The sequence below is a fragment of the Sardina pilchardus genome, chromosome 15, assembly GCF_963854185.1.
Source record: "Sardina pilchardus chromosome 15, fSarPil1.1, whole genome shotgun sequence".
NCBI classification, from domain to species: domain Eukaryota; kingdom Metazoa; phylum Chordata; class Actinopteri; order Clupeiformes; family Clupeidae; genus Sardina; species Sardina pilchardus.
The window spans coordinates 15349415-15490945 of record NC_085008.1 but is presented as its reverse complement, the minus strand read 5'-3'; the positions used below and the strand labels follow the sequence as shown (position 1 = coordinate 15490945).

Below are 141531 nucleotides of genomic sequence, written 5' to 3'. Positions count from 1 at the left end.
TTTATATTGGTACGCTCTTGAGAAGCATTGTCTTTGTGGCTGGCAGAGTGTGTCAGGATGTAAAGCATATAAATACATTGCTTCAGCCTTGGTCAAGGCCTGCATGAGAGCCCACCCTTCAGCTTCCAGTGCCAGTAAGCCAGGTACTCATTCATTGTGACTGCTAGGAATGCTACTATTGGCCTTCATGACTACCTGTAAATGGCTCCACTGCCACATCCACCGCTTTTAACTACTGTGGGGTCACAGTATGGTATAACATGGCATATGCAACTCATCATTTCATCTAATAATAATAATAAATATTATTTCACAATTTGTGGTCAGCTGTTGTCAGGTTTATAACATTGAAGTATATTTTTGGGGCTTTTTATGCTTTTAATCAGATAGGACAGTGGAGAACGACAAGGAAGCAAGTGGGAGAGAGAGGCAGGGAGCGATCCAAAAAGAACCACGGGGCAGGAATCGAACTCGGGTCGCCGGCATACAGTGCAGGTGCCCCTGGTAGTTGCTCCACAGCCATGGACAACGACATGGAACCTTGAGGTAAGTGTTTTTGAAGAACTGTTATATATTTCTCTCTCGATGCACAGATAACATCAGCAGGGAAAAACGGGGACAGTCTATCATTAATTTCATTGCTGAGCTTACACAGATTATTTTATCAACAACCAACAGAGTGAGATGAGTATAAGGTCAAGAGAGGGTGGAAACAAGGTTTGTGTGGGCGCCACCTAGTAATACGCAAGTACACCTTTGGCTGTATGAAACATAGAAAAGATATAGAAATATGGCAATCCACGCCACACCGCACCACCATAACAAGGTTGGAACTTAAACAACCATACTGTATACATTTTTTTATTTTATTTAAAACTTTATATTTCTGCTAACAAAATCCTATGAGTGTGTTAGGCGAGCACACTGTAGCAAGCGATTCTGATGGCAGAGTTCAGATGGATGCTTCTCAATTGCAGAAACCACCACAGAAGAAGATAGCCAAAAGGCCACAAGTCTACTTGGTCATTCAGATGGGCAGCGTGGGGAGCACGTGTGCTCCAGCAACCGGAGCCTGGGCCTCAGGTGATTGAAGGAAATCGCAGCAGAGATCCCTGAAAGTGATACTGGGACATTAAGAAAGCCCACTCGCGCTGACCCTTGGCTGATCCCTCCCCTACCGCCTTGCACTGATGGGCCCGAGGTTAAGCTCACAAAAATTGGACCACACTATAGAAAGAGATTAGGAGTTCAAGTTGCCATAATATGCTGGGAGCAATCAAACGCAGGGAGCTCTGACATCGTCAAGGAAAGTTTCCTGTAGGAAAGTCCTTCCTAAATGGACTAAAGCCGGAGGATTCGAGTCCATCCCCCACTCCCACTTCTGCACTATCAGGTTTTTCAGGTGCCAGTTTGCTTTGCAGAAAATGGGAGATCCAAGGGGAGGAAAGAGGTGCCTCCTGGCCACAAGTTCTCAAGCATACTGCAAAAAGGAAGTATGGAAAGTATTAGACCATGAACCCATAGGCCCATCTCTCAAATTCAACTGCAGCATGAGTGGATTTTCCATGGGCCTTCTGTGTATGCCTCTATTACACCAATCCAATTAGTGAGGGGCCTGACTCATGTAGACATCCCTCTAAAAATTACTGCTCTCTAAAAACGACCACACTCACTAAACTTTTATGCGCTGCTCTACAAGGAACCAGTATTATTTATCAATATGCCCCCCCCCCCCCCCCCCCCCGGGATCTGAAGATCTGATCTACTGACGAGCAATATGAATGCGACTTCTTTACTGTCACGCGGGGGCAAAGTGGGACGCTGAATATCACTGGGAGGTGGCAAGCTCCAGCGGCGTGTGACCCAATTTGATTCCTGTTTTAGAGGGGAAATCTGCGACCACTCATCTAAAATCTTCGGTAGGTTGTCTACCCATCTCATACCTGCATGTCAGGTCATCATCGATGTAACCAGGTTATCACCAGGGCTGTGGGGATGGGCCGAGGGGAATGAGAGTCAGGGGCTGCGATCATACAGTCACACTGCTGGTGGCCGCCGCAAAGAATTACACTCTTAAAAACAGGTTCCGGTTCCTCAGAGCGATGCCATAGAAGAACCCTTTTCAGTGCTTCAAAGGACCATCAAGGCAACTTTTCGCTTGATGTAATGGTTCAACACAGAGACTTTCACTCTCCACGGAGCCATCCAGAGAACCAATTTTTAGAGTGTATATCATGCCCTTTTTAAGCTCACAGCAAATCAGCCTCAAAACATTGCCAGAAGACCGGGGAGTTCTACCGATTACCACTGTTGAGCTCACGCTCACGCTCTTTTGGGTGTTGAGATTCTCCTTTTACTCTGCAAATTTCTATGATTTATTTCCCTCATTGTAAAAGCTATATAAAGCTAGTATAACTGCTGCATTAAAAACAAACAAAAAAAATGTTAAAAATAACCAACTGTAATCAACGGATTTCGCTAAGTAGGACAGAGATTAATTATATCTCATTTCAAATCTCTATCCATTTTCTTCTAATTAACACGTGTGTCTCATGTCTCTTTTTATGGTTGCCTAATTTGATTTCACACAAGATTTAACAGGGAGTTTTCTGTTCAATGAAATAATCAAGTTGCTATGATCACGTGGTATCCACGATTGTTGGAAGGAGATGTCAATTTACCATCTACAGTTCTGTTTGGAAAGTATACTGTAAATCTATCCTTTTTTAATTTTTCAATTTGGTTCATATGTGAATCCTGTTTGAGTGGTATTTCATCTTGTTTAACCATACCATACAGTGTTTTTGCTTCAGAATAATTTTCAATTCTGTCAACGTCACAATGTAGGATCAGTATAATATGTGTGAGGTTTTAATGTCAGCATGGTAAGGTATGTGTTGTTCTTCTCTGCCACATGGGTTATTTAAAGTGTAAAGCCTTGGACCATCTGCAATAATAGTGTTTAGTAATCAAGTCATTTGTTGAAAAGAGAGAGGGAAAACACTGAGAAACATCTGAAAGTGAGAGAGCGAACGAGAGGTAGAAAGGACGGAAAAGGCTTTTAAACTAATGATCGATGAGGGGGCTTTTCATTGACATCAAAGCTCCTTAAGGCCATTTTCAGGCCTGCTTTAGACGTGCCCATTTTCCTCCTCACGCCGTGAGTGGTCGACAATGTCACATGACTTGACCCAGCCGCCAACAGGAATCATTCCGGTGCCCAACCCCTGCTGATGCAGCCGAAAAGGCCCCAAACAATACTACTTTCACCAAAACTCGGAGCTGCTTTTTCAATTACTGCTGTTTTCATCATTCCATTTGTTGCTTTTCTTTATTTTCATTTCAGGGGTGTTAAGAAGGAAGGGGGGGTCCCCATTTTTATTTTCCTTCCCACTGATTAGGCTCTCAGTTCCCAGTGGCCTGCTGGAGTTTTGGGGGTGCAGCGAGAGGTGGCTGCTGGTTTTAGGGGTGTGTGCTGGGAAAGTGTTTGGATAATCATATCAACGACCAGACTTCCAGGCCTGAGTGTTTGGCATGTGTTTTGTGCCTGCTCCGAGTGATATAGGACATTGCTGTTCAGTCAACCACAGTCTAATGCAACCTGGCTAAACACTCCAGTCTTTCATATTTCAGGATCCCTTCCCAAAAACAAAATGGGTACCAGAAAATGCAGCCTATTCTAATAGTAGGTGCCTCCTGTGTCAGAAAACATTGCCTTTGGTTGGCAGCAGTCTTTTATTGGTCTCCTTTTTAAAAGGGTACATACATACTGTATATAGGCTTAATTCATGCTTGGTGAATAATCTTTACTGATGGATTTCTGATTTCCCATGGCTTGTTTTCCTTAGGTATTGCATAGTTTTAAAAGCTACAAAATATATAGCCTATTAAAACACATAATAGACCATAATCACAGAGTTCTCACATTTAAAAGTGAGAATAGACTGTTCTTTTTTTTTCAAAAGAGGCCTCCAGGTGTTCAAAGGTAAATCATTATGGATTGTTTGGTGCGGAATTTATCGTATCAGTTTTTTAGTGCCTGCTAGATATTTTGTTGTTGCATAATCACTGAGAAACATTCTTGGTGAGTGAAAGTCATTGCTGATGTGACATAAATAGCTGAGTCAGTTCTTAACCAGAATTGACTGTGTGTCTGCGTGAGCGAGAGTGTTTCAGCCTACAAGCCATGGCAGGTATGGGGCCTATTTATTCAGCAATGGCTGCCAAACTGGAGATCTTTCACAGGCTCTCTAAGCCTCACCCCATCCATCTGAAGTGGGGGAGGGGGCATATATTTCATTAAAGAGAGCCTGTCTGATGAGGATATCTCCTTCCTCTTCCGAGAGCCCATGTGCACACACCTCAAGGACACAGGTATACAAATAGAAAAGGTTCAAATCAGGACATGGCCAATCAGCTTATTTTTTTTCCCTTTACCAAAACCACAAGACCAAGCCCTCAAAGATATGTTCCCATGGTAATATGATCTTGTGTTAAATTTGCTTGTCTGTCGTGGTTTCTTGTCTTTTTTTTTTACAAAAGGATATGTGAATAGAGCCTTGAAAACAGTTTTTATGTTATTCTTCTATCCATCCTTCTCTCAAACAGTTGAAGTAATGGAGGAAAGCATATCTCATCTGGATGTCTTGCTTAATTGGCTTTAATGTGCTTAATTTCTATTTCTAAGGAGATTTACCAAACAAACATATGAACACAAGGTTGGCACACTGACTCTCAACGATTGTGATTACAAAGTTTCCATCAAAGCATAATCCCAGCCATCCGATCTTCAGAAATCTTACAGCTATCGAAATTCTCTCCATAATGGATATAATGGACAAAACAACATAGTGGAACAACAAGCAAATAGTCCCCCTGGAAATCATGTGGATATTGTTTAAAAAGCAGTAGCACTGTGGATTGCTCTTTCATATGCAAAAAAAGTCGTTCTAATATCAGTCCAGATTGCATTGGCACTTCAAGCCTGTTGGGCACTATGAGGAAGCAACCACACTACATAACCCAGCAAGCTGAGTAAGCCCTAGCATATACCTCATCTCCCAAACACAAAAGGCCTTTATGAATATATGTATAGGTATCAATGCAACTTAAGCCTACGTTTGGCTGCTGGGCCAAGATTTTGCACCTCCTAGTGCTTGGAGCAAATATCCCTGGCATGTCATGAGTCGTCTTTGCAAGAGGAAGAGAGAGGGGAGGAAAAAAAAGGGAAACGGGGAAGAATGGAGAAACATTCCCTCATCGTCTAATACAGTGGAGTATATGTATTCTTACACACACACGCACACACACTTCAGGTGTGGTTTATCAGGGCTGACAGTCCTTGTTGAATGCCTAAAGGCCTGAAGGTGGTAAAGAAAGTGAAAACATACTCAGAGGGGGGTGTGTAGTGTACAGTAGAACCCCTATATCCGCGGATTCAGTAAGCACAGTCTCAGTTACACCACGGCTCAAAAATATTAAGTGGAAAATTCCAAGAATAAATGGTTAATGAGTTCTAAATTCTGCACCACTCTGAGCAGCTTTCCCCACATCATCAAGCGTAATATCATGTCAAGACTCAGGTCTTTGAGCACATCGTCTCATTTCTGAAGTATGTCTGTGCTTGATTCCTCTGTCCCTGCCATCTGCCCTAGTTTGCTTCATGTTTTTATGAAAGGGCAGGACTAGGCCATAATGAAAGGTACGAACAAAAGAAGGGGAAAGGTATAATGTTGTGTTGTGCACACCTTCGGTGCCACAGGTCACAGTCCCATTGAGCGTCAAACCAAGTTTTGAGAACACAGTTGAACTTGAATTCACATGTGATAACTATATGGCTTATACACAAGTAAAAACAATCTCAAAGTTGTATAGCTGCTTGCTGTAATAATGAAGCTTTTGTCAAACAATGACATGTGAATCAAGAATTTAGAAATCAGGAAACAAACGTTTCATTTGGAAATATCTGTTAGCATGTCAGGAAAGCATAGCCTAAATCTTTCCAGTTCTGCTTCTTGTCCTTATTCACTTGCACTGGCACAGGTGAATGTAGAGCGACATGCTTAAAAATAGAGCATAGCTTACTTTCCACTGCAGAAACACAATAGGCAAAAACATCCACATGGTGAAATTTGGAATGCTTGACGCGTAGAAAGTTTTTTTTTTTTTGGGGTGTGCATGTGTGTGTTGGACTATTTTTCTGTGACATGATATCCCATCTCCAAAGGGCTCAAGTCTAAGCTTCCACAGCAGCTGAAGGGGAAAATTAAACAGCAGCCTACACTCGGCTTTGCTGAGGCCACTGTGGACCTTGCGAGCGTTTCACAGCTAATTTGAAAATTAAATTCACAGACAACAAAGCTCAGGGGAGGCGATGGCTCTCAGTTTCTCTGCACTTCCCTGCAGTTCTCCGACCGGCCAAGTTGCCATGGTGCATCTGCAACAGCCGTTCTTCCTCCATGGGAGAAATTCTGGACAACCTGATATAGTGATTTCACAAACAGTCATGGAATATGGCAAATCTTCTCATTATGCTGTTTAAGGCAAGCTACTGCTGGAGTTGCCACAATAGCAGCAAGAGCTCAATGCATTGTATGATGTCAATGCGAACGCTACAAAAATATAACTTTTTCAAATCCCCTGTGACAGAAGGCAGCCTGACAAGCAAAATCATCAAAGGAGAAGACATGAAAGGCCAGGCAATCAGGGGCCAGTTCAGCCCAGCCCAACCCAGCTAGCAGAAATTAATCAGCCCAACTAGCTACCTACACAGACGTGTCTGAGCTGCTAATCACCTTGTCAGGAAGCAGTCAGATGTGGCCTCAACTCCTAGCAACAAGCAGCACAGGCAGAAACTCTTGGCCACTACAGTCCCATAGAGCTGCTTTGTCTGGGCTTTTAATGTCCCGGGACAGAACTGTTTAACCGTCCAGAACACAAGAGTGGTTATCAACTGAATGAACACAGTGAGTCACGTCACCTGATCAATCACACGGAGAAGGGTTTCTTGGATAATCAGAATCCATTAATGTCCAGGTTAATGGATATTAATTCTGGCACCGTTATTTCATCTAGAAGTCACTTCTAATAATAATTACTCTGTCGAACCCAAGTTGTCATCCAACATATAGCATTTGGATCATACACTTTGGCTAACCAGAGAAATGTACAGTGCTGCCTGTTTTGGGTTTTCATGTTTCAAAAATTCCAGCCATACTGTTACTGAATTACAGAGGGCGCACCTCAAAATAGTATGCATTATCATGCTGAAGTCATTGTTGGACTTGTAGGAATATTTGAGCTATGTATGCATCTCAAATCAGCACATAGCTTTTTTTCTGTCATATCAGTGGCCAATGTGCCAGTGTTCATTGAAAACACATGGCCCGAGCATGCCTAACTCATTGAAGGGAGCTGGACATTATTACCTAGACTGTGTGTATCCATGTGTGGTAGAGGTGCAGAGCAGTGCAGAACTGCATTCATTAGGTACGCTTCTGGGAAAACCTGTCAGCAAATTACCTCTGATGGCAGTTGTCATGTTTTTCAAGGGGGCAGGGGAGGGATCTGTTTCAAACGGAATCACCTCCCACATTTTCAGCCAGATTCCCATGTTTTCATACAGTACAAGAGAGCAATAAAATGATCTCTTAAATGAGGGAAATGTGCTTGGTGAGAGTATTTAGAGTGTAACAGCAGGGCTACACCAGGCACGCAACTGAAGTGTTCCGTTCGTGGAGCGTATGCTGCAACAATTAGCTTCCACTGTAATCAATGGAACTGGCTACACCAGGCGTGAGAGCGCGTTCGAGAAAAAAAAAAAAAACTATTTGTACGCTTCACGAACAGAATGCTTCAGTTGCCATCCCGGTGAAGCCAGGCTGTAAGTGTCACAGCAGTAAGTGGTTGTTTTGACAGTTGTGAGTGTTTTGTTATTCTAATTACATATCAATATGAACATGTCAGACAACAGGTAACAGTAGACTCATGTGCACAGCAACGTAACTTCCATGTAAATGGATGAAATAAACCTTGACTTGACTTGACTTGACTTGATGTCTTGTATATAAATACTGGTTTTGATGAGTCTCATACTCTCCTGAAAATTCTATTCTCTAACTCTAAATCTATATCTGAATAATTATCAATAACAAAGCACACAACACATGCATCTGTGGATTATATTTGGGTCATCTTTGGGTTAAAATCTAAGTTGAAATTGATATAAATTTTGCCAAATCGTGGCATCATATATAAAGCAACTAAAAAACTAGCATTTTAGTTGCTTTAAAACTAAAACTTGACTGTGACAGTTTATATATATATGTAAACTGTAATGAATGGATACACATTTCAAAATTTACAATGGACATACATTAGCAAATCATTTCATATTTTATAATGATTGGTTACATCCTTCTATTATTTAACCTCGTCGCTTGCCATGTTTATGCATTACACTAGTTCACCAGTGGGGGGCTTTTGATTTGAGGGGCTAGCCAGGAGAACGCTCCCTCACCCCCTTTAAACAGCATCAAGCTCTCATGACCCGTTGCTATGGAACCTGTTTCCAGAACTTGAGTGGAAAATTAGCCCCTTTTAATGAAACTGAGACCACACATGAGCCACATAGGTATTAAACTTTCCCCCTAAAACTTTATTGAGTTATTTTTTGCTGCAGGTTTTTTTTTTCTCATACCCGACCCAATATGGCCCCTAAAAATAGAGGTGGTATAAGATGCTCAAATGTGGGCTCCCGTCGTAAAATGCCTATGCCCAGGGTGCGGTGGGTGTCAGGCAGGTAACAGGCGAGTTCCTGAGGATATTCCACTGCTCTGGCATTCCCACAGTTCAGGAAGTGCTGTTGCAGGGCCAGGGTCAGCCCCTTGCCTGGAAGGGATTTCCCAGCGAGGGGCCCCCAGGAACTCCCTTCACTCTCCATGTTGGATTTATTTCAGTGACATCACTTTTTTTTCTTGCCTTTTTTTTCCTTTTCAGCACAGAATTAGAGTAGTTATTCTCAGTTATTCATATTTTTTTGAACACAAAAAAAAAAATGTATTAGAGAGGCCTATGCTCGTGTGATCTGGGTATTAGTGGGAGAGCCCTGAGAAATTAATAGGAATCCACTCCCATTGTGTGTGTGTGTGTGTGTGTTGAAGGGAGGGGGGGGGCTATCACACTATGGGCTCTCCCTAGCTGCTGACGTGCAGGGCTTTGCCTCTGACTCCTAATGGCCAGGCTGGTAATGAGGAGCTATACTTAGTCATAACACCCCCCCCCCCCCCTCACTCGTCACAGGAATTAAGCATGTCTATTCAGTGGAAGTGAGAGTGAGTGTACTGCATCTGACAGGGCTTCCTCCCTTGTCATCCCATTTAACTCGATAGAAACAAGTCGTGACATGGAAGTCTGTCATCATGACGGTCAGATGAAAATTAATGTGCTCCTTTTTTATGTAAACTTCCATGTTTCACCTACATTTCTATACAGGGTGATAACTACACCACACCTTTCATAGCCGTGCCTCCCCTGTTTTCTGCGTTGTAGTCATTGCCTTTCATTGGAACTTTGTTCCGAACTTGTTTGAACAAATGACTGTTTGTTTACCTCTCACAAGAGGGGGCTGCCAAGAGGATATTTACTGTAGTAATGGCAATATTAACGGTGGCAGTATTAGTGTATGAATGGTAATACGGAAGCTGGTCCGCTAATGTTTTGGAGTTACATGTCCAGACATGTATACCCACTCAGAGCCTGTCGTAATGCTGGCAGAGACCCTGCTGGGTGCTTTCTGTTGATGCTGCATGTCTTCTCCACTGCGGCCCATTGTGGAGAGCAGACATGCACTGCATGCATTTCCCCTCATCAAGCGCAGCTAAAAACAACAGCATGCTCTAAGTAGACACTTAACAAGTCACTCGAGAAACCGTCTTCAATCTCTTGGCCTGGCATCAAAATGAGAAACGGGCAGACAGAGAGAGAGAGAGAGAAAGAAAGAGAGAGAGAGAGAGAGAGAGACAGAGAGAGAGAGAAAGGGAGAAATTGAATGAGAAGCAGCTTTTCCAAAGCCACAGGTATGTTCAAAATTGTCCATGCGCTCATATCGCTAATGCAGAAATAATGATTTAGTTTCCCAGGGCGGTAGTGGAAAGCCTTTGTTGTTGGCAGTAAATGTGGAAATCTGAAGGGTGCAATTGTTTTGTTGAGCAGCATGGCTGATCAGAATGAGGGAAGGGAGAGAGAGAGAGGGGCACAAGACATGTGTTTCTCACCCCCTTCACCTGCCAGGGGTGCCAGCTCTGGGAGTCCCCCACGATCAGCAGGTGGGGTGGGGGAATGCATGGGTGGATATCGGTGTTGCCGAGGGGATTCCTGCCAGGGCCCGTTATTTAGCACAGAACTCATAGTGTGCCATAGAAATACATGCACTGCCAGAAAGGGAAAACTATTCTAAGCTCACAAATGACTCTCTCCGTATAAACACTCAGAAAAGATAACAATGGCTAAAAACACCAATTAAGAAAATCAATTATAATTAAAAGATAAACTGGTCAATTATTTGTACTGAAACGGAACATTGTGATGCACAGTGAGTTTCACTGGAAAACTACAGCCCTTGTCCTAACCAAATGCAGCATGTAAAAAATGAACAACTAATATCGTCATATTGTCTGCATTAGATTTCATTTTCAGCACACAGTGTCTCCCTCTTAATCATGCTTAGAGGTTAGTGAGAGCGCCAATCTAATCAGATTTCAGATAGCAACCGACTGAGAGGTGAGGTCTGAACAAGTATGGGGCCACAGCACCTGTTTAACTTACAAATTAAACACAAGGTACCCTCTGTCTCACCTGTTCAAAAACGTCTGTTTAACGCGGTGTGTGAGTATGTGCCGTCAGGAGGAGCTTGTCACATTTATGGTATCAAAAGCCGGTCAGGTTGATAGAGCATGGCCGTTGTTTATTTAACCCCTTGTCCCCTGTTATTTTCGGCAGAGAGTCTCTGTTTGCCTCCTCTGTCTTGTGGTGCTGTTGACTTGGCTGTGGTCAAAGCCTCAGTGACGGAACGTAGCAACACCAAACACAATTAGTCAAATCTCTTTTTTTTGTACTTAAATGGGATCTTATTTCTGAGTTAAAAGTTGCGGACTAACAGGAACATGGCAACAGCAGCAGGATTAAGACTCATCTCAGTAAAATGGATTTGTAATGAATATAATTCAAAAGGCAAGGCCACTGGGGGATTGAAAGTGAGCAAAAGAATGACCTTTGCAAACAACTCTAATGATAACCTCTGATCACGGTAATCAGCTGCAATCATGTTGAGTAAAGGGGAGTTAAGTCATTTCTGCTCAATTCCTTTTTAGCCAATAGCTCATTTTGAACATAAAAGGAACCATATACTGTAGCTTCATTCCTGAGTATATATTTAAACATGGTGCACAGGCTAGGTGTTCAGTATGAAGCAGAGACTGAAACACATGAGGATTTTGGTTATTGAAAATTAAAACTGGGCAAGGTTGGAACATTCCCTTCGAATCCAGTCTTACTTACTCTCTAATTTACTAGACATTGGGTAATAATTAAACACTATATCGTCCCAGTTCAGCTTTGACTTTGATCATATTTCACCGGCAAAAGTCAGCTGACAACTGACAGAGCTGCATGAATTTAGAGAAAAAAAAAAACTTGTGGTTATAACTAACGATTCAAATTTTAACAAAAGTTCAAAATAGACACTGCTGTTTGAGCTTTGTTAGTGAACTCAGCAGAAAATTAATGAAAAGAAGGATGTGCTCAACTGCTCATAAGTGGCATATACTGTAGATGCTTTCCTTCAGCACCATGGAGACCATCTGATCAGAAGATCAATGCTTCATTCAGTTCAACTAAGTTTACATCATCCAATTTTATGTTTAAAAAAACATCTGAATAGATAAACTATGACTAATGGAACTCAGTGGGACACACTGTTCATTAATATTGTCTGCTCATACGCATCGAGTCTGCCTTTTCCGTCTTCATGCAGTGCAAGTCTTAAACAAAGCTATTTTCCATCCCATTCTGAATTGAACTCCAAAAGCAACCTGGCCTTTTGAAATTGTTCAATATTTGTGGGCTTGCTTCCTCTCCTTAGGGTGGATAATACGTCAGTCTGCACCTCGCCAGGATCCCAAGGGTGTTAGCAGTTTAACACTCACCCAGACCCGGTCATGAAAGATGACCAGGGTCACTGAAAGCCTGTGACTGACGTTCGACCGTCCTGCCACTCCCTCTCCAATTGTGTACAAACTCCTTTCCGTGGAACAGATAAAGGAAGCAGGGTGCAGGGGAGTGCGCTTCAGGTGTTCTCAAACATCCGTCTGCCCTGGACGGTGGCTACTTGCATGAGTCACTCTCTAGCACCAACCACAGCAACACGGTCCAAGCGCATGAGTACAGCCATTGTGGAGCGGTGATGCAAGCGTTTCTGACAAAGAGTTCAAATCCTTCCTTTACTCAGGTAACCATCTCTGCTAATGCAGCCTCTTGGAGGCTACAGTATGTGAAGCCATTGAAAGGGACAGTTGCATGCAATGCCTATGCTGGAATTACAAGCCAGGACTCATGCAAAGGGTAGTGTAACACTAGATTTGTGGCTCTTTTTCATACTACCGCTATGGAGTGTGATCTAGCCTCCAAATAGTACACAGCCAAGCCTTTGAAATTCCCTTTTGGACCACTCCAACTGAGGGTTTAGAGGAAGTCACTAACATCATTTGTATAGGGTGTCGGTGGGCCTGCGTCAACAGATACCAGTGTCAAGGTTGGATGATTCAAAATGGCATTGGTTGCGTATTTGCTTCTAAACAGTCCTTTTGGCCACCTCTATCAAATAATGTATTTGGCTTTCAGGAGAACAACAGTATGGATCAGACTGTAATTGTGGTTCAAGTCTTATCAAGTCCTCAGTCATGTTATGGGCCTATCATCAGGAACTGAACAACCAAAATCAGTTAGAAGTTTACAAAATGGCAAAACAGGATAACTGGTGTTGTCTTATTTGATAGAGTAAACCAAGAAGCTGGTAGAAATCAAGACATTAAGCAAAGTTTAGGTTATTGCTAACTTTAAAAAGATGCAGACATTCAAACTCTCTGTTACTCACTTTGATTGGATAACAAAAAGTACGCAACAAGAATGATGCATTCTGCCTCAATGATATAACTATGAATGGGAGATGTGGCTATCAAACCGATACCATTACTATGAGTGTATATGTACTGTATAGCAGATGTGGCTATCAAAGCGAGACCATTTCTATGAGTATGTCTGAGTTATATGAGCATGACATGTTTCATTTAGTCTCATTTTTTTCACAACCACAACATGTAGGCCTATAGCTGTTTGGTAGGGTGTTTGGTAGGTAAGGTTGTTTGATACGCTTTTGCTTGTGGAAGCTTTGACAGCAGTTCCAAGCAGAAGCCAGAAAGTCGTAGGTTTGAATCCGAGCTGCCACTGTTGTGCCCCAGAACTTCACCCAAGTTGCACCAGGATCACTGTTCCTGCAAGTGCTTTCTGTAAGTTGCTCTGAATACAAGTGTACACAATACACAAATCATCAAATTAATATCTCACCACAATCTTAAACAATGAAAGCACATAAGCATATTTATTTGTTTTGCATGTCATTCATCATGGCTTTAATGTGCACTCACTTACCAACATTAATTGAGAAAACTGATTTCTGTTCTTAACATGACTGTGGTATTGCTGGAGTAATAATTAGCTCTTCTGTGTTATGCCACCTTTTTATTTTCGTTGAATGTCTCATCACCTGGACAATAAACTTTTCTTTTTGCTTCTTTTTTCTTTTGATTAGACTTGGTTACAGCTAGGGACCTACCCAGTAACCTAATATATAATTATCGTGAAAACAGCTAACCACTTCTTTCATGACAACATTTACATGGAAATCCTACTCACAATGAACTAACACACCCTGGCCCTCTAGCACAAAACTTCAAAAACAAGTTTTCCTTTGAATATCAGGATATGAAATTTTGTCTTAAATCAATTTATGACAGCCCTTTGTGTAGACAGTTATATTTAAATTAGGGCTGGGCCATATGGCCATAAACTAAATGTCAATGTTAGATGACTAATACATCTTATACCTCCACCTGAACTCAAGATAAAACATGATTTGAAAATATAATGCTCTTTCTAAAACTATAAGATAGGCCTACCCTGTTCTCCAATAACTGGGGCTGTATGTAGCCTGGCAAGCCAAACTATACAGAAATGTATAGGCTGGGGTCTGACCATTCACAGATGGTCAGACCCCAGATTGCGCCCAGATTCATTTGTAAATATTAACGTTTTTCATTGTGTTTGGACCGCTTTGGTGGTTTAAATGACGATTTCAATCACTGCAATGCCTTACTGCGTCTGTATCACTGCCTATGGGAATGGAAATCGGCCTTGTTGTGAGTGCAATATTGAATAAAGACTTGTTTAACTGGTGTTGGTAAATGTAGCTAGCATTGCTAACAGAAGCTAAAACGTGACGTTCGGACGCGCGAAAGATAAAAAAACGGTTGAAGTGCAGACGTGACATCACACCCGAGATCCGAGGTAGCTAGGAGAGAATAAACGAACGCACTATAAGGCGGGCTCAAGGACTCCATACACAGATAGAGCATTCTGATTGGATAGGCTGGCCTGGAGTCGAACCTATATATTTCGTCCGTACTTTGACACGAAATTGAGGAGCTTATGATTACGGATGAAACGGATGAAACGTTGCAATACCGAGCAATACCACAGGAATACCACAGGGAAAAATGGGGGCGCTATGCATTCACACGTAAAATACGGACGGAGGTACTGTATGAAGACACCACCGGATAGAACGTACGTACAAAATACGGACGTAAATTGCCACACGTTGAGCATGAATGGGCCTTTAGAGGTCATATCAGCCTTTGGCAAACACAGATTTTAGTATTTATAACCATGAGGCCTTCTATGAAGTAGGCCTATTCATACAGAAATGTCAGGGTTCTGACGAACATCTGCCACATATTTGCAAAAATGTATTGCAAATTAAATTAGATTTGTCACCAGAAGTTCAGTGGAAGTGTTTCATTGTTGGCTAAGTGTGGTGGCAAATCAATGGCTAACACATTTGCCACTAATGGCAAACGTCTCGTTGTTACCAGAACTTTGCTGGACGTTTGCCTCAACATTGGCAAACTTCTGGCAATATTTTCTAATGAACTCATGAACTCATTTGTCTCCCACAAATCACCCACAAGTTTGCTGCAAATCTACCGCAAACAACAAGTCTACCTCAAAGTCAAATAGGTTCTTGGTTCATGCTGCTCACTTCGGCTTTTTATTAATAAGCAAAACCTGACGATGACCTGTTAGTAATTTGAACCCAGGGTCTGCAGAAGACCCTGGGTCCCTGCAGAAGCGTTAATGAAGTGTTCCTTTAGCGACGCGTAAAATAATTTTAGATAACGGGTCCGTGCCACTATCACATCTGGTGTAGCTACTGTACTTCCATTGATTATAGTGGAAGCTACTGTAAGTGGAGCCTGTCAAACTCTACTCCTTCCATCAACGTAATCTAGCTCGCAAAGGCCTGTTTGACTCGTGTCATGGTGAAAAAGACTCTGGGTTCAAATTACTCCAGAATAATGCTCAACACTCGCGCCCCTCCTCCAAGAGAGCATAGTTTCCAGAACTAATGTTCTGTTTACTGGCGACAGTAGAGTGATAACATTGAAAATAGCTAATCAGTCTGACAAGCCCGATTCAGTAGGCCTACTGGTTCACTGTTTGGCAACTGAACAGAAAGTAACTTTAGCGTGATTTTGGCTTCATAGAGGAACATCTATTCAGAGCCTACAACACTGACACAAAGGATGACACCATAAGCAGAAATTTATATTTCCGTGCATGGTATTTCTGCATACTGCTTTGCGTAGCCACTTGGAAAAAGGCATTCAAGCATTTTTCACATCAATCAAAAATATAAATTCAAATTCATCCCAGCTATAATTTAGGCTACAGTTTCTGGACCAGTGCAAATCTATGAAAACGCGAGGAGGAGGAATGCAATAGCCTTGATAAAGGTTGTTTACAGAAATGTTGGTCTTGAATAAACAACTAAACAGCGTGTGCAGCCAACTACCCTGTGCAAACCTATAACACTGTCCAAGAATTGGTTCATTGCACAACAAATGTTGGCATGAAGCAGACTGAAGTTTGAATAAAGTCTAAATCCTTGAAACTGGTAATGCATGAGTAAAAACGCAAATGTTCATTGTTATTAAGAAATATACTCAGTTGAAATATCTACATAGCTAAAATTACCATTGAAAGGTTTACAGAGGACTTCTGAATATTACATTTTTATTTGTTTTGATCCTGCAAAATACCTTTAGCTAACCTGCCAGAAACACTATCAACCATAGTTACCACTATACTACCACTATATAAACTGCCTATATAGTACCACTATATAAACTGCCGATATACTACCACTATATAAACTGCCTATAGAACTTGTGTTCCATGCCAATTCATATATTCCTGATTCCTTGGTGTTCCGAGACATCTTGATCTATAAGTTAGGCAAAGGTTGACAGAATAACAAATAATGAAACATCAACGCTAAAACACATTTTGCATTTCATGAAAAACAAAAGTTCACCAGGGCTCTAAGTGTAGCATTACCTTCTGGGTTGACCTTTTGATACGCAAGCAAACCGCTCAATATTTTGTCTCACCGGCTCCGGCATTTCGGGACAAAAAACACGAGGGAGCAGTCCACTTTGTCAACCCTCTTTTTTGTTGATTTGTTTTATTTAGTGAACCTTAAAGGGCATACTTCCTGCTGGGAAGGAATTTAGAGCTGAGCGGTGAGACTGGCTAAAGTGACGATGACGCTCTGCTGTAGCGAGCCAGAACTGTGGCATGACGTGCCTGACAATGTCATCCCAGCAGGCTGGAGAGTGATGCCATGCAATTGAGAGGGAGTGAGTACAATACTCACCACCCCCCCATCAACCTCAATCAATTATCAGTCACCACCATCAATTATCCTCCCCTCCCACCCAATTTCTCACGCTTCCTTGTACTTATACAGCCACACTTCATGGTCAATAGGTAATTGCAAAGAAAGGAAGAGGAAAAGTTGTTTTGTGATGTAAATGGGAAATGGCATGAAGAGAGAGCTCTTGATTTGGAGCCTGGCAGACATTCAAGGGAAAAGGGGGTGAGAATTGAGAATGTAAGGGCCAGTTTGCTAGTGAACATTTGGTATAATAAAGTTTGAAGTTGCCCATTCGTATTTGAAAATGAAATAACCCAAAGGCTAGCGGGCAGCACCATCTGTGGAGATGAATCAGCCTTTTAATGCAGTCTTTTCTCATCCCCTTCTGCCAGACCTTTCAGGTCTAATAAAAGGTCAAAACCAAGCATTGTGTTCAACATCCCAAACTCAATAGGGGTAAGTGAATTGTGATGACATAGGGATGTTTCACCCCAAATATCTGCCAAGTACCCACAGCAGAACAGGAATTGCTGCCTCCCTCCATCGATGGACAGTTACATGTTAATCTGACAGACTGAGCTTTTGTTGCATCTGGCTGGCAGTCCAAATCCAAAGAAAAGAGAGAGTAGACTCTGTTTTACCCTCCAATACTGCTCTACTGAATGATATGATTGGTTAGAGAAAGAGCTCCTGCAACGATCCCTTTTGCCAAACCTCAAGTGCCAACCAAAGTACAATCAGAGTATGAACAGAGGCAGACACCCCCCAATACACACACACACACACACACACACACACACACACACACACACACACACACACACACACACACACACACACACAGAGAAACAGAAGAGAGAAAGAGAGAGAGACATGCATGTGTGTATGTTAACAACAACATACATTTGTTTAACTTAACAAAAGATTACATTTTCATTTAAAAGTACATTTAAATGAATAACCTTTCATGTGTACAGTATTGCTGATAGATTATGTTTGGCTGTTTTTACCATACCTTGAAAATACTTATGCCAAGCAATACTTCATTAAAATGTATGTTGGGTATAAAAGAACAAATCAGATTTGCTACCAGCAACTCCTATCTCAATATAACAAAAAAAAACAAAAAACAATTCTGTCATCCAAACAAACTTTATCTCAACGTTGCTGTGTAAAACACAGCATAGTATATAATAAGCCTAGGCTAACGTGAGTAGTTTACATGACACAATTTAGAAACTTGTAAAGCACACATCTTGATAGCAGGTCCTTTCATCTCACTAAAGGTCAGGTTTTGCATTGCGATATTTCACAAGATAAGATCAGAATCCCTGATGCCTCTTTTTTAGGATGTCCACAGCTCGTCTGTACACTAGTTTTAGTATGCATCCTCTGAATGCTGTATCGGTGCCATAGAACATATATTTTACACTCCACCCAGTAGGGTCTCCCCTCATTCCTACTTCTGAATGGACTTGACTAGTTCTGCACAGAATCTTGATATACTGCTGTGGCAACAAGACCATAATCACCATGCCTTGAAGAGTGCTTATGGCTCAAAGAAAGGTTGGGCTTTATCCCCTCCCACTTGGCCTGATTCTAAAACCATAATCTTTATTATCGCCAAGGTGCTGCAACCAAAAGTTGAAACTGTGGAAGATTCCAAAATTTCCTACTGGCCACACAATGGTCAGAGAAACCAGAACAAGCAAGGCTTTGAAATCAGACATTGTGCTGTATTTCCTTCTTGGTAAAGCCAAAGGAATAAGAGATTGTCTTTGTCACAGAGTAATGCTCATTTTACAGTGGTGATAAACTTGTCTTATCTCTCCGCAGTGGTCACTGCACATGATGTTATACCTTCCAGCACTGCAGGGCCTATGTAGAATCCGGTCCCCACAAAGGTCAAATATCTTATCTAGTGCATTGGTGCACTTATGCACGTCTTCGTCAGAAGTTTGCATGACATGTCTGACAGCTTATTTAATGTGATACAATGGAGTGCTTTATGAGGACTTCTGTTAGTGTTCTGTTTTCTGGCCTCTGATTTTGTCACTTCTCGCCTGTTCCCTCCTCTCTTTCTCTCCTTAGCCTACAAGCCACAATTACAGTGTTGATGAAACCACAGAGGCAATTGAAATCAATTTTGGCAGCAAGCAGAAACATTCCTGAGCACTGAAACTTTTTTTTCGTCAAATACATATGCTGGGATTTGCATGAATGTAACATTGGTGGACCAAAAGGGCAAACTTGCTGAAACACTGGCTGAAAGCACTACATTCACAGCCACATTAAACTGTTATTTAGGAAGGAAATCAGGAGGAGGATCTGAAATGCACTATGGATGATAACGGCAACTACTGTCGCTGCATTGGCAGGCCAGGATATTGCTAGAGAGAAGCTAATTCTGTTATTTCTAGACGATTACATAATTTAATGAGCCTTTAAACATTTCGTGCACAATTACAAGAAAAAACCACACTGGTATGTCAAAGGAGCCACATGCGCTCACCCCCGCGTACGAACAGTGCGGGAATAAGGGAAGGAGCGCCGGTCAAAGTGAATAGGGTCACAAAATGAGAACCTGTTCCAGCCAGCTACGAAAAAACAGTGCCACAGCTGCAAAAGACAAGTGGTGAAGCATTCACTCATTTTAACTTTATGTGTAAGACGTGTGGCATTTGTTAACAGCGCAGCGACTTCAAAGACTCCCAGGGATAAAGCAGTGAGACATTACGGGCAGCGCTGTGTCCCTTTTTCGCCTACCTCACAGCTCTCGCAACTCCCTCCCCACCTTCAGATGTCTGTAACATTAAAACCATGCACTTTTATAGCACTCGTAATTTGCAAAGTTTTCCCCTCCGACAGCCGATCCTGCGCGGGGAATAGTGGTGGAGCTCGCTGAGATAACTCAAAAGTGAGCAAGGCCCTTGTGTAAACAGCTTAATCTCTTCTATCGTGAGGTGGATCAAAGACAAAGTGGCTTCCAAATTAATCTGCCAACAAGACACACCTTTTCCAGAAGCATCAACAGCCTGATCATCTGCGCTGACATTGGTGGGGCTGCAGCTTTGCTCTCTTGTTGAGATAAAGCCTTGTATTGTGAAGTTCACTGTTTAGCACGCTGTCATAGTGCAGGTACAGATATTCATTTATGATGGGATATATGTATATGTGTATATGTGTGTATGTGTGTGTGTGTGTGTGTGTGTGTGTGTGTGTGTGTCCATTAAACCAATCTGTAAGCCCATGGGTGGAGTGAATCCTTCAACTCTCCCTACATTTCTCCACACAAATCAAATGTAAGGCCTTGCTCATAATTAGATATTCAACAGACACTTCTTAAGTGTTGCGAAGTTCCCCAAAGTGCTTAACCCAAGAACTTGTTGTTACTGTCAGTATGATCTACGATTTGAATTCCAGAAGCAATGTACTTTAGCTCAGTGGGCTTCAAGACGGAACACACATAAAGGACCTTTGTGGCCCGGGTCAAGGGCGTGATGGCTGTCTGAACCCAGGCTGCGGGACTCTCGACGGCCTGGCTAACCCAGGATGTGTGTTTATGTGCGCTTCGTCTGAAGTCAGTTCAACATTCTGGATTTCTTACTGCGCTCCGTTTTCTCATGGAGAGAGCTAAGAGGGGATATCGAATGCGGTAATGTAAACCAAGGGGGAACTACTGTGAAAACATCTCTGGTTACCGACGTCTCTGTGGCTATGTTCCTCACAGATTTTTACGGCTGGGGCGTTTGAAGTTGTGAATAAAAAAATGACAATACACTATGCATGACCCACAGGGCCAGTGAGAGCATTCACTTGCAATTACAAACCGCACGAGAATATAAAAACAGGAAAATGTGAGCCGGCATCCCAGAGGGCCCACATTGGAAAGGTAATTCTCTATTTTCAGTGTGTGTGCGGTTCAATCTGACATTGGCATTTTTATTTTTCGGTCATTAAAGAGGATTATAATTTGTTGCTGGAATGGAAATTTGCTTACCTACAGCAATAACAGAGGTACGGCAAGATATGACCGAGTGCTCATTTGGGGTTTTGAAATGTGCTTTTGTCCGTTTTCCCTGAAAAAGAATACGCTTGAATATCCAGGGCGCTTAGAAACAAGTGCTTACGAAAAAAAAAGGTAACCCTTCTGGCAGCGAGAGATAAAGCAGTTGCTGTTCTTTTTTTTTTTTTTTTTTACAAAGGCCTCATTAGAACCCATCCTTGGGGGTGATTAAGTAACTGGAGACTAAGAGAAGCCTACAGTACGCGCGTCTGGAAGTCACCCTCGCCTACAGTGTCACGTCATTAGCAAATTAACATTTGTCTTTCTTCCTCTGAAACATGTTTTAAATATGTCCATGCTTATCAGAGGCTGAGCACCAGAGTTTTGCATAAAGACCCTTTTCTTTAAAAGGGTGTCAAAAAGCTGGAGCTCAGATGAGTAAAACTCACACCCACACACACCTCCAAGGCCTGTTTGAGTGACTGACACGTGACACACCTTGAAGACAAAATGTGCCCTAGGAATTGCGGACACCTGACAACCTGTGCATTGCACATAGCAGAATCATTTTTATGTGGTCGTAAAGGGTTGATATTAAAGCATTTGCCCACTAAACAGCTGATTTCCCAAGACTGCTGCTTTGAAATTGATAAGAGTTTTGACATATGTACACATTGCAGAAGGCCTGGGTGTGTTTTGAGGGTAGCGAGGGTGAGTATGTGTGTGAGTGAGAATGCTCATGTGCTTCCAGGTGCTTATGTCGTATCGTATTGCAGGTATGTGTACTGTATGTGTGTGTGTGTGTGTGTGTGTGTGTTTTGCTTTTTCAATTGTATTGCTTTATCAATCCCAACATAATCTCTTACTCTGAATCATTACAAGAACAGCTTTTCAAAATGTAGCTTGGTACTCACCTACACTACGTGTTCATAATGGAGGGTATCTTCTTCGAGCCTATAAAACCCATGGAGCATGGATAATAGTCCTGTGGAGAGAAAACGGAAAGAGTTTTAATCCTTAGGCTAAGCATCTCGCTCCTCACTAAATCCTCAAGCTTTGAGACATTAGCCCAGTCAGTGGTAATTTGATGGCCATTATGTGGTGTGAAAAGGAAGGTTTGAGATTGAATTGCATTTAGAGCAAACTTCTAGGGGCTTCACATTTCATCTCACTGCATCTAATAAAGATCCTGACTATTGTTTCATAGCAGCCCATTGTAAGTTCATTTGCCACCTTTATACTAATAGCTGTGGTTGTAGAAGCAATTGTCATTACTGTGGCACTCAACATCCCAAGGAAATAAAGATGTATGTCTCGTTGACTGAAAAATGGCCCTAAGAATCCTGTTCAGGGGGAAGAAATGAAAACCAAACCTCTCTCTCTCTCTCTCTCACTCACAGCGTAGTAATTTTCAATTGCAATGGAGTAAATGGAATTACAAGTCGGCAGTAAGCTCTTGCTACGACTTCCCATATGTCACAAAATATGTTACTTGTATTAAGGCTTGTTAAGCACATAAAAATAGAGCATGACAAATTGCAATCAGAATGAAGACCATAAAAAAGCACACTCGAGTCCATACACTACTAATAAGATGATGTTCCGCACAATGGAATGAGACCATGTTTGCTATTTTCGGATTTTGGCATCATATGCTACACGTATCATCTCTGTCAGTCCACTTAGATGAAACCTGTCTGCCAGAGTCTATTGAGCATAGTATATGGGAACCTGACCCCAAAGCTGTATGAAATTCTACTCCGGCAAAACATAACGAAAGGCTGATGAAACCAAGCCTGGACTGCCATCTTCTGGTGCACTGAGGAAATCTGGTGGAACTGAGATGTATATGTTACTATATATGTACACTATGTGAAAGTATAGTTGGATGTAAATAACATTCTGTAACGTACAAGAGCAGTTACACTAGCTTATGTCATCACCATGTCTATCCCATAATTCTGTAAGTTACTTTGTGGTAGAAAGAAAATAAAAGGAGATACAGTATGTTCAGTATGTCACTACTAAGTATGCACAGAATGGCACTATTAATGTTTATAATAATTTTTACATTGGGTTTAGTCACAGGGATGTTAACTACCTACTGTGTACTTGTTTGAGCGGCTGTGACTAAAATCCAGCATGCCAGTCCTACCATGCCTGAGCTGTGTGTGGGTGGGGAGCTTTGGCAAGGGCTTCAAAGGAGCCGTCTCCCCAGTCACGTCTCATCTGAAGTCACAGCCCACAGCTGCATTGTCATGTCGTGAGTGTGGTTGAGACTGCAATAAGAATGACGCCACTGTTGAGATATTTGTTTGTATCATTTAAAAGAGTGACAACACAATGAACTGTTAAAAGTCGTATGGGTCTGATGTTGTTGCATGTTGTATCAACAAAAACACTATTTGATAGAGAACAATTAAATTTTGAGGATGTTTTTTACTTCTCCATTTTGATTGTGGATTAGGTAATGGTGTTGAACTTCAGTCCTGTGCTCTGTGGCCAAAAAACAGTCTAATAGAGGCAAAAGCAAAATTGGTGTTAAAAACTGACTTGAAATGAACGTGAGGAAGATAAGCAGCTTCTATCAAAGGATTTCAGAAAGGGAATGCACATGCTGGCATCCACTGGTCCCGGGCCAGGAAATAAGTCCTCACCCGTATGTTCCTGAGGCCAACACAGGTTAGCAAGCGGCTACTGGTCTCTCTCCAGCTCTGCCCTTTCGTTAATTCCCCTGTGGATGCCACCCAGTCAGCTGAATGAGCCCCCAAACCTCAAAGTTTGTATGAACAGGCTCCATTTTGAACCAGAATCCAAAAAGCATCTCAATAATAATAGGGCTGTCTAATAGCCCGCCTGAAAACAGTGAACAGTTCAAAGAACAGTGGGAGAGTTCTCCCCCCCTCCCCCAATTTGTGAAAAACGCCGAACATCATCCCTGTGTTTTATTTATTTACTACCTCCACAGTTTTGATTATTAGCGTCATGTGGCCGCCTCTGTGTTTATCCTGGAGGTGAGTCTGTACGACATGAGCTCAATTTGAGGAAAGTGAGAGGAAGAGGCTGAAATTCCAGACGTTTGGGCCTAAATTGGTAGCAAATGTATAGCCTTTGGCCTGCCCCTTAGCCTGGTGAGTTTGAGGTAGGTGATGCACCCGAGATGCATGGGCTGCCTCTGTTGAAATAATATTTGAACAGTGGTTATGGACACAAAAAAAGACACCACTTCTCATCTTAGCTTGGTTCCCACCAGAGTGCAGTTGGGTTTCCGTTTCTGGAGATAGCGTGCACAACTGTTAAATATCCTGCGATTCCTGTCCAGTTATGACACACAATATATAATATATTTCATTTTGCTGGTCTGTGTGTATACCCAAATCAATGGACTCTCCATTGCTAGACCACAGTGAAGTTAACTTGAGATGCCTTTTTTTATGCAGTTCTTGAATGTGCATCTCAAATGCTGAAGGTTCACCAAAGAGGTCACTCCAAACAATCATCCAACAATTATTCAATATGCTCACTAATGACAGCTACACTGTGAGCTGTATTATGTTATCCTGCTTTCAACAAACACCTTTACATTTGTTGTGAGTTATTTATGTAATGCTTTCTTGGGATGCCCATAGTCTCAAACAGCAAAGTAAATTCTGCCTGTCTGAATCTGGCAAGCGAAACGCTAGGCCTTCCATGCGCTAAGAGTCAGGAAAGATTAGCCTTTTCATATTCAAGAGCTTTAATCACACTAGGATGTTCTGGATGACAGAATTGGAGATTGTTCCTCAGCCTCCACCCTTGTCCTTGGGGGTGTTTTGCATGAACAGTCCACTGTAAACATCTGTCACACAGTTTACCTTAAACAAAGCAGGCAAGCTTCCCCAAAAAGACGTCCTTGAGGTAGCTCTGATCACGGGAAGCTTTGTCTCACCGTCAGTTACTTAAGTTGTTTGGCACGGGGCTCTGAGTTCTTAGTAATGTTGCCACCAGCAAAGGGGCTCTTGGGACGTGACGGGTAATTAAGTTGGCGGTTCATATGGCTTCCTTCGCCTGCCTCTCGGCCTGTATGCTGCGCCTGCCTGTCATTGCCTGTCTGGACAACAGACTGCCTGAAGGAGAGATGAGTCAACCCAGTCCCACCATGCGAATCCTCAGATAGCTCCCTGGCAGTCGTGCCGGCGATGCATCACTGAATGATAGTTTTCTGGATGGTCCTTTTGATATGTCAGCTGAAGCCTGTCTGTCCAGACCAACATACCAGCACTCCTAGAAGAACATGTTGCCTAAAACTGAAGTGTGTGTCAGTAGGTACGTGTCATGCGTGGCTCACTGTTTATTAAATTCCCCAAGCCCATTTATTAAGTGAGATTGATGTTTGACATACTGGGCTACTCTTCGTATTTTTTGGGAAAGCTGCCAGCGCCTACTGCTTTGAGCTTCCTCCGTTTTACACAGTGAAAATAGGTTCAGGATTGCAAATTACATACAGTATTCTGACAGGATAGAATGTGTGTACATTACATATTTTTACCACCAGGGCAGTAGTGTTTAAGTAGAACAGGGCATCTACTTCACAACTTCCATTTTTCAGTCACATTCCTGACAAGTTCCAGGAATTCCAGGAGTCTTAACTTGTGTGAGTTTTTTATCTATTCATTTATTTGTATTTGTATTTTATTTTATTTTATTTTATGTGTCAAATCCACCAACATCTCCCCTCCGGTCTGAAACTTTGAGTTTGTGTGTGTGTATGTGAACTGCCTTACCACCAGATGGCAACAGTGGCTTATATATGATTTTGTCAGAGTTTGCAGTTCAGACACTATATCCATGGAGAATGTCTACAGAAAGATCAACACTGTCTTTGAAGCGTTTTAAAAGTGTTTTTGTTTTTGTTGTTGTTTTTAATAGACACTACTCACAAAAAGTCAGGGATATTCAGCTTCCAGGTGAAATTTCAGAATGAACCTAACGTCCACTATAACCTAAACTTAATGTGACCTTCTCTAAACTTTTAAAAGCGCATGTTCAACAGTTCAATGCTTCAGTACTTTCTGTACTGAAACATTACATTTCACCTGGAAGCTAAATATCCCTAACTTTTTGTGAGTACGGTATATTTAGTGGTCATCCAAACTGAACTGAATGTAAAAGTAGGGCTGCTCAATAACAGTATAAATCGAATATTTTGGTCAATACTGAAATCACAATTGCTTATCTATTTTATGATTTTGCAAACACTGGTTCTAAACTTTAAAGAAATGAAACTAAAAATGATATTAAAACATAAATATTACAATATTATCGGTATAACAGCCACCACTGTAGAGCAAAGGTGTGCACTGGATTTATCACTCAAGACAAAACGAGAACATTGTTGCAAAACAGAATAAAGCAAAACGGTCTATTATGTTTTTTCTAATCATTGGGGGTAACAACTGATATTGGCCGGGTTTCCCAAAATCGTTAAGAAGCTCTTAAGTCCTAAGAACTTCTTAGGAGCGTTCTTAGAACATTCTTACAACGCTCCTAAGAAGTTCTTAGCACTTAAGAGCTTCTTAACAATTTTGGGAAACCCGGCCATTGTAATTTGATTTTGATTAATTCCACAGCCCTGTGTAAAAGCAGTCCTATAGTGCATGTTTTATCCGTATGTGTCCTCCATGGAAATGTAACCTTTCACACGTTCACCACCATCACATTCTATTATAATCAATACAGTTGAGTGCAATCATTTCAAACAAATGACTTGTATTCAGCCCTCATAAGCTCGCCATCAAATCAAAAATGTGGAAAATATGCTAGGGATCATAGTGGCGTAAATGGCATATCAGGATGATCCTTTTCATTTGTATGTAGGTATGGTAACGTGATCTGTAGACACTTTAACGGCAGATTACAGTCAGTGGACTTTGACTAGCCACACTTACTCTGCTCTATCAGTGGTAAGGTCAATAAAACACAGTGACGCCATTGCAGAGTCATTCCCATGCTGGGAAAGTGCTTGAATGACACCCACGTTTTAACTTCTAGAGTTCATGATGAGCTTTGAACTTCACTGTAAGTTTTAGGGTAATATTATTAGGTGCCTATCACTGGTCCTTGACCAGGAATCCAGGAAATAGGTGGCTACAGTGGTGAAGGACACTTTGAGGACAATACATCATAATGTCATAATAATGTCATCTGAAATTACAGAGACATGGTATCATGGTCATCAGAAGTACTACTCTGGCTACCCATTGTCTGCTTATAGTCAATTTCTATGAAGGGTATCCTTTTGTGCACAGGGTCAATGTAATGCCTGAAGTCTGTAAAGCCTGTGTGTGCGTACAAAACAAGGCTACAGTACTTCAAGAATCTCCATTAAGAGTGCTGTTGTTCACTGGGTGTTTGACTAGGAGCTCTTTTCCTTCCCTTTAACTATAATTGCCCTCTCATGCTTTTATGCTGCTAATCAGAGAGCTCATCATTCCTTTTACTGTTTATGCCAAAACATGAGAATCTGTGTGAGTTCCAAACGAAGCTTAAGGTTAAGTTGTTGGCTGTGTTCCAGTAATTTGCTGCTTTGCACTCTGTCTTTTAATCATTCTGTTGTTTTTTTAATGTATTTTAATGATTGCATTTTAAACATTTTAAAACTATTGCCCTTGTTACCTTGTGTATTTTATGTCTTGTTTTATATTATGTTTACTTTTTAAACTATTCCTTGACTACTGTTTGTCTAGGCTTTTATTTGCTATGACTGTTTGCTTTTGTTTATGTAAAGTACACTGAATTACCTCTGTGTATGCAATGTGCTATATAAATTAACTCCACTTCACTTGACTTGACTTGGAGAAGAGAATGCTTTTGATAAGTTAAAGACAAAAGATTGACATTTTGGGCATTAAGATTTCTCTTCCCTTACTAAACTCGAAAGGTCAAACCCTACGTATATCATTGGGGAGCAAGCCCACATTCATTATCTCTACTTCATCGAACTTTTCCACTAATGCTATTCAGGCCATTCTCCTCACATCGCTCAAAGCCAGATTCAACCATCACATAATCAGATGGTTAAGAGTGATTCATCTCTACTGAGAATGCCACACTGCTCTCATGCTCCAGGACAACAGTGCTTGTGATTATGTACAGTATTCAGAAAAACATAAAATGATTAAAGACAAGTGTCTGACGATATGACAATGAGCTGCAAGTGATCCCTGACAGACTCCACTTCATTATTAGCTTTACATTTCCACCTAATTTCTACCAGTTAAGTATGACCAATTCCAAAAACATTTGTTTACTTATAGTGTCCAAATATAGAGAATATTTATCTCAGGGTGTTCTAAGAGGATTTCCAACCCCTTCGACTACGACAGTTACTGGTAGGCAGTGACAAAAATGACACATGATGTGACACACTGATGGCATGTATGTGCTATTATCCTCTTTCCAATTGTGTAGCCTTGTGTCTTGCATCTTGCCTGTGCCTGTTGGGGTGTCCACGACCATGGCTACCTCGACAGGGACAACAAGGCCTCACTCCCCCTCTGGACAACTGCATTACCCTATCCCACCTATACAGTAGCATATTTATTTGCAAATGTATATAATGTATTTATTCTTATACATAGCCTTACTGAGCTTATTCTATTCTTACTGTTCTGTATTTTTATTTCATTCTTTTTATGTTATTGTTGAGTGTTGTACTTGGGAGCAAAGATTAACTTGTCAAATTCCTTGTTTGTTTACGCAATCCTGGCCAATAAAGCTGATTCTGATTCTGATTTGTAGAATTCACATGAACTAGCAGGGTATTTTATCCAACTCACTAGGCTACATCTGTGTTTGGAAGACCATACCCACGCGTCGTCATCAGTAGTGATTCAGTCCATTCAAGCAGCTACACGCATATGAAAGTAATTCCCCCTAAACCCACAATTTATCTTTCTCCTGAAGCTGCAGTTTCAGTTTGTTGGGATTGACCATCTAAATGTATTTTTTTTTACCTTTGTGAGGTTTTGCTTCCTGCAATTCATGAGTCATGACGCCTCAGTGAATGACGCTGGCAAACTCATGGAATTTCATTTTGTATATCCACTCCCTGTACCGTGTCTGCACAGTGTATACTTTGTATAAAGGATTATCCATGGAGAAAGGTTTTGCGGGACACAAGGTCGCCAACGATCTTTGTGAATGTCTTTTTGTTTTTTAATAATGTACAAACATAATGCGCACACGCACACGCACACAAAGTTAAGGATATCTGGCTTTCAGGTAGGTGAAATGTATTGTTTCAGTACAGAAAATACTGAACCGTTGGACATGCACATTCAAAAGTTTAGAGAAGTTCACCTGTGAAGGTTATAGTGGATTTTAGGTTCAGCCTCATTTCACCCGAAAGCCAAATACCCCGGACTTTTTTACTTTTCGTGAGTTTGTGTGTGTGTGTACATATATAATCACTATAAGGCCGCATATAATAACAGCATTATAACATTTAAGTCTAGCATAAGTATGCCACATATAGTATCATTTTCAGCTGCCATTTCTGAAACTAATTCAACTCTCGTCAGTGATCCTCTGTATTCACACTTGTGCCCCAGGTGTCCTTTGAAGAAGGCCATTGTGTCGTTCATGCCTAAATCTAACATTATTAGACAGGCTCGTTGCCTGACCCATTTCAATTTCTTCTGCTGGCTTAAACTGGTTATATTGGAAGGTGTGGAAAGGTCAGATAAAGGCAACGTCCTCTATCCTGGCACTAAGTAAGGGATAACGGCCGACGAGGTGACCGGTTCGATGGAAATAATGGCTAGGTGGAGGTCTAGAACTCCGGCGACGTGCGAAGCACGGAGACGGAGTTACCTCCGCCGTGCCATTATTTCCATCGAACCGGTCGACCTCGAAGGCCGTTATCCCGCTTATCTCCCGTTTGTATTCATAACCTGTATATTTAGAACATAGTTTTATTCCACCGTTGCGTCCGTTAACATCGCTAAAACTGTCTTGACTGTGGGACTACTTTCCGCCACATATCAACTTTCTACTTGCAGGACAAAACTGCCGTTACTAGTTCTAAATGGATGGTTGCTATGGCCAAAAGCCAGTCGTTAGTTCTAAATGGCTGGTTGCTACGGCCAAAAGCCAGTCGTTAGTTCTATCTCTGCCGTTGTCAAGCGGGCATTTCCCAGGATTCTGATTAACTTTAACTTTGAAAGATCGCTACTTTTATAGCCTACATGGCATCCAACTAGCTACAATCCACCTCCGTCATATGCTACAATGTTACTATGGTTCTGCACGTCTGTATTTCAGCTTGGATGCAACGTGACAGTTCACTTAAACTTCGCAACGAGTTTGGCGAATTAATATTCAAGTGTGATACGGGAACTACTTCGAAGGTAGCAGGTTATACGAAGTTAATGGCCACCCCATTAGCCAATCAGAGAAGAGAATTCCATTGTTGAGGGAGATAATGGAAGATAATAATAACCTAAACTCATAACCTAATAATGAATATGGCTTTGCCAAAGCATGTTGAAGCTCAGAGTGTGGACCGCTATTGTGATACAAAACGTATACAAAAGTGTACTGGTTAGAAACATACCATAGTTTGACCAGGTGCCATGCTGATATGATCAATAAAAGTCTGTTTTTATTTATCTTCTGTTTTTTGAGGGGTTTTTTTGCTTCTCGGAATGACATAGGGTTTGGATTACAGTTTCTTGCATGTGACTTGAGGAGAATCATAATTTGTGTTATGAAAGTTTGCAGTTACTGAAAAGCAAACATTGAAACACTGAAACCTCAGTGCTACTGTGGCCATGGTTGAAGCTGCAACATTTCCTGACAGAATCTAATTGAAAGCACATCTCAGCTCCATTAGCCTGTTAGTGGCTGTTTGCTACCATGGAAACGGATAAACAAAGTGAAACTTCCGCTTTTGCTCTTGGCCTTCCCGTAGTCTGCACGCTTGGTGACTCAGTGCGTACCCCAAGGGGATGCCTATGTTGTCTGTTTAGTGTGTTTGGAAGACTGTCTCTGTGAAAGGGCAAAGTCATTGTGGTTTTGGAGGAAGGAGGAAAAGGGGGTTGGTTGTGTGCTCCACGCCACCAAACCAGTCCCCTGTCTGAGTGGGCAGCACCTTTAGGATCAAGGTGGTTACATCCAGAATGGAATAATGTCTTTGGATCCAAGTCAAAAGTCTGGGGGTCTGACTTCCTGGCTCCAGTGTGGCTCTCTGGGAAAACAAACCCCAGGGCTGACAGAATTCAAGCTTGGGACATTCTCTCGAAGGGACACCTCAGTGCAGCTCAGTGTGGCCCCTCTCCAGCCGGAGGTCTGAACGTCACGCTCAAGTGATAGTGAAAGGGAAAGACTACAACGCCGTCTCAGGCGTCCTGAGCGAGTGTCCGTCATCTGTCCCAGGAAAAGGAAAACACCAGACCTCAGACACTCTGTCTTTCACCTCTCCATCTATCTGCCTCTTTCTTTCCTCACGTTTTTATTTGATTTTTTTTTTGCCTTCTGGTTAGGACAGGGATGTCGCGTCTACTGAGTCCATGTTGATATATCTTAAAACTGTTTATTCAAACACCTGATCTGGGTGAACTACTGTGACAGATTTTGTCGGTCCGAATCAATTGATTGTTCTAAAAAAAAACTTCTGAGGGCCATTAAACGTTCTATTCTCTATTCTGTGACTGCTTCTGAGGACATGGAAAAGTGCACTTCAGAGTAACACTGCTGGCTGAAACAGAGACTCTTTTGAAGTGCAGATGCAGGTTGGGCTGGAGTGTACTCTTGGATGCGAGCAGAGATACCCATCCATTCTGGGATAAAACTTTGTCTCTGCCAGACAAAAGGGAAAAAAAATGGTGCGTCAACATTACCATCTCTGATGCAAATACCATCTTGTCTTCATGGACTGATGGCGAGTTCTGAAGATTTACTATATTATTGCACAAGGTTCATAGAGTATTTTCAGTTTTGCTTCTCAAAGATAGATTTTCAGAGAACAGCAAATGTCATGAGACAGAAGACAGCTCAATGTCAATAGGATAACAAAAGGTGCAGTGCCCCAGATTTGAGAGTGGTGTGAGAAGTGTCAAATGCGGACCAAGCTCACCTTCAAAGCCTTTCACTATTTTTTTTATTATACTGTATGGCAGTGCAGGGTGCATGAGAGAATACCTAGTATGTTTCTTTTGGTTTCCGTCCTGCTTTTCTCCCCTAGTTTTTCTTTTCATTATTATAAAACGACACAGCCAAGAGGGCTCTTAAACGAAAATTACGATTTGTTTTGCGTAAGTTAACTATTAGCTGAGCATCCCCCTGAGGTGAGAAACTTTGCCAGCCATTGTTTGTTGTGGGTTTCAGGGGGGCAATAAGAAGGAGGCGGTTTTGGGGGGAGTGCTACAGAGGGGGATGCATGAAAGGTGTAAAGCAGGGACCTCAAGGGCTCTCTGAATATCACCAGCATGGACACGAGGCTCACACTCTCCCTGCTCCTGTTCTTGAGTCTTCCCAGTGAAAGGGCCACTGAGGAGCCAGGTAAGGCTTCTGTTCTGGGCTTTTGCTTCCTATTTGTACACCATCAACCATCTCTAGTCATAGCGAATGCACAGCTGGTTTAAGGTTCTGATTTATGTTGCAGTGCCATTTCATAAAAGACCTGTTGCGTAATGTCCCTATAAGACTTTTTTTTTTATGGCATCCCCTTATACGCCTGACCTTGTTAAACGGAGTGCTTCGTCTAGTCATAGTGCGCCGCTCCTTTCTGTTTTAACATCTGATGTTAGATGCTAAAGTGGAGATTCGTTACTGTCTGTACTTATTTTGTGGGGAATGTTAGGCTTTTTACAGCTGCTTTGTAATTGTCCCCCCATCAAGGACTTTGGCAGCTGTAAACATTTCCTGTTTTACAAGCAGCGAGCTTCAGTGCTGCCCTGAGATTTCAGTGTTTAAATGAAAAGAGGATTTACGTCACGTATGGTCCTGCATCTTATTAGTAATTTGTATTCATGGCATTACTCATGTCTTTATTTTTGTTTATATGACAACCAAATCTAAACCTTTACAGTGGCAGCCTGAGGCCTCGGCTGGGATCATATGAGTGTTTGACAGTCTTCAATCTCACTCGCTCACTCTTTCATGAAGTGTGAAACTAAATAGGGTACAAACTTGGTCTGTTAGAACTCTCTTTTTAACTTGGATCCATGAATACAGCATATTTCTACACGATGGCAGAAACTGAGTGAACTTTGCTTGGCTGTCTATGTGCTGTCTAATTGCAAACAATGTGATTTTTTTTTTTTTTAAATAGCATTCTGTTTATGGATCATTTCACTGTGGTGCAGAAACACATAATTACTATATAATAGTCTCATATGAAGTCTGGAACAACAGGTCGAAACTCATAAATTACACCCTACAGCGTGCGACTTTCTCATGATACCAACTGATCGTATCACACAGCAAGATTCAGTGCTATTTGCCAAAACGAAAGTTTTCACATAGCCACTAAAGATAGGATTAGACCGCTAAATACTGGTCCAAGGAAGTGAAGACAACAGGTAAGACTGCTCTATCCAGGAGGCATCATTACTCTAATCCTCCTGCAGTGTGTCTCTCACTCCTAGCGTGACATTGCTCCCCTGAAACAGTGGAATGGCATGCCTCTGCTAGCCCAGTCTCCTAGTCTCAGGTTTCCCCCTCCACTGTATACTGGTGTGCGTGTGTGTGTGTGTGTGGTGTGGCTACACCATGTGAGGCCTCATTAAGGGGGGGGGGGGGACAACTCTCATTTTGCTTTTTATTACCAGCTTGATTTGGTACACATGACTGGAGAGGTGGTACAGTATCGCCAGTCCCTCTCTCTTGGCAGCATCTTCCTCTTTGTACTGCTCTCCGTTATTTCTCCCTCTTTTCCTCAATCCTCTGTGGTCCTGACAGTTTTTTTCTCTCTCTCTCTCTCTCTCTCTCCCATTCTCTCTCACTTCCTCTCTCCTTCATCTCTTCAAAGTGACAATAAAAGCCAATAGTATCAGTAGTTACAGTACAAATGGACTCAGAACAGTAATATCCCTGGTTTCACACGTACACTATTGTTTTTAGGAGGGGGAAAGCCATTTTTTATAGCTTGTATGTCTCCACTACCTCACGGAAGAAAAATGCAACTCATTTCATTTCCCACCAAATCCATCCAAGTTTACTGGGTTAGTAGGCACAAGATCTTTCACTGGAAGCAGAGCGGACGGAAATATTGGCCCATGTGATCATGGTGAATTCGTGGTAAATAACCCGAGAAAAAGAGACCTGGCCTTCCAACTCGCTCAAACTTTCTCTATGAAAAAGAAACACAAAAAAAAGAGAAACGTTATGACTGAAATTATATTTCATGCCAACACAAACGTGCGCAGTCTTTTTTCCATGAATTGAACTTGTGCATAAAAGTATGCATTAGAGCCCTTTGCCACATCAAAGGGTCACTTCAATTTCAATAACACCCTTTTGGGCTGGAGAGGAAAGAGAGAGCTAGAGAGAGAGAGAGAGGAGAGAGAGTGTGGAGGGGGGGCCGCTCTTTAAAACAAAAGGGCTGCCTGGGAAAAATCAAAAGAACAAAATGAGGGGCTCCTCCAGTCCTTGTGTGGTCCTCTCGTTTCCTCTTCTCTCTGTCGTTAGCCTATAAGCTGGCTTGGGCACCTCTCTTGCAACACACCCTGGCTTTAAAAAGCCAGCGCCGGAGGTCGGAGGAGACACTCCTCTCCTCTCCAGTTCGGCAGGATGCAAGCACCTCGGCGGCAGGCCCCCAGGACTCACCAGCACCACTACCCCCTGGCCCTTCAAGTCCTCCACCTCCTCCCCCCTCTCCTCCTCCTCCTCCTGCTTGTCCTGCCCGGCAGCAGCTGTGACATGGAGGCCCAAGGTGAGAACACAGCGGCTCCATTGTGTGGGTGTCGGTGCTCGTGTTCGTGCTAACTGGAAAGACTCCCGGTTCCAGGGAACCTCTGTATTTTGGGAGTGCGGTGGCCCGGTGTTTGTGTCTTGTCTGCTGAGACATGTCGGGGGGGACGGACTACTGTGTACCTTTCCATTGTTTTTGGAATGTTTAGAGGGGAGGGTGTTTGTCGATTCTGTGTCTGAAGCTCCTTGCTGCTGAACCACAAGAACTGTCGCTGCTTGTGTTACTGAACTCATCACTCATGCTGCCTCCACGCTCTTGTCAGGACAAGTTTTCCACACAGCATGCGAGGAAAGAAGAGGCAAAACAGATGGAGGGGAGGGAGGGCAAGGAAAGATTTACAAAGTGAAACATTTCGCTTCTTTCTGTCACTGTTTGCTCCAAGCAGCAGAGTTGGAGAAGGAGCCAGAATACTGGAATGCCCAGGCCAGAGGATCTCTGGAGGCTGCTCTCCGCCTGCAACCCCAAGCGCATCGCGCCAAGAATCTCATCCTCTTCCTCGGAGATGGTAAGGCAAACCGTGGTGTACCAATGATGAGCGGGGGGAGAGACTCTGAATGATGTACATGTATATTCTCAGTAAACGGACAGTCACAGGGCAGCTCTTAGAATAAATAATCAGGAGAATGCTTTTGAGAGAGAACATGTGACTTTCAAAAAAAGGGTATAAACAGCAGTAATCAAGGGGAAAGTCAAGCTTTATCAGTATATCAGATATTTGACAAGTTAGCTTTTACAACAAGATAAATAAGCCGAGGTGAATAGGTTTACGCAATATTACAGTTCACGAGAGCAAATTGTATGCTATTAGTGTAATTAAAAGTGATTAGCCTGTCTTTATCTATATCGGCGGCATCATTCTAAGCCAACGCAAGTTAATCTATATCATTACTTGCTACCACTTTGCAATTGTACTTTGCATTGGAGAAAAGTGGCGTGACTTATGGTGCTCATGGAGGTTGTGTGTGTCTCAGGTATGGGTGTCTCCACCGTGTCTGCGGCACGCATCCTGAGGGGTCAGATGAAGGGGCGCTCGGGAGAGGAGACAGTGCTCGCCATGGACAGCTTCCCCTACCTCGCCCTGTCCAAGGTCTGCCAACCCACACATACACAAGCGTGCATACACACATGTATACACACACACAAACGCACAGCCTGCTTATGCTACCTGTACCACCACAAATACCACTCTCTGCACAACACACACACACACACACACAAACACACACACACACACACACACACACAGATTTGGTTGGAGTTAAAAGTGTGTAGTTCAGGTGTTGTGATAAGCTTTGATGTGAATTTGTGAGTGAGTGTGAGATGTGAGTGTGGTTGCCGAGAGACAATTAGAGGGCTTCCACATACTTTCATTGTGCCTACAGAGAGAGAGAGAGAGAGAGAGAAAGAAAGAAATATGGCATACATCATGATATCATGATGATCATATAAAAAAGATTACTGATCTAACTGAGAGCATAAAAATGCATCTAGACCTCAGAAAAGGTTCCATTACAACAGCTAAATAAATAGACCAGGGTGTACCAAATCACAACTAAGGTACAGGTTGACAATAGTGTTTCTCATGACCAAAATGTCTATACAAATTGTGTATTTCCATTTCACAAGGCACTCTGAATATCATCATGATGTTGTCTCCACTATGGTAATTGTTCAACAGACGTACAGTGTGGATAGGCAAGTAGCCGACAGTGCAAGCACGGCCACTGCCTATCACTGTGGTGTGAAGGCCAACGCCAAGACTGTGGGCCTAAATGCCAATGCGGTTGCCTACGACTGTAACACCACTTTTGGCAATGAGGTCTACTCGGTTTTACACCGCGCTAAAGCACAAGGTATGTCTATTTTGTACGCACATGCATGCCCATGCACGCACACACACACACACCTAGATACATACTGACATACAAACACATATGTACAAATCAAAAACACATACAGTAGATACAACCAGACAGCATATAATGCTACATCACCGTCATGCAATGTATATGACGCTGGCATATAGTACTTTCTCTACTCATAGGTTTGAAGCCAGCAGCCAGAAATCAAAGGTCATACAGTTAGGTTCAGAAGCATAAACAACTGTGATTAAGTGTTTTATGGCAATTTTCAAAACACTGATAAAATGGTTACTTTTTAACACAAAAATGTATACTGGTAGCTCCCTGATGCTATTAAGATAACTACTATTCCAGTAAGCTACACTTTCAGAAGTGATTCATGTTAAAATTGTACACAGAAAACTAGGGCCGTCTACAACATGTCACTGCTGGTGTCTATGGCTGAAGTCCTGCCACATTAAAAGAGCCCCATACTACTCATTTCCAATAGCTTCCCTTTGGCAAACTATGAATGAATGAGTGTTTGTCTGTGGTTCGCCTGCACATGTGTGGCCCCTGGGAGCCATAAATCTGTGTGTGTCCATGTGTGTGTGGCTGTCTCTCCATATGTTCTGTATGTATGTTTAGTAATGCTCCATGTATGCCCTGTATCTGTGTGTGTGTGTTTAAGGGAAGTCTGTGGGCATTGTGACCACCACCCGTGTCCAACACGCCTCCCCTGCTGCCGCCTACGCACACTCTGTGAGCCGCAGCTGGTACAGCGACGCAGATCTGCCCTCTAGTGCTCGCCAGCGGGGCTGCATAGACATTGCCACACAACTGGTCACCAACACGGACATTGATGTAAGGCGATTAGTTGTCATGGTTATCAGAACTGTTGCCAATCACTGTGGATCTGTAATTCACTTGTACAGTACCTGAAGATCATGATCATGATCAGGATCGTTTTACGTGTGGGTGTGTGTTTCTGTGGAGTGTTATCTCCCTTTGTCACAGAGGTCTCCACCCTGTGCTGTTCATTGCTGTCTGAAGGTTGTCCTAAGCGGGATGTTACCTCTGAGAGATTGTATATACTGTAGGGGGCATGTAGCCTACTTTGCAGCACTGGCATGTTCACACGCTATACAGGTGTGCTAGGGTGCAACTGCCACACGTTAATGAAATAATGGTTTTGATAGCAAAATCGAATGAAAAATAAATACTTTTGTCAGCCAAATACGACATTCCAAGTTAGATGACAAGCATAATCACAAAGAGTATCTCAGAGAATCTGCACGGATATTTTTATATAGGCTATTTGCTTAACAGATAACTGAGACGATAAATCTCTAGTACACAGTAAAGTCAGTAGATAAAGTAGACTCTAATCCAGTTATTTATCGAAGTTCAAGATGTCATGCCAGATATAAAAAGCTTATTTCTGGCTCTACAATGGCCTTTATTACTTATTGTCAGCCTTATATTTCTAGACTTAACCACGTTTCTTTTCAGTAGTCTACTGCAGTTAGGTTACTTGAAAACTTTTTCATTGTTTAGCTTCTTAAACGGCTCATTTAGTTGGCCCATGGTTACATGTTTGCAATGGTACGTGCATCTGCCAATGTCAATGCTCTAGCTAGCTATTAGCTGTTTAACTGCTGTGTGTCTGTCACAGGTGATTCTTGGTGGTGGTCGTATGTACATGTCTCCGAAAGGCACCCCAGACCCAGAATACCCTACATCATCCTCACGGAAGGGCGATCGCAAAGACAAGAAGAACCTCATCAACATATGGCTAAATGCCCGGAAGGTATTTTCTGAGAGGCTTCATGACTTTCATTATTTAAGCTTACTTAAGCGTTTTTCACTGATCACATCAATATCATATCAATGTCCTCTCCCGAATGCAGAGGTACACAACCCATGGACTTTCTCTCCTATGTTTTGTACTAGGGAAAGAATGCTCAGTATGTTTGGCACAAGGACCAGTTTGATGCGGTGGATGTGAAAACCACTGACTGCCTCATGGGTAAATAGATAATTTAAAAAAAAAAAATTATACTTTTAACCACACGACTGAAAAAATAATTATACTTCACTCTTGCCATACTAATACATTCACCTGAGGAATGCTATTTGGATTGAATACTATTGTGGCAGACTACTGTATGATCCTAAGAGTTTCAAAAAACCTTCTTCTAGGGACAAACTTTTTAAAATGGCAAACTATCACAAAACAATTCACAATAGGCATACTATAGCCTAAATCATGCATGAATTAATGTTACTGATAATTTCTTTGGTTATGTGGAATTGCATGTACATTTTCAGTAGATCGCCTTAAAATATTAGCCTGGATACTAGACTCTCTGACTTTGCAGTGAGACTGGCCTAGATCCATTGGCAAACGTTATTTCCTGGTTGGTGGACGCTTGTCTGAAGTTTGAAATCACTAGAGTTCAATCACTAACGTTTGGTAATGACGTATGTTAACCACAGGGGACACAACGATAACGATAGGCTTGCAACTTAAACGTAGTTTCTCTCAGGAACACCCTCTGTTCACCGGTTGGTCGACTTCCATGAAGCCAAAGTAAACAAGAGTGGATCAAGCTATTCCAGATGGCGTATTGTAGGGAAAAGAAATTGAGCAGAAGTACGTAGACTGGCAGAGCCAGGCTATAAATAATATAACCAATAGTCCACAGGTGTTAGCAGGCCTATCGACACGTAGGTTAGCTTTTCATAACACAACAGCTTTAGCTTTAATCTATGGCCAAGCATTAGAATTTTTGTAAATAAGAGAGGATGTGTTCATAACTTGGTTGTTAGTAGGATGAACAAAGAGAACATGATTGTTCTTACAGCTATGGATAGAAATAGCTTGTTATGGTTGTTGCACGAGCATTTCTGAAGTTCTGTAGTTCTTCATCACAATGTAGATGTGATAATATCAACATGAGGCTTCAGATCTGACCAACGACACTGCCCAAAACATTGACATTTTACTCAACACCAAAAAATGTGCAGAGGGAGAAAGAGGGATGAAAGGCATACTGCAGATATAAATCGTGGCTATGCTGACCTAAATAAAATGTCCTGCAACCCACTTGTGGGTTACAACCCAGTCTGTGGGAACCAATGTTCTACAAAACACTGCAAAGAGAGAGAAATGATATATATACATTTTATAATAATTACCTTCCCTCCCTTTCTTTCCATCCTATCAGGTCTCTTTGAGGCAAAGGATATGAGGTTTGAGGTGTTCCGCAATCGAACACGAGACCCTTCCATTGTGGATATGACAGAGAAGGCCATCCAGATCCTTAGCAAGAACCCCAAAGGCTTTTTCCTCTTCGTAGAAGATAAGTATCCATCCCTTAGCCGCAAACAGATTGAAATACTTGACTTTGAAAGTAACGTGTCTTTTCATGTTATTTCCTTCATATCATACTCTACTCTCTCTTCTTCGTCATCTTAATGTTTGTGTGTACAATGGTGTAATAAATGCAATGCTTATCGGGCTCCCATGTGGCTTTTGTCATCCTCTCCTATGTTTCTTCTTATCTCTCAAGAGGGAGAATTGATCACGGACACCACGATAGTGTGGCAAAATTGGCTCTGACGGAGACAGTGATGTTCGACAGAGCAGTGCACCGGGCATCTCAGCTCACCAAGGAGTCTGAGACTCTTACTGTAGTTACCGCAGACCACTCCCACGTCTTCACCTTTGGAGGAAACACCCCTCGGGGCAACCCCATTTTTGGTATGCACTCTGCTCTTTTGGAATGTGCTCCGAGGTACTATTATTCTGCTCATCCATCATTCTGCCTTGTCATTTATTAGGCCGTACTGTGGGTTCCTTTACTTTGCTGTGATTTTCTACAGGTCTTGCCCCAAAGAAGGCAGACGATAGGCTGCCTTACACAAGTATCCTCTATGCAAATGGACCAGGATATGTGCATGTGAATGGGACAAGAGGAAACGTCACAGCTGTGGACTACTGTAAGTGAAATAATGTACAACATCTGTGTCAACACATAATGTTCAGAGGATCCTCTCTAGCCTGCTAACACCATCAGGGTTTTCCTGGCGGTAACAAGCTGTCCGATGGGGCTAGGAGTTTGCTGAAATAAAGTTAACGACCAGGGACAGCGTAGACAAAATTATGAAAACAACAACTATGATCAAAGAGAATAAAACTCGATAGAACTTTGTAAATGTGTAAGCACTATACACTTGTCAATACTTTCAGTCTCAGAAAAGACCTATCTCACATCAGTAACACAAATGTAAAATGGTCCCATATTAGTACTACTACTAGTCCCATAAAGTACTACAGTTTTTCACAGTTGCTCGAACACTAAACCCCATTCTCTGAATCAAATTCTCAAATGCCTGAACACATTTGTTAAATTACTCCCTTTTTTGGCAAAACCATAGACTACTTTCACCCACTTTCACCCATTTTACCAAACTCATTAACCCTTTTTGCAAAACTGTGAACACATTGTGCATTCTGATGCACTTCTTAATTATATTGATAACCAAACAACGCAGAAGTTGAACACAATTAGTGCACAGTTGTCTCCATTTGAACACTACCACTCAAAATTGATAACACTTCTGTCTAATGATGTGACAACCAATATAAGTCAGTTCAGAGTTGACAGAGACGCAGGGGACAACAAGTGTGTGTTACAGTAGAAGTGGGGTACAAGGAAGAGGAGGGTGCAGGTAGGAGGAAGAGGATGAAGAGAAAGAGAGAGTCCCAAGAGTTGCAATACTGTAAATGATGATATTTGCGCAACAATCATTGACCATGTTCTGGTTCATGGAATGCCAATGAGAGAAGCAGGACTTCATGGTCCAACCCAACATCAGTGGTTTCTCTGTGGCGTCAATAATCCAAAGATTCAGACTACAGAAGAGAAATAGCGTAAATGTCCATTATCATACAGGACAGTAATCACTGAACATCCACTGTTACACACATACTACCCTTTGAGCTCAACTCTGAGTGAGTGTGAGTGAAAGAGCTGAGTTATCAGTATGTCCAAGTAAGTCTAAATTTAGGCACAATACAATATTACAGTATTGCATACTTACAGTACTATCAGAGTCTGTGGCATCACAGTACAAATCATATTCAGTACAGTATTGGCCTGTCTTTCTGTCCACTTACAAAACTATTGATTTATACTGTATATAGGCTAGAGGATATGAGTAGAGAGTGATATAAGTCCTTATTCTTTATTTTCATTGTGATATTTTATTTTTCAAATTAGAATGAATACAATTCCTCCAGGAGCCATAAACCCTGCCCTGAAAACTGTGTCTTCCATTGTTTGGTGTATTGTCTTATCACTGCTCTGCAGGAGTGTAATTTTGCCTGATGTGTTCAATGTTTTGAGACCATTAGTTAGTTTTGAGCAAAGTTAAAAGTGTTTTGAGGTGATTGTTCAGTTTTGCAACAAGATTGAAGGGTTTCGAGAATGTAGTTTGAGAAATGAGTTTTGTGTTCACAGTTTTGAGAAAAAGGTAAAGAGTTCTGAAAAAGGTGTTCTAGCAATTGTGAAAAACTGTAATACAAGTACAACCATGTCCAAGACATTTATCAGGAGGAAGCACGAATAGATTGAGGCAGCCGCCTGACAATTCTCTACACAGGAAAAACCCTGACTATAGCTTTCATACCTTTTTTGTTCCGAATCACAGACTGAATCGATACAGTTTTTGTCTACAAACAAACCCATGCACAATTAGATCATTCCCGGGTTGGTCACAGTGGACAGCTGAAGACACTATCCTAACACTAGTCATCTAACACTTAAAGGTATACTAGGCAAGATTTTCATCTTATAAAACTTTTACGAAGGCAAGCAAATCATTCACCAAGCATAGCTACACAGCATAGACATAGTGAGTTGCTATCGAAAAAACAGCCATGCAACTTCAAGAACCGGGGCCCAACAAATCTCGCAAGAATCGTGAAACTTTCCCTGTCAGTCCATAAACTGTGGCTCTTTGGAGATACTTTTTGCCTGTTGTTAATCCTTCACCTCCACATCTAAAGCAGAGTAAAATATAAATATATCACAACTCCAAAATACCAAAACCTGCATAATGTACCTTTAACCCCACATTTAACTTATTAACAGTTTCATATGTGCATGTGTGTGTGTGTGTGTGTGTGTGTGTGTGTGCGTGTTCAAAGTCTGTAGGCGTCTCTCACTCTCTCCCGTTCTCGCATGTGACACCAGTAAAGCTAGCCTAAAAGACATTTGCTTGAATCTCAAACCATAGGCTAGCTGGATCTTGATCGACCAGCTCCTGTGTGCGTGTTCAAAGTCTGTAGGCATCTCTCACTCTCTTCCGTTCTCGCATGTGACACCAGTAAAGCTAGCCTAAAAGACATTTGCTTGAATCTCAAACCATAGGCTAGCTGGATCTTGATCGACCAGCTCCTCCAAGCGGTCTTGGTCCATTTGTTTGTTCCCAACAGGGAGCGCTTGCAGCTTTTACATATACCCAATCGAACCGATCTTTGGCAAAAACACTCCATATTCCGATTCAAAGTGCCAGGTGTGAAAGCACCCTTAAACTCTCTCTGTCTGTCTCCTAGTTGATGAGGAGTACATGCAACAGTCTGCTGTGCCACTGGATGCAGAGACTCATGGTGGGGAGGACGTCGCCATATATGCCAAAGGTCCCATGGCTCACCTTTTCCATGGTGTTCAGGAACAGAACTACATTGCCCATGCAATGGCCTATGCTGCTTGCCTAGAACCTTACACAGACTGCCCCCCTCTTCCACAAAGCTCTGGGGGTCAATCACACAACTTATCACAAATATTACTCTCTCTGTCTGTGCTGCTATGTGTCCTGTCAAGATGATTATGGCTTATTTCTGCCTTAGGAAGAACGAATTGCTGAATTTTGCTGAAGCCGGGTAAATTAACAGTTAATGAATGCTCTGTTTGATTTGGGGTTTTTTGTTTTGTTTTGTTTTGTTTTGTAGCCACATTGTATGGATTATAAAGTCTTGTTAAACAGGATATATGTTACTGTTGTTCAATGAGAAGTATTTCTTCCCTTTCATTTTTACAAAGTCTTTTGAGCATGCTCGGCAAGTACGTATACTCACCTTTGTCCCTTGGGCGTTGTTAGCCAGCAAATAAAAGCACTTTACGGTCACTTAAGGTTGAATCACAACCTTGGTCAAGTCAGTTCACTGACAAAGGACGCCAGTAATTTACTGAACGTAATGTATATTTTTTTAGATCATAAAATGAATGTATTTCAAATGAATTCTTATGTATTTGTAGCACCAAAGACTTGCATACTTTTTTAAATAAAACTTTGTAATAAAATATGAAAATACCACACAAGTTATTCAGTTGATGTTTTTTTCAGGGCACATGCTCGTATGAGTCTCTGCATTACACTATGGGAATACTATAATTACTTTGTACATTTTGTACACTTTGTTACTTTTGTCACATTGGAAGTGGCCAAGATGTTTATTTTGCGCTCACAATTTCCCGGCTATCCAGGCTACTTCACTTTTGAATGTAAACAATGTGTAATCTTTCAGCCAACAGATGTCACCCTCAATTGTATATGTTTGGATATTAGTTTTGATTGTATATTATTGTGAATGCGTTTGTCTTGGGCAAGGTGTGGTTTTGACATGATGTGATTATGACAGAAATATTATCAATGAATTACGATGGTCAAGGTCATGATTTCTGCTTCTGTTCTTTTCTGGAAAATGATTGGTCTGTTGGACCTGAATATTTACAGTATAGCCATGCACATTACAGTTGAAATGTGAAATCCATGCATTGAACGACAATGAAAAGATACACCAAACAAACAAAAAGACCAAGGACACTTTCAATGCGAATGTCAGTACAAACTGAATACATCTAAACTAAAAATCTCAGGAATAAAGTATGCAATAGCGCCAAGCAAAATCTTGAGATTTCCCTCAAGAATGAGGGAACCTAAGCTAATAGAATGAGTAAAACAGATTTTGGATTACTGAATTCTACCCAGCTTCACAATAACACCCCCTTTATACCCTAATCATTTCAGCCTTTCTTACATCTTGGTCATTATCCAGGCTCGACCTGGAAACAGCCCATGCTGGATGTTAGTACAGCTGGGGAAGGCATCAAGCAAAACTAAGCTAGCGAATAGCGATCCCGCTCTAAATCATTCAGAAAATAGGCGGAAGGTCATGTACTGTAAAGCATAGGGCATGTAGCCAACCTTTATTCACACCTTTGCTGGCACAGCGCCTTTCAAAGGTGCAGTTCAAAAAAACAATAAACTGACAGAATCATAGGTTCAGAAAAACAAATTAAGTCCCAGGGAGTCCTGTGTCATTGGCAAGATGTTTTCTAAGTGGCTACTATCCATGTTATGACATGGGCCCACGTGAGATGACCCCCTCACCACAGTCACCAGACCCAACCTGTAATCAATACCTGTGTTCTATGGAAACTGAACCTTTGACCATAGCTAAACCACTGCTCAGTGCTCAATGTAACCATAAACGTTACATAGACACCTAAACTATGTGTTTTCTTCTCTAGACCTTTTCCAAGTCTCTTCTCTCTTTTTAAGGACCAAGTTTGTTAGTGGCCTACGCCTACAGTACAATATCAGTACAAACAGTACAAAGCAAAGGAACAGTCTGAGTCCAAAGAGTCTAGCTGTTGCTGAATCCACTACAAAAACTACGAAAATAACTTGAATAGTAACCCATTACTCTACATTCTGATGAAGTAGATACAAAAGGTAACATGTCTAAAGACTTATCTGTTTACCTTGTCTCATGGAAACAGACAGACAGAAAGATAAGTAGATAGATAGATAGATAGATACATACATAGATAGATAGATAGATAGATAGTACTTCCATGGGTCATTTACATAATCAAACAACAGCCATGCATGGTACAAGGTGTATTTCCACTGGATCATCATGACACATTATTTTCGTGCATCATAATTGAGTTTGCCAATAAGTCAGCAATCTTGTGCAAAGAGGTAGAGTAAATCCCACAAGCAAATGGGCTTCTTGTGCGTTGATTAATAAGTGATTAGGTGGTGTTTCTACCCTGGGAAGGTTTACACGTGTGCCCTTTGATCCAGAGGGAGTACTATAAATGCTCAGCTTACAGCCTCCGACAGGTCTTTAGCATGTTGCTAATGTAACACTCCATATCCATCCTACTCCACCATGGCTCCAACACATGTCTCACTGATCGCTGGACTATTTCTCCTTCTCTCCTTTGACTGGTGTCTATCGGTCATTCCTCGTAAGTACTATTTATTGAGGAATTATTTTCTCAATTTTGATTACTCTACAGTAGCTAAATTAAAGGAAATGCTTTGTACTACCATGGAATAATGTGAGGGGTATGAAGTGATAGATGTGGGCCCAGTTATAAACTTGAATCTAGTCATTCACTTTAGACTTGCAAGGGATATCAACATTTTCATTCAACCGAATTCACTTTTTGTGCCTTTGAATAGAAACACACCACATAAACACCACTAAGTGCCATGCTTTTGATGATCTACCATATCTAAGTCATCCTAATTGCACAATGCTTTTGGCTGAAGCATGTCTAAGCAATAACAAAATGGGGAGCAAAACTCAAACTCTATATTCAGATTGGAATGTCCTTAAATAAATGTCTTTTATATCATCTTACATGTGTGCAATGACTTAAATGGGCATGAACAGGTGAATAGGATAATTCTCTGGGACAGTAAGCAGGTAGGCTACGGAAGGGATTGATGAAATATTATTTCAGTATATATATATATATATATATATATATATATAAACAATGTGTGAGGACAGAAATAAAAAAGAACAATTCGGCAGGACATATATTCTGAATATTCTTAATAAAACCCTGGTCAAGATATAAAGGCCGCGCACCTCATTAAGAACAATGTGTGCATGTAGGTGTATGTGATCAGATCATGTATGAGCATGTATGTTTGGTATGTATGCATGGAAAAAAGGATATATTCTTTCTTGTATGTGAGCTGTGTGCATACATGTGTGTGCATGTGTAGGCATTCTATTTGTGGGATGGCATCCAGCAGTTTTATGTACAGTATACTGTATATGGAGTATGGGTCATAGTGAGAGTGTCCTATGTAGATGTGGGTGAATGTGTGTGTGTATAAATGACTTGTGAGCAACAGAATGTAAATACCTATCCTGAGTTGGTTGGCCTGTAAATGTATAGGTTAATGGAGCTGTACTGCTATAAGCAATCTCTGTAACAAAATCAAATGAATACAAATCTCTGAAAAAGTAGAGCAGCCAAGTGAACATGTTTATTCTCCAGCTGAGGAGGAGGACGCCCGCTTCTGGAATGTGAAGGGCAAAGAAGCCTTATTAACTGCACTGGAGATAAAACCTAATCTGCACACGGCCAAAAACCTCATCCTTTTCCTAGGAGATGGTAAGTCATGGCATTTCATTCACAGTTTGTAATTAGGCAATGATGAGCCTCGGCCCCTCTGACAGAGGTGAGACTTCAGAAATGAAAAGAAGTCATTCATAAGATAGAAATATTATGAATGAAAAAACAAAAAAAACTGCTTGCTTTGTAATACAAGGATGCAAGGATACAAGGTTTATTTGTCACATGCATATGATTACTAGTAAAGCAAAGAATGCAGTGAAATGGTCAGTTCCTTCGCCTGTAGCATGTTGCTAATGGGCACTTACTGTGTATATATAAAGTCAAATTAAGTCAATTTACTGTTTCAAAGGTAATTTGATCGAAGACACCTTCTTACCAGCTCATTCATCAGCTTATGTCATTTTTTATGATGTTGGAACAATTACAACATCTCTAACAATGCCTCAATAAAATCCCAATAAATGCAGTCAATAAATGCAATCTTATAAAAACATCTGATAAAAACATCTGCCTTGTTCTGTTGGACTACGAGATACTGAGATGAATAAGTGTGAAGGCAAATCAAATACAGCATAAAAGTATAATCTGATAAAAGGAGAACAATGCTTTTGTCTGAGATAACGAGATAAATCAGGTGTGAAGGTGGGCCTATTAAGCTCACTGATCAATAGGTCTGGGGAGATCCATATCTCTCCCACCCGTTGTAAATATTCAATCTATCAATTTATCAAGTTATAAAGGACCATATTCCTATGTTCAAAACTAGTGCAGGCAATAGATAAAAGTCACACTATTTCCAAGAAGTCCATAAAGTCCATAAAGACTGATAACTTGATAAGTCGATAAATTACTGAACTCTTCTTTTATAGCTGGTCACTATTATTAAAAGCAAACACACTAGCAGTGAATAGAAAGGTATATCGTGTTTCCTCTTAATTGACAAGAGGCCAGACATGACGTGTTATTTTGCAACTTATTTTATCACTTTTTACAGTCAGTTCACGAAAACCTGACCACGTCATAAATATGTAGATACCTTCGCTTGGGTGTGGTGGCTTGTGTGTGCTGTATGTGTGTGTGTATACGGCTCATAAAAGCACACAATGAAGTCAACAATGTACTTGCGATCTTATCACTGAAATCTGCTGACAATTAACTACATGGAACTGTTGACGACAGTGAATTTATTTGTTCCAAAGAAGCACAATACTCCTCCTTTACCCAGAGTCTTGAGGTCTTCTATGTGTTACATAACCATTACTTCTTTGATCAATCCCAAGGTATGGGAGTAACCACGGTGACAGCAGCAAGAATTCTGAAAGGTCAAATGGCAGGGAAAACAGGAGAGGAAACGTCTCTAGCCATGGACACCTTCCCCTATCTGGCTTTGTCCAAGGTACCAGTGACATAGGGAAACGTCATGTCATGTCAACACAATCCACTCACTTTGTTTTACAGGCCATTTACAGACTACTGCATACCATCATCATGTCTCTATGTGTATGTTTGTGCGCAGACTTACAATGTAGATCAGCAGATGCCTGACAGTGCTGGCACTGCCACAGCCTACCACTGTGGTGTGAAAGCTAACTATGGCACCCTGGGGATCACAGCAGCTGCCCGCCTTGGCAACTGTGCCAGTGTCAAAGGCACCGAGGTCAAGTCGGTCCTTCACCGTGCCAGGATGGCAGGTAAGGCAGTCATCACCACCCCATAGAAGGTGCAATTTGTACAAACTGAAACGACAGCCGTTTGCCTAAAGTTTTATCTGATTCATGGAGTGAACTGTGTCTTGGTGCAGGGAAATCAGTGGGCATCGTAACAACCACCCGTGTTCAGCACGCTTCCCCTGCTGCCAGCTACTGCCACTCTGCTGACAGAGGCTGGTACAGTGACAAGGAGCTAAAAGAGGATAATGTAGTAGGAGACTGCAAGGACATCGCCTACCAGCTGGTGCACAACACTGATATCAATGTAAGACTTACTGCTGACTCATGTTGACTGTACTTTGCAAGAAATTAGCAAATGGTTGATTAAAAAGGCTAAACACAATATATTCTCCACTAGGTAATTCTGGGAGGGGGGCGGTCATATATGCTCCCTCAAGAAACTCCTGATCCCGAGGACAAAAGCCTTAATGGAAGTCGCCTGGACAAAGTCAATCTCATTGATGAGTGGCTTAAGAACAAGCAGGTACACACACAGAAATATTACGTATTTTGGAAGTTTAGGTAAAGATGTAACGTTCTGTAACAGAATATTTTTTCTTTCAAGAATGCACATTATGTGTGGAACAAATCACAGTTAGATGCAGTGGACGAGGAAAAAACTGACTACTTAATGGGTAAGTCAAAACTTCCTTTGAATACAGCACATCCATTAATTCACCATACTCAAATTTGATTAGAGTGAAGCTAAAACTGTTAAATTCACAAATTAACAACTACAAAAGTTGGTTGCCAGATTCACATTCAAGTGTTCATCTTCACACTTAGGACTCTTTGAGCCAAAGGACACAGACTATGAGATCTACCGAAACAAAGCGACTGACCCATCTCTCACAGAAATGGTAGAAAAGGCTATCAAAATCCTACGCAAGAACCCAAAGGGATTCTACCTCTTTGTAGAAGATAAGTTCCAAAATAAAATCATCAGCATTAACATGAAGTGAACGTGCATGGTCATACATTCCTCTGTAAAGGGTCAAGATATGTAGGACATAATTGACTCATTAGTGACTAATTTGGTGACAAAAGACAAGCAGGCAAATACATGTATCCATACTGGCAAACATACACAAGTACAATGTGAAGGCCTCTGAAAACAGAACATGTTACTAAAGCTACTGCCTGTGTTCATGACTGTGAAAGAGGTACTTTTTATGTGATACTTATAACTGTTTTTGCTCACTTCAAGGGGGAGAATCGACCATGGTCATCATGGCAACAGCGCCAAGAGGGCACTCACCGAGGCTGTGGAGTTTGACAATGCCATCGCCAAGGCAGCGGAACTGACCAGTGTGATGGACACCCTGTCAGTAGTCACAGCTGACCATTCCCACGTCTTCTCCTTTGGAGGCTACTCTGCAAGAGGAAATCCTGTTTTAGGTAAAGACAATGAGTTTGAGTTCTCGGCTTCTCTTAAAGCCTTACACAGGTGATGGCCCACAGCACTCTGATAAGAGATGGTTAGCAATACTGAAAGCAATGGGTTACAAGGGCATAGGTTTGGTCTCAGCTTTGGTAGGGAGAAAACCATCAATCCACATCAAGGGCAAAGGGAATACTAATATGAAGTTTTACCCTTTCCTTGGGCATGTACTGGCAGACAGCCCAGATCCTTTACCATTGTCAGCACATCTGCCTCTTCTGTGTCTGCTACTAACATGATAAGTAGCCTTTACTTTGACAATTTCATGTAAGCGTCAGCCTTGCATTGCGTATGCTTTCTTTTCAGGAGTGTCACGAGTACTGGCTGAGGACAACAAGCCATTCACAACTGCTCTGTATGGAAATGGCCCGGGATATGCAGTTGTTAATGGCAGCCGACCAAACATTAACATATCTTTATCAGGTATGTCTTAATCTTCTGGATAACAATTTTCACTTGCGCCAAGCCTTGTTGATCTACATGCATCAGATAAATTGGTATTTACTGCATTTATCCAAATGCTTTAACGCCATCTTGTGGACACAAATGTTAGTCCCTTACAAACAAAGCTGCATCTGGGTTTTTAAGATTTTCTTTAAAGTAGGGTGAGCCATGCTGGATGAATATTTCTTAGCAAACATTTTCATCCAAAGTCATTTAATTAAATTTGAAATAAGACCCAACAAAAAGCACCACATCATAGAATTTGCTTAGCATCGCTTACCCTACCTTTTAGACTTTCCTGAACTTGACCACTCTTTCATTAAGAGATAATAATACGCTTATTACTATATTACTTAAAAAGTCTGTGTTGATCAAACTTATTTTGACCTGCTTTTATCATCAGATGCTGATGACTACAAACAGCAATCAGCAGTGCCACTGGGTTCTGAAACACATGGCATAGAAGATGTAGCTATCTTTGCCAAAGGCCCAATGGCTCACCTCTTCCACGGAGTTCAGGAGCAGAGCTACATTGCACATGCCATGGCCTATGCTGCCTGCATTGAGCCATACACCAACTGCCCCGAGCTACTCCCAGCGCCAGACCATGCTGGATCCATCCAGTGCAATCTCCTGGTCCTTCTGTTGGGCTTACTGTCTTCTGTCCTATATCTGTTCTCTGTCTGAAACCACACACATGCAGTGGATATCCAGTCTTCTTTTCTTGTCTTGCAATGCATACTGATTGATTGTGTTTATTTATAATCAAAATGGGCATCGGTGTCCTTGCTTTACCAAAATATGTTTTCTTTTTATATCACACTACACTTGCAATGGATTTAATTTATTGTATAACGAAATATGATTCCTCTGTGAGGAGACTAAACAATGTTAGCCATGTTAGATGACTCTAATGTGCCTCTATATGGGCACTAGAGGATAGCATGCAAGATTCATGATGTATTATACACAAACTCAAAATAATTTATACAATTAAAAATGGTACATGCCAGAACACAAAAAGATTTTATGCTTAACCTGTCAGTCATCTAGTTATTTAAAATAAGTCACTGTTCCAAGCGCTGGCAAAAATTAGTATCTGCTATCTACTCAGACCACTACATCATCTGCGACAGCAGGGTTTTAAATATTATTCTGAGAGTTGAAAATCATTTCTATTTCAGTTCTTGATCATCTAAGAATCAAATGCCTACTATTTCCAAGTTTTGATATCACGTATGAAGAATAAGTCCAAAAGTGCAGCAGCTATAAGTTAATATTTCAGCCACCTTTCCATTTCAATGCAATATGGATATATGCAATGCAAATAAATATTCTTCACATTACCTACACTGTATTGGTATTCGGCTTTATGCTCAGACAGTCCATCAACCACACTAACATGATTTGAGGAATACTGCAGTGCGAGTGGAATCCACCTGCAGTAGGCTATCTCACTGTATGTCTGCAATGTCACATGACTGTATCTGAAAAACATGTAAGCACAGGGGTTTTTTTTACTTGGTGGTCTATATTACACTGGTTACTTCACTTGTTTACTGGTTACTTCAACTGCTAGGCGTGTTTGTTCGAACACAACTCAAGTGTTAACATAAGCACGTGTACCCCCTCTTCCAAGTGATGTTGAATGCTAATGGTATCGAGTCTGAATTTCACTCAGAAATAATTCAAAGTAATCATGTCACTGACACTGTCTACTTTCTTTTTTACTCTATATGACCGCTACAATGACTAACCGCCTCAAAATACATTAACTACATGGAGTATTGTGTTTGCAATAGGCCTATGTTTAATACTGTTCAGTTCCCTGTTCATACTAGGCTAATCCTCACCTGCACCACTACAGTATGTGTTAACGAAAATGCTGGTCCTGTACCATATCAATTTAAGCTGCCTAACATTCAGAAAGTTCAAGAATTTACATAGTCATACTTTTGTTTATCCTAACAAAACAACTTGATGCAACATACCATCCTACCGTAGGCTATTTCACTCTTGTGAACACGTATATTGTTGGACAGGTAAGCATACTGTTTTTGTCATTTTTATTTAGCTTTCTTCTTGTCGTGTATGCTCACGTTTTCAGCACGAGGACAACTCATGTGTAGGCTCCATGCAGCGACACAAACGTAAACAACAATGCAGGGAGAAGAGAGATGCGCTTTTTCTAGATGAAAATACAGTCAGTAGACATATTTTGAGTTTGTGTCATCTACACATGACAACATTAAGGTACATTGTACACTATGTGTTGGCGACAAAGTGCTGTCTAGCAAGACATCCCGAGTTTGCATACTGTATAGCGGCTCCCCGACGGCCGCAACGGAGGGGGAGAGAGAGGGGTGCGTGTGTGTGCCCGAGACGCATCCAAAACAGAGTGCACCCTGACTGGGCTGTTTCGCTATATCAACCGATACGTTGTCAGTGCAGGCGGGCTTTTATCTCCTTTCTCCCGAACTAAATTAATTAGTTCAATGTTTATGGTACAGTAGCGTCATGGCAGAGTCTTGCACACTGCACTGTTTGTAACAAACAGTGACTTTAGCATCGCCCATGGTGGATTAAATTATTGCAAAAGAATTGTCGATGTGAGCTTAACAAGTGTAGCCTAATTTCATTGGCATATTCTAAATGGCTGTAGAAGGATAGGCTACACAGAACCTGAACTACCAACATCTTCATATTTTATTACCAGTTCCTATCTATAGGCCTTCCTTATTTGGTAGGCTATACTAGACATTATTGAACAAACATACTCATCTGTAGGCTATTTGGCTATCTCATAGGTTAAAGTATGTTTTAGATACCTCCCTGAAATTACTTTTTGCAGGTTGTGATGTCTTCTAGCCTATATTGTAAACGTTACTGCAATAAAGTGATGTTGAGGCGGCAGGGGGCTTCGTTTAAAAAGTAACTAAGTAATCTAACTTAGTTACTTTTAAAATCAAGTAGTCAGTAAAGTAACTAAGTTACTTTTTAAAGGAGTAGTCAGTAATCAGTAATCGGATTACTTTTTCAAAGTAACTGTGGCAACACTGGTTAACATAAGCACGTGTACCCCCTCTTCCAAGTGATGTTGAATGCTAATGGTATCGAGTCTGAATTTCACTCAGAAATAATTCAAAGTAATCATGTCACTGACACTGTCTACTTTCTTTTTTACTCTATATGACCGCTACAATGACTAACCGCCTCAAAATACATTAACTACATGGAGTATTGTGTTTGCAATATGTTTAATACTGTTCAGTTCCCTGTTCATACTAGGCTAATCCTCACCTGCACCACTACAGTATGTGTTAACGAAAATGCTGGTCCTGTACCATATCAATTTAAGCTGCCTAACATTCAGAAAGTTCAAGAATTTACATAGTCATACTTTTGTTTATCCTAACAAAACAACTTGATGCAACATACCATCCTACCGTATTTCACTCTTGTGAACACGTATTGTTGGACAGGTAAGCTGTAGAAGACAACCAATCCACGACCCTTTCACCCTTCTCAAATCTCGCGACATTAGAGGAGGATCTAGTACCGCGTTCTACGAGGGCGGTAGTCAGATATCTCGCCGGATCGACACAAGTTCAGGGAGGGTGGCATAGTGTATGGTCAAGCAACGATAGGGCTATTGAAGTTGTTGGTTATGCCATCCCATTTCTCTGAATGTTGCCACTAAATAACTACCCATGATAATTGGAACTCTTTGGTCTTGAAGTGGCACTGAAACTTGAATACTAGCAGCGTTGAAGCTCAGACTGGGAGCCCTCTCAAGTGGGTTGACGTTAGTAACCGTGTGGAATGGCAGCTCCCCGGCCCATTAAAGGTATTCTGAAGAACAAAAACAGCGGGGCGAGTATAAAAAGGGCCCCCGAAGTCCCCGTGGAAAATCCAGAGCAGGCAGCGCTGGGAATATTAGAGGACGACCAACAGTAAGTGAGAAACGAATGCTTATTGGTACCATGGTTCAGTCAGTCATGCCATGTCTGACGCCAGATAGCTTGCTAACGTTAACGTTAGTTGTTGACGTTGTCTTGTAACTATAACGTTATCGTCGCAAGTTTGCCAATCAAAAGTAATGGGACTGATTGCGAGTCATGGTTTTGCGCAGTGATTTCACTCTCCAGTTTTGATATGTAGACAAAATAACTTATCTGTCTTCATAGTTTGTAAGTGCCTAACGATAGCTGGTAATCACTGGCTGTAGCTAATGAAACGGCGAGTAACGTAAACGTTATGCTAGCCAACGTTAGCCTGAAGTTAGCCCAAAGCTGTCAGGGGGCGTTGACATGAACACTCGTTGATATTACCTAGAGTAATATAACCCGGTTGTGTCTACGAAACAAATACATTAACGTGGTTTGTGGCATTGTGGCGAAGTTAGCCAGTGTAACAAGTTCACATGATCCTAATGCTATCAACAAATGGCAACAGCTTAGCTAGGTTTATACATGATCTCTAAACCAGTAACGCTAGTTAGCTTGCTTGCTAACTTATAGATTCTGGCGACTGAGTAACGTCAACTTGTCTTATTTGTACTGCTACGTTAGAGAAGTGCCACTCGTGGATTGTGACATTAATTTTGCAACCCTAGTAGACTACATACACAACTACTTTAAAACATTTAAATGCAACCTGCTGGAGGTGAAGGAACCTGAAGCATTTGTCCCAACGCAGCAACTAAGGTGTCAAATTATCAGGCATTATTTGACTGATCTCTAGCATTTCCTTGTAAATATAAGGGGGAAATTATTAGACTGTCGGGCTCTTGATAAATCCTGGCAATCTGTCAAATATATTGTAAACAGATACTTGCAAATCAGAACGCTCTTTCATTATGTGTCACTCACTGTTGTGAAGATTTTGCATTTACCGATTTCTTGTTCGAGGGAGTTGGAACAGTCGACCTTCGCTTGGTTTTAAAACAACGTAAAGTTAACACTGGCAAAGTCATTATAGAGTCTAGATCTATTTGCTCGCTTGCTCAGTGACTAATGTAACGATAATATGCAGCTGCTTACCTCGCATAACTTAATTGTCATCCGTTCGGTGTATGACTATCTACAGTACTGTTATGACTTCACCGTCAACTGACACATTTCTTGTAAGAGACATGTGAAAGGTACAGGGAATGGTTCATATCTGCCCAGATGCACATTGATTCCATCTGTAATGACTCCTACTGGACAGGATGATTGTCTTCAGAGGATGACTGTCACTGGCAAAGTTTCTTGTTGACAGGTTTTGTTATAGTTTTTTTAAAATATTATTAATATTATTATTATTATTATTATTATTATTAATCCTGAAGGCGGTAGGAACCAACCAACCTTAATGTCACTTTGATTGGGATTTTTCAGAATGACATATAACTCACTTTAGGCTTAGTTCACACATAAACTGAATGTTGAGGGATTGGATTGCTTTTAGCAAGTCTAGGAACAGTTGCCATGTCTACTACAGGATGTGTCCAGAAAACCCAGTCTACCCATCCCCTGCAAAAATAGGCCATTCAAGAATGGCAGTTATTACTGAACTCCGGTCCCCCTGGAGAGTGGAAGCTTCTGTTGATACCAAAATAGTCTGACAGAGGAAAGGGGGGGAATTTTATCCTGAAGGATTGTATGTTCAGCCAAGCACTAAATCAAAGAAAGATAGCATGGCTTATTTCTGTATTTCACATGGATTTTCCTCATGCAAACTAGTGATCAGCGCTGTAATGAGGTATACTATGTGCACACACTTTTTCCCCATATGAAATGAGTAAGAAACGTCACTATGATGGCCAAATTGCACTTTTGTGACAAACTTTTCTCCTTTTTTTCAAAATCTTGGTAGTCGCACTCTCATCTCCTCCTTTTTACTGTGAAGCATCCTTTGAGGGAAGATCCTTTGGGATCCTACATTCACTGGCATGCTTCTTGAATATACATGAACTTCCACAGTGAAATGATGTCCATTGCCACCCACATCACCCCCAACCCTTCCATTTCTGAAAAGTTATGCAAAGGTTATGCAAGGTAAACAGTCTTACTGCTCAATGTGGAAGGTGTGTCCCAGGATGTACTATTTCATTTCACTGTAAAGGACAGTGTGAAAATTACTCCTGCATGCTGATCTTTTGTGTTTGTAGCTACCAATGCTATTGTTACTGTCGTGGTAAAGGCACAACATTTCCAGCAAACCAACTTGTCTGATGAGGGATATCCTGTGCCATTCCTCTTAACTTGAGCCAACTCATGAGCACAACACACTTCCATTTTCTGGTGTTTCCCAGTGTAGTCCCAAGTGCTTATGCTTACTGCGTTACATTGTCTGTCAGAGGAACTGGGAGGTTAGATGTCTAGACTCCTTGAGCAGTGGTAATGTCGTGAAATCAAAGACGCATGCTATAGCACACTGTTGCGTTTTATGTTACAGATCGGCGTCAGTGCGGTATGTTCAAACGCACTCCTGTTGCATTCATTACGGCTAATGACACACTTCAGGAAGTGATTACCCTGAGTATGAGGCACAATATTCTGTGAGTTCCTAAAAATATAGGCCGTGGTCTTAACCTGATTAAATTGACAGACATTGTAGAGCTATTATTGCCAAACTGAACCACTGCTAGTTTAATTCTGGGAATCTGCAAGCCAGGTTCATGATTTCATCGTACGCTGATGAGTTTTGACAGAGGTAGATGCTACAAATCTACAAATATTTGGTATGATGAATGTGTTTGCCTTAATGTGAATCTAGGTAGTGCACGGATTAGCTTATGCAAAGCTGTCTTGCTGCTCATCATCAGTAGGTATTCTGGTTTGCATTGTAGCCCAGTACCGCTGCCTCATGAGTTGTATAATCATTTTGCCCACACACACATAAAACCAGCACACTCTCTGCCTCCAGCCCTGGACCGCACTGTCACATCACAGCACAAACCCTCCCAACGCTGTCTGCACTCCCTGACACAGTTACGAGCGCTCAGCCTGACCTTACCGAGGTTCGCTTTAAATTCCACCTCTGTCTGATTTGTTAAGGAAGATGAGGAGAGGAAAGGGTTAGGTCTGTGTTAACCTAAAGCCTTAACCACATGAAATTGGCATCGAGGATAGAATGAGTCAAACAAATGTGTGTGCTAGGGGATTACATTTGGTGTTTTGGTTTGAGTTGCGGCTGGTACAGGGTAGATCAGGTCCTATTCTGATGACTGGGCATCATCTCAAGTGCCGAGTGTACCAGGGGTGTGGGCAGGATAGGACACTGCCGGAGGATTATTCCAGCTGCAGTAACCAGATTTACAGCCTGTCACCCGCCCGCTATCAGCCAGTCCCATAAACATCCCCCAGCCTCGGCCAACATTTTCCTCTGCACAGAATATTCCTCACAAGTTGTTGATCTTTGCAGATCTGTAGCCTCTATACATTTATTTGAATTATCTGATGTCATATGGAAAGAGTGTTTAATAATAGCTTTTAATCATTTTATTAGTCCCCCTAAAATAAATAGTTTTTACCTTAAAATAAAGTTCCCAACATCGTTTCAGTGGTACGTAAACTGTTAATAGGGTGAACAGCACTTCTGCCACACTCTGAGCAGGTCTTAACGCTTCTAAGATAGCCAAATTTGGTCATTTGGTGTTCAGGTAGGAACACTGCCCCTCTTCTGAAATCGAAATGGAGAATAGCTGCTATGCTACAAGAATGTTCACACTTTGTTGCAGAAGAGAAGACGCCTATTTAGTTTGTTTATTATTGCACTTCTCAACTGTAGGGGGGCTCCAAGAGCAAATCTTCTTTTGCGTACACTGCACAGAGGTTACATTGTGATTGATTTTGTAGGGATAGTTTCATGATTTATGTCTTTTAGGAGTTTCAAACTGGGGCAGAAGCATAGAAGTAATGTGTCCTTTGAGTAATGGTGCCAGTATTAAAGGCTGAGACTATATAAGCTTCCAGAGTACTCATTTCTTACTTGGGTTTACAGGAAGAAGTCGCAGAAATGGGACGAAATGAACATTCTGGCAACGTATCACCCAGCTGATAAGGACTATGGCTTAATGAAGATTGACGAGCCCAGTACGCCATACAACCGGTGAGTTGATAGCAATGCACTTGTTGGCATACACAGAGTAGGATCATCATCTTATGAGTAAAATGTTTTCATTTAAAAATGCGTACAGATGCGTACAGATGTGGGTGCAGTTGATAACCAGTCTATTCTTCCCAAAGTGTACTGAAGAGAGAAGAAAAGGGCTGTCAGGGTGTGGAAGAATAATACCCTGTATGTTAACCATATGTTTTTAAGGTCCTTCCTGAAGAGCAGTCTGTCAGTCCTGGTTAGTTTCATCCCGTTCTCCTCTATAAACATTGCTCCACCAAGGGGTAGTTTTTGTATAAGAGGAGGCTAGTTTCCCAGGGAAGATAAACCGTGCCCATGGTGCAGGTTCATGGTGAGTGTGGGGGGGCTACCCCTCCCCCTCCTGCTGCTGCTGCTGCTCTGAATGAATTTCTGCTGTGTCAACACAGACCAAGGGCACTGGCCAGATTCAGGGGAGCAACCTGATCTGTCAGGACGCTCGGCTAGAAAGGTCAGAAGGTGCCTCTGGCTTTCCAACCTTGTGTCCCCAATCAGAAATGATACCCCCTCCCTTTCTCTCTGCTTGTTTCCCCCCTCTGCAGGATGCTGGGGGATGAGGATGACGAAGGGGCACTCAGTGACTCGGATGGCAATGCGGTCACGGTAGACGACCTCGCCAGAAAGTAAGTGCTAAATGCCAGATTACCTGTTATGGTGTTTTATGTCTGTAGGAGACGCGGCCATATGTTTTGACGAGGATTCTGTGGGTCTTTTGTGGATCGTTTAGTGCGGGTTAGATATCCTATTTCACACCTTCACTTAAGAAGTGACTGTTCATGCCAGCAGTGGCCACACCTTTCTGTTCTTCTGGAGCAACTGATTTGGTTGTTGTATCAGAAGATGAAATGATACCGCTCTATAAACCCCAACTCTATGATCCTTTTAACATGAGCCAAAAAAAATGACACTGCACTAACACGAACATCGCTGTGGTTTGACTCCTCCAGGAGGGATCCGTTTGTCTTGTTAATGCCCTTGAGTTTGCATTGGGTGGAGTTTCATTCTCCTGGGATAGGAGGCTCATTACCTCTGGAATCAGAACTCTTCATATGGATAACCACTTCAGCTCAGTTTTCTCAGGGCCTTTCCAAACATCAGCACTAGCTTGGAGAGGATCAGCTTGGCTCAGCTCAGACCTATCTTAATATTATATTTCTTTTTCATCTCCAGTTTGTTTTTAAAGTATATTTTTTGGCCTTTTTGCCTTTATTAGTATAGGATAGTGAAGAGGTAGACAGGAAACAAGTGGGAGGGAGAGATGGGGTGGGATCGGGATATGACCGCAGGCCAGATTCGAACCTGGGTCCCCATGGGCACCCGGACCCGTAAATGGTATGGATGCTGTAGCCTGGTGGGCCACAGCACCCCCCAATCTCCAGTATGTTTTCATTATTATTTTGTATTTATTTATTTTAAGTGTTTTTACCTTTTCCAGACAATATAGAATGGAGGAAGCATTTAGGTTGCTAATTTTCTACTTCTGAAACGATGCTGATAGCAGGTCCTAGCTCTCATTACTGCTGCAAGGCTCTCAGGAGATAACATATTTCTAGTCCCTCTCATCAAAGCCCATGTCTCCCAGACTTCTCAGATGTCTACAAGAAGCTGACTTTCCAGGGCAATCAAGTAATCTTCTGTAAGACACCCGTGAGATAAGGCCCAGTTGGGTGGTATGAGCACACAGTAACTGATACACTGTTTGTTTACTCTCCCCTGTTAGCAGGGAGGTGGCTCTCGGCACGCAGCAGTTCTGCGAGTCATCGGGGGCAGCAGGAGCATATGGCCCTGCACTGCCCGTGCCTTAGATTAAGTGTCTCTCTCATTCAGTCTTTTCTCTGCGCCTCTCTTCCTCACTCTCTCTCTCTCTCTCTTCCCCGCTCTCTCTCTCTCCCTCTCTCTTTCTCTCTCTCTCTCTCTCTCATTTGCTGTGCCTTTCTCAGGCAGAGCAGATGTTCCAACTACTGCCCTCAAGATAGAAACTCACTGAGGCAGAATCCTGGTTCACACACAGTCCGTCAGACAGTGCCTCATGTTGAGCAGAGAGGGTCTTCAATGTGTTTTAAACATGGTTGTGTGTATTTGCCATTCCCAATTTTGCAAACAGTTCCTGGTTTGCAGCATCCTGATGGCTGTAGCCAACCTTATTGGCTAAATATCACTTAATGGTGGTGATTGATCTGTGGGCACTATTGCATGCCAGGTGAAACCCAGACCAATCAATTTTGCCATTTTAATGCCATCCTCTGACAGAACACATTTACCAATTTGACATGTTAATTTGAGATGATTACCCGTCTTAGACATTTAATTAGAGACCTTTTGTCTAGTTTGTATCTTTATTGCTGAATCTAGTGGCTTTCCTGGAGGTCATTTTTTAGGATGCAACTGCACATCTTGCATCTAACGTTATGTTATAGATGTATCTGTACATATAGTGCATATCTGTATGTGTATGTAGATATCACATCTATGCAGTATGGAGCTGTAGGCTTCATGGTATGACATTGCAGTCCCCGCTGCCTGGCTCATAAACGTGGCTGGCAGACGTGTTGCTGTGTCTTCTCCGACCATTGTTTACTTGCACGCTGAGTGCACACTATTGTTTATGGTCCAGTCTCCGTAATGGAATGGCTGCTGGCCTATCTAGCTCAGGCTTTCAGTTGTTTATGCCTCTGCCTCACACATACAGTCCTTTGCATGGCCACACACACACACACACACACACACACACACACACACACACACATATATATATATATATATATATATATATATATATATATATATACACACACACACACACACACACACTTGCTCTGTTTCTTCCCTCACTTTCCCCCTCCTCTCTTGTGTCTTGTTTCTTTACTGTCGATTATTCTGTCCCCATCACTCCCTCTGCCTCTGTCTGTATCTGCCCCATTTTATCATCTGTTCTCCCCATTGCCTCTCCCTCCCTGCCTCCCCACCTCTCCCTGCCTGCCTCCCCACCTCTCCCTCCCTCTCCTCACCTCTCCCTCCCTCTCCTCTGTGCTGTGAGTCTCTCTGACACTGACCTCTCCCCAAGTGCGTTGTGTTTTTGTGTTTACTACCTAGAGCCCTTTAGAAATGCCACAAACACACAAACAACTTTACCTGACTGGCCTCAGTAATTACATTTTGGGCTCCAGGGCAAGCGAATGGTCCTGGGTGAAGTGTCGACAGTGTGCGGTACAGAAGCCTGCCTCACCATCAGAGTTTCTCTCAGATATCCATGTCTAACTACAGTTTTTGCTAAATACTGTTAATCTATTACTGTAGCTCTTACACTGTGCAAGCACATGCAAGGGGACGTGTTCGACTTTGTCCAGCTGAGCGAATTAAATGAAGCCTATCCAGAAATATCTGACCTGTTTCTTTCTTTCCCATGTAGAGATTTTCTTTTAGCCGATGGCTGTGTGTGAGTTTTGTTCAGTGGGTCTCGTGTCACATCTGCTGTCTCTGCTTTTGTCTCTCTCTCTCTCTCTCTCTCTCTCTCTCTCTCTCTCTCTCCCCCTCTTTCTTGATCTTCCTTTCTTTCTCTGTCTTCTTCCTTCCTTTCTCTCTGTCTCTCTCTCTCTCTGTCTCTCTCTCTCTCAGGTTGGCTGAGGCAGAAGGCACAGAACCTCGTTTCATGAGAAAGGAGGAGGAGGAGGAGGAGGAGAGCAGTGAGGAGGAAGAGGAGGAACTCTCCGCTGAGGAGCAAGGTACACACTGTGTTCAGTCTCTGCCAATATAGCACCATCTCTTTCTCTCTGTCTGTTTCATATATTTTTCTGTCAGTCATCCCTCTATCTTTGTCTGGATTTGGCACAACATTCCTGTTATGTCATTCTTGTGTGTATTCCTATCAGTGATGGGTACACCCACTATCAGAATGATGTGTGTATCGCTGCTCTTCATTCTGTCCGTGCGTATTTTAGTCCAGCAGAGCATGTCATGCCCTCTCCTTGCCCCATGAGCCCCAGGCTTCCAAATTTGTGTCGGGCAGGTTAGCCACACACGTATTTCCCTTTCTGTTCAGTAGTCAGTCTTTTTACAGTTGGCTCGCACACAGGTTCTGCTGCTCCAGTTAGTAGGGGCTTTCATTTGGCTTCATCACTCATCCTCATGCATGTCCAGCTGCCTTTTGATGATGAATTTAGTGATGTGACATTGGATTTCTTCGTCTGAAGGGATTCATTTGACAGGATTGTTTGTTGATCAGATTTCACAGATTATATCATGAATGTCTGGTCATAGATGGTGAAAGGTGATTGTGGGTAATTGTGACTGTGCTGTCATGTGACTGTGACCCATAGAGGTGGGGGCCCTGTCTCCCTCCACTCCAAGCCGCCCATGCAGACTAATGGGCCTGGCCGGCCAGCCAGCGCTCAAGCAGACTAATCCCTTTTCTGGCCGACCGGTTCCTCATGAATGCACCGCTCCACTCCTAGGCTCAGGGAGAAGGTTGGCTTTAAACGCAGATAAACAAATCAAATTTCAGAGGATTTTTTTTTTGGCACCTCATAAACTTAATCAATTTTGTGAGGGCGACCCTGTTTATAGATTTGTGTATTGTGCATATTGTATGCTTTTAATACTTACTTGGTTAATTATACGGTCACCCCAATTGCTCTTTTGAAGTATCTGTTATTTTCATAATAAAAGGCTACTATGTCCATAATAAAAGGCTACTATGTCCATTTATGTTGGAAAGGAAATCGGAATATAGGGAGCATTCTAACAGAGAGCACAAAGTCCTATGCGTGAGGTCCGATATGTCTTATGGTTGTATGAGTTTGGAGTATTGGAATGGTTTGTGACATTTGAAAGGACCCCTACGTGATTCTGGATTTAGAGCTGCAGGTCGTGGCATCCAGGCCGTTATTTATGTGCTTGAGTTATGTTTCTAGAAGTTTCCTCGTCCGCAGCACTCGTTCCCTGGGGATGCCTCATCCTGCACCTCACTTCTCACTATCTGGCCTCCTGTAGCACAACACGCACTTCATCACACTCACTGTGGTGGAACCATAACTCTCTCTCTCTCTCTCTCTCTCTCTCTCTCTCTCTCTCTCTCTCTCTCTCTCTCTCTCTCTCTCTCTCTCTCTCTCTCTCTCTCTCTCTCTCTCCCCCCCCCCAACTCTTTCCCTCTCCCCCTGTGCCTATAACTCTGTCTGTTTCTCTGCTCCCTCGGTGGATTGGGGACATCAACTAAATTTCCCTCTGTGTCTGTCTCTCCCTGGCAGAGAAAAGGAAGCAGTTTCAGATGATGAGGAAGATGCATTATAACGAAGGCCTTAATATTAAGTTGGCCAGACAGCTCATCGCCAGTGAGCTGGAGGAAGACGAGGACGAAGATGAGGAGATGAGAGATGACACTGAAACAGAAGACATTAATGTAGACCCACCTCAAGATGGTAAGGAGAGGGGGGAAGGGAGGATGCCTGTTTCATTTCTGTTATCTTACATTACGTATTTTCTAGCAATATATACCAAGCCGTGTAATCATAAGACATAGCAGTATTACTGTGGACTGTCACATGATTTTCAAGATCACTTCAGATTTGTGTATAGCCCCATTTATATTTTACCATCATGGTATCACAGCTGTACAGAATTATGGATCTACTGTACCCACCCACCCCAAGGGGGAAAAAGGAAACATGCAGTGCTGTAACTTCACTTTACAGACCTCATTTTCTGCTCTGAAATACCATACACTTGATGCAGTATTTTTGCTGGCTAGATTGTTTGGCATTGTTTTTTTTTCTCCCACCACACATTGTTTTGTTAATTTCAGAATTTAAGAATGTTGCCAACCAGTGATGGTCAATTAGTTCCTGTTAAAGAGGCAATGTAAAAATTCTCTATTTCACCCAAGTTCCGTTGTGCTCTTTAGCAAGGCGCTTTGTTGCTCTGGGGACAATTCAGAATGAATTGACATACAGTATGTCAGTCACTTTGGGTGAAACTGCTAAATGAATAAATGTAAAATAAATAGTGCCATTACCAGGCATTTTGAGCACACATCGGCAATGTCAGAGACTCCATTCTCCTTCTTCTTTGTCACTGTGCCATCAAAATGAGTTTTATTTTAAAGTATAATAACTGCATTGTGTTCAGTGCCTCAACACTGCTGATCCAGTTCAGTGATGCAGCTTCACTGCTACTCGGGCAATTTCTGTGTTGCCTATTGTTGAGTGGATCAGACGTGGAGCTCATGTGCGCTCTTTTGCTTTCTGTTGCAGCTGATTCTCTGGATTCTTAGAGGACGACACAGAGAAATTTTGCACCTGGACTCAGCTCATGAACCATAGGCACGCAGATGCCCTACCGGTCTTGGCTGACACCGTTTCAGGAACCCGCCGCCCCCCAAAACCCTTCCATTCCTCATGCAACCCACCATCCCCGCCGAAAAAATATAGTCTGCATTCTGTGAACTGCGCCATGCAAAGCATATCAACTATCGACCCCCCGCTGGACAGTCCTTGCTGCTCCCTCTGTTGCCGAATATCCGTCTCCCTGTCATCACACTGTGGGGCGTGAGCTGAAGAGTTGTGCTCAGACTGTTCTCATCAAGTGATGGCCCGCCTCCCCTCCTCTCCCCTCCTCTCCCCTCCTCTCCTCTCCTCTCCTCTTCCCTCCCTTCCTTCGAGCCTACCCTCTTCCCCCCTCCATCCATGCGTGAGCACAGGAGTGCATGCCCAAAGGCACACCCCTGGCATCACCACACTCTGCCCAGCCTGATCACTCGTGGCGCGCCATGGTGTGACACTAGGCTTCAATGTGTGCGTGTAATGTTTACCCCTACCCGCCAGCTATGTGTAACGCCTGAGGATGCTCCTCCTGTGGTTATGGGCATGGTGTGGTCAGCCACCGAATTGCCCAAAAACTATCCCGCCATCCAGCTTTTCATAAAGCCACTTTTTTTTGTTTTCAATGACCTGTGTACTACCCTGACTGTAATCCTCAGCATCATGATAGATCCATAGGCTGTCCCTGGTAACATAACTGTGATGTATAGACACCGCAAAGAGGTATTGAGGCTGCTTCCAGTGGGCAGGAAATGGATGAAATACGGGCTTACCAAAGTGTAATGCACTGAGATCAAATTTTGAAATTAAATGGCCTTCTCAGCATGCTTGGTTAAAGTATGATGGAGAACTGCACATTTTCTTTCCAGAGAAGAGTCAAGCACTACAGTATATGTTGTGTCGGTGTGTACAAAGGAACAAGTAATGCAATGCTTCATAGCTTGACTACTACTGATTGGTGAGACGGCATCTCTGGAGTGTTAATAGGCTACTGTTGAATCTCCTGTTTCTCTGACACAACAGCTCCAGATGGATCAATGCACAAGTGGCACAATTCCTTGTCTTATTCTTCAGCTTCTCTGATTAGCTTGTCAGAATTCAGAATTCTAAAATAATACTGATCTATAGTAATTTATGTAGAGTATCTAAAACATTTTCCTCTTTTTAGTATATTCAAAAACTAATACAAGGAACAAGACTCACAGTATTTACATACTGTCAGTGTAACATGCTATTCCCAATTAGACTAGCGCTTAGATCTTATTGTTGTCACAATGTTTTTAATTGGACAACTATATGTTTTCAATTTTGTTTTTTTGTTTTTTACATAAGGCCTCTTACGGAGATTCTACTTGTGCACAAAAATAACCGAATATATAATTAAGTGATGGCCTTGGATAAAAATGAACTTTTCCATTATCTGCTGCACCTCAATGATAACCTGCAGTATATAACAAATTCACATCTTACCTTACCAAGAATTATATACACAGTTCTTCTATGTGTACTTTCAAGGTAGTATTTTTTTCACACTTGTCATCCTTGGATTCGATTTTAGGTTTTTTGTGTGTGTGTTACTCTGCGTTTGATTACAATCAGATGACAAGAGGTCAGATGAGTGCTGGATTTTAAATATCAGTCCAATCCCACAAGAATTTAGCCATTTTCCAGAATGGGAGCGTGAAGTGAATGGATTTCGTGGGTGGGTGGTCCATTGGGTGGATTTCAAGTTAAGAAAATACTTCATTGGTAAACCACCATATGTCTATGGATTTCGTAATTACATTAATGTATGATTAAGGATGAGGGGAACCAGGATGTCAAGGTCACAAAATATAATACAAGAGAAGAGATGCATGTAGAGGGACTGGTGGTCTGTCCTGTGGGCTAGCAACATACATGAGAACATAATGGGTACAGTTAAGTTAAACGCTGAAAAGTAAAGGATACTTAACCCACAGATGTACATGTTTATAAATGAATGTTTCATGGTATTTTCTTTATTCTCCATTCAGAGCTGTGGTGCCTGTTGGTTTCTGCATTTGCTGTGTTTTATTTGACAGATTAGGCATTTAATGTCTACAGAACATGTTATTTGTCCTCGTTTTTTATCAGTTTTGCACGTTCACAGGAATACGTGTGTTGTCTCACGTTATTAAAATATGTTGATATTGACGTTTTGGTGGTTATTTGTCTGGTAAAAAATTAAGTGGGACATCATCCCTCAACTCCCGGTCACTAAATCTTGTTCTCCAGTAATGAATTTATGCAGACAAGCAACTCTTCTACCACAAGGTGGCAGTATACACAAATACATGATGCATGACATCACTTTTCAGGCCCATTTCAGTGTTTACTTCTTGGATCATTTATGATTTGCTCATTGGACTTAAGTTGTTGTGTTCCCTACAGGCCTATAGTTTTGGGTTCGGTAGGCCTGTGTACGTTTTCAAGGGCAATCTGTTGAATGTCACTGAAATTCTGAATAATTATACAGGTTTACATTATACATTGTATATTTGCTTATATCCGGTCTAACTAAGGCTACTGAAATAATCAGGCTCATGGTGTCAGGGTATATTTAGGCCTAGCCCTAGGCCTACTTTTTCATGTTGGTTTAGCAAACAATAACCTGATATGTGAAATGCAAAAGACGTACTCAAGCCTACTTGAGTAACAAACAAAACAAAAAGACTGGTATAAGAACATATTTCATTTCTCTATTTGAGTACAGTGTAACCTGATTCAGATATGTAGTGCGTATAGGTTACCTGACTACCCAGAACAGTAAGAGGCCATCCTAGCTGTTTTAGGACCATAGTTCCATTTAACAACCATTCACTGCCCCTAAAATCTTTGTTTGTTTTTTAATCATTATATGTATATTTTTATTTATTTTGATGATCCTATATACTTTTTAAAAAAATCTAACTATTGCCATTTTATGTACTATTACTCTGTTTTTGTTATAAAGCACATTGAATTACCCCTGTGCATGAAATGGGCTAAATAAACTGACTTTGCCTTGCCTAAAATACCTGGCAAATTTGTTGCAGTTGTTGTTATTTAAGGTAAGCCTAGCTTGCTGGCAGAACAGGCGAGGTGCTGTCTCCTCTCCTACTCTAACCTAGGCCTACTTTTACTACTGTAAGCAGTGGAACGAGCAGATATTTAAGAGGGGAAGTAAAAAGTTGTCAGATAACCTGGCCCATTCAAGTAAAGACTCCTGAATGCGAAGTCTTCTAGGGTATTTATAGGCCTACTTCATTCCCACCTCAGATGTTCACTGTTTCAATCAAAACGTCGAAAGGGTTTGTCCAGCATTCCCATGGGACAGGCTGGCACAACTTTCGAAAACTACAAAGAAGTACAGTAGGCCTATTGGTTGGTTGATGTCACGTCTGTGATCACAACAGGCCATTTAGCCTGTCAGTCAAACAGTAGGGGGCAGGTACATTGATGCTACAAGAAGGAGGGTATTATTGATGCTTCGGTCGTGTGTTTAGAAGAATAGCAAAGTTATACCATTACAGTAACAAATTAAGTATGTTACAAAGTTTAACAGTAAGGCCAATATTGTCTATGGGGTGTCACATTTGACCAGATAGGCCTACAAAGTGTCATTGTAAACGCTCGTCTCATCTGCCGGGGCCAGTGCAACAGATTCCAATTAAATCAGATTATTGGATTGACTGCAGATTACATCTCGTCTTTTTCCACAACGCTTGATTTACAGGGCAAGGGAATGGTATAAGCCTGCAATATCAGACGTTCAGATGTAGGCAATTGGAATCATCGTTCCCAGGTAAGATTTTATTAATTATAAAGCGTTTGTCACTGTCAGTGAAATAACTCTTTAACGGTAAAGTTATTGTGGTATCAATTGTGTCACAGTATTAGGCTAAAGGAACTGATCGACAAGTTTAATGTATTTTCAAATAGTGTCAAGTGACCTGTGACCACCAAATGTTGCCCGCAGAACAAAGCCTGAAACATTCTGGCAATTACTCTCATTGTTTAGTGTTCATGTCAACTGTAGGTTATGTCGGTCCCTCGTCCACTGGTAAACAGTAGCCTACTACGGAGCTAACATTGGATCACTAAGATTGTACTAGCAGTGCTCTTAACCCATTTATAGGCTACATGGCCAAATAAAGACCATGTCTTGCACAAGGGAGCTGCTGAGGATTTATTAGCATCTTTGAGCGTGTAATAACAAGGCAGTTTACTTTTTAAATGAATCCATCTATTGATAACAGGCGAAGTAAGGTAGACTATAGTCATCATGTAATATCAGCAAGAACCCCATGTTATGTAAAGGCCTGACAGTAAGGTTGGGGTCATGTTTTGACCTAGCAGGCCTACAGTTATGAAGCACATAGTCAATGTTAATAAATGTTAATTTATTCCAAAGAGCTCACTGAGGAGGACACTAAAATACAGTCAAAATGTCAAAACAAATCACCACCACTTTGAGGACAGTTCTCCAAAAGAATTTCAGTGTGTGTGTTTGGGGTGGTGGCAACAATTCAGAGTGGAAAATTGAGTAGCCTAACTGTACTTGATGCATTGTAACATCAATGTTACATTATCAGGCCATAGACATTCAGTGTGTCAAGCATACAGTATGTGTCTATTAAAGCACTTGCCACTACTGAGGTATACTAGTTTTGGTATTGTGTTTGTCAAATGTATGATCACGTATAGGGCATAAAAACATATGTCTTCCTAATAGCCATCCAGAATATGCATTATACAGTTCTGGGTTTGAGCATACTGCAAAAATTAACCAAAACCTCTCTCAGGCTGACATTGCTGAAACTATTGCCAAAATACTCCAGTTACCATGTTAGCAAGTTTACAGCAGAGCCAATCAGGTTCTGGGTGGCATTTGCAAGGTTTAATGTGTAGGTGTATGTATCTAGCTCGCTAGACCAAAACCCTCATAGTGCAGATCTAAACTCACCACTTTGTCCTTGATTGTCTCTTAGTGCACTTTGTGTTTGAGAGAGGGGTGTTGGTCATCTGAGTTTTCAGTGTCATCACCATTGTGCAGCGCCCGTGGGCACAAGTAGCAAGGCAAACAGTTTTTCTTGCAAACATGCAATCATCATGTTGCTTGTTTTGTCAGAATCAAGCTGAGCTTCCCAATCAGCTCTTGTTGAACACATCATTTGGAGTATGGCCAGGTGACACACTTTGACACTATAGTCTTGGATTACTTAACTTAGCCTGCTATAAATGATGTTATATAATGTTGGTCACTGAGTAAACTACATTGGCGGGACAAAGATGAACACTACTGTTTTCCCCATTTCATTTATCGTATGGAAAGAGAAAGAGGAGGGAACTTGTGAACATTACATACAGGAATAGCTCTGCCTTGTGTTGAGGTCTTCTATTCGTATCCAGCAAGCCATATTGAAAGAGGTTTGACTTCTGTACATAGAACAAACTTCTTCAAATGTCTCTAAACTCTACTGATCCTCAGGTATTTCTGTCATGGAAATAAACAGTGATTGTTTTGAAAGAAGGGTACTAATTGCCCTACTGCCTTGTTTGTGTTTACTGTAGGGCCGCACCATGTTGGCTGGTGTCATGGAAAGGATCATCTATTGCCTAACAGGAAGGTCAGCCAATGTTGTAGTTCCCATAGAAACCTCCGAGCCTGCTGATGGGTTCGAGTTTGTGGAGGTGAAGCCTGGCAGGGTGATCCGGGTGCGGCACATCATCCCCGACCGGCAGGCGGTGGATGACCACCCCGGGCAAGCGGGCACCATCCCCTGCAAGCGCAAGATCTCCGTCTTCCGCAACGGGCAACTGTACATCGAGAACCTCAGCGATGCCGCGCGCTCAGAGCCCCTGAACTGTCAGAACGGGGACCCAGAGCCCAACAGCACGGTGGAGGTGGAGCTGTCGGACTGTAACAGCACAGCTCCCCACGAGTCCAAGGGCAGCCCGGATGGTCCGGTGGTGCAGCAGCCCCAGGCAGTGCAGCGCAAGCGGCGTAAGCCCAAACGCACCGTGGTGATCGACTGCGAGAGGAAGATCACCTGCTGCAAGGGCACACACTCCGACGTGGCGCTCTTCTTCATCCACGGAGTGGGCGGCTCACTGGACATCTGGGGCAGTCAGCTAGAATTCTTCTCCCACCTGGGTTACGAAGTGGTGGCACCGGACATGGCAGGACACGGTGCCAGCTCTGTTCCTCAGGTCTCGGCTGCCTACACATTCTATGCTCTGGCAGAGGACGTGAGGGCAATATTTAAGCGATATGCCCGAAAGCGCAATATTCTTGTTGGGCATTCTTATGGGTGAGTGTACTGATGGGCACTGGATAACTCTGTGGTACTTGGTGAGGTGACAATACTAACGTGAGGCCAATAGCTCCCAACTTTCCAATTACACACAATCCTGTTAACTGTTCTGTAAACAGTTTACAGGCTAGAGCACAAAACTGTAGATCAACTATGAAATGTTCACACCCTGTGTGTATTAATTAAAAACATAAGAATGAAGAATTCAAGAAGTGTGAGCCAATAAAAGCAAAAACGTCCCTTTACCATTGAAACAAAAGTAATTCCGTCTGCTGTGACATATTTTCAGTTATTACGTTGGACTCAGGAAGTAGGCTTCATATCTCTAGATTTCCAAACAGCTGTCTCTTCCTGACACTGAAGACTTGTAATGCCTCACAGGGACACATACCACAAATTCACTATCTTTTCAAGAAAGGACAGTATGTGAAGGATCCCATGTGAGAGTCAGGACCTAAATGTGGCCACGTGTATGACATTGATGTATTGTTTTCTGTCCCACAGCGTATCATAATACAACACATACAACATGCTAAGAGAAAGTAGCACAGCACTGTAAGATTATACCAGTGCATCAAAATAATGCATAGTGTAGTAAACCAATGTATTGTAATGCAGATGGATTACAATACAGCAATGTATTGTTGGTTTACTATTATCTTTGTGGTCACAGATTTTAGTCTGTTTATCATGTTGTGTATCTAAGAGTAAAGTTGTTTAAAAGAAAGCCGGTCTATTCTGAGTGTGTTATGTAAACGCTCATATATGTATGCGCTTAAACACTGATGTGAAAGAAGCTGTGTTGTCGTAAACAAAAGAGCAAACAACCTTACCTTCCTCCCACAGCGTCTCTTTCTGCACTTTCCTGGCCCACGAGTATCCTGACGAGGTCCACAAGATGGTGATGATTAACGGGGGTGGGCCCACGGCTCTGGAGCCGAGCATCTGTTCCGTCTTCAATCTTCCGGCCTGTGTGCTGCACTGTATGTCACCATGCCTGTCCTGGAGCTTCCTCAAGTAAGGACACCTTTCACACATCAACTCAATGCTCTTTGCATTCATACACATTGTTACCAAGCGTGCTAGCTTGTAACTGACCAAGCTTCAGTCGTTACAATGTAATTCTGTATTAAAACACCTGTGTTTGTTCATGTTATGGCCATATATGTTTTTTTGATTATTAGGGGGTATGTAAATGTTATACAGCAATAATGTTTTTTTTATATAGAAATAAATGGACAGATTTTAAGACTTAATGACCATTTTGTCCTCTCCTAGAGCTGGATTTGCTCACCAAGGAGCAAAAGAGAAACAGCTCTTGAAAGAGAGCAACGCCTTCAACGTGTCCTCCTTTGTGCTGCGGGCCATGATGAGCGGGCAGTACTGGCCAGAGGGAGACGAGGTGTACCACGCAGAAATCACGGTTCCCACCCTGCTGGTGCACGGCATGTACGACAAGTTTGTGCCAGTGGAGGAAGATCAGCGAATGGCAGAGGTATGTCATCAGATACCCTGGGCCTCTCTCAACATCCCTCTCCTCGATCCTCGATCCTCTAGACTCGTCCCCATCTATAAGTATAGCACTGGATAGACTATCCCATTGTTGCCGCTCCATCATTTTTTATCTAGAGCAGTGAGATAAAGGACCGAGGAAGGAAGGGAGGATGTATAAAAGACGAATGAGAGGCACCCCATGAGAGGGCCCTCTTGGGTGAGCACTTCAGTCTATACATATGAGTTCCATTAGGACCACTGACTCTCAAGGTATAGTCAACCGTGTCATGAGGGTTCATCACCACGTATACACTACAACAAGTGAAATGTCATCTTTGAATTGTCATTGCATGAATGCCGGCAAAAAGTTTTCAGGGAAGTAGACAATGTGTTTTTATTTTCATCCTTTGTGCGAGGCCACTCTGACTCACCCTGTCTGTCTGTCTCGTCGCAGATTCTCCTCCTGGCCTTCCTCAAAATCATCAACGAGGGCAGTCACATGGTGATGATGGAGTGCCCTGACACCGTCAACACCCTCCTGCATGAGTTCTTCCTCTGGCAGCCCGACGCCCCGAGAAAACCCAAACCAGAACCAAAGCCCGCGCCCGACAACGCCTCTGTAAGCAACGGGGACACTAAGCCATCGTCAGAGACCAAGTCCAAAATCAAGAACAAATAACAGTCTAGAGGCGCTTTTTTTGTAAGGAAGAGATTCAGTGGCTTGCTTGATGGCTGTGCCAGGTGTCCTCACAAAGGGAGGACGTTCCTTCCAGAAGAGCTTAACGGAAGAGTGGGCCAAACCAAAATAGCACCCATCCTCGTCTTTTGCACTGAAGCAAACAAAGCAGGGAGGCACTCACGACAGAGACACAGGGAAGACTGCGATGGCCCAGCACTCCTTTCTGACGGTTGTTTTCTCAAGCTGTTTGGTAGAGAAGAAGGATGATGGCAGGTCTAAGAGGGCCGGTCAATACTGTATTAAGCACAGCACTGGCACAGATACAGTTTACAGACATGACTCGAACACCACAAGAGCTGGTACAGTGTATGCAGTGGTGGATCTAGGTGTGGGTGACTCGGGCAGCTGCCAAAGGGGGCATTCTACAGGGTGCAACACGGGATGCCTGCTGGGGGTATGGAATAGAGGATCAGTTGGCACAGTTGGTTTCCTATTATTCATTTGCATGTCGTGTTAAAGACATCATGTTATTGTTTAGGCACACAGATTCTAGTTTATGAGCTAAGCAGGCCTGGGAGGGTCTCCCACTGAGAGGTATTCAAACGGAATGAAGGTTGCTTTACCTGAATCAATCAAATAGCCCATCTCTTTAAGTTTAGACAGAACCAAATGCTACCAAATTGACCAAAATTCATTCATTATACCGTGAATATATAGTTTCACAAACATATAGGTTTTTTTCCGTTTTGTGCAAAATCATTTATGATAATATAAAACCAGTCTGCGTACAATTGTGTGTGTTTGGGAGGGGTGTCTGTGTGTCACCACACAAGCTACAGCTGCCACTGGGTGTATGGTAAATCAGGCAAACGATGGTCATTTGTGTGAAGGATAAGCAGAAAAATGTATGGACGTAGGACGTTGCTCACTACTGTTAACAACTACTGTGAGAAAGTTATCAGGTTATCATTCTTTCATGCTCTTCAGGTAAGGGCTTCTGATTTATAGATAACATATTTGCTGGATATTAATTCCTTTATTCTCTGATTTTGATATTATAGAAAGGGTTAGGGTTTACTCAGAAAGAGTTGAGAATGTTAGAGATTGACAAGAGAGTGGACACAGACAGTGACTACTGCCGTCAACACAGGTTTCATTATTGTGTTATTGTGGTTTTATGGGTCAAATGGAAATATCATGTCTGATCCCTTAGAAATTATAAAGGAATGATCAAACATGTCTATGTTGTTAATATCAGTAAAAATGCAGAATCAAAAACATGCATTGTATTCAAAGGACCAGTGTCCAGATGCCTTACTCTTTTAATTTTTTAAAAGAACATTATGCTGACATTGGGTTATTATTGATGGACGAATAAATGAGCTTCTTGAACAGGGAATACACGGGACACACTATGAATCATCATCTCATCTCGATGTATTATAGAATTAAATATGTTGTTTTCCAAGAGTTTATCAAGACAGGGAACACACTGCTGGCAGTATTTATTTTCCAGGGAAATACCCGTGAACTGGGCAAACTATGCAACATTAACACTTTGGTTTTCTGTTCTTTGGATTGTTAGACAAGGTTTTAAAAAAACAAATCTCTCTATGCTGTTTTTGAACACTGTGACTTTTTGCTGCTATTTTATATTGTTGAACACTAACAGTCATTTAGACTTCCAGATTAAGAAATGCTTTCACGCAGAACCCTGAAATCAGTAAATGTAATACTGTACGTCTACAAACTGTTCCAGGGTACAAGGCATCCAGTTGTAACTGTCTAGAGTAACTTCTGTATTATCAGAGGGTGCTGATACTACAGGGTTGTAACTGGTGAGGAATACACATTTCACCAGGTCTACCTCTACACAACTTGTTATTTTACTCAATGATTGGGAGCAGTGTTGTCTGTTTGAAACTACTGTGTGGTTAGTCACTGATTAAACAAATACAAAGCTGTGAAACCATTTCAGGAATGCCTAAAATATTACTGGTTGTTTTTATTTTTCCAGACATTAAAGAAAATGAAATTTAAAAAAGAACTAAGATTTCTTTTACATCATACATAAAACTATATTAGGTAATTTACATAAAATCATCACAAAGATCACAAAGCTACTAATACATAGGCATATAAGTGTATGTTGTGTTATACTACGGACAGTTATATTGTATAGCTTAATCAAGACCTATCCATTTAAAAAAAAAAAAAATCGTTTTGACCAAAAACCTCACCCATTCCTGAAAGAATCTCCCTAGTGCAAGTGTGAATGAAATGCATGTGTCAATAAAAAAGTTTTGTGAACTACCTCATAACATCCCATAGCAACTAACATCAAATAAAGCTCAACATCATTAATTTATTTTTTTGATATATTCGACATAACCTAATACAACAATGAGCTTTGCTAACACTAAACCATGTGTTCTAAATAGGTGCATGTTTGGCATTGTGTAACAACCTGATTACCTGACAAGAATGCATTCTAATGATAAGACAAAGTATTCCCTATGTGTATACATATATTGCTAATACTGCTATACTGCTAATGAAACTAGATTGGTTTGATATTTACATTCACGTGAACATGTTTGGTTTATTGATCTCATGCAGTTCTCACAAGTTGAACAGTAGTTTTCACATGTTTCTGGTCTGACTTGCGCTGATGAATAATGCATTCTAGTACAGCCCTGGGCCAGCAGAGCAATGTCCTTGAACTTTGACATGAAATCAAACTTCTCCTTCATTAGTCCAAAATGAGCTTCAGTCTAATCTTCTAAGCGCTAGTGACACCTTGTGCTCAGACCTCGAGATGCTCCCCGATCAGGAGTCTGGATGAACTTATGAGATGACTGTTGGCGTGATCAATATATTGCTCTCCACAAACAGCAGACTTTACACAGGACGGTACCATTTTGTTTCGTAGTTCGTAGTTACGAACACAGTTTGTCTCCTATGGGTTTGACGTGTCCAGTGTTGCCATCAGCTGTGCCTGGTGGTCAACCTTGTTTTTCACATAACTGCTATTGTTTTCTTAATTAAAAATGCTTCTTAAAAATGCATCTGACGCTTAGTGTTCAGTAATGCAGGTCATGCAGCCCTATATTCCATTAGCATGATGATGTGTCCACCACTGCTGCCTCTTCAGGATGTTCAGTGGCCCGCCCTGATGTCTGCTGGTCTCAGCTGACGCTCCCCTTCGGCCAGGAAGATCTGCATGGCCCGGTACAGCAGGTGCACTCCCAGCTCCCGTTTACGCTTCGCTGTCCAGGTGGACACGACCCCGTAATAGTCTCCGCGCTTCTGATTGGTCAACATCTTCACACCTGATTTACACATGAATGTGGAAGGACATTATGAATGAGCTAGCACAAGACTGTTACTATCTGAACTATTGGTTGGTATAACAATCAGTAAGAGGTGACAGCTGACTGACCATAATGAACAAAAAGTTGTTGATTCATAACAGCACACTTGCATAACAATTGTTGAAGTAGGGTGCAGGGAATATTAAAATGGATCAACATATGCAGAGTTTTGAATAAACCAACAAATTGCTAGTGATACTGTTTACCCACCAATTGCATCCACCATGCATGCCTCCCGGGTAAACGCTTCCACAGGGATAACATTCTGGAAGCAGTGGAGAGATATCACACCATGTTCAGCATTCCACACGTCCAGAATGTGCTTAACCTTCGAGCAGAGTTTCTGAAGCACAGGAGGACAAACTGATCTTAAGACATGAAATTCAACAGTTGTTCATCTTTCAAGTAAATTGTTACAATAAAAAGAAAAAGATATATACATGGTTATAACACACACACGTTTTATTTTGTTTTTAAAAAGGGAAGCCCACCTTAGAAGTCTTATCTCCTCTGTAGTACTCCAAAGCTTCATACATATGACTGTATGGGCGAGACCGCTTGCCCTTGCCAACATAGAAGATGGCACTGACAAAGGTGTGGAAACATTCCTTAGGGGTCATCGCTTGACTTCGGAAGGGTAAGTTATTTGTTACCCTGAGGAGAACACATGGATAAGAAAATTAATCAACAAGCCCAGAGAGGCCGTAGGTTCCACTGATTTTAGAACAGCTTTGTGATGGGATTTAACAACAGCATCGAACATGATTCAGCCAATCATAATCAAGGACGAGAACTATCGGTTTTAGAATGTTTAATATTGTTTTTGGTAAACGTGTATTCCACATTCCATAGCATTCCAGTGGTAGAATACTAAAATAGGACTTACCTGGGATCAAGGAGCAAATAATTGAAGCTGGACTTAATGACACCTTCTCGCCACTTCTTGTTCTGGTCAGGTTGGTCAAATTGCTGACAAAGGACATATTCATCGTCTTTGGAGTCAGGGAAAATAAATGTGTGCAAAGCCCTTCTGAGCTCAGGACTATGGTCTGTATTAGGGCAGAAAAAGAAAAAGATTGTTGAACCCCACATAAAATGTAGCAATTTACAAAGCTTTAAAAATATTTGCTGTGAATACTCATTTTAAGATTGTAATGAAGACAATTCAAATGGATACACTTACCAGGGTTGCACTGAACGGACTGTGGTTGACTGATGGTTTCTTGCTGAAGGCGGCAAAGCCTCTCCATGTATACCGGTCGCGTCCGGCTAGTTATGGGACCAGGGGCTTCTCCCAGCTCGACCAGCCTCTTTCTGAGCTCCTTGTCAGTCAAACCTTTTAACTCACTGGGCACATCAGCAGCAGGTTTAACATTCTCCTTCCCTTTACTCGGGCTCGTCTTGACGGAGCGCCAGTCGTAGAGCACCGTCTCATCACTGGTAGTGCTACTGAGGTTGGAGCTGATGGAGGTGTTTGCCATGGGCGGCACGTGGGTCTCGATCAGCTCGTGGCCCCTCTCTGTGTCCGTGTAGAGGTACTCCACAGGCTCGTCCACATCAGTTAGATGTGGACGCCCTCCTGGGGTATAAGACAGGTTGGCCAGTGACTGGGGCCTGCAGTGACCAGACAACCGGCTCATGCTGTACCGAGGGGTGCATCCGGTGCCTGGTGTGTCAGGGGGGTTTTTCTGTGGCGTGTCAAGGCTGGACAGAGAGGACGTCTGAGACTCCAAATCTGTGATCCAAGAGTCCTCCACTCTCTCTCTGCTACCCTGCTGAGTGCTTCCTCCAGGCTTCCAATCACACCCTTTGTCACTGGAGCTGGAGAGATCATCAGTGATAAACTCATCACCACTGGATCCTTTCTCCTTTCCAAGACCAGCTGCCAGTGTATTGCCCTTGAGGACTCCAAACGGGCCTGTAAACTTCTCACAAGTTTGCTTTTCAAGAATAAAAGTATCAGCCATACTGTCTGAGAGAATGACTGTATCTGCTTGGCTAAGTCCATCGTATGAAGCAGGGCACGGATCGGCCCTCAATGTCTCTACTTGACTCTGGGAATAGACGGAGTTCGAGGGCTCACCGTACCGGCCCCCTGAGTAGGGCGAGTCATGATAAACGGCACCTGCTGTGTACCTCGGGTCTGCAGGACTGTCCTGTGATCTTGTAGGACGTCGCGTGCGCGTCGGCGTTGGCAAGGTCACTTCAAAGAGACAAGAGGATGACAGCGAGGAGGAACTCTGGCTGACTCGCTGCGAACAGCGGCTCAGCCGCGAGCGTGTCCTGCCAGTAACAAAAGGACTTATGACAGCATCACAATCCTCCCTTTTAGGCTCTTTTCCTTCTGGTGAAAACACCTCACATCTTGACGGTCTCCTCTCACATGTGAGATTACTCATCATTTCTGTAACCTCTGCCACCGGGGTTGACCTCTCCCATGTAAACTCACAGGCACCGTGTCTATCCTGTCTAGAGTCTCTTTCTGTCTGTAGGACCTCCGCCCTTTTGTGTCCATTACTGTGTCTCTCTGGTTGACAACAATCTGCACCATTATGCGAAGACTCCCTCTTAGGCTGTAGCTCTGCAACAGCACATACTGGACCGGGTCGATCTTCGTCAGTGCCTCCATGGACATCCTCCACCGGTGATTCATCCTTCTTGAATAGCGAGACCCCAATAGCACTTTTGTATTCTTCACTGTCACAGCTACTGTACTGACTATTCCCACTGCCGCTGCTCCCTGAACTAGATGAGGGTTGGACTTGATTCTTTGGGTCACTGACATTGTGGATGAACACTTCGTCTTGATTGTCCTGTTCCGTTGGCCAGCATCCCAGGACGGTCTTTTCAAAGTCCTCCTCTGTGTTGCCGTCATCACGGGAAAACACAAAAACATGATCAGGGGACGTGACATCAATGCCCTGATGATGTAACACCGTAGCCATTCGCTCCGTGTGAAAGAATTCAGAGTAGCTGGTGAGGTCAACAGTAGAATCACAAGACTCGGAACTCTCCTGTGCAGGGTGTCGCCTTGGAGATTCGGCGTCGAAAACAGGAAAGTACTCGTCCACGTCTCTGAAGCTGACGCTTTTGCGGCTGGCGCGGCGGGAATACACCGCGGACTGACGTGGCAGAGGCAGGCCATCAGAACCCCTATGACCAAGGCGCTCATATTGTAAAGCTACATCTTCCTGAAGAGCCGGCAGGACGGAGTGGTCCCTGATGCCCGCAACGGACATTCGAGTGCTGGAGAGGACGGCTGGTGGCTCAAAATCCAAAACGGAATCTCGAGGACCACGAAGATCAGAGAAGTCCGAGAGGTCCAGGCGGTTGGGCTCTCGGCAGCTGGGCCTGCTACCGATTCCTGAGAAGTTGAGGGACGAGGACCTACGTGTGCTGCTTAAAGGCTCATCCCCCAAGTCACTCAGCATGGACATTCCATGAGAAGCCATGCTGTACTCATCCATGGCAGAACAGTAGGAGCGGTCTCTACCAGCCTGGCCGGTGTAAACAGCTAGAAAAAAAGAAATAGAAAAAAAACACAGTGTGAAACCCAACGATCTGGCCTGGTTTTAGTGTTTTAACAAATATTGAAAGTGATCACACCGCTGTTTTCTGACCCTTTTGTACAGTTTTAAAACTTTTTTCAAAAGCTATATACTATACTGCTTTGCAAGGATGGCAATCAATTCTCTCGAGACAGTAGTAAATGCCAAACTGAATTATTGTTTGTTACACAAACTGACTATCGAAATACTACAGCAATATGGGATCACAACAGTCTGTTGGTTTTTGCATAGAACAATGTGTCATAGTTAGGAGAGTCATCTTACAATATTGAAACTTGGGAAACTCCTCAGTCTCGGCTTGAACTGCCTGAGACTCATGTTCAGAGAGAAGCAAAGCACATCGACGGTTGTCCTGCTGTTCAGCCAGTTCACCAGCTTTGTTGCCATCCTAAAAATACAGGTTTCAAACATGTTGTGCATTACACAAGCACTTAAAATACCAGAAATATATGCATATACCGTATGTCCTACATATCCTTCACAGGTTTTGCTAATTATTCATGGAAAAGATAGATTACATTTTTTAAAATCTTACCTGGTCTTTAAGATTTGGATTGCCACCATTTTTTAATAGTAATTTGAGATTCTGATAACAGCCCCACAGAGCAGCAACATGCAGGGGAGTGAGCCCTTCAGATGACCTGTGAAAACACATTGTATTGTCTTATGTAGCCTATTTGCACAAAATAACCATCAGCTTAAATCGGTAAAAGCAAACAGGGTAGACCTAAAAGAAATATAATATGGATTTGTACTGTGTTATTACTGTTATTCTTACGAAGTGTGTGGTCAGCACTGAAGAAAAGAAACTCATGAAACAATATCTAGTGAAATAAACTGATACATCATTGCTTGTATCCAAAAATCTGTTTTCATAGTGCATAGCTTTAGAAATGATGGAAAGCATGGACTAACCTGATATTTGGGTCAGCCCCATGTTGTAGAATAAGCTTTAGGCAGCGGATTCCCTTTTCAGACTCTTTACCTACAGCCAAGTGTACGGCCGCGACACCCTTTTCAAGAATTGAGTTTGGGTTGGCTCCTTGGGACAACAAGGACTGCACAGACCTGTCAAGAGAGTAAACACATACTTAGGTCCATTGTCTAACATTCAACAAAACACTTACAGGGTGCATGTCGTGATTTGTGCATCGTGTAATGTAACAATGAGTTAAGATTATTAGAACATTAGTACAATTTGCTGCCGGGGTTTGCTTTGGAGACAGCCAAAGCCATCGATATATGAGATATCGATGGCTGGATAATCACAATGCTACAAGACGACTACAACAATACTGTGGTTTCCAGAACATTGTATTACCTTGGATCTTCATTGCCCACTGCTTTACATAGCTGCGATACGAGGTTTGTATCAGAAAGCATGGCTTGATGAAAATGTCCACTATTTAGAAAACAAGTTAGCACCGCGCTAAAGTGATGACCGCACTGTTTCGATGGCCTACCATTTAGCAATCCAGCTAGTTCGCTGTTTTCAAGCATTCAAACAAGATACAAACACACGATGTAATTGAAATCATGTCCCATCCTTGACACGGGACTGCATTTACACACTATATGCAACTGTTCATAAAGCTTGAATTAAATAATAAGGTGTTGAGTTTTTAACTGTGCTACTCCATCGAGGTTGAAATTCCCTCCTTGTTTTTTGAATCCGCCTCGTTTCGCAGATTCTACTTCCCGCCCACCCAAGGCACTGATTGGCTCGTTTCAAGTTCTCAGATCCTTTACCCAAGTCCACCTCTAGCGCTCTGCTTTTTACCCAGTCCATAGAGAGATTAGAAATCTACAATGACCCAACTACGTGAAGATATATGCTCATATATCTAAGGACAATTTACGCTCAATCCGTTCAAAACAATGCTGATCACAAAAATAATGCTCCCAAGTTATACACGCCCTGGTGGTGCAAACATGTTTACCCAAAAAGGCCTAAAATATCCCAAGATTGATGTTAAATTGTAGGTTACTTCTTAACTCTAGTCTAGATGAGTACCAATTTGTGAGGACCCAAGGTCTTTACCCATCTTACAAGCTCAAATTAAGTTATTTCTTGTATTTGACTTCTATCAAAGTACAAACATCGTTCTTTTGCCACAGCAAACTTCATACAATTTCGAACCAGACTCCAGTCAAACAAAAGGGATCTGGATGAATCCTGAACTGATCCATGTTTGCAGTGAAGCCAAGTGCTCTCTAATAAAGTGACCTAGTGGTGTATCCATCCACTCCAAATCATAAAGACTTGCAAAGACATAACGAGATTGTATGCTTAAGAAGACATGGAAGACCACATTATGGAAAACATTTATTGTATTGAAAATACAAAAACTTCAAATTAAAGTAACAATTCAAGAAACAAACTTTTGGCATGCGGCCTCCCAAAAATTTACCCATACAAGTTCTCTTACGATGATAAAGCCCCGTTTGCATCTACGCAATATATCAATCTGTATAAATTTAAATACGGCTCAAAACTACACAGCCACAAAATCACATTACTGCACTTCAAGAGTGCATGGCTCACCACATAGGGTAGTTAAGAAAATACTTCTTAAAATATGCTCTGCTTAAAACATTTTTCCTCATTAAAAGTATTCATTTGTAAGCTTTCTGAGTCACATTGGTCAGTCACATTATTAAAAACCTGAAGAACAGCTGAGGACAGTGTATGTAGACTTGATACCTAAATCATAACTGCAGTTGGTCCAGGATCACTTTCTAGAAACAATTCAACCAACAAGTGTGACACACTGAAGGAACAAATACATACTGGTAACAGATTCCAATTGCAAAATACGCCTTGCATTAAAAGGCCTGCCCGCTTACAACAATTCAATTATTTTTAAGTAACTTTACCATCATTAGAGAACTTTTTTTTTTTTTTTAAAGGATAGACGTGTAAACAATGATTAAAATATCCAAATAGAAAACATAGCAAAGCACTGCAATCATAAGCGTTTAAAAGTTTGTTTCTCAGACCTCAATGACTGAGGGGGGAAAACATGGCAAATACATCATGTCATCAAATACGAGTTTCACCAGCTGTTTCCAAAAACAAATGTCACAGACTCCAAACGTAGCTTCTGAACAGCTATACTGTACTTGTTTCTTTTCAATATTGTACCCAATTTAGCAGCAACACAGTATAAATAGCTACAAGCCAATTTTCCTAATGAGTGTAACTTTTTTCATTTCCGTTCCCATTATCATTTCAAAACAACTACATTTCTCAGATCTATCAGAAGCAAGTACAAAAAATACAGGTGCTCAATGAAGGCATAGGGAGTGAGTGGCATTGTGCTTGCAGATTTCAATATTTTTTTCAAAATATTACCGTGATATAGATTGTGCATACTTATCTGAGAAACAATATTCGCATTTTAGCATACACATGATTAGTTATTATAATTGATAATATAACTGCATCAGATGCCAACTGGGTGGAAACTAACCTCTGGCTTGAGAAGCAGAGCCATTTCTTTTCAGGAAAGCCAAAGTTAACCCTGAAACTGTACACCTGTTACCCTTACACTATTTGCAGACAATGATCATTTCCGTTTATAAGGCAAATACTCAACGCTGTCTCAATATCTCTGAACATACATATAAGATCAGCATTGCAAATACAATCAGATTCCTTAACCAACTTTTCTTTGGTGCAACAAAACCGCTGCAATGTTAATTTAGCATGAAACGGCAGACTAAATTACCATTGACCAGCAATTAACTTGTGTTAGACAGGGTACAGAACTGCTATACCTATGGTATAGACTCCAGGGCATAGCATACAAATAATTTGCATCTTAATATCTTAAGAAATGTTTGACCAATGGATCCATTTTAGAGTACCAATTTCATTAAATTTCCACCCCGTTCATCTGATCAGCAAAGCCACTATATATATATAAAAGAAAAAGCCTCAATGCATCAGCTGTCAGTTACACTCTACTGTACAATACATGATAAAGAGGTTGAGTTCCTCTCCAAGCCATATAAAAGACTTCACAAAATACCTCTATGTTGTCACGATTTGCATAACCATTGATTATAATAAACAATTTCAGCAAGTTACACAATGGTGCTCATTGAGGTTCTGAGCTTTTTTTTTTACTATTTTTTTGTTGTTGTAATGATTGAAACTGAAGATTCTTCATTAGAGAATCAACTGGCCATTATTCACAACAAATTGGGAGGGAAAACAATTCTGAGCTTTTAAGGACTTGGAGATGTGAGGCAATATCTCAGCAGTGATGCACACTAATGCAAGGCCCTTTGACGGTAGAGAAGTGTGATTCCTAGAATTCATTCTTAAACATGAATTTCTGCGTCAAAAAGTACTGAGACATATATGGAAGGCATCCCCATTTTCACTCATTTGGATATAATGGCTGCAATTGTTCAAGATAACCTGGAAATGAGGTCCGTTTACAAAAAAAAAAAAACTAATCAAGTCAAATGGGTATTTGGGATTAATCAAGATCCTAGGACTGAAGTATACAAAAATAGTGGCTCTACAGAATAAAAGAATTGTAAGAGAAAAACTGGGCTGAGGTCTCCATGCTCTTCACATGACTGCACATTCCCTGGACCCCCTCTTTGGATCTCCCTAAAACAAAGAAAAATTAGGTTTAGTACATTTACATTTATTCATTTAGTAGATGCTTCTATTCAAAACGACAGTTATATTACAAGATATCAATTATATTACAACGGCCATTGTCATACTTGGGGTAAAGTGCCTTGCACAAGGACACTAGCCTGGCAAGCCAAACTATACAGAAATGTATAGTCTGGAGTCGGACCATTCACAGAGCTGAAGCCTGTGGGTGGGATGAACCGGGTGTCTTTCAAACTACTCTGCACGTAATAGGCCAGCACTTGTGACCAATTGTAGCCGGTCGGCAAAACGGCAAATACATCCTTCTTTAAAACGAATGACTTGAGTGCTTCTTTCTGCTCAACCTTCAAAGAAAAGCCCAAGTCTAACTCTTCCAAAGCCGATTCAAACGAGCTCGCTTTGTTAGCCTCATCCATCTTTCGTTGTTCTCTATGCTTGTTGCAACACTGTCTCACACGCAACTCGTCGAACGAGGACGCATGGTCAAACCCCTTGGTGTCAATATCGGAAGCCGAAGGTGCCTCGCAGCTCTGTCGTCACCGTGCTAAGGCGGGCTCAAGGACTCTGTACACAGATAGCACATTCTGATTGGACAGGCTGGCCTGGTGTCGAACGCAGGCTTGGCATTAACGGTGCTACCCTAGACCATCCCGCTAGGCAAAAAATATTTTGCGTCTAGATTTCTAGGCTAGAAGGATACAACAACCTGAATAGAATTGAACCAACAAATTCTCAGGCTGCTTCTACTGTCAGTAGACAGTATGCTAGCCCAGTTCCTTAACCACTATGTTAGCACCAGGATAGAACAGAGGACTGATTCTGTTAGAACTTCTTTCAGCAAATACAACAAAAATAACTTACCTGCTGGTACAAAACATCTTCTTCATCATAGTCTCCATTTTCATCATCTCCATTCTCCACCTCCTCTGTGATTTTTGTGACCGTCCTCTTAGCAACCTCCTGGAATTAAAAAAAACAAGAGAATTAAGCTTGTAGAGCTGATGACCCAATTCAGTGACCTTTTTTCCCAGCCATTATGGTGACCATACCTCTTCATCTGAATTGACTAGAGTGGTGAGAATTTCATCTCCGGTGCCCCAACTCTGACTCTTCCACAGTAGGTTGCTGGGCGGGCCGTGTGCCACCCCTGCGTCGCTGCTCCAAACCTGCCAACACCACCAACCAAGAGAAGAGTCAGATGCCTCAATGTCAACCCAGGAAAGTAATAGAACAGTTAGGAAAATTAGGTGTTATGATGTGTTGTGTGTGATGTGATTTGTACTTATATTCCCCAACACGAATGCTGTCTGATAAATAGGTCTACCTACATTTATACAAACATATACATCTCATCCCTTACAAAACTGTTCTTCTAAAAAGGCCTGTACTATCAGACCGCTGATTTATAAGCAAACACACTACACCACAGGTGTCAAACTCAAGGCCCGCGGGCCAGATGCGGCCCGCCACGTCATTTCATATGGCCCGCGAGAGCTTTAAGGGTCTGTTACAGTATGTGGCCCGCGAGAGCTTAACAGGTCCGATACAGTTTTTGCGTATAGGCAATACACTGCAATAGCCTACAATGCACGCATGTGAGACTGACAGGGAGGCAACATCAACCTTCCTCTATGATCAGTGCAACTGGCTACATCAGATGTGATAGCAACGTGAAAACAAAATAGACCAGTATTCTAAACTATTTTAGCGAACGGAGCGCCTAAATTACGCGCTCGGTTTAGCCTGCCTGTGAAACGCATGATTGTTTGAAGTGCGTGTGCTTCTTTGAGAGGGGAATCGATGTAAGTTGTAAACTACGTGATACGTTTACGTCTACGTTTAAAAGGCATGTATAATTGTGTGTAGTCCTATTATCCAAAAAATCCAGCTCCAAATCCTTGCTAATCGAGCAAGTGATTGTTTGGCCAAAAGCGAAAATAAGCCTATTCTGACCGAGAAGAGGTGCATTCATATCAGGCAAGCAGAGGCTAGAAGTTTGTAGTAATCGCCCTGTTGCTTTGCATTTTCATTTCAGTTTAAAACGAACAACATATAATCCACACAACACCTTTCAACTTCAAAGAAAAAGTCCACCGAGACCGTTCGCTTCTACTGTATGTGTATGGAACGGTGTAGGCTAGTGACGCATTTCATATGGATGCACTTTTTGACATGACAGTTAGCCTACTCGTTTGCATCACTTGCTAGATGTAAAACTGCATTTCGTTACTGGTATTTCACTCGTGCAATGACAGTAAAGTTGAATATACTCGAATCTAAAAACTCAGAAATATGAAAAAAAAAAGAATCCATGGCATAATCTCTTCCTGACTGACCAGTGACCCTCATTGAAAAGTCAAACTGTATGGAACTGACAGTGGTGTTTTGTTTTTACAAAACATAACAATAATAAAAAAGAACATGTCATGCTGATACCTTTTGCTCTTCTCGATTTTAAGTTTTACCGATGCTAACGATTTTGTGGCTGGTGCTACAAATCTTAGAAGTTACATCTGGCCCTTTGAGGGCAACCATTGGGCTGATGTGGCCCTCGGTGAAAATGAGTTTGACACCCCTGCACTACACCAAACTGCAAACTTCATAAACAATACAAAAGCATATTGTCCTGTTGAAACTGCATTCTTACCGTCACAGTTTGGCCGGCCTTGAGGACATACTTGGGGCTAAACTTGTAGGTAATCTCCTCCTCATCACCAATTTGTCTCTTCAGCCTCCAGCTACCAAGGGACTGATCCTTTAAGACACACATAAACTGCTATCAAAAAAAAAGTAATTTTTCGACGTAGAACTTGCAGTGAAACATTGAACAAACTAAGAATAATAGTAAACAATCAGACAGATAATCACACAACCTGTGGAAAGTTCTGCATGATTTGGAGTATAACCCATGCGTGTATACCTCATCAGAGTTATTTTTGAGGGTGACTGATTTCCCCTCCATGTCGATTTCCTCAATTGTGATGCTGCCGCTGGCCTCTGCCTCCTGGTTGATGTGAATTTTGGGGGCACTGACCATTACCGACTCCTCCAGCTCCACACGCTTCCTCTTCACTCGTGAGGAGCGAGAGGAGCTGCTGCTGCCGGTTGCACGGGAGACAATGACCTTGGAACTGGGGGACAGCTTCAGTCTGGAGGGAGGTGAACAAACACAGAGTCCATACTTTAGATTAAAGATTTCAATTTCACAGTAAAGTATGTCTTCCCTTTTGCCAACAGCACATCAGCAAGAATGAACAAATGTGATATGGACAGGAATGTGCCTCTGGATATCATAGACAACCCAAAGCCTTGCCATGATTGACAGGATTTAACGTCTGTCTCCCGCAACCCTGATTGAGATCAGATCACTGTGAGCCCCAACACTGCCCATTTATTCAAGCCCCAAACAAGTGAGTTGTAATAAATAACCAATAATTAATATCAGTGGAATACATACTCTTTAAGCTGCTCTAGCATCCAGCAAGTCTAAATACTGACCTGTCCTCCTCGCCTTCCAGAAGCTTGCGGTAGGCATGGATCTCCATGTCCAGAGCCAGCTTGACGTCCAACAGCTCCTGGTACTCATTGAGCTGCTGCTGCATGCAGTCTCGCATCTCTGCCATCTCGCGCTCCTTGGCGTCCAACTGCCGACGGTGCTTGTCTCGGTCACTAGCCAGCAGGTCCTCCAGCTCACGGACACGGTCCTCTGCTGCTGCTGCCTGAAATACAAACCACATCAATCACACTATCAAAACACCGGTCATATAAGAATTTATTTCCTCAACATCATGAGAGGTTTTTTTAAAGCGAATGAGATATTAGAATGTTTAAGGTACTCAAGTGATATTGGGTAACGTCACTTCTGTTAAAGGTATACTATGCAGGATTGGCGATTTCCTCGCCGGTTTCGCTTTCACTTTTCATTTTCGCTCGTTTTATGCTTGCATATTTCTCTGCAGAGCTTCCCCTACAGCTTTAGCGTGTATATTTGACAAAACTCCTCAATCGGTCAGTCTGCCGTGCCTTTTCATGACATGACACTTCCTGGATCAGAGCATGGGTGCGTGCCCGGTGTCTCCTGAAGTTGCAAGTGTGGTTTTACCGCTACAGACCACTAGAGCGGCCAAAAAAAACACCGTTCGACCGGTAATGACCCATTTAATCATATATAACAGTATGGAACGAATTGATTAACTGAAAAACGTTGCATAGTATACCTTTAACATCCCACCCTCCCGAGCAAATGAAAGTTGGCAACCGTGGTTTTGGTAAACGCAACCCTGACCGTTTATCTCGGAGATTGGATGGAACAGTTTGTTACGTTTCACGGATCAAGCTGTTTGGAGCCTGGGCCGCCAACAGAAACTGTGTTTTTTACAGTGTATTCAAGGGGCAAGAAGCTAGAGGATGGTGAAGTGATGTCTGCTGTATGTGACAGAAATGTTTTCGCTTAGAAACTGCGTAACGTCACTTAAGGCACCTTTAACAAGGCCCCAGCAAGGTGGCAATAGGTTTATTTCCCATTTTGTTAACACTTTTTCCATTCAATTCAGCCCTACACCCAGTCATCATCTTAATCGCCTCAGGAGCAGGATAAAACGAATTCTGTTGATGTACATATGTTTTCAATACCGATTTTAGCACAGACCAAAAAAACCAAAAACTAAAAGGTACCTGTTTCTGCAAGGCAGATAGTTGGTAGGACAAGCTCTCAATCCGCATACGAGACTCCTGGGCCTCTTCTCTGGCTGCACTCAGGGACTTGTCATTCATATCAGATGATACTTTAGCATTATCCAGCTGCAAAAGAAAAAATGCATTAGTGTACAAAGACAACTCTCTTTAGCACACACACACACATCGAGAAATACAAGTGATATATTTAGTAGAAATGCCTTAATTGCCCATTTAATACTAAAGTGAATATTGCAATGCATGATACACAAGCACCTCCACTAAGCTGAAGTGAACATTATAAATATGGTACCTTGGACTGGAAAGTGATTTCAAGTTCCTCTTTGTAGATCTGCATCTGCTCCTCATGCTGCCTGCGCAGGTCCTGGAGAGCGTGGGCCAGTTTGGACTCGTAGTCTGGCTGGGCTCCGCTGTCCACTTCCACCGTGCGCTTCTCACGACGACGCCTGGTCTCTCGCACCTCCTGCATAACACAATTGCAACATCAGCAACATGTGTCTATATGCTTACCACACTACCAAATAATGCACAAAAGGTGTGGACTTGCAGGTGAAGAGTTGCGTTAGACAGCCAAATCTCACCTCCTCAAACATGCTTTTCCTGAACTGCAAATCCTCTGCGAGGCTCTGACAGCGATTCTCCAGGTCAACGCGCATCAGAGTCTCACCCTCCAGTTGCTTCTTAGCGACTGAATGAGCATCCTCAGCCTGTGATAACAAGTGCAGCAGCACTGACATGTTAGGAGCGGGACTGGGTAAGCATTCCAAAAAAGCTGTGTTTACACTATACAGCAAGGACAGGGTGGTATCTTAAGTTTCCACTCAAAGCCCAGCTAAAAAACATGTGTTTCAGAGTGCCTAAAACATTGCCATTGTGTGGACAGAAGGCAAAAACAATACAATCAAAGCTTTCACACTTTGACCTCAAATATTGTTTTCATCGTTTCTGTGTGGACCGGCCCTCAATTTAAGAAAGGCCAGAGGATTTGTATAGAGATCACAAGTTAAAATTCTGTGAAATGCGGTTAAAAAGCTGATCTGTTTACCTTGGCCAGCCGTGCTTTCAAATCCGCAAGCTCTGCAGAGAGGGCACCGTTCTCACTCAGTGCAGTGTTGAGGGCGGCCTCACTCTGGTTGAACTGTCCCTCCAGTTCCTTAATCCTGGCCTGGGCCAGAATAAGGTCTCCATCCCTCTTCTTGTAGCTGAAATAGAATTTTTCATGTATAAATGAAGAACTCTGCGCATCCAAAATCCAAAATCTTCTGCTGTTTCAGGTGCTTCTCAGTAGGACTTACAGGAGAATCAATTAGGAAGGAGACTGGAGCACACTGAATACACTTGCAGTCTTTAATGGTGCAAACAAAAGAACTGACGTTTCGACACTACGGTGTCTTCTTCAGAACTCTGAAGAAGACACAGTAGTGTCGAAACGTCAGTTCTTTTGTTTGCACCATTAAAGACTGCAAGTGTATTCAGTGTGCTCCAGTCTCCTTCCTAATTGATAGAATTTTTCATATTAGCTTACCAGTTATTGACATGAAAGAGACATACAAATAGTATCGACTGTAAAAAGATATATAAGCCTTTGAAGCAAATTATTCTTTAATGTGATTGGACAGCCACATGATTCAATAACATTGCAAAATGCCAATCACCCTCTAACTAGCCGTTTTACACTGAGACAAGATCTGATTAGCTGGTGACCTCAATGCCCTCCAAGAGCCCCTGTATTTAGCAAAGACAGATGGGAAGGTCCTTTAAGCCAAGATGATCAAGCTGTTTCAGATGGTAGTGAGGGATGCATTCTTTAAAACAGTTTGGCAATTTTATATAGAAATAGATACAACTTTAAAAAGGCTTTAATGCGAAAATTACTTCCGGGACACAATCGATTCTTTGTACTTAAAAAATAAAGAGTCATCATCTACAGGATGCTTCTGTGGTTCATAATACTTTTTAACTTGTGAATGTTGAATGGGACTGGCGTTACTCACTTCCTGTTGACCTCATCAAGCTCTGCTGTGGCCTTCCCGAGGTCAATCTGTAGTCTGGCCCTCTCCCGTGCAGTCTCATCGAGCACACGCCTGGCATCCGCAAGCTCCGCCTCATACAGAGCCTTAATCCCTGTAACCTGGTAAAAGGGAAGTGACAGGCATTAAATAGAGTGCCCTGCGCCCATAGTGGTTATTTACTTTCTCATTCGGGTTGCACATTCAACACAAACCTATACACTTGGAAAAAAATATACAGGGAATTATTCCCACAGCATGCCATCAATTTGTGTGCATAACAGGGAGAAAAGTTTTGATGAAGTTTAGTTTAGTCTCAGTCTTCGACAAATCTGCAATCCATAGTGCAACATTAAACACACAAAGTCCATTCCCCAAAGTACCACTCCCCATAGTACCACACCCCAAATACAGAGCTCCGTAACTTATTTCCGACATCCTCGTGCAATCGCGTGCTATCGCTACATTCAAATTCGAACTGCCCACCGGCCACTCCCATATGGCATATTGCCCGTCAGCGGGGGGACTAGTAGAAGCCTTTACAGTAACGTCACCCCTCCTACATCAAAAACAACCGAGGGTGGGTTTCCTGGGCGTTCTTGCAAATATTACATTGTGATAAATCCTCGGTTCGCCAATCTAGAGTCACGTAACATATTACGCCAATTAAGCGTAAATACGCAAAAAAAAACAAAACACAACTTTAACCCTGTGAGTCAAAGTTGATGCGCACAGTTGAAATGTATTCCATACTATTTTTTACGGAATTTAAAACCACACACATGGATGCAATTACCACCACATGTTTTCCGGACCATGGAAAACACCTTAAATAACCCATAACTCCAAGGACAATCTAACATAATTTACATAAGATTGGGTCCAACATTCTGCATTGTTTAAGTCAACAAGGTATAGCAATGGTAATTTTATTCCCTAGAATAGTTATCTTCAATGTGCCCACACTATGACAAGACTCTTATAACTAAGAACAAACTAATTGGTTCCTACCCGCGGGATTTTTTAAATAGCACTAACCTTCCCGTTGAGTAGGTCTACAGAAGACTATTATTCATCTTCTGATTAGTTACTGGTCTAACGAAATAACAGTTTAATTCATGTCAGCTGGCCACCTACAGCGAGCAAGTTGCCAGGTTAAGTTGTTGGGTTTACTCAATGATAACTAGCTACCAATATGCTAGCTGGCTAATTGAAAAGAAGCTTTATTCCACAACCATGGGCGAGAGCTGGTTCGGCAACTTCCATATCAAGCAAGAACAATGAAACGTGCCTTGCATTTCTATGAATTTCAATATGACAACTAACCTTGCTAGCAACTATGTAGACAATCACATATTAGCGCGTTTAACGCTTTAAATTAAACTTAAGCACCTTTATGCTAAGTACAAGTCAAACTCACTGGCTGTAATACTATTGAGATAGCACTATGCTAACGTTGGGATGCAAGTATCGGTAGCTACTTAGCTAACACATGGTGTAATAAAAAAAAACAACAGAAGGTACCTCTCGTGTAGTAACCTCCTCCTTCTCGGACACTTTCACCATAAGACGATCATTTTCCAATTCCAATGACCGAACACGGTCAATGTAAACGGCGAGTCTATCATTCAATTGTGACAACTCTTTTTTCTCTTGCAAGCGCGAAATCCGCGTCGGGGACAGCGGGGTTGCGGCACCCCGGCTAGCTTCAGCGCGGCTAGGAGTTGCAGTCGCCATATCAAATTTTCTTCTCCACCAAGAAACTTCAAGACCGCTTCAAAGTCGTTCAAACTTTCCTGAAACCTGTAGCTGTATTTACAGAAAATTAGACGTGATGCGCGTAAAACGACACGTCGTTTTTACACATCTGTCAGACGACAACGTCTATGAATGAAACCACTGCCTTGTTCTTTTGAATGTAACGTTAGCTACCTTAACGTTCCTGATCAGCTAACAGGCTAACTTGAAAGACCCCAAATGCAAGATGGCCGAAATAGAGGAGCGACCGCACCGCGCCAAAATGCTTCACCGTAGTGCATGATGGTAATAGTAGTCGTTCACTGACTCCGTTCAAACAGTAACGTTTCGTCCCATTTGAAAAAAAAATCTGAATATTTCCAACAGCAGGGCAGGCTATGAATGAAAATGCTCAAGGACATCACTTCTCTCATTAGGCAAACTTTGCATTATTGCATTACAAGCATTATAAGCATAAAAGGCGTAAAAGCGTCAGACTAAAGCCAGCAAAATCCGTCAACAAGATCGTTATCGTGCATTATGATTGGTACGCTATTTGGCAGATGCTTTTGTCCAAATCGACTTACACTTAATTGCATTAATTAAAGAAAATATGTTCAAATAAAGACACCCCCCACACACACCTCCCAACACTAATATCAAATGTGAATAATTAAATAGTTTTCATCTTATCAAAAGCCACAAACACTACCATGACCCTCCAGCGAATTAATTAAGCACAAGGCCCAAAATACCAACCTTTGTCTAGCCCAAATCTTGGTCACTCAGTGCCTCATTGTTGGCCCACTTCTGGCTGGGCCCCTGGTCCAAGTATGGTTGTGGAATGACACTATTATCTCCTGGCCCAGATCTGGCCCACATACTGTAAAATGACTCATGGTGTCTGTTGGCCCAGACCTGGCCCCCACACATTTTAACTGATAAAGCTGAATGTTGGCTGAGTGTTGGCTTGGCCCCTGGCCCTATACTGGCCCAAACACTCTAAAACTGATATGATTGAGAGCTGCGAGGGGACATGAAGCTTGTCAGGGAATTGAAGTAGCAAGGTGCAGAAGTGTCCGCCGGGCCAGAGTGAGGGATTTGAAGTAAATTCTGACTATTAGGGCTATCATGGAGAGTATCTTACAGAAGTGTCTTTTTTGGCGGATTGAAGACCAGACCCTTTTACTGTCAATGGACAACAACATGTGAATCATGCCAATCATGTGGTGTATTGTGAATACATCATACTGTACCAATCATGTTGGTATTGTTGTGATCGCGCCGCTGGAGCCAGGTTGGTGTTGTGGAGCCAGTTCTGCCTGAAATAGACGCCTGAAGTGCCCAAAGTGCACTGCAATATGGCCTCCGAGTGGAGGTGGAATTCACAAACTGGTGGGCCAGTTAACAATGAATTGCAATAGTCCTGTTCGGAAAGAACGATGGCCTGCACAAGAAGAATGTGCCATATTGTGTCAGATCAGATCTGATCATCCGGATGTTGTAGACTTAACAGACATGACTTTGACAGGCTACAGCCACAGAGAAATGTAGTCATCAATCGTGGCACCATGTGGTGATTTAGTTTGGGTCAGTGATGCTGACCCAAGCTGGATGTCAGCTAAAGCTATTGGGTTGCAGGTTATTTTTGTAGTAGTTTCCCGATAGTGTGACAACTTACCTAGTGCTACAGATGCAGGGACATCACTCTCTATCTTCAAGCTCTTCAAGGCCCAACACTTCTGAGTAGCCTACCTCCTCTCCGAACACTTACAACAACTCAACACACCTAACACTCACCATGCACTTCTCTTTCTCCCTATTCTACCACCTTCATCTAGCCTACCACCAACACTTTGAACTTCTGCAATCAAGTATAGTGTTTATTGTTGTAGTATTTGTTGTTGTAGGACTAATTGTTACCTGAGATCTATTCTGCAATGTAGTCTAAATGTTATTTCCCATTGTTGATAAAGTAGTGTCTGCTAGTGTCTGAATGTAGCCTAAATGTACTGTAAATGCATGTGGGGGCATTGAGCTGCCTCAACTCATCAATGTTCTTGCGATGCGCAAACTTAGACGCTTAATATCTTACCCATGGTGTTAAATTAGAACACATTTTGCTTTGGTTAGTCTCTGCTCTTTGGCCATCAATCAAATTGCGAGGATCACTGAGCAGGAATTGAAACTGGGGCACCATACTGTGCAGGTGCCCCAGCCAGTTGCGCCACAGCTGGGGCCAGTATAGTAAACTTGACCATTAACTATAAACCGTTAGTTATTGTATGCTAAACAGCAACACAATATATAATCTGCAGAGGTCTACTAGTTCACCACTGACCACCACACCTTCATGTGCTCCATTTTGGTAGTTTTTGTTAATTAATCAGAAACATCCCACACTATTCAACACAAACATTCCATGTTTTTACTGTAATTCCTTAAAGAAAACATTCTTATTTTTACTCATTAAACAAAACAGACTTTAAATACATTATTATCAGTGCCTAGATACAGAGTCAATAACATTGACCAAACAGTTAATTAGGCTCTGCTCCAGTGTCTCCTATCGTTCAGTGCATTACCTGAGGACAGTTCAAACAGTGTGAGCGTGTGTTGGCACGCGCAAGTGCGTACATCTGTGTGTGTGTGTTTGTGTGTGTGTGTGTTTGTGTGTGTGTTTTTGTGTGTGTGTGTGTGTGTGTGTGTATGGTTAAGAAAGAGAGACAGTTGTTAGTCTTTTTTGGCGCTTTTCTCAGATCTCCTTTGTCGCATCTCACTAAAAATCTTCAGCAGTGAGAGCAGTATCGGGACACACATTGGTAAGAACAGAGGGATGTAGATGGCAAATTTCTGATCATCAGGGAAATAGAGCAAATGCAACAATGATGGATCGAAAAAGGCACATTCAGACGCCAAAATAGCTTCTCTGCTGTACTGCAACGCAAAGGCTAAGTTTCCAGCCTCCAGCTCAGCAATAGCTGCCTGTAGGGAAGTCACTGCATTCAGTACTTGTTGAGCAATATTGTCATTAATAACAATGTTACCAATTTCATCCAGTAGTTGGGAAAGAGAGGTGATCGTCGCACTGGCCGTAGCCACATTCTCCACACTGCGGCTCCATAGAAGCCGGTCCAGCTCCCAGTCGGCCACTCCTGCACTGCCTGGGCCCTGGAGTTCAAAGCCTTTCGGGGGATGAACCTGCTGAATCCCTAACAGGAGCCTGAGCTGTGCCAAGAAAACACCCATCACTTTACTCATATCGATATTGAGATCAGCTGGGAAGCTGGTGTCGTTGTTGTACATGTCATTCACATTATAGACCATAATGCCACCCCAACGAGGACTGTGGAACGCATTTGATGGGACTTCCCGTTTCCTATGGTCGCGGATGAAGAGTGGAGAGTGGTGGGGGTCTGGGACATAGAGGAGGAAGTTGAGCACAGGGTTGGAGGATGCTGCATTGGAGCCTAGCCTGGCTTCCACTGGGTTAATGACATGGGCAAGGCTGTCAGCACTGAGTGTGTAGAATGATGCAGTTTTGTCAAAGCGAGGATTCACCCCAAGAACAGCATAGTACAGAATTTGAGAATCCACAGAGAAATTGGCCACAACAGACATCTTGTCAAGTAAAGGCTGGATGTATTGCTGCACCGCACCTTCAATGTCCCACTGCAGCCTGTGGGACTGGGGGCTGGGATTCAGCAGACTGAATGTGATCTCATAGCCAGGACTGGATTTGAAGGCTCTCATGCTGTCCACCAGGCTCTCCCTGCTCATCTTGGCCAGTCTGACGCGGTTGCTAAGTGCTGCAATGATGTCCTGATGGCTGAAGGACATAGTGTGGACCACCTGCTCCACTTCAGGGTCTATTGCAGAGAGAACTTCCTTCAATCCTGTTCCTGCTTTTCTGAGTTCAAATTTGACCAGTGCTGTTCTTTTCAGACCCACGTATGCTTTTATATCTTCTGCTAGTAGTGTCGAAGATTCAGGCAACACATATACAACAACAGAACCACAAGCACTCTCACTCAGGATGTGCAAGGACTTATCTGCCTCGGCTGCGTTTGGCTGATTCAGGGCGTCTTCCTCCATGATCGTGGCTGTGCGGTATTTGGTCTCGTATCTATACTTCAGAGCTGTTTCGCCATCCACCTGGTGCTCTTGTTCACGAACCTGACTCAGTGGAAGCTTCTGTTGTTGATCAGGCGTAAGTGTGCCCTGGGCAAATACCACCTCCACTTCCAGAGTAAGGTGCAGATGCAATGAATCCAGCTCACGGATTTGTGACATCGGCAGCCAGGCACGATAGGTCTCTGTCGTTCTCCACCACAGCGGAATTCCCACGACAACAACTATGGCAGCTATAGCAAGAGCTGCCTTACGTCCGCGTTGCTTTTCCTGATCCATTGATAATGCTGTTATATTACCACCAAAGGCTGCCTTTCATTCAGACCAGACGCTTACCCCTTCTTGATGGAGCACGGCTCCAGCCAGGACTTCCTGCTTCCCATCAAAACACGGTATATGGCGAATTATGGAATTTGTAGTTTTTTATGTTTGCGTGCGCCCCTATTTTTAGCAAGTTCATTTCTTTGAAAACCTTCCACAAATTAATCCAATAATGATGATAATAATAATATGCTTTGTTTGAAAGGATTATGGAATACAGTTCCTAAGTATTTCCAAATCCCCACTGACTTTAGTTTTCGAACAAAGAGAGAGGCACACGCTATGTGATCATCAACAGATGGCGCTGTTAGTATTTCTGGAGACATTTCATCAATTTGAGAGTAGAATATCCAGCTTCCGCAGCTAAACGTTCCTTCCGGTTTGGACGCCATTAGAGAAGCAGGTATGAAATCTCCAAATCTATGTAGTTTATTTGGAATCCAATGAATATCTTTGTCATCTTATATATTTTTTGTACATATCAAGTACCAAAATGATCCGTACCCATGTCTAACCTTGTATGAAGAGTATTACACTGCTAATCGAAATAGTAAACATTGAACACCACAAACGCTAAGGGCTTCTATCTTTTGCCTCTTTCCACATGAGAGGAGCGGTCTTGTATTATTTTGACCACCCAATATAAATATTGAATATTGCTGTGTAAAGTCCAGCTACTTGGAAATGAGTGGAGAGAATTGTATCACCCTATGTGTTGTTTGTTAGCCACTCTGCTAACGCCATTGACATTAGTAATGGCACGATTTGTGAGAGCATGCAATTTCAGGATGCTTTGTAATGAAGATGACGCTCCGTAGTTAGCTGTTTATGCCTTGTTAGAAATATTAGGGCTTGTGAAGTACTGAATATGTGATGATAATTCTTCAGTGAGATGTTTAATTGGATATAGGCTGTCAGTGCGTTGAAACGTATCGTCACAATCTTGCAAGTGCAACATAATCAATGTAGGCTTAATTTAAGGCACCTAACCTGCCTGTCGTCAGCCTCTTCACTAACTCTTATCTTATTTTCACAGAGATGGCTATTCGGTACCCCATGGCAGTGGGCCTTAACAAAGGCCACCCAGTGACCAAAAACGTTGCAAAGCCCAAACACAGCCGCAGGAGAGGGGTAAGATTCTGTCTTTTTGATATGAAACTAGCAGGCCCTGGTGTTGCTAGTGACATTAATGTTCTGATTCTGCTACATTAAATTGAGGAGACTTTATCAACGCATTTACCTGTGCTCACCCTTCTATGTAATGTTAAAATGGCTGTGTTTAATAAGGTCTATAATGAATGCCACTGAGATTCTGAAGGAGAGGTGCAAACGTACACCAAAATCGAGGTGCAGGCAGCTGATATAAACTTATGGAGAGAGAGAGATGCCACTGAGATTCTGTCATCTAATAAACTGTTCACAATGTTTTTCAGCAACTGACCAAACACGCCAAGTTTGCACGTGATCTGATCCGTGAGGTGTGTGGCTTTGCCCCCTATGAGAGACGCGCCATGGAGTTGCTGAAGGTGTCCAAGGACAAGCGTGCCCTCAAGTTCATCAAGAAAAGGGTATTTTTCTTTCTTTCCAAATCTTCTCATTTCAACTTGAATGCGTTCGCTTTGGAATTGAGAATATTCAAATGTGGAATACAGGTGGGACTGGGGTATGGAACTTGAGGCTCTCAAGCTGGAATTGGAGGCCGTCTTGTGCCGTACTGCGTTTAATGAAACAATGAAAGCAATTGAAAAGCAATGAAAATTGCAATGAAAGCAATATTTGTGCAGCTGCTCCCGTGTTGGTTCTGTGGATCGTAATGATGTAATTTTGTGCTTGCCTTCAGGTGGGAACTCACATCCGCGCCAAGAGAAAGAGGGAAGAGCTGAGCAACATCCTGGCCGCCATGAGAAAGGCTGCTGCCAAGAAGGAGTAAACTGTAGCCTAATAAATGACAATTTGTATATTGACATCATATTGTTGTTCGTATTCCTTGATTCTTGTGAAGGGTGCGCAGGCATTGTCTATTCATGGGTTTCATCAGGTCCCTTTCCACAGGTGTGTTAAATCAAGTACCATCCATCCAGTCTGCATTTGTAATCTAGGTGCTTGATTTTATATAGGTGTGGAAAGTGACCTGATGAAACCATGAGTACTGTGAAGCTCAGTCCAAGCTTAAATGATACGCTTGTGTGTAAGAGCGAGTCTATTTTGTGAAATGTGGGCTGAAGTCGGATGCATCATGCCATGATGCTCAAATTTGGCATCGATCCCTTTTGTGTAGGTGAAGATTGTGGTCATTGTTGAGCCAGCACAGAAGTATTTTGGTTTAGGTCACGTCAGAAAGGTTCCAATTGCCAACTGAAATGAAATCTTTCCTCTGGTAAACGATCCCCAACTTTGTTTGAGGGTCAGTAAATAGTTGGTCTCATAGAGGATTGTTGAATCCACTTCACTTGATTTAGGATATTTACTGAAAACAATAAAATGCGGTGATGCTTTTATGACCGTACGTTTATGATAACTTCCATACAAGTACACAACTGCAGTCCCAAGCTTAAGGACAAAATTGATGGTTCTGAACAAGATGCAAGAAATGCTGGGAGAAAACATACATCTTGCCTCCAGAACTGACTTAGTATTTCAACAACAGTAACCATACCTTTTTTAACCAGTATTTGTAGAGTTATAAGGCATGAAGGATGCAGTGTAAGGATGTTAAATCATTAGGTCTAAGAAAGAATCCAACCCATAGTATTTCTTGTGACAACTGGGTCATTTAAAGGTGCTCCAAGTGATGTTGGACAGTTTCTAATGTCACATACAGCAGACCTCACCTCATTATCTGCAAGCTGCCTGTGCCCTGAACACAAAAAAAAAAAAAAAAAAAAGCAACTTGGTCAAGCTTGGACAATTAAAACCCAAAACTGATCCAGACAATCACCAATGATATGCATCTATAGCTGTTTCACTTGCAAGGGAGAGAGTGGTGAACGAGCTCTCTTGTTTGAACGTCAACAGAAGTGATGTTACCAAACATTGCTTTGACCACCTTTAAAGTTGTTTGCACAGAAGTGATATATTTAATAATGGACAAACCACTTTTTAAATTAGTACTTAAACTCAGAGAATCAAAATAAATGCTGAAATCAATAAAAAAAAAAATGGGAAGGTTGATTTGGTTCCATCATATGCAACATACATATCTTTGTAAATAATAATAATAAAAAAAACCTATGTCAAGGCTGCGTAGCAGCAATATCATGATCCAGCTGTCTGGCTTGAGGATCTTAGAATTTGAATAGAATTCAGCTACCAGCCTACTCCCATGATCATGTCCACACAAGTGATCGTGTCCTTGTGGCCCATCTCACTCATCTAACTGCAATGATGCACCTCAGGGATTATGTGGCATCTGATCATTGGATAACAAAAACAGCGTCAACACTGCCAGTCACTTCATTCATCAGTTCTCTCCAGAGAAGACGACCTTGTAGACTTGGTCATAGTGTTCCACAAAATGCACCTCCAGGCCTTCAGTGATGTATTCTGCAAGGTCTGAGAAATCCTTCTTGTTCTCCTCTGGCAGTATGATGCAAGTCACACCAGCCCTCTTGGCCTGCAATTTATTAAAGTTTGGTCAGTGACCCTCAAGAAAAAAGAAGGCCAAGCACGGAGCAACATCAGACAAATATTGCCTCATCAGAACAGGTACTACAGTGCTTTGTACTGCAGCATATAAAACCCCTTCAAATTAAATAGTATCGCAATGCTTACCAACATTGTGACTCCTACAGCCACTGGGGATCTTTAACACACAACTTACCGCAATGGTCTTCTCTTTGATTCCACCCACAGGGAGGATTTTGCCCGTCAGGGACAGCTCTCCTGTCATGGCCACATTCTGACGTGCTGGGGTGTTGGTGGCCAAGGACAGCAGCGCCGTCACTATGGTGCAACCAGCACTTGGTCCATCCTTCGGAGTAGCACCCTACAGAGATTTCATGATTTTAGACTCACTACATAACAAGACAGCAATAGGTACAAACCATCCACATTTTTTAAAAGGAGTGATGGCTTTTAATGGCGAATGTAACAGTAACAGTAAACCACACAATTAAAAAAAGAAGTTTGCCCTGAAGTGAGGCATACCTCTGGGACGTGAAGGTGTAGGTGAGAGTTGACGAGGAAATCGTTGTCGGGCTGCTGCTTCATGAGGAAGGCGCGAGAGAAGGTGTAGGCGATTTTGGCACTCTCCTTCATCACATCACCTAGCTGACCAGTCAGCTCAAGGGACCCCTCTTTTGGTCCATCTTTCCCTGAATCGTCCCGAGGTCGTCGCAGAGAGGTTTCAATAAAGAGAGTGGAACCACCTGAATGAGAATGAGACAAGGGTGGAGATGAGTTATTAAACAGAACAAAGTAAAATCTATACATTCATTTTTACTTTTCAAAGAAACCAGAGACTGTGCTGAGAATTTTTATTTTGTTCTTTAGTGATAGTGATAAGAAACGTCTCCCTTTCTTATTCACAAGTGAATCAATTGGTAAAGACTACATAGTTGTATTATAGGTGTCATGCTTTCTTACCCATAGCTGTCCAGGCCAATCCCATGATGACGCCTGGAGGGGTCACATCATACATTCGATCCACTGTAAAGATGGGTTTACCAACGTAGTCCTGCAGATTGTCAGATGTGACTTTCACTGAGGTCTCTTCTCCATTCACAATGCGGAACGCAACTTTTCGGAAAACCTTCAAACAGAAAGAAGTAAGGGAATAAATTGTCTTTTTAGTACAATAAACAACAGTTCATCATGCATAATCAGGAAATGTTTTCTTTTTACGTAACTGCTACTGAGCTGATATTACCTTCTCCACTTGCTTCTGAAGGTTTCGGACCCCACTTTCTCTACAATACTGCCTTATGAGAACATTCAAAGCCTCAGCTGAGATTTCCGTTTTCTGCTCATCCAGTCCACAAAGGGTTCGCAGCTGAGGTACCAGGTATCTCTGCATTTCAGTGAGCATAAAGAGACGTTATTCAAGCTCAACAGTTCTGGACTGTATTAAAACCACAGGAGTAAATTAACAAATGGCCACTGACAGCATGTGAGCGGAGTGAAATATTGAACATATTTCAACCATTACCTCTGCAATGGCTAGTTTCTCCTGGGCTACATATCCGGACACATTGATCATTTCCATACGATCTCTCAGGGGTTCAGGGATGGTGTCAAGCACATTGGCAGTACAAATAAAGAGTACCTAAAAAAGGAAGGAATAAGTTGTGATGACAGGCACTGTACTGAACGTATTGGAATACCTTTTCAAGAATCATGGAGCCCATGTGATACCTTTGACAAGTCCACAGGCACGTCAAGGTAATGGTCAAGAAAGTTTGCATTCTGCTCTGGATCCAAAAGCTCCAGCAGGGCTGACGAAGGGTCACCCTGGTAACCTCGTCCAATTTTGTCAACCTTCAGAATTTTAACAGACAGTGTCAAACACATTCTTCTACAGCATCCCAATGCATTATAACCATAAGCATAACTCCATAAAAAATGTTTTAGTACCTCATCAATTAATACAAGAGGATTTTCAGTTTTAGTCTTCTTTAAGCACTGGATGATCTTTCCCGGCATAGCTCCAACATACGTCCTCCTGCAATGAGAAGGGCAGTTATAGGTGATTCAACAGAAATATGAAATGTAGTAGGGCACTAATTGCTAGTGCTGGTGCAGGATCACCCACCTGTGACCTTTAATTTCTGCAACATCAGTCATACCACCCACACTGAAACGGAAATACTCCCGGTTAAGGGCTCTGGCAATGGAGCGAGCGATACTGGTTTTTCCTACACCTGGGGGTCCGTAGAAACACAAGATCTTTCCTTGTGTACTGCCCCGTAACTGGCTCACTGCAATAAACTCCTGTTTGATAAAACAAGGAATAAAATAAGTTCCACATACATCATTTCAAAGTATATATCAATTTTATATAGCTATCAGTAAAACAATTAAATTAAACCAATGATATGAACATTAAGTAATGATAAATAGTTATAATCAATTTTCCTGAATATTTCAGACATTCTTCAAACTTTTTCACCCAAGTCAATTGTTCCAGTTGACTCTGTTAATGTAATTTCTCACCAGAATACGTTTCTTCACATCATCCATCCCATAATGATCTTCCTCAAGCACCTCCTTTGCTCGGGCCAGCTCTAGATTTTCTGTGCTATAGGTTCCCCATGGCATGGAAGTCAGCCAATCCAAATAGTTGCGTGTAACACTGCACCATTACAGGACAGAAAAAGAATACTTGATGAATTAATACACGTTTAACAACAACAAAAAAAAACATCAGTCTAACTTATCATAGATAATAATGTAGAACAACAACTGTTAGCTTCTTTAACCATTTTGCAGAAGAGAATTCAGTAACAATAAGATTCAAATGCTTTATTTGACACTAACTTGAACTCAGAGGAGTGATTATCAAGCAGGCTGAGTTTAGTCAGCTCTTCATTAATGACATCCATAACGTGCTGTGGCACCACTCTTTCCTTCAGTCTCTCCCTGAACTTCTCTTCAATGGCGTCCTTGTCCTCTTTTTCCAGGCCGAGTTCTTTCTTAATGATCTTCAGCTGCTCCTGGAGAAGGTACTTCCTGTGTGTTTGCTTGATCTTCTCTTCAACCTATAAAACAAGAACAAGATATGGTCATTTCAGCTGTACACAAAACATTAACTTTTCCCAGCTATTGGGGAACCACTGTGGTTAAATGCAGTAACTCCAACTCTCATGTCTGCAGTAGAAAATGTATCAGTACTTGCGTAACACTGGTCTTGAATAACATACTCCACATGTAACAGGTTAGACTATACAGTACACAGTGCAGTACAGTACAGTACACTTATGTTAATATTATAATTACACAATAGATCTAGTGTAGAAACACCGCCGTGGCCTACTGGTTAGGGCTTCGGGCTTGTAACCGGAGGGTTGCTGGTTCGATCCCAGACTAGTCCACGGCTGAAGTGCCCTTGAGCAAGGCACCTAACCCCTCACTGCTCCCCAAGCGCCGCTGGTTGGGCAGGCAGCTCACTGATCCGGGTTAATGTGTGATTCACCTCACTGTATATTCACTGTGAGCTGTGTGTGTTTACTAATTCGGTTAAATTGGGTTGAATGCAGAGAAACTTATTTTTTTTTGTAAAGCTTTGATCCCTTCATATTTCTCCACACTGGTAGTGAGGGTCTCTAGTAGACCCTCCTCTCCCCCTTTGCCTTAAATCCCCTGTCTCCCCCCTTCCTCTTTCCTGTTTAAAATCCTTATGGAAAGAGGTAGGTTGAGTGATTGCATATAAGCAATCTAATAAATATTAAAAATCAACACAACGCAGAAGTCTACCCGGTTACACACACAAACATGAGGATGACTTGACAGCCATGCCAAGGTCAGAGTCAAGGACATATCATGAACATGGGATACTTACCTCCCTTCCTAGGCGTTGCTGTAGCTTGCTGAGCTCATATTCTTTCTTTAATAGGGACAGTGCCTTGTACAGACGTTTGGGGATCTGCACAGAAGATACAGCAGTGATATTTAGAGAAACATGTAAATGTAAAAGATCTAGTTCTAAGCACTTCCAGCAGCTGCAAATTGATTTCTGAGCAATTTCAGCTATGAGGCTGTTTTTGCTTTTGCTATTCAGATATATTGGAAAATGGGATTGAGTTTGGGACTGGAAAATGACTATAGGTTGGATCCGGACCTGGATCCCTGTGGTCGCTTGAACCTGCATATGGTAGGAATACTACCGCTTGTGAATACTACCACTATCTTCCCGACAGACAAACCATTCTGAAGGACCACTCACATTAGTCTCTTCCAGAACATCCTGAAGCTCGTGTGACTCTGCCCCAGTGAGAGCTGCCCCCATGTCACTCAGGTAGATGGGATTATCAACCACTCTCTGTCCAGCCTGCATCATCTGCAGCACAGATTCTCTAAAGACCAAGAGATAGAAAGGGCTCTTTAATATAGCATTGGAAAGAATATTGTTTTTGTATTTAAAAACCAAACAAGCCACAACTGGCGCATATGATGATCTTTTTACATACCTGTACAGCGGATTCAAAGCAATGATATCTCTAATAGTCTTCACAATTTCTGCTGTCAGTGCCTAACACAAAACAGATAAATTCTTATCAGTTTCTTACTTAAAAAGATAAAAATAAAGATCAAATATGCTGGTGTAAATGTGTGATCTGACAAAGGCCAGTACCTTGACTTCTTCTGTGATCTGAAACTCTTCATGCAGCACGTTGTCCACCTCCACCATGAGGATCTCAAGGGAGGTTTTGGGCAGTGGCACAGGCTCCACCGTCAGGTCTGCGTCCTTTATGGTCTCCTCCATGGCTTCAGTCAAAGAGCCTTCCTTGCGTACACGTTTGGGTTTCCGGCGCGGGGGCTTGGGCAGGCCTCCCTCCCCCTCAGACTCCACAGGAGATGGAGGCTCGTCAGGCTCCACTTCCAGTTGCTTATTAATACGAACTCTAACAAAGGTACACAGTATTTAACACCTGCCATGAGTAGTTCGACTAGAGAAATGCACGGCTAGGGATCAACTCATGCATTGTACTCAATGCTACAGGAAGACATTAATACTTGTTTAACTAAAAATGCTGATTGCTGACTTTACCATTATGGAAATGTAGACATTGTGTTTGTTTGTGCACACAAAACTTTTGAATGTTGTTACTAAAGGGAACTGAAATGCACTAACACTGCAACTACACCAAACAGCAGTTGCATTATTGTAGAACATGTACAAGAAGAATTACCGTCTGTGGCCCATGACAATCATACGGAGTTTGTCTCCAAGGTCCTGCATCTCATGTATCTGCACAAAAGTGCCAGTGTTGTAGATGGCATCCAGGTTTTCCACAACATCTACCTCATTGCTAAATGAAAAAATGAAATGGTGTTGATGTTTGCTCAATGGCCATTTGAGAACAAGTGATAATTGTTATTTTAAGGATCGCGGAGGTTATTACCTGTCATCTTTCTTTAGAAAAACACCAGCATAAGGCTGGGCCAACCTCACTTTTCGCCTCAAAAGGTCCATTAAGGCTTTATTCTTCACCTAAGAATTATGAAGTGGTTGCAAAACAGAGGTGCAGTTGAGAACACATTGTAACAATCATTCAACTTCCAAATGCTTTCATACAAGTCACTACCTGCATGAGGGCTATATCCAAACTGCTGAAACTTATCAATGAAAAATATCTCATAAACACTGAATACAATTGCTAAGCACAAGTATTTCTGGAGATTATACATTTTGAAATGTGTGGTCCTCGTGCTTCATCTTAACCCTTAACACACTGGATGATGTAAGAGGCAGCAATTCGTCCTTTAACTCCAAGTTGCCTGCTACAGTACACTTCTACCGCTTCATTACAAAGTATGTGACTTTGAATAATCTACTTTCAGACCTGCAAGTGGTTATTTCGATTTCAAAAGCGGTTTTACCTCAATAATTTTGATGAATCGAGGGAAGACTGGGTTTCTATTAACGGCGATAAGGGGTACATTAGGGAAAACCTCTGGCACCATCATGGTTGTAAGGGCAGTCATTTGCGGGGAACCATAACCTGCCCCACCGTCACCACCGGTCTCATCCCCTCCTGAACCACCGCTTTCGGCTCCATCCTCTCCTGAAAGTCCGCTCGCCCGGTTGCCGAAGTATCTCCTCTGCTGACAGCCAAAAATGACTCTACCATGTTCAGTAATTTCGGTGGTAGAGCCAAAAACACTTGCAATCCGTCTCCATTTGTTTAGATCACCATAGCGCATCGCTCCTGTCATTGATGAGCTGATGTTACCAAAGGAGCCATTGCATAAGGATGATTTCCATGTGAAATTTGAGGAAGAATAACAGCGATTTGTGACCTTGCTTGACGTTATGGCTATATCTCCTCCATTGCTACTCCTGAGGACTTGTCCCGTTGTACCTAGGCAATTTTTAAAAGTAGTATTCCCATTTCTGTAGGACTGTCTCAACGCTCCTAACATCCTCATGTAGGTGGCCATGTTTGCTCTGGAGTTTTCTAGAGAGACTAGAGATCATGTGAAACAGGAGATTTCCATCTTCCGCTGAAGAAGCGCAACAGCAGTCGGAACCGGAACTTTAGCATCGGAGGCTAGTTTTTTAATGGAACTGTATGGGCAAGTGGCTACAGTGAGACGAATAAACACAGATTTTATGAAAACGAACATATCTTTTTCAATTAGACTATGGTTATCATGGTCTTTAACACCTTTCTCAAAAAATGACGGTAATCACTGAGATCTGAAGCGAAAACTGATAGTTTATGAGACAACTGACTGTTCTTCTCCATGTAGCCTAAGTGAATGATAACAAAGTTTTAAGTAATCATGCACGTTAAGCTGAGGCTTCGCTTGTCAAGAAAATGTATTTAATAGGTTCAGAGTGATAGGCTACACGTGACCAAAGTAGTGGTTATGTTTTCGGCGACGATTGCTATCTCCACAGACGGTTGGTGTAAAGAATCTTTGCTATGTTGCGTCATCAAATCTCCTCCCACTGTTTTTACGTCCACATGACCACAGGCCCACAGACTGTCCTACAGTTTATTCTCAAAGAATGAATTGCGGATTTTTTGTTTGTTTGTTTATTTGTTCTATGTATGTTTGATTTTAAGACTGAATATGAAAGTAACAGTCCTGTCTTGTGACCTCAAATGACTACTATTGAGGTTTTTGGTTTTTGCTTGCCAGCTTGGCTGTACCATGCAGCACATTGTGTGTTTGTTACTTGATTGTAAGAAAATGTCTAAGAAAATAAAGTAGGCAATTAAAAGATAGTTCCTTGAAGATCTCTGATTCCAAATCCGCCTACAAAAAGTAATGTCTATAAGAGATTGCTTGCAGTCTAAATAAAGTGAACAAAGTGTAATGCAGATATCACCTGGGCCTGCTTCTTGGGTGTGTAAAGATTCCAGAATTGGTCTGGGAAAAGTCTAATTATGATGGCATGTGGCTGCAACACATAACGTACAAACCTATAGGCTATGTTATAGACTGAACTTAGTGAGTAAAGTTTTATATGGGCTATAGAGCCAATTATTTTTCAAGTAGGCTACAAAGTGTTTTACATATAGATATTAGGCCTAAGACAATAATATATATATATATATATATATATATATATATATATATATATATATATTAATTCTGAATTAATATTAGCCTATGTCTTGCTTTTCTTTGTCGATTTGCACTAGTTGTAAAATTATAACACAGGTTATTATTAGCAAGTTAAACAAAAGTTATTAGCACATTAATTTGTATAGGCTATATATGTTTATTTGTTAAGGCACTCATAAGATGTTAATTAACCTTCCTTTTGATGGCTGCATATAGGTTTTAAGGCTTATGAGATTCACCCCAAAATGAAAAGCGTTCTACTCTGCACCTATGGCTACTCACTTCGATAGCCTATACAGCGAAGGGGAAAAAAGTAATTATGGGCTATGGTTCCAATTGTTGCCCTTTCCTTTGATGCATTTCCCTCTCCCATTGAGTGGTGTGGCTTGTAGTGTTGACTGGCATAGAGATAGCCTAAACAAGATAAACATGGCCGTCTAGCATTTGACTTCTCAAGGTCACAGCAGGGCCTATGGTATGAGAGAATGGGAAATCATGTTTGGTTCAGGTTTTTTACAAACCATATTTCATGTGCTTCATGGTTAGACTATAGCATATTTTTGTTTGTTTGTTTGTTTGGAATTTGCATTTGGGTCATTACACGCCAAATCAACCAGAGCCCACGCACTTGCGTCTCAAAAAAATCTGAAAAAAATACCATGTGTGCCTATGTTACCCAGGAGACACTCTGTAAAATGTTTTTGTGCTAAGATCAATACTTTTCAAGTAACAGCCAGTTTTACAGGGGGAGGGGGGTGTCAAATTTGTTCTACCTCTTTTTTTTGTCAAAGTTCACAAGCTCATTGCTCAAGAACTAGAATCTGTAGGAGGCTCAAATTTTGCAGGCTGGTGCATAAATAGGAATAGTATGCAGTAAAATCACCACGAGTAGTCTGGATGATCCTGCATGGTGATAGCAGTCCCTCAAAGTTGATCAAAATTTTATTGGAGTTTTTGGCTGGGTTCTGTTTAGGCCTTCAGAAGACACATTTTTACTCAACATAGACTCTTGGGTTTTTTTTTCTTATTGAGATAAGTAGAAACACTCTCCGAAAAAGCAATGAAGAGAAAAGAAAATTCATCAGGGACTGAACAGTAGACCTCACAAGTTTGAAAAATAAATTTGGATCTCATATTCAGAGCACCCTAACACCTTGTGGGAATATACAAAGATTTTTTAAATATTTTTTTCTATAATCTGCATTACCTCTTCTTTTTAAAAACACCAATTTGACTTGTCTTATGCAAATCTTTCTTTTTCATTTCCCACCCTGAACAAGGGCAAAATGCACCATAGAGATCTATTGAGAGATTTGTTTTGTATAGAGTAACCACTAGGTGCCACTAAAATCACTGAATCACTGAAATTGCCGGGTGGGGACAAAACATATTGATCTCAATGGTGCATTTTGTCCATGTTTAGGGTGGAAAATGAAAAAGAAAGATTCGCATAAGACAAGTCAAATTGGTGTTTTCAAAAAGAAGAGGTAATGCAGATTAACGAAAAAAATATAAAAAAAATCTTTGTATATTCCCACAAGGTGTTAGGGTGCTCTGAATATGAGATCCAAAATTATTTTTCAAACTTGTGAGGTCTGCTGTTCAGTCCCTGATGGATTTTCTTTTCTCTTCATTGCTTTTTCGGAAAGTGTTTCTACTGATCTCAATAAGAGAAAAAAATCAAGAGCCTATGTTGAGTAAAAATATGTCTTCTGTAAGCCTAAACAGAGCCCAGCCAAGAACTCCAATAAAATTTTGATCAACTTTGAGGGACTGCTATGACCATGCAGGATCATCCAGACTACTCGTGGTGATTTTACTGCATACTATTCCTATTTATGCACAAGCCTGCACAATTTGAGCGTCCTACAGATTCTAGTTCTTGAGCAATGAGCTTGTGAACTTTGACAAAAAAAAGAGGTAGAACAAATTTGACACCCCCCTTCCCCTGTAAAACTGGCTGTTACTTGAAAAGTATTGATCTTAGCACAAAAACATTTTACAGAGTGTCTCCTGGGTAACATAGGCACACATGGTATTTTTTTCAGATTTTTTTGAGACGCAAGTGCGTGGGCTCTGGTTGATGTGGCGTGAATGACCCATTTGCATTATGCAATGTTGCCTAGGCTATTCAATTAAGGTGATAAACATCAGATCAAATGTTGATGTCTGTCCAAATAATCTTGGATAAAGACAAGATTTGTATAAATTGTGACTGTTGATGACTAGTTAAAATATGGGATGCTCTTTTGCAACATGCAATCCAGAGAAGGCGATACGCCAAAATTAGCCTAGGCCTACCGTTTTTCAATGCATTAAAAAACGGAAAGGAAGCGTGGTAGTTCACCTTCACCATGGCAGTCGGCATAGAAAACAACAATTGTTACATCACCTGCTTAGCACCTGTTTAGCAATCATGACGTATTGGCTGTTCTGATTCGAATTCTAATTAACGAGCCAAACGCACAGGTGCGGTGACAAAGGGAAACCGTCCTAGAATAGCAGCAGGTAGGTAGGCCTAGCCTAATTTATGCATTTGTATTTTTGGCAACATATTGCATTTTACCCAGAATATGAAGAGAGCCCATGTGATCATCATGCAATGTACAATAGGCCTATACATGGAAAGTTCATGATTTGGTTTTTTTTTTTTTTTGTGCGTGATTCTTTTCTTTAGGATGTCCTCGCTCACCTACACGGACGTCTTTCAGTGCGAAGATTGTACTTATGAGCAGTCTCCGGACTCTAAACACCCATTCACTGATGACGGATTGAATGATAGCTTGGACGGGTAGGCTAAATATTGAATAACCCGATGGCTTTAATCAATCAGACGAAATGTATCAAATAATTTCATAAGCGTGATGTTATAGAGATTTGTTAGATTAGGCCTACTAAAAAAACGTTTTCCATTTGCTTCAAAAGGAGCTCTGCAGAGTTGACTGATGTGTTTGAGGAGGACTGCTTGGAGGGGGATGTTTGGAGTCCACCAGTTGCTGAACTGAAGCAGAATATAACTGCTCAGTTGGAGAATTATCTTTCTGATGAAAATCTGGCAGAGGATGCCTTCTTGTTAAAGCATGTGCAAAGGAATAAGATGGGCTATGTAAGCCTCAAGTTGCTAACATCCTTCAAAAAGGTATGACTTAGAAACAGAGAAATGTTGAGCTGTTGCCAGCACTGAGTTTAGTGTATTTGTGTTTTGTTTGAGACAATTGTAGGCTAGCCATTGCAATAACAAATGTCAATGCAAAAAGACAGCTTGAAATAATTGTTTGTGTATATTATTTATTTGCCTGCTAGATCCGGGAGTTGACACGTGACTGGCGTACAACTCTGGCTGCTGCCCGCACCTCTGAGAAATTAGAGATAAATGAGGAGGGGACCAAAGTACGAAGGAAAACCCCTGTGCCTGACTGGCTTCTGTGCATCCCCACAAGCAAGTTGCTGCTGGCTTGGAATTTGCTGGACAGTTCCACCGAGGAGGAGGAGAATGCATCCCCTGGCCTGGAGCAGCAGGACCTCATGGAGATAGCCATGCGACTTTTCAGCATCCATGGCACCATCTCCTCCCTCAGGATCCTTCGTCCAGGAAAGGAGCTGCCCGTGGAGCTGAAGAGGTTTGCCAAGAAGCACACCGAGCTGGGCCGCAAGCTCTGCACCGTGGTGGAGTACGAGTATCTGGATGGAGCACGCAGGGCTTACAAGGCCCTGCAGTCTGAGGAGCAGCAGGGACGCAAGGGTGTGCGAGTTGTGCTCCTGGGCAGCCGTGGCACGCGTAAGCCCACCTCCATCCAGGACGCCGCCGAGGAGTCCTCTGAGGAATGTGTGAAGCACGACTGTGGCAAAAAGCCCAGCCGCAAGACCAAGCGCTACCCCTACACTCTGGAGGACTCCGTGCTCTACAGCTCCTCAGAGTCCGACTTTGCCCCACCCTCGCCCCGTCCAAACCGGAGGGTCACCCGTCCGCAGGCCCTGTATGGCAGTCCACTTGCCATTCCTCGAGTGTCCTCTTGCCGTAGTGACCCCTACAGGGAGCCCCTGTGTAGTCCCATTGGCAGCCCCCTTGTGCCACGCAAGCTGTTTGCCAATAACAATGGCACTTCTCCACTGGCTACACCACAATTTGTCAGCACTCCTAACTCCAACAACAGTTCCTCCTTCAGCAGGAACAAGTGTTCTGGAGATTATTCACAGGATAGTGCTGCTTTCGTGGGAAGCCCGTGGGTGCAGCGGCGAAAAACTGCCGCTCAGGCCTTCTTCCCGGACAAGAGCTGCTCCATGTCACCTGGGCAGCTGAAGAAAACCGTCAGCATTGTGGAAGTGGTGCGTCAGCCAATTGGCCCTGATGGTACCAAAGGTTTCTACAATTGCATTGGAAGAGGAAAGCTACTTCTTCGATAGTAATATATGGATCTGTGCCGTGTAACGTACTGCCAGGGAGGGCAGTTACCAACCACTTTTAAACCACAGATCAATCATCAAATTATTATGCATGTGTGATGTCTTCTCAATTATAGAAAAATCACTTTGTGGGTGGGGAAAAAAGTTTTGTATTGAATAAATAAAGACCTTAACTTTGTACTCAACCAGTGACTCTTTCTAGTTTCAATTGTCATTGTTTTATCCTAAATGGCTGCCGGGATACTTGTTGCCATTAATTCATGTGTTCAAAGAGCAATACTGCCAGTTACCAAGTTGGCCAGTCAGGAAAACTACTGGGTCTTTGCGGGCCACCCAAAATACGGCATTGAAATTACTCCTATTGTGGCTAAGAGACCTGCGTTGATGAGTATCCAGCTACATTTAATGAGTTCAGTAAAATATATTCACAAACATCGGATGTGGTGGACATTCCTTTATTCTGAGATGCATCAGTAGGCTCTCAAAACAATTCAAACAGACATAATGTTCTCATAGAGCAGGTCCATATATTATTTGTCAAATAAACCTGTAGGCCTATCAGGATGGAATATATAACCCGACTTCAATCATGGCTCATATTTTTATTAACAAACTGAGCAGCCTTGTAGGCGATTACCGACCTAGCAACTTCCTAATTTCGGATGGGAAACTGTTCCTGCCCTCTGCTATGCTAGGGAAATTCAGATATCTTTTTCAGACTGCTGTCGATGCCCTTGCTCTGATATTATAGTCGAGTCATGTTCATACTTTGTTGAAAAAGACGCAGTTAGTTTATTATTGCGCTTCACAACCAAAGGGGGACCCTGAGAGCAAATCTTGATGAGAGTGCCTTTAACATCCAACTTTTGCCATATTTCATATTTGTAAAAACCACCACAGTGAAACATTACTGCTGGGGTGCAAAACACTTTTTGCAGTCAATCACTGGCACTGCTGTTTGTTAATTTTATTGTAGTCAAGAGAGCCTGATTTGAAGGTGGGCAGCAAGTAAAATCCAACTGGCCGCTGGCTGAATAGCCCTCGTGTACGGGGAATTGGCCCATGGTGGGTTTCTTCAGCTTTACAAACCACCTTTTCATCTGTGCAAAAAAAAAGGTCCATGTCTAATGTGAACTGAATGTTTGTTCTGTGCATTACATGAATAATCAACAAAAGAAAGTCCAGAAAAGGATTTTATTCTACACCTGAACGGCTCAAGGCATTTGACATCTCCATAAACTGCTCATAGGTCTCTTTACAGAACAGACTTTGCTACTATAAAGTCTTTACCATGAGAATACCAGACATTACATTTGAAATTACATGAATACCGTAAATCATCAAATTATGACCGGGATTTTCTCTAAAGCCAGGCCTCAGATAATGGCCAGCCAGGGGCGTGGTCAATCACAGAGCACTAGAAGGCATTGTTTGATTTAACTCGATGAATTAAAAGAGCTCATCATAATATCGTATGTTATTGATTGGTTTAATACTGTCTGTTGCCAATGAAGAGTTGTTGTCCTACACCATGGGTAAAAAAAAAAAAAGTATATCATGAACAATCAATTTAGGCTAGTTGGCTAGGCATTTCCATACAACACAGCTCACCGACACTCTTTCAACTAAATAGTCAAATACCCCCCAGATTTCAGTGCCCATCAGTTCCAACATTTAGCAATATAAACAAACAGTCCAAAAGTAAATTAAATCCCAAACCGAAAATCTTCTGCTTTTGATAGCTGGTTACAGGACGTGTTGAACCATGTTGGCCCACTTCAAAAACCTTTTGCTTTTTTTCTAAGACTAAAAAACAGAAGTCTAATAAGAAAGAAAGGCCTGCCTCGAATACAAGGCCCGTGCTTTATGCAGCCTAAGTAACTAAAAGACCCCGGCCACAATTTGAGGATTTACGATGTGTACTTCTGCAAACAGAACACCACACACAGCCTTCAGAAAATAATAGATTGCAAAAATAGCTTTTTAAGGTACCACTGCTGTTTTAGTAACGCTGCCCTTTTCATGCGCAGCAATTTATATAGATAAAAAGCAAACATAAATTTTGCATAGAATTTGCTTCACTGAAGCATTCTTCATAAAGGGCAAGACCACATGCAGGAGATCAAATTGTGACCTATATCCCATTTCTGTAAGTAATGGCATAGATTACAAGTAATGGCAAAGCAGAAAACTGTAAATGGAAAAAGGAACTTCAAGTTATGCAGACGGTTTTGCACCAAGGAAACAAAGACTGGATGAGGGAATTAGACATCAGAGGGTCAATCAAGGCAATCTGAAACTGTGTTTCTTAAGTTTCAATGCTTTGCAGATGACAGATTTCAAAGCAGTTTACAACATACAATAGAACTTCAAAGACTATCCTAAGTGGCTACCCCACTTCTCAATTTCATACCAAAATCTACATTTCTCCATGTAGATTATTGTCGACACGAGAGTTGTAAACCAACATGCTAATTTGCACAGTAGTTCGAAGTCCACTGATCTTTTCAATTTGAGAAGACTCTTCTCTTGAACATAATGCATCCATTTAAAGCTGTTATAAAGTTGAACTGTTTTGGAATACACTGCTTGTTATTTTGCATTCTGATGGTGAAAATAAAAATACTATGAGTCACCAAAATGGTCTGAGAGAAATAAATCTGATATTAAGCTCTTGAATTAGCAACAACAACAAAAGTCAACGTGGTCCAACTGTATTATTACTAACCAATAAATACAAAACTTCTAGACAGACTGCCGCGCTTGCCCTTGTTTCTTATCATGGTCAACAAGGCAGAAGTTTCCAAGGAATGTCAACAGCTTGCAGTACCTTTAATGTCATTGTGTCCTGTTTGAAACAATTTACTAAACAAATAATTCAATTAACCATTACAATATTACATACATATATTATCTGAATTAAATCTGTATGATTCATTCCTGTCTGTTCCTCCATCCTTTCACTAAATGTCCATTAGTCTATCTACATTCTTATCTTTGTTTCAAAGGAAGAACCAAAGCTAGTTCTCAAAATACCCTTCTATGGTAACTAATCCAAAACCTCAGCCAAGACTGTAACAACGACCCTGAACATGCCATGCCATCTGACACATTAGCCTACCCATAGAACACATCATGGAAAGATCTTCAGGTTCAGCATGCCATGAAAAATGTTGAAATCAAGTAATGGATTTTTCTCAAACAGTGGTTCCGAACACCACTCCATCTAGCTCTTGGTCATCCATGTCATCCTCGCTGAGAGAGAAGTCCTTGTGATTGGATACACGGTTGGGACTGCAGCTGGACTCACCATCTGTGAGAGAGGAGTTGATGGCAGTCTCACCCAAGTCAACAACAGGTCCCATTCTCTCAGCTTCTGCCATGTGTGACAGCATCTTGTCCAGCAATGGGCGACTTTTGCAGATATTATCCAAGAGCTGGCACCGATGCTGTAGCTGCCCAATGAGAGCATCCTTTTCCTTTACTGTATGTTGAAATTTCTGGATGGTTTCCTCAGACTGGTAGAGTTTTTCATGGAGGTAGGATATCTCTCTGAGTGATAAAGGAAGACAATTCGGTCAGTATACTGAAATGTATGCCATACTAGAGCGATTCAGAGAGTAGAGTAAACATCTAAACAGCTATTAGCCAACCAATAGAATCATGCCTGATGAAACTGGTTTCCACACAGGCACATCTAATTGCAGCTCTTACAAATGCATACTCTCTAATGCAAAAATAAAGATAGACTAAATGTTTCATATTTGTACCTTAACTTACCTATCTTTGGCCTCAGTTATCTCTTGAGTAGCAGCTCTCAGCTGTTCATCTTTCCGGATGAGGCTTTCAGCTTGCTCACGCACGGTTTTCTCAGCTGCTTCGAGCCTCTGCTCCAGCTCAGCAACACGCCGATGTAATGCAGCTAAATGTGCATTTGCTTCCCTGATTTGTACCGGTGACGGTGAAGACATGTCACTGGAACCGTAGGGCAGAACTACTACACCATGCCAATCTTCATTAACAGCTGTGATATTAGCCACGTTAGCGTCTCCCACTGCCACGCAGTACGAATTTAAGCTGGGAAGTATGGCTAGCTGGGGACTTCTTCAGCTAACCTCAACTTTAAGAAAGACGGCGTTACCATCCATAAAACAACTTGTAATTCCATTCACTATTGGGGCAAGCCAAATTCAAAAGTAAATCCAATTATGTGTCTGTTTCTCTGACACAGCGGTTACCTTGCGAGACATGTAACGTTATCGCTAGCTACGTTAGCTATCCTCCTGGTCTAGTTAACGTTACTCATTGATATCAAATGCATAACGGTAACTCCGATGCCTTCCTAACAAACGAGTCTTCATGTCTGGAAGCGTTTTTTCTGAAACAAATAATTCACAACTTTAATTTAATTGTCCTGCTTCCAATATCTTCCTGCACATAATCATTGACTTAAAGTTCCTTCGCAACAAGCTTAGAACCTGTGGATATCCCCGCGTTCCGGAAGCAATAAACATTCTCCATACGTCAAAGATACTGGAAGAGAGGTCAAAATACCTTAAAGAAAAAACAGGGGAGCGAAGAAGCACAGGCTGGACCACTTTTGTTTGCAAAATGTGACAGAGTGATAACAACATAAGACAAGTGACACAAAGGTGCAACAGCAATTAACTTTAGAGAGATAATGTCATGACATAAAATGACCACAATGTGCAGGAAGAGAGCACATAAGAGGGAGAGGGGGGGGGGGGGATAAAGGAAAAGAGTATAGTAGGCTACTTCTATACTCTTTGATAAAGGCTAGCCTATGACTGTTTGATTAATCCATTCACTATTTTGTTGCACTGTATGTAACCTGGCCTGGGGGGCCAGATTACATAATTTTATGTCATGTCATTTTTGTGTGTAGGCCTATTATCTCTCTAAAATTAATTGCTGTTGCACTTTCTGTGTCACTTGTCTGATCGAGGGCTGAGAACCAAAGGGGCGTAAGTGACATTTTGGTTAAGTTATACATATCACCTGAAGGCTCTTGATGAGCTCTTTCTAACTGACAAAATTATAAAAGTAAAATATTTATAGGCCTAAATATAACGTTATTGAACAAAAACCAAAGGTCTTTAACTGTGAACATATAGAAGCAGTTAGATTTGTGTTGGCTCTCCTGTAAAGTTGGTGAAAAGTCACTTACGCCCCTTTGGTTCTCAGCCCTCGTTATGTTTTATGTTGTTTGTGTTATCGTCACTCTGTCACATTTTTTGAAAAAGGTCACCACTCTCCCTCCTCTTCTCTTCTAGCTCTGCCAGGTATCAAGCACCCCAAGACATCAAGATACAAAAAAAAAAAAAAAAAAAAAAAAAAAATGTATGTACTGTAATATCACATGGACACATATTTGATAGATAGAATGGTACTGCTAAGCACTTTGCTCACATGGCAAGTAAAAGATTGATGTCTCATTTGTCTTCACTGATTCAGTGTTTACCGCGATGAGTGATACAGTATCTTTGTTGTAAAGGCTAGTTTGTGTGTCAGAGGGAACTGGGCAATGTTATTCCCCATAGCAGACATGTTTGTGTGTCCACTAGAAAGTTTAGCATACACACATATTCTGGTCGCATAACAAGTTACTACTGTGCATGAGAATATTTTGCTTGCACACAAAAAAAGTGTCTGAAATTCTGAGGTTTCTGGTGTGCTCGCAAAAACATAGCCCTATTTGTGCACACCCATCTGATTTTTTTAAAACCCATGTACTGTAGAGCAGGACTTTTTGGTTCCAAATAAATTCTAAGGACCCCCTCATAATCAGAACAATTAAACATACTGTATGCGATTTGTATTCTCTGAGTTGTGAGGTTCACTATGCTGTGTTTTCTGGAAGGTGTGTGACTGGGTCTTTTGCATCACTTTAACACCACGGTATGACCCTGGCTTTGCCCTCTTGTTAAATGGGTTCTTGCCGCTGTCGCCTTGTGCTTTGCTATATGAGGGTCAGGCCATAGGCACTCTAACGTTAGCCAATTGAACTAAAAAAAGGTTAGGGTAATTAAATAAATAAAACTCACATTTTAATCTGAAGTGTAGTGTTTCCAGTCAAGGCTACATAATAGAAATTGAGTACAATAGGCCCTATTCATGGGTTTCATCGGGCCCCTTTCCACTGGTTTGTTTATCAAGCACCATGCAGTCTGAATTAATAATCTGCTTGATGTTATACACCTGTGGAAAGGGACCGGATGAATTCCATGAATACTTTGCAGCAGACACATTAAACCTGAAAATAGTAGGAGCTCAACTGATACTTATACATAAAACAAACTGCTGGCTATCAAGTTGATCAATTTGCCACCAGGTGACAGTCAATTAAGGATACTTTTGGCTGAGCTAGTTCATCTCAGTTCACGGCGATGAAAGTGTCCCCTTCCAGTCCGTTAGAGGGCGACATTACAAAGTACTATTAGTTATTGGATGTTTTTTTGGCATTCTCGCGTTGACTGGTGTCCTTGCTGTGAAGTCAAGATGGGGTACTGGGAGCTTGAAGAGGGTAAAGATTGTATCGAAAAAACATGGATTACTACCAAGGTAGCCACAGCCCTAGGTAAGTTTTGTATGGAATGCTCAGTTTACTGTCAGGTTTGTACAATAATGAAGTTTGAGAGGCAAACACCACCAGTAGGCCTTGCGACATGGACAAGTTTAGTTCACCTCGGAACCTAAGCTAGGTAGCAGCCATGCTAATAAACACGATAACGTTATTTCAATCAAGGTAACAAGAAGTTAACGCAACCTATCGTTAGCTAGAAGATACCAGTGGCATTATACGATCGGTGTATAATTTACCTAAAACTGAGCAACTGTGATGCAAGCAACATATAACAGCAATCTGTGTTCTTTTAAATGCGGTTCACTCTCTGGCTTGTGAAAGTATAGTTTGCTGTGATAACATACACAGCAATTTAGAATAAACTAACTAACGTTACCTACAGGCTTGAAGTTAGTTGGAGTTAGACCAAAGACTGTATGCAGAATGATAGTACCGCCCAGATTGTTTCAAGTGTGACATTTGCTGACATATTAAAATCGAGGCTGTTTTTCTCTGGTCCTGAATACCTTGAGTTGTCAGTATGTTGTCAACCTTCTTACCATTTTTTGTGATACACAGGGCTTGTCGGCTCAGCCTACCACATTGTGGCTTTCCCACCTGCAACTACTATTGAGTCTATTCAAAGGGCTGGTTCAGCCACATCGACAATGGGTGAGCGGTATACATAGAATTGGTTGAAGAATGCTGAAGTTGTAGCCTACTTACACTTTAAAGTGCATTTAGATGAAGCCAGATTAATGGCACTTTAACAGCGTTTTAACTGTCTTTTGAAATGTAACAATAACTTCATTATTCATCGTTGAAGGTATTGCTATATGAGATATATGATGCTTTGTTTTCATGACATCTTTTAAAAATAACATATAATAACATAAAAATATGAACTGTGACAGAGACACATTGTCTTACAAGGATTGACTTGAAGGTGAAGATGGAGTAACATTTTTATAAATGATGTATTCTTGCAGCTGCCCTTGGGGCAATTTTTGGAATGGCCACTTGTCTAAGTGCCCAGGCCAGGGATGCCCCAGATGACCCTTTAAATTATTTCATCGGTGGTTGTTCCTCTGGAGTGTTCCTTGGAGCTCGTAGTAAGTACAAAAGCTGAGCACAGGGATATTTGACCACTTCTTTGGGTGGTGCATAAAAATAAGGTGATGGTATGCTAATAATAATGACTTCTCAGATTATTAATGACACGGCAAAATATTTGATTATTTTTTTATATGCAGAAAAAAAGTTCACATCTTGAACTTGAGAATTCATCCACATGGACACGCTGCAAAACCTTTTTAAATGTTTAAAAGTCACTTATGTAACTATATAGTATAAAATCCCCTATATCCTGGGATTCAAGCAAACAACTTAATACATTGTTAAAGCAATGATGCTATGACATGAGCTAAATTACATAGATTGGGTGAACTGAATATCATTAGTGAAGAGAAACTACCCTGCTTAAAGTTGCTAGCTTTTGGCATCATTTTAGATCAAATAATCCCATACAATTCTTTGGGAACAAATATTTATGATTTATTATGTCCTCCTTGGCTAAAAACCATGATGTGTCTTTCAGTCATAACTAGATTTTTCATGCATTGAGTAGCTTACGTGGTGGGAACTAAAGAAGTTCTAGGTGTTTCCCCTAACTTTAACAGCGTAATCGACCAGGAATCAATTTAATTAACCACTCCCCACCATAGAGGACCATTACAAAGTAACACTTTGAATGGAATGGAAATGACCAAATAGGATTATATGCAGGATGATCATGTAAAGTTTGTTTCATGTCTTGTGTTACACAGCTCACAGTGCAGCTACAGGTGTAACAGCGTGCTTCGGCTTGGGGACATTGGCTATGTTCGCAAAGGTTGCCAAGAAGGAAGGCTGGAAAATAAGTGGTCAACCCAGTCTATAAATATACTGTGTTTGTCCTGATTAAATGTTTTATGTATATTGTAAATGGAATTATTAAACCTCACTAAAGTATTGGGGGAGTATGAATGATTCTTAATGTATAGTCTTTCAATACATGAGCAGTGGTTGGTTTGGCTATTCTGTTTCAATTTCAGCAATCTCACTTGCATCAAGGACTATTTCAGATGGGTTAGTTACAGTGAAACATAAAAGCTGAGATGAATTCATGAAGACGGTTTTACAAATCTGAAAAGTTGAAATTCAAGGGCATTACAGTATTTATAGCAAACAACACTATTGTGGAAAAAGATCTGTATCAGTAAAATTATGACATATTTGACAGACTGTGGATATACTGAGAGTATATAAGGACATGAAGTCCTTAACCAGACAACAAGTCAAATGTACATGAACTACAAACCAAGCTACCATGCTGGGAGAAACCTAACATTATTGTCAGAAACAGAGACACTAGGACGTTGTTTATATTTGTACATTTTAATGCAGGCTATTTAGTTGGTGACCGTAGTAGGTTGAGGGTTTGTATGAAGTGCATTTTTCCTAGCCCTTCGTATAACCACAAGGTGGAGCTGTAGAAAAAAGTAACCACCATCTGGGGTCAGGCCAGAGTCAGGTTTGTGTAGATGTCAGCCAAATTAAATCAACAGCAATTTAAAGAGGGTAACCATTTAGGTTTTTTTTTTTTTTTTTTTTTTTTTTAACAATTAATGATGTCCATGGGAGCATTTGAAACACCAGCTTCAGGTATGTAGGATGAGCACAGTCACTCAAAGAGTATGAAACATCGCTTTGTGATTGTGGTACCATGTTGCAGCTCGGCGTATCTGTTTAAAATAATCAAGGACATTCTAAACAAGTTCTTTCTCACAGCCTTATTGGGAACTGTACACCTCACACTTTCCAAAACTCGGATCCTCTGCAATTTCAGACCTATTTTTAGTTTGTTTATATGAAATGCAAACACAAAGTAATCTCAGTCCCTACTATATTCAAGACTGAAATCTGTCTTGGTTAGAAATCACTTTAAGTAACATTTCCTAATGGTTAGGTGGACATAATCTCATTGAATCACCACAGTGAAGTTACTGTAAGGAACCTCTTAGTTTGAAAGAGGAGTAAAAATATGTCTTGCTTCCCATTGACACATCTAACCCTGTGCTGAAAAGGGTTTTTTGGAACTGTGCTGACTTTTATATATAAGCCACTGAACTCTCTCAAGTTTATTCTTTCTACCATAGAACAACTCTAAAGCTGATGTGTGTATGCCCTAAATATCCACTGGAAATTTGCACTTGTTATGGGACAAAGCAACAGTCTGCTTGGTGATTCTGCTGTTATGCCATTACAGTTCAGTATAGCTTGATAAGATATTACACACACACACACACACACAGACAAACACACAAACAGCTGAGGTGAAACAGATGTAACCATTTGTTTTGTAACAACAAGAGATAAATTAAATGGTTGTGGCAGATGATGGTGGTTGTGTTTGGCTTGGCAGGCTGTGTTGCGTACCAGACTGTGCTGGGCTGAAGATCCCACCAGTTTGGGGAAAGATGTGTGGGCCAAAAGCCACTGTAATTGTTCTGAGGACTAAACAATACTGCAATTCATTTGATTTTGTTTACCTCAGGCAAGTTATCCATCAAGTTGTCTTGGAAATAACTGAGGAGAATGAACAATTGCACAATATGTGGATAGGAAATCAACATAGACTGCAAGCCAACCCACTTGTATATTTTCGTACCTCTTACATAAGCAACTTCAAATAGCAAGGAACACTTGCCATTCTTCAAAATATATTTTGACATTGAATTGACAAGATCATTTTATGCAATGATTCCATATATGATGTGACTAACCACAAGCTCTGGAGCATTGTCTGTAGTCTGAACACACGCTCAAGGCAAGTAGATGCCAAGAAGTGCAAAACATAAAGTAGAGAAGAAGCTGCTCAAAGCATTTAATCCAAACTCTTAATGCTATACTGTGGCTATTTGTTGTAGTTTTCGATAATTTACTTCTGGTTATATGAAAACAAGAAATGCAATTCTACATGTTTGATGGGCTAAATAAAAGTATAATAATGTTGGTTTGATTTTTGTACAATCATTTTCATTTTGGTCCTTCATGGGCAAGAACTGTTTACTCATGTGTTTGTTTAATTCTCTGTACACTTTCCAACAACAATGGTTTGCAGAAAGGGTTTGCGTGCCTCTTTTAAATTTGTCTCCTCTAAAAAATGAGAAACTAACCAGTCTCTAGATATCCTTGAAAAAAATTCTGAAAAGAGCCCTCCACCACAATGTTGTCTAAGTACAGCTCCAACAACCCAAGGTGAAGAATCCTCATGGGTTGTAAACGAAACCTTTTTTTTTTTCTAAGATTGCGTGACTACATGGTTGATAGAGGTGAGCTGCATATTGAATGAATGTTGGCCATGCATGATGAAAATAGGTCTGACTACTGAGTGCAGAAAGTGCTCTTATCTCCCACTGCCAAATAGGTTGAATGTCAAACCCCATGTGGTCCTGATTGAGATGTCCAAGAAGAGTGCCCTCAGAGATAGAGATGAGAAAGTGCCTCTGCACTTGTTTTAAGAAGTTTTAAGCAATGAGTGACAGAACATTTCCTTTTAAATTGTTTATCATATGTTTTCTATAAATCCCTATAAATTATTATATATTAATGAGCCTATAAACCCCAGACTAGTGTGAGGACTTTTTTGTTAGTGCATCATCCTTGGAGCGAAGTGATGGGATATGATCTAATTGATTCCTTAAAGATTTAATTATACTATCAAGTGACTCATAAATACTGTTAGCTCTCTTCAGTCTATGATTGCTGGTCACCTAACTGACCTGATGATGGCACTGCTTGTTTAGTCTGTTTTAAAGTATTCAGAGAGTACAAAGTCACTGCTTCAAATGTCTGGACTTGACACAGGTGATTGCAACACCAGTTCCAGGTCTTACCCTATGCCAAAAGTGAATATGCTGCTTTGAAAGCCATAATCATAGAGGTTTGAGTGTAAACAAATATCCAATTAATCAATTAACAGAATAGTTGCCAATTAATTTGGTTAATTGATGCAGTTCTACTCCAGGATGATACAAAATTAAAAAGTGGAAAGTGTACAGACACCCTAAAGTCCTGTAAGGTGAGATTCTTAATATTTCATGCATACATCAGATTTACTTATTACTAACATACCATACAAATATCGTATTCCTTTCATAATCACAATCTTTTGGAGACAATATCTTTGTTTTCCTGGGTAGCATCTGCTCCTAAATGTCATAGAGTGCTCTGAGGCAGATGAGTCATCGAAGGAGAGCTTTTAAAACTCGCCCTGATATCAAACATATTCTTAGGCAATTCTCTCCAAGGCAATATCGGTGGGTTTGACCCATGTAATATCTTCCTGTCTCCATCGCGGATATCACAATAAACAAATGTCACTCAGGAGGCTCACGTTGCTGAGTGCTCACTGTCCGCTTTTGTGCTACGTCCCACTTGAGTGCTTCCCTGTTCGGCTCATGTTTTAATGCAGAGCCTCTTACAGCAAACCCCAGTGAAAGACTGTGGGCATAGCTCCAGCAGCAAAGAGTGATGCCCCTGTCAATCGTCTCCTGACGCACAAAGGGTCAGGGTCGATGCTAACTGCGTTTTGGCTTCCGCAGAGATGCTGGGCTCTTTAGATTTAAAAGCGTCTTTTGACTTAGCTGATCTGGCAGATCTCCTTTCCTCATTTTCCACCAACTCTAATAGTATAATGTACAATATACAGTACACATTAGATGCAGAGATTTTTTGACAAATTTGGTAATATGCTTGATTTGATGCTGGATTATAAAATAGACACACAAGCCAATAGAGGTAAGCAACTTCAGATATGCTTCCTGTGTTTCTTGCTGAATTGCAGAACTGAATTCATGCCAGCTCAAAAAAAAAAAAAAAAAAAAAAAATCAATGAAGAATGGAAAACCAGGGAAAACACTTATCAGCTCATTTTCCACCTACAGTGCTCATTAAAATGGACACAGAGCTGCAGAAGATGGCTCAGTATAGAAAGACATTTAATTTTAAACAAAAAGCCAAACACCACAAACCATGCCAAAACAAAATGTAGATAGTTGATTATTGTACAGTATTCATTGTTATTGTGAGAAAAATATTCGACCTGAATAAATGCTGACAGTAAACATACTAGCTGAACATCTAGCAGAGCCCCATATGATTCTATACTGTACGACGTCAAAGTCAAAGATGCCTCAGGGAAGCATTGATCAGGGTCCCAGAAATGGCTTGTGATTGATGATGTCACAAAGTGAAAAGCAGTAAATGCTGCCATTCAGCTGTCAGTCACACAACCTAAAAGCAAGCATTGCTATAGGAAAAGCACTCTTGACCCCAACATGGACGCTCAGTCCTCAGTAAGTCTGAGGGAACTGCAGTTTATAAAGCTCAACACATCAAAGGATGTCAGAGGACTTCTCTTGAAATTCATTTCGGATGTTGGTATATAGACATTTGGGAGCCTCAGTGAAGCACGCATTCAGTGATATATTTGGTAGAGAAGCCTTCCTTCCGTATCCTCTCAAGTCCTCCAGTGTGTGCAGGAAGACCATTGTTTTGGATTACATATGGCTTCCTGCTTGTTCATTCTTTCAGTCCGAGCTGTGTGTATATTTGTACTGTGGGTGGCCGATAGAGAGTGAGATTACTCACCACTGCTGCCCACCTCTGGCAGAGACCCTCATCTCCTCAATAACCAGCCCAGGGCAGAGGTCAGACTCCAGGGGCCACAGAAATGCAGTCCCAACCACAGCTATACCATGGAGCTTGGCGGCTAGTGTGTGCTGGTAGCATATAGCACATACTGACATCTGTAGAGCGCAGAGAACAAAATGGAGCTGAAGAAACAAGGATACCTGCAGAAATCATTTATTAGAGGCACGTTGGGACTCAACACCCACTCCTATGACTGATGGAGCAAGTATGCCGTGATGCAGTTCAGCTAGAACACATTCCCTGGACCGTCAGGGCAGTCCGTAGTGAATGTCTCGTATGGCTTTATTAGTTTTGTCTATGATGAAGATATTTGTTTGTCAGTTAGTTTCCACTTGAGGGGTTCAAGTGGTATTTCAATTTTACTGACAAATCAACAGGAACATTTGGGTATGTTTTTGTTTTAGCCTTATTAGATGCAGCTCTAGTCTCTATGTGACACATCTACTGCTTATTTTCTCATTCCAAGTTCCACTGAGCTTGGTGTGATTCAACTGAGAAGTATATGTCAGAACTGATCTTCCAGACTAGATAGCACATTCCAAAAATTTCCAGAGGAAAGTTTCCAAATCGGCATTGCTGCTCTCTCGCTGACAGTATCACATAGTGCAAAATGTTTTGCCATTCACTGCATGGGGTGCTTGTCATCTGTCTGTGCTGGTCATGATGTACATCAAACAAACCATCATACCAAGACACTTTCATTTTATTTCTCATTTTTGGAAGGGGAATACTAGAGATCCTGGCACTCTCCAATGACTGAGGTCTGAGTGGCATTTTTTGTAAAGCTGGGGATGTTCAGAAGTACAGCATGATTCAGTTCAATTCAAGTTCACATAACTCGAGTTGAACTCCTTAGAGGTACAGTCAGGGATTTCGCAGGAAGTCACGTTTGTTTGTGTTTTTGAAAAAAAAAAAAAAAAAAAAAAAGTACATTAGCCTGTGGGCGAAATGAAACACCAGAAAGGTATAGCTCACCCCTACCTTCTGTAGGCTATTCCCAGAGAGATTCCGTGCAGGGTTTTGTTTCCATTTTTTTTTCAATTTTCAATTTTTCCATAGTTTTCAGTTATCGGAGCCTGGGCTGATTGATTGATTGATTGATTGATTGATTGATCGACATTCTTTGTTTAGGCTTTTGTACAAAGGATGTTTCTTATCAAAACAAACAAATAAAATGTCTTTGTACGTTATTGGTCAAAAGGATCAACACAATAAAGCCCCAAGCCACATTGTGGTCCTTAGTGTGAGGTGTATGTGTTTGCAGGTGTATACAGATGTCTTAAGGAAAATGTAAATGTGCTTATGAGTGTATGGAGGAATACAATTAAAAATACAAAAGACCAATCCAATAATGCAGTCTAAGTTTTCCACAGACATAAAAAACATACAGGATAAAACTATAATGTCATCCACAGCTCAGCCAGCTCTTTAGCGATGATTATGTCCAATAATGCCATTTGTCTGCTGGTACCCATTTCACGTGACTGCTGCTGAATATGGAAAAGAACCCTTTCCCATAACTTTTAAATCTAAATTAAACAACATCAGTGGTACCCCTTGTGGAGTAACATTTACCCAAGAAACATAATTACATACTGTAGGTAGGCTATTATGTACCTAACTGTTAAGCCTACCTATAGAGTCAACGTTTTTTTTTTTACAGTGTACTGTAGGCTATAGAATGGACACTGGACAGCTACTGGTCATGAGGAGATGATTGCTGAATATGACAAAAATGTCATGGACTTGAAATCGTGTAAAATCCTTGACTGCGCTTTTAATCATAGTCATTCATGTTTGGGGTGCTGCATTGAGCTTTGACAGATAAATACATAATGTTCTCATAGCCCTGCTATGCTTGAACCGGTTTGAACCCACACAGGGATGCAGCAATACAAGAGGGTGGTGTGTGTGTGTGTGTGTGTGTGTGTGTGTGTGTGGGGGGGGGGGGGGGGGTTCTAGAGCACGGCCACACAGCTCACCAGTCTGGATGTGAATGTGAGTGTAAGCACATCTGTGTTTCGACCTTTTCACTCACATTCACTCAGCAAGGAAGGAACCATGAGGTTCAGCAGACGCATTGACAATATTTAAGTCATCCAGCTGTTGAGAGCAATAGCTTGTATTTACATCCAAGGGAAAACATTTTCAAGAACAACAGATACACTGCCATTTTGCTTGCGTATATTTGTGCTCCAGTGGTTTGGAATATCAGGTATATTGTGAAACAGTTCTGAAAACTTGCCTTATCAGGAAAGCTCATGGTAAGAGGAGAATGGGCCCTGGAAATGTCTTTGTCTGGTCAGACTAGATGCAATCCCAATGAATGCGCTACATGCTGAGGGATTGATGTGATTTGCAAATGTTATTTTCTGTATTTTCTATAGGCTATGCAAATTCACTGTCTTCTTAGTATTGCATGTACAGTATGTATGTGGTAGGCTGGTATAGCTGACAGAGAAGGACTCATTCTGCTCGAAACAACCATGTTTACAGTCAATAGCCATGATTTAATACCATGGTGTGCTTACAAATGAGTAACTAGCTCTCAAGGAAACAGTTGCTGCATATATTGATCTCATAAGGAGATATATCACAGCATCTATTTTTAGATCAGAATACAGAAGACACTCATACTCAGAAGGCATCTGTGTAATGAAGACAGAGATATTAGATATCAGAGGAGAGCTTTGCTCTTAAACTCATTGTGTCACTGGTCACATCACATTTCCACTTCTCTGACCTCAAATATCAAGCTAATGGTTTTAATTTATTTGGAATGAAAACATTTTAACCCACCACTTGGATTAAGTAAAATCCATATTTGGCCACAAAATGGGCCTTGAACCAACATACTATCGAATGATGAGAATGCCACCACTGAATAATTTACTGAGAGCTGAGACAGGGGAAATCTAATACACTCAGGAAAGCAAACTTCTCAGGCCAGGCTTTTTGAACATATGCATTCGTCCACCCCCCACCCGCCCTTCTCCACTCACACACACACACACACACACACACACACACACACACACACACACACACACACACACACACACACACACACACACTGTATCTGTGTGTTTTCCCCCTTTCACTTGTACACTTTCACTTGTACACTCTGTCTCTCCCTCTCTGGTTCTCTCTCTGTTTCTCTTTCTCTTTTTTTCTGTCTCCCTCTTGCATACACTCGCTGTAATATACACTTAAGCACACATTCACACGCACACACTCTCAAAGACAGGAGTGCAAATTTAAGCAGAAATGTGAAGAGAAGGGGAGTGTGCTGCCAGACAACCCCCACTCCCCACCCTCACCCCATCACCACCACCACCACCACCTCCGCCCTGCCTTGCCTTGCTCCGTAGAGTCTTGTGGTCTTTAAAAGGCTCCTTTTGCTCACTTTTGCAATGGAAAGGGAACATTCTGGAGACACGCATGAGCTGTCCCCTGAGACTGTTTTCTCCGAGCACTTTGTCTTCACAGCAGTCAGTTGTTCAGGGAGAGGAGTGGAGGACATGACACCCCTCATTTCATTCTCACTGATTTATGGGGGCACATGGGGTAAAATCTATCACATCTGATCTGAAACTCACGGAGGAATGAGTAGAATGCAGAGCATACAGTTATACAGATGAGTGTGCTTTGTTTGTGAGGATACATGACAATGTAATTGGTCTAACAAGACTGAGATAAGGTTTTATTATTTTTGGCATCCATTCATTGAATCACTGAATTCAGCTATGCATCTATGTAGGCCTAAATAAAAAAATAAATATATCTGAAGCCAGAAGAAAGCTCGGCATGTCAAAACATGAGGATTTGTGGTGTAATACCAAATAGACCATCAAGGTTTGAACTGATGAGCTAGCATTTAGACCAATAAACACTTTCACTTATGGCCTTTCATCTACGTTCAAGGGACATTTTTTTCCAAATGATTCATGTTGTGACAAAGGGTTTGATGATTGTTATGATGCGGAGCAAAATGAACCCCACCTCTTTATTGGGAACACAGTAATCCTCTTTGCATATTGTCGTCATAAGCAATCAACAATCAATACAGGCCGCACAGCTGTGGAAATTTTTCTATTTTTCTTCTATTTTTTCCCCCAAAGCTGTAGGGCTTGTCTCTAAACAATTTACACAAACAACATTGCTAAATGGATTTCCTGCAAAATACTGTAATGTGCTCAGGACGATTACTTAACATAATCAGTAAATGTGTCATGGTCTACATATGGCTTGTAAATGTTTGATGAAGGTCCCTAAAACACTAGATATTGCACAAACATGTAGGTTCACAATTGACCTTCACCCTTTTTCCCACAACTGTGAGTACTCTGCAGTTTGATGAAGATCATTTTATCCCCTTGGAAGATGCAAACACAGTATTACAACCCCATCCTGTGACCCTGTGACCTTCACCTTTGACCCCCATGACCCTGAGTACCTAATCAGTCCATCTTCTAGTGATTTACTGTGCAGAGATTGATGAAGATCCAGCGAGCAACTTGAGAGATATTGTGCATTGTATGACATGTAGGAAGTAACAATATGAAATGGCAAAGGCAAATAAGACATTATTCAAAGAACAATATACTGTCTTGACAAAGTGGTCCTGACTGAGTTTGATGGAGATCCTTCAAGAGACAATTTGTGCAGACACTTTGCCATAACGGACGGAATCATACATGCACGAATGAACACATGGATGACCTGAAGTATACTTGCTGGTCCTGGGTGGAGACATAGCAGAATAAGGATATCCAATCATGATGATCATAGACCTTCATTCGGAAACGATTTGTAAAAGATTGCAGCATAGTAAACATTAACCTGTATTATTTTGTGTGGTCCAAAGCCCTCCCTGCTGTTGTTGAACACTGTTCTAGTGAAGGCGTTTATAAGACAATGTCAACATCCCACTGCTTCCTATGAAACCCCGAAAAGAATGAGACCACTGTGAACAATTTGGCGTTAGTATGGTAAGACTTTGTGCTCTAAGCCAAATGGTTAAAAAATGGCACACCAAGGCAAAGTGAGATGTACCTTGGAATTTTGATACACCAATGTATCTTTATATGGGCTCATGAAATATGCTACAGGAGACACATTAGTGGCACAGGTTATTAATTAAAACGTCAAATCAACATCAAGTGAGCATATGCCTGTCACTGTGGTGTCAGCATCATGAACATACTGTAAGTAGAAAAAGAAAATGAGAACCTCTGACTTATACAATGGTGCAGTGGGTTGATTCACTATATGTATGTCTGCATGAGTGGCTAGATAGATAGATAGATAGATAGAGAGAGAGAGAGAGAGAGAGAGAGAGAGAGAGAGAGAGAGAGTTAAATGCCTTGCTCAAGGGCACAATGGTGGAAGAAATGTATCACTAGTCAACACTAGTCAACACAAAAAACTAACTTTTGAACTGAAAATTGTACCAAAGTGACTGAGAAACACTGTAGTCAAGTCTCAGTATGCTGCCTCGATCATCACTATCCGTCTTTCTGCAAGACCCTAACAGGCCTATTCAAGTCCTCACACATTGTGATGGGTATGTTGCAGAAACAAAAACATCTGTGCAAGTCATGTGTGACGTTCCGAAGTAATAGATTGTTGACTTGGTCTGTCAGATGTGAAAGACATTTTGAAATAATTCAATGAATAACCACAACCATATTTGTAAATATTTCCTATTTTCATCAGATTTAATCTGTTTTCTTGGAATAGATGACACCGACCGTATCAAAATAATCCTCTGTGTTGAGTTCATGATGTTTGTGCAATAAATGTTTAATGACAAAGGATAATACTTAATAATAAATGCAGCTAAGCTTTGAAACAATGTAACCAGAGCCATGGTGTCTGGTAAAGAAGCTGTTTAACATGACAGGTACTGCACATCAGTCAGATGGCAGACTCAGCAGGCATAGACAGGAGTAACCTATAGTTGCAGAGCATTTTTGTTGGTGTTTCTACTAACCTATACCCCTGGTTTTGCCTTCTCACTGTTTGTGCTTGTTTTCTATTTGAAATTCAACCAATTTAGAAAAATAAAAAAAACCCTAAGAAGTTATTTTCAGTTTAAAAAAGAAAGGTGCAAAAATAACATGTAATCTGGGATCGGTCATTTTCTAATGGGTTTTGGACTGCCTGTATAAGTAAAACATTTCTGTCAATTTAACACAACCAGAATAATAATTGTGTGCTACTCTCCACATTCACAGTGTTCAACACAAGCAAAGCCAAGACCTTTTAGGGAGATAACAAACTATTAGCAAATTAATTTGCTAGACAGTGAAGACCACATGGTCTAGTGATTTTTCCAACCCTTCAGTCCAAAAAAATCAATGAAGAAATCAAGTGCTCTTGTTAAGCAAAATGGAGTGAGAACTGCAGGAGAATAAAAGAGACAGTGTAAAGGGTGATACAATAAAACAAATGGGAGGGGAAAATGAATAAAAGTTAAGAAAACATCTCACCTCGATTGAATATGGATGTGCAAATGAGATGTAGGGGACAACAATAAGGCATCTGCCGAACTCTTCAGTGAATCTTGGTTTCAGGTGTTTTGTGTTTTGTTGCATTTCACATTTCAAGTCCTATGATGAAATCCATAAAAATGATGTGCATCCTGTGTCATTCATATTCCTATAAAACAGAGCACACCTGAACTGCCCTCATATGCAAGTGCACATCACCACCAGTTACGAACTAGGTTTATTTTCCTTTAGCATAAACCCCAAAGGAGAAAAACTCTTCAACACGTTCAGGAATCCATTTGGATTCTAGTAAAGCAGACTTTTTGTCTTAAAATTTGTTTTGCTTATTTTGAAGTCCTCTTATTTTCTTTGCCTCTGTTTCCAATTATCCACTGGCATGCTGTTGAGTTGAAATGCCAATGTATTTCCAAAGACCTCTGTGTGAAACATATCATGCACTTACAATAGACAGACTCTCACTCCACATCTTGAAAAATGAAACATGAATAAAATAGTTAAGAGCATGTTTTTTTTTACCTGCAATTTGTCGGAAAGTAAGACTGAACTCATTGCTGTTACCACACATTCATGTACGACGGTATATGGGATGTGCACAGTATGCTCTCTGTATGGGGAACCCATCCACTGACTGGTAGCACATGATATAGTCTACTCATAACAAACAGATGTTTCTCTCTGCATTACCACATCAACCATTTATGGCACGGTGTCTACTCTCATGAGTACACAGTGACTGATGCCATGTACTTAGTTTCACCCTACGCTGTTCTCACCTGAGTACCATCTGGGCAGAGCTCCTTGTGCGATTGTGAATGTACCGTGCAACTTAAGCACTGCGGTGGCCTACGCCTTCTGTTTGTAATTTTCCTTTCAAGCTGTTTTTTTTCTGTGGTAAGTTCATACAGTTATTTGGTCATAACCTTCCTATTCTCCCAGAATCAAAGCTCCTTCCTTGAAGGAGTAAAAGTATAAATACTATAATAAAAGCATGAAGAGAACTGGACCGATGTTGAACAGACCATTTACACTCGAGTGTTTACACACTTTTTGGTGGGAAACCAGATCACACCAACAGCATGGCAACGAAGAGGGTGTAAATAAAACCCCTCGTTAACACACCGACTGGCTTGTTACCAAACCAGCTTATCAAGTACAATAATAAAAAATAACTTTTCAAGAAACTTCACTTATTTCTCAATGTCTCTGCAGCTGGATGGATGGAAGTATGGATGAATAGATAGATAGATAGATGCATACATGGAAGGGAAATATATATTTTTTATTATAGCTGCTGTTGACCAACTCCAGTGAAAACATGTTGTTCAGAGTCATTGTTCCAGTCATTCAGTGGCTCGACGCTTGACAGAGACTTTTCGCTGTGTCTCTGATCCATTAATTAATTAATTAATTCATTCATTCATTTAACCTTTATTCTCAGAGAATCATTGAGGGTAGCCCTCATTTTCAATGAAGCCGAGATTACAGAAACAATAAAGGAACAAGAAATTGTTAAAATAAGATAATAATAAGATAACATACATTACATTATAGAGGAGGAAGAGGAAAAAAATACATACTATATGAATAATAAAATAATAATAACAACAATAATAATAATAATAAAACAAAGATATTTACTTAAAGCAGGTACAAATTGACATAGGAAGATATCCTTGCTCTGACCTTGTGTTGGCAGTAGACTGTGCCATGCTAAGCCTGAAATGGATCTAATTTGCAAAATGTTCTAAAATGATTTACATCTCACAATATGTGAGCACTCCTGTTTTCGTGGCAAATACTGTCGAGATTTACAGCTTTACTGAAAAATAGATTAAACATGTGCACTTGGAATGCAGGCCATATAAAGTTACAATAAATTGTCAGGTTGATGATTTACAATAATATGACACAATTAATTTATGCTCTTACCCAACTATTCACTCGGGGATATACAGTGCAGAACATTGGATCCACTGCACCTGAGACTCATGTCAGCACCCTGTCCCCTGTATTCCATCATTCTATATGATTCAGCATGATTCACCAACTCATCAACTAAACTTGGCCCATGTACTATAGCCCCATATGGACAAAATTACATCTGTTTAACTCTCTCTCTCTCACACACACACACACACACACACACACACAGAGAGAGAGAGAGAGAGAGAGAGACAAACAGAGAGAGAAATAGATGAAAGAGATCATTCAACTATAATAAACTCCCTCTTTCACTGTGTCAGACAAACTCACAGACACAAACAAACAAACAAGCCGACACACGGCATTCTCCGAGAGCCAGTCATCAACTAGCAGCTCAGAGGAAGCACCCTACCAGACTGTTCTCTGGAGAGGTGGAGCTAGTCTGTGTGAAAAAGTGTTGTGTCAGTGAGAGGGTGGAGGGTGTGTGTGTGTGTGTGTATGGTGATGGTGGTGGTGGGGGCGGGGTGGGGGGGTAAAGTGAGGGTGACACTCTGCACTGCCTCATGAGAATCCTCCTCTTATGCCCCCCCTCCTCCCTCCACTACCAGCACTCACTCACCCCCACCTCTACCCCTCATTCCCCCGCCCCCTGCAAGCTGCCCCCATCATCCCTCCAGAACCACCCCGCCGCGCCAGAGCAGTCCTCAGTCCCACGCTCCACTCCACTCCACTCCGCTCGCTGTCAGAGCAGGACTACCCTTCTGACTGAGGAATACACTCCGTGCTTAGCTGCTCGCTCCGCCAAGGCACCTAGCAGAGGCTTTATTTTAGACGGTGTCCTCCTGTCCCAGGCATAACAGGTAGCAGCTGTCACCCCAGTAATCCGTAGGACTAACAGGATCAGAGGGTGAGGGAATCACTTATAGTGTTGAACCATAAGAACACAGAAGTTACTGAGGCTGGGTGTGTTTCTACATGCGATTGTGATTCCCCAGGATTTTTTTTTTTTTTTTTTGGTCTATGAAGATTCATCTATGTTTCCACTTTCTATGAAGCACTTTTTTGTCTAGCTTTGTTGATGAAGACATCAGTGTCTTTTCAGTGATTGATTTGATACATCTGCATTGAACAGCTTCCTTTGGATTCTCATTGTCACCAAATCAGTCTTCTTTCACTCTGAATCATCTTGAAGGAATCTGGGGAGGTAAACAGCTTTCACAAGCTGCCTGGAGTGCGGCCACTGCACTGTGTTGAGTTTCAGATGCGAGGAAAAGGACTTGGTCAGCCATCGGATCCTGTGAAGTGCAGAGAGGTGTGCATGAGATTTGCATGCTGGTGTTATGCTGCAGAAGAGCCCTGATGAAAATCCGTCGTCCAGGTCTCCGAGCCTGCCTCGTTGCGATTAATCTTTGCTGAAACGTTCAATTAGCCAAAGACAACCATCCTGACAGCTGAATTCAGTGGAGGCCTTGGAATCATTTGCTACTTCCCATTTGTACTTAATGTTTTTTTTCTCAGACAGAAAAACTTCATTTGAGTCAGGGGCCATTTGTAAAATAATCACATAAATGCGAGATGGGCTTTTGTGCCAACTTTTTGCACAACATGAGTCCATGGATCCAACCATTTTTGGGGCGAACTTCAGCACTACCAGACCGCTCCGAGGATTGCTTGATGTCTTGAGCAGCAAAGCATCTCAGCGCAGAAACTCTCTCTCTCTCTTTCTCTCTCCTCTGCCTCCAGTGAAGCAGACAGTCTGGAATTATTGATCTATGTAGATTCTCCCTAAAGGTCACCAGAAGAGGTTCACACACATACGAGTCTGGATAAGCCGGGCAAACGGTAAGGACGCATCCTGTTTTGTCAGCTTAAGCTGCAGCTTACGCCGGCATGGTTAATCACCAGTGAGGCCTGACTTAAATTTAACACAAGCTGGCCCCCAAAAAAGAATGCGAGGTATATAAATAGATCAAAATAATGAATGTGGTCCTGGCAGGTGTATATCCAATTCATTTACCAGATAATTGCTTAGTTTCAAAGTAGTTTATTTAATTTGTTGCAGTGGCAAAGCAGTCAATAACAGATAACTGCATTCGAAAATGTATTTGCATTTGGTGAAAATGCATTTGGGGTCTGTGTGATTAAAAGTAATCTTAGGTTCTCAACAAGTCTTGAACACGTGTCACACTTCGCCTGTCATTTTGGGAAACACTGACATAGCTGAAATCCATCGATGTGAATCCATGTGAGGAACACTATCTCTGGTTAAGCAATTACAGGGATTTTCTTAAGGGGTTTTAAGGGATTTCTGCAGACCCCAGTACATCTGCATCAATATTTAATGTGTAGTATATTGCAGATGAATTTATTTTTGTTTGAGATCATAAGGGATGGCAAAAAGAAAGAAAATGCACATAGAGTTAGTGAGGTCTTGTTCAAAGCCCAAATAATTCAATTTACAAAGACAGAATTGAATATAAACTTCAAATACTGCCTTCTAGACCTCCTAGGCTGTATTAAAGCAAGCTAATTCTGCCTTCTTACTCCAAGTGGTGGAAATTGTTATTAAAGTATGGTGGACATAGATTAAATGACTGCAGTCATGAGCATGAATGTGAACGTATCCATTTCATATCCATGTCATGGCACCTTGGAAACGGACATATCAGACTCAGAACACAAGTTGCAAAGTAGATGTTACCTCCTCCATTTTCACTTTTTGATGATGTGTGTTGCTGAATCACATCCGCGACACTTGTCAGTGAGTGTCAGGTGTGATAATTTTGAAAAAGATTGTTTTTGTAGGTGAGAAGCGGTTGGAAATAGAATAGAGATTAATATGCACTGCACATGAAACACAATGTGTGGTGCAGCACATCCAAAGCTCTTCGTTCTGATGAGAAAGATGGAAGCTCAGCTCTGCCTCTGCTGATACGACTGCATGGCATTTATCTGATACCATATTTGGTGACCATCCTTACAATTTCATGACTCAAGTCTCTTGTAAGGCTTTCTTTTGAAAATTCTTCCTTTATTTCCTTTGATTATTCCAATTGGGCAGTGCCTGATGCAACATCCTTACACATCACTCATGGGAACTGATGTGAAGGATTTCCTCAATGGAGTGACTCAAAAGGAATAGTGTAGTCACCCTTTAGAAAAAAAAAAGGTTAATTCTTGAACAAACCAGTGGGACCAAACCAGTGCACATTACGCTATTGAACCCAGGACTGGGCCATTACTAATACCATTACCACTACTGAAGTCATGCAGCTCCTTAAAAGTGAAAAACAAGCAGTCCCAGCCGCTCAGTCAATCTCGGTGGTCGTTAAGGTCATGAGATGAATGGATGAATGAATGGCCTCTGCAAATGGCCATGTTGCTCCAGCTTAAGACAACCATCATAGACTCAGTGCAGGCAAGCCCAACTCAATCTTTGCAGTGATGGACATGATCCACTTATGTAAGATCATCATCATCTTCATCACCATGTCAAAGGGGTCAGTGTGTGTGAACCATGTACTCTCCTCCAGGTGTATGTATTCCAGCTTTACTGTGGGAAGCTTTGCAACTTTTAAAATTGAATGCACCTTGGAGTAGCCCAGTAAACTACTGTAGTGACAGGGCAGTCTGAAGCAAAATGTAATTGAGGAATCACTAGCTACTGTATTACAATAATAAAAGCTATTGGTTCATCACACTATCGTGTAAAAAAACATTTTATAATTTGTCAGAGAATTGAAAGCCATCAATAACATGTATATTTGGACATGTCAATGTATGAACTGAAACAAAAGTACAGTATACTGCTAACAGTAGCTATGCTTTAGAACATGTAGACTCACTTCTTTCATTAAGGCACCATCAACACTGTCCCTCTGTTTATGCTGTTTATGATATGCAAATGACCACCCATCTCTTCCTGAGATGCTGATATTCTAATACACGTAGAATTGCATTTGCATTTAAATATGTGTCCATCCTTAAAAAAAATGGATGATACTATAGTATTGGCCAGTGGTGAATGACCTCAAGGGTACACGCAACAATGGCCAAGGTTATACATCTGAATAGAGAACAATTCACTGAAGCAGACAGACATCCTTTCCAAAAAGAGAGGAAGAGAGGAATGGCAACGGGAAATGATTTAGCACATGTTAGGGAGAAGCTCTGGGCTATTTCGCAGCAAAGGCAACTCAAAATCCTAAGCATGAAATTCCCAGTATCACGCTTATCACCAGACCTGTAAAACATGTACAAGTTCATTTATATGAGTGATACATCTATACAGTGCCTATAGAAAGTCATCATACCCTTTTGAAATAGTTACTTTTTTTGTCTTACAGCCTGAAATCAAAACCCATTTAAAAAAAAATATTTTCCAGTTTCATTTACAAATTTAGCTGTACAACATCAAAATAATGAAAAAAAAGTCAACAGTTCTGAAAATTAATAAAAAATTAAAAACTAGAATAACAGGGTTGGAAAAGTCATCATACCCCTGACTTAATACTTTGTAAAGCTTCCTTTTGCTTTCATTACAGCCATCAATCTGTTTGGATATGTCTCTATTATAGCTTTGCACACCTAGATAGGGGAATATTTGCCCAATTTTCCGTGCAGAAATGTTAAAATTTAGTCAAATTCTGTAGGGAATGGCGATGGACTGCTCTCTTCAAGTCAATCCACAGATTTTCTATAGGATTTAAGTCAGGGCTCTGACTTTGCCACTCAAGGATATTCACCATCCTATCCTTAAGCCACTGCTTTGTTCTTTTGGCAGTATGTTTAGTATTATTGTCGTGTTGGAAGGCGAATGACCTCCCCATCCTCAGCTGTCTAGGAGAGGGACGGAGGTTTTCCTCAAGAATTTGGGTGTACTTGGAAGCATCCATTTTCCCTTCTATCCTGACCAATTGCCCAGTCCCCGCTGAAGAGAAACATCCCCAAAACATAATGTTGCCCCCACCATGCTTCACAGTAGGTATGGTGTGTTTTGGGTGTGTTTGGGTGTGTATACTGTGTTTGGTTAGCGCCTGGAGCTCAGTCCAAAAACTTCAATCTTAGTCTCCAAAACGTTCGATCTTAGTCTCATCTGACCATAAAAGCTTTTTCCACATGGTAGCAGAATATTCCAGATGTGTTTTTGCACTGAACTCCAGGCGCAATGTTTGGCGAAAACCAACACAGTACACCACCCAAAACACACCATACCTAGTGTGAAGCATGGTGGGGGCAACATTATGTTGTGGGGATGTTTCTTTTCAGCGGGAACTGGGCAATTGGTCAGGATAGAAGGGAAAATGGATGCTGCCAAGTACACCCAAATTCTTAAGGAAAACCTGCGTCCCTCTCCTAGACAGCTGAGGATGGGGAGGTCATTCGCCTTCCAACACGACAATAATCCTAAATATACTGCCAAAAGAACAAAGCAGTGGCTTAAGGATAGGATGGTGAATATCCTTGGGTGGCAAAGTCAGAGCCCTGACTTAAATCCTATAGAAAATCTGTAGATTGACGTGAAGAGAGCAGTCCATCACCATTCCCTACATAATTTGACTAAATTTTAACATTTCTGCACGGAAAATTGGGCAAATATTCCCCTATCTAGGTGTGTAAAGCTATAATAGAGACACATCCAAACAGATTGATGGCTGTAATGAAAGCAAAAGGAAGCTTTACAAAGTATTAAGTCAAGGGTATGATGACTTTTCCAACCCTGTTATTCTAGTTTTTAATTTTTTATTAATTTTCAGAACTGTAGACTTTTTTTTCATTATTTTGATGTT

At 41.6% G+C, this 141531-nt stretch overlaps 12 protein-coding genes across 12 annotated transcripts; 7 read left to right on the top strand and 5 right to left on the bottom strand.

The window, feature by feature from the left end:
* Positions 1–34855: 34855 nt before the first annotated feature.
* Positions 34856–43613, top strand: alpi.1 (alkaline phosphatase, intestinal, tandem duplicate 1). The gene is made up of 11 exons (XM_062556974.1): positions 34856–34971; positions 35396–35515; positions 35982–36097; positions 36689–36863; positions 37543–37715; positions 38527–38661; positions 38805–38880; positions 40082–40216; positions 40426–40651; positions 40740–40856; positions 43477–43613. Exons 1-10 carry the CDS (start codon positions 34959–34961, stop codon positions 40765–40767), a joined length of 1197 nt encoding a protein of 398 aa, XP_062412958.1. The 5' UTR covers positions 34856–34958; the 3' UTR covers positions 40768–40856; positions 43477–43613.
* A 2449-nt stretch (positions 43614–46062) lies between these two features.
* Positions 46063–52171, top strand: alpi.2 (alkaline phosphatase, intestinal, tandem duplicate 2). Its single transcript, XM_062555969.1, has 11 exons — positions 46063–46183; positions 47234–47350; positions 48595–48710; positions 48831–49005; positions 49116–49288; positions 49382–49507; positions 49589–49658; positions 49810–49944; positions 50230–50421; positions 50771–50887; positions 51312–52171. Exons 1-11 carry the CDS (start codon positions 46105–46107, stop codon positions 51593–51595), a joined length of 1584 nt encoding a protein of 527 aa, XP_062411953.1. The 5' UTR covers positions 46063–46104; the 3' UTR covers positions 51596–52171.
* A 2334-nt stretch (positions 52172–54505) lies between these two features.
* Positions 54506–67536, top strand: ppp1r2 (protein phosphatase 1, regulatory (inhibitor) subunit 2). The gene is made up of 6 exons (XM_062555898.1): positions 54506–54861; positions 58898–59005; positions 59593–59673; positions 62666–62772; positions 64294–64464; positions 65296–67536. The coding sequence occupies exons 1-6, from the start codon at positions 54731–54733 to the stop codon at positions 65313–65315; spliced, it is 618 nt and encodes a 205-aa protein (XP_062411882.1). The 5' UTR covers positions 54506–54730; the 3' UTR covers positions 65316–67536.
* A 1451-nt stretch (positions 67537–68987) lies between these two features.
* LOC134102617 (protein ABHD8-like) lies at positions 68988–74446 on the top strand. The gene is made up of 5 exons (XM_062556775.1): positions 68988–69166; positions 70936–71675; positions 72525–72695; positions 72957–73173; positions 73627–74446. The coding sequence occupies exons 2-5, from the start codon at positions 70945–70947 to the stop codon at positions 73849–73851; spliced, it is 1344 nt and encodes a 447-aa protein (XP_062412759.1). The 5' UTR covers positions 68988–69166; positions 70936–70944; the 3' UTR covers positions 73852–74446.
* Positions 74447–75735: 1289 nt separating this feature from the next.
* Positions 75736–82438, bottom strand: ankle1 (ankyrin repeat and LEM domain containing 1). The gene is made up of 9 exons (XM_062556774.1): positions 82116–82438; positions 81710–81862; positions 81330–81435; positions 81059–81182; positions 78409–80739; positions 78112–78274; positions 77717–77879; positions 77436–77568; positions 75736–77183 (listed from the first exon to the last, which is right to left on the bottom strand). The coding sequence occupies exons 1-9, from the start codon at positions 82292–82294 to the stop codon at positions 77011–77013; spliced, it is 3525 nt and encodes a 1174-aa protein (XP_062412758.1). The 5' UTR covers positions 82295–82438; the 3' UTR covers positions 75736–77010.
* Positions 82439–83107: 669 nt separating this feature from the next.
* lmnb2 (lamin B2) lies at positions 83108–94098 on the bottom strand. Its single transcript, XM_062556607.1, has 12 exons — positions 93662–94098; positions 92123–92259; positions 91174–91330; positions 90710–90835; positions 90421–90591; positions 90108–90233; positions 88932–89152; positions 88354–88582; positions 88081–88188; positions 86483–86599; positions 86295–86393; positions 83108–85421 (listed from the first exon to the last, which is right to left on the bottom strand). Exons 1-12 carry the CDS (start codon positions 93872–93874, stop codon positions 85380–85382), a joined length of 1746 nt encoding a protein of 581 aa, XP_062412591.1. The 5' UTR covers positions 93875–94098; the 3' UTR covers positions 83108–85379.
* A 2188-nt stretch (positions 94099–96286) lies between these two features.
* Positions 96287–98378, bottom strand: pigs (phosphatidylinositol glycan anchor biosynthesis, class S). The gene has a single exon (XM_062556606.1). The coding sequence runs from the start codon at positions 98282–98284 to the stop codon at positions 96608–96610; it is 1677 nt and encodes a 558-aa protein (XP_062412590.1). The 5' UTR covers positions 98285–98378; the 3' UTR covers positions 96287–96607.
* Positions 98379–98584: 206 nt separating this feature from the next.
* On the top strand, positions 98585–100295 carry rpl36 (ribosomal protein L36). The gene is made up of 4 exons (XM_062556605.1): positions 98585–98729; positions 99363–99457; positions 99760–99894; positions 100167–100295. Exons 2-4 carry the CDS (start codon positions 99365–99367, stop codon positions 100254–100256), a joined length of 318 nt encoding a protein of 105 aa, XP_062412589.1. The 5' UTR covers positions 98585–98729; positions 99363–99364; the 3' UTR covers positions 100257–100295.
* Positions 100296–101380: 1085 nt separating this feature from the next.
* lonp1 (lon peptidase 1, mitochondrial) lies at positions 101381–108439 on the bottom strand. Its single transcript, XM_062556604.1, has 18 exons — positions 107864–108439; positions 107386–107474; positions 107173–107292; positions 106614–106884; positions 106450–106511; positions 106206–106335; positions 105822–105905; positions 104801–105021; positions 104477–104615; positions 104076–104254; positions 103898–103985; positions 103679–103801; positions 103473–103589; positions 103194–103334; positions 102911–103076; positions 102473–102693; positions 102147–102311; positions 101381–101939 (listed from the first exon to the last, which is right to left on the bottom strand). The coding sequence occupies exons 1-18, from the start codon at positions 108422–108424 to the stop codon at positions 101787–101789; spliced, it is 3030 nt and encodes a 1009-aa protein (XP_062412588.1). The 5' UTR covers positions 108425–108439; the 3' UTR covers positions 101381–101786.
* Positions 108440–111972: 3533 nt separating this feature from the next.
* Positions 111973–114150, top strand: larp6b (La ribonucleoprotein 6, translational regulator b). The gene is made up of 4 exons (XM_062556056.1): positions 111973–112069; positions 112239–112352; positions 112487–112700; positions 112865–114150. The coding sequence occupies exons 2-4, from the start codon at positions 112240–112242 to the stop codon at positions 113963–113965; spliced, it is 1428 nt and encodes a 475-aa protein (XP_062412040.1). The 5' UTR covers positions 111973–112069; position 112239; the 3' UTR covers positions 113966–114150.
* Positions 114151–115145: 995 nt separating this feature from the next.
* vmac (vimentin type intermediate filament associated coiled-coil protein) lies at positions 115146–118502 on the bottom strand. Its single transcript, XM_062556057.1, has 2 exons — positions 117746–118502; positions 115146–117517 (listed from the first exon to the last, which is right to left on the bottom strand). The coding sequence occupies exons 1-2, from the start codon at positions 117934–117936 to the stop codon at positions 117163–117165; spliced, it is 546 nt and encodes a 181-aa protein (XP_062412041.1). The 5' UTR covers positions 117937–118502; the 3' UTR covers positions 115146–117162.
* Positions 118503–120407: 1905 nt separating this feature from the next.
* ndufa11 (NADH:ubiquinone oxidoreductase subunit A11) lies at positions 120408–122558 on the top strand. Its single transcript, XM_062556862.1, has 4 exons — positions 120408–120563; positions 121128–121220; positions 121538–121660; positions 122375–122558. The coding sequence occupies exons 1-4, from the start codon at positions 120434–120436 to the stop codon at positions 122485–122487; spliced, it is 459 nt and encodes a 152-aa protein (XP_062412846.1). The 5' UTR covers positions 120408–120433; the 3' UTR covers positions 122488–122558.
* The last annotated feature ends 18973 nt before the right edge of the window (positions 122559–141531 follow it).

What these genes read in the sequence shown, in the direction of transcription:
- larp6b (XM_062556056.1), top strand. Translation starts at nt 112,240, where the DNA reads ATGTCCTCGCTCACCTACACGGACGTCTTTCAGTGCGAAGATTGTACT. An exon ending in TTGAATGATAGCTTGGACGG is followed by an intron (nt 112,353 to 112,486) that starts GTAGGCTAAATA and finishes TTGCTTCAAAAG; the next exon opens with GAGCTCTGCAGAGTTGACTG. An exon ending in TGCTAACATCCTTCAAAAAG is followed by an intron (nt 112,701 to 112,864) that starts GTATGACTTAGA and finishes TTTGCCTGCTAG; the next exon opens with ATCCGGGAGTTGACACGTGA.
- ankle1 (XM_062556774.1), bottom strand. Translation starts at nt 82,294, where the DNA reads ATGCTTGAAAACAGCGAACTAGCTGGATTGCTAAATGGTAGGCCATCG. An exon ending in ATCCAAATCTTAAAGACCAG is followed by an intron (nt 81,183 to 81,329) that starts GTAAGATTTTAA and finishes CTGTATTTTTAG; the next exon opens with GATGGCAACAAAGCTGGTGA. An exon ending in GAGGAGATAAGACTTCTAAG is followed by an intron (nt 77,569 to 77,716) that starts GTGGGCTTCCCT and finishes CCTGTGCTTCAG; the next exon opens with AAACTCTGCTCGAAGGTTAA.
- alpi.1 (XM_062556974.1), top strand. An exon ending in CTTTTTCCTCTTCGTAGAAG is followed by an intron (nt 40,217 to 40,425) that starts ATAAGTATCCAT and finishes CTTATCTCTCAA; the next exon opens with GAGGGAGAATTGATCACGGA. An exon ending in CTTTTGGAATGTGCTCCGAG is followed by an intron (nt 40,652 to 40,739) that starts GTACTATTATTC and finishes GATTTTCTACAG; the next exon opens with GTCTTGCCCCAAAGAAGGCA.
- alpi.2 (XM_062555969.1), top strand. Translation starts at nt 46,105, where the DNA reads ATGGCTCCAACACATGTCTCACTGATCGCTGGACTATTTCTCCTTCTC. An exon ending in GTGTCTATCGGTCATTCCTC is followed by an intron (nt 46,184 to 47,233) that starts GTAAGTACTATT and finishes TTTATTCTCCAG; the next exon opens with CTGAGGAGGAGGACGCCCGC. An exon ending in AAGAGGAAATCCTGTTTTAG is followed by an intron (nt 50,422 to 50,770) that starts GTAAAGACAATG and finishes CTTTCTTTTCAG; the next exon opens with GAGTGTCACGAGTACTGGCT.
- ppp1r2 (XM_062555898.1), top strand. Translation starts at nt 54,731, where the DNA reads ATGGCAGCTCCCCGGCCCATTAAAGGTATTCTGAAGAACAAAAACAGC. An exon ending in CCCAGTACGCCATACAACCG is followed by an intron (nt 59,006 to 59,592) that starts GTGAGTTGATAG and finishes CCCCCTCTGCAG; the next exon opens with GATGCTGGGGGATGAGGATG. An exon ending in TGTAGACCCACCTCAAGATG is followed by an intron (nt 64,465 to 65,295) that starts GTAAGGAGAGGG and finishes TTTCTGTTGCAG; the next exon opens with CTGATTCTCTGGATTCTTAG.
- rpl36 (XM_062556605.1), top strand. Translation starts at nt 99,365, where the DNA reads ATGGCTATTCGGTACCCCATGGCAGTGGGCCTTAACAAAGGCCACCCA. An exon ending in AACACAGCCGCAGGAGAGGG is followed by an intron (nt 99,458 to 99,759) that starts GTAAGATTCTGT and finishes AATGTTTTTCAG; the next exon opens with CAACTGACCAAACACGCCAA. An exon ending in TCAAGTTCATCAAGAAAAGG is followed by an intron (nt 99,895 to 100,166) that starts GTATTTTTCTTT and finishes GCTTGCCTTCAG; the next exon opens with GTGGGAACTCACATCCGCGC.
- vmac (XM_062556057.1), bottom strand. Translation starts at nt 117,936, where the DNA reads ATGTCTTCACCGTCACCGGTACAAATCAGGGAAGCAAATGCACATTTA. An exon ending in ATAACTGAGGCCAAAGATAG is followed by an intron (nt 117,518 to 117,745) that starts GTAAGTTAAGGT and finishes TTTATCACTCAG; the next exon opens with AGAGATATCCTACCTCCATG.
- LOC134102617 (XM_062556775.1), top strand. Translation starts at nt 70,945, where the DNA reads ATGTTGGCTGGTGTCATGGAAAGGATCATCTATTGCCTAACAGGAAGG. An exon ending in CTTGTTGGGCATTCTTATGG is followed by an intron (nt 71,676 to 72,524) that starts GTGAGTGTACTG and finishes TTCCTCCCACAG; the next exon opens with CGTCTCTTTCTGCACTTTCC. An exon ending in AAGATCAGCGAATGGCAGAG is followed by an intron (nt 73,174 to 73,626) that starts GTATGTCATCAG and finishes GTCTCGTCGCAG; the next exon opens with ATTCTCCTCCTGGCCTTCCT.
- lonp1 (XM_062556604.1), bottom strand. Translation starts at nt 108,424, where the DNA reads ATGGCCACCTACATGAGGATGTTAGGAGCGTTGAGACAGTCCTACAGA. An exon ending in GATTCATCAAAATTATTGAG is followed by an intron (nt 107,475 to 107,863) that starts GTAAAACCGCTT and finishes CATAATTCTTAG; the next exon opens with GTGAAGAATAAAGCCTTAAT. An exon ending in AGATCACAGAAGAAGTCAAG is followed by an intron (nt 106,512 to 106,613) that starts GTACTGGCCTTT and finishes GTTTTGTGTTAG; the next exon opens with GCACTGACAGCAGAAATTGT.
- pigs (XM_062556606.1), bottom strand. Translation starts at nt 98,284, where the DNA reads ATGGATCAGGAAAAGCAACGCGGACGTAAGGCAGCTCTTGCTATAGCT.
- ndufa11 (XM_062556862.1), top strand. Translation starts at nt 120,434, where the DNA reads ATGTTTTTTTGGCATTCTCGCGTTGACTGGTGTCCTTGCTGTGAAGTC. An exon ending in CAAGGTAGCCACAGCCCTAG is followed by an intron (nt 120,564 to 121,127) that starts GTAAGTTTTGTA and finishes TGTGATACACAG; the next exon opens with GGCTTGTCGGCTCAGCCTAC. An exon ending in TTCAGCCACATCGACAATGG is followed by an intron (nt 121,221 to 121,537) that starts GTGAGCGGTATA and finishes GTATTCTTGCAG; the next exon opens with CTGCCCTTGGGGCAATTTTT.
- lmnb2 (XM_062556607.1), bottom strand. Translation starts at nt 93,874, where the DNA reads ATGGCGACTGCAACTCCTAGCCGCGCTGAAGCTAGCCGGGGTGCCGCA. An exon ending in GGAAAAGCATGTTTGAGGAG is followed by an intron (nt 90,592 to 90,709) that starts GTGAGATTTGGC and finishes TGTGTTATGCAG; the next exon opens with GAGGTGCGAGAGACCAGGCG. An exon ending in AAATCACTTTCCAGTCCAAG is followed by an intron (nt 90,234 to 90,420) that starts GTACCATATTTA and finishes TTTCTTTTGCAG; the next exon opens with CTGGATAATGCTAAAGTATC.